The sequence below is a fragment of the Arachis hypogaea genome, chromosome 15 (assembly GCF_003086295.3).
Source record: "Arachis hypogaea cultivar Tifrunner chromosome 15, arahy.Tifrunner.gnm2.J5K5, whole genome shotgun sequence".
Lineage (NCBI taxonomy): Eukaryota > Viridiplantae > Streptophyta > Magnoliopsida > Fabales > Fabaceae > Arachis > Arachis hypogaea.
The window spans coordinates 9,526,823-9,671,001 of NC_092050.1; the positions used below are offsets into that span (position 1 = coordinate 9,526,823).

General features: G+C 33.7%; 8 protein-coding genes and 1 long non-coding RNA gene across 23 annotated transcripts; 6 read left to right on the plus strand and 3 right to left on the minus strand.

The window, feature by feature from the left end:
* Nucleotides 1-2,327: 2,327 nt before the first annotated feature.
* LOC112748851 (uncharacterized) lies at nt 2,328-7,222 on the minus strand. Its single transcript, XM_025797093.3, has 12 exons — nt 6,526-7,222; nt 6,351-6,432; nt 6,144-6,210; nt 5,832-5,897; nt 5,540-5,656; nt 4,929-5,357; nt 4,265-4,668; nt 4,063-4,162; nt 3,890-3,949; nt 3,704-3,790; nt 3,445-3,573; nt 2,328-3,344 (listed from the first exon to the last, which is right to left on the minus strand). The coding sequence occupies exons 2-12, from the start codon at nt 6,422-6,424 to the stop codon at nt 3,042-3,044; spliced, it is 1,836 nt and encodes a 611-aa protein (XP_025652878.1). The 5' UTR covers nt 6,425-6,432; nt 6,526-7,222; the 3' UTR covers nt 2,328-3,041.
* On the plus strand, nt 2,330-2,833 carry LOC112748852 (STS14 protein). Its single transcript, XM_025797094.3, has one exon. It carries the CDS (start codon nt 2,330-2,332, stop codon nt 2,831-2,833), a length of 504 nt encoding a protein of 167 aa, XP_025652879.1.
* A 6,198-nt stretch (nt 7,223-13,420) lies between the features above and the next one.
* On the plus strand, nt 13,421-24,439 carry LOC112748854 (histone-lysine N-methyltransferase SUVR5). 5 transcript variants are annotated; one of them, XM_025797098.3, is made up of 12 exons: nt 13,421-13,986; nt 16,834-17,377; nt 17,953-18,255; nt 18,387-18,497; nt 19,247-19,357; nt 19,626-22,475; nt 22,658-22,819; nt 23,270-23,386; nt 23,486-23,589; nt 23,669-23,806; nt 23,883-23,970; nt 24,082-24,439. In XM_025797098.3, exons 2-12 carry the CDS (start codon nt 16,910-16,912, stop codon nt 24,187-24,189), a joined length of 4,560 nt encoding a protein of 1,519 aa, XP_025652883.1. In that variant the 5' UTR covers nt 13,421-13,986; nt 16,834-16,909; the 3' UTR covers nt 24,190-24,439. The 5 variants fall into 5 exon arrangements, with proteins under 5 accessions (XP_025652883.1, XP_029149263.1, XP_025652885.1 ...); XM_029293430.2 differs by having other exon boundaries at nt 13,421-13,554; XM_025797100.3 differs by having other exon boundaries at nt 13,726-13,986; nt 16,947-17,377.
* Nucleotides 24,440-33,203: 8,764 nt separating this feature from the next.
* LOC140179467 (uncharacterized) lies at nt 33,204-34,771 on the plus strand. Its single transcript, XR_011872939.1, has 3 exons — nt 33,204-33,337; nt 33,530-33,629; nt 34,573-34,771. It is a non-coding gene; the product is annotated as an uncharacterized lncRNA (long non-coding RNA).
* A 2,162-nt stretch (nt 34,772-36,933) lies between these two features.
* LOC114925320 (protein ALP1-like) lies at nt 36,934-38,325 on the minus strand. Its single transcript, XM_029292888.1, has 3 exons — nt 37,807-38,325; nt 37,499-37,724; nt 36,934-37,406 (listed from the first exon to the last, which is right to left on the minus strand). Exons 1-3 carry the CDS (start codon nt 38,323-38,325, stop codon nt 36,934-36,936), a joined length of 1,218 nt encoding a protein of 405 aa, XP_029148721.1.
* Nucleotides 38,326-44,800: 6,475 nt separating this feature from the next.
* LOC112748859 (BTB/POZ domain-containing protein At3g50780) lies at nt 44,801-48,494 on the plus strand. Its single transcript, XM_025797104.3, has 2 exons — nt 44,801-46,501; nt 47,391-48,494. The coding sequence occupies exons 1-2, from the start codon at nt 45,830-45,832 to the stop codon at nt 48,339-48,341; spliced, it is 1,623 nt and encodes a 540-aa protein (XP_025652889.1). The 5' UTR covers nt 44,801-45,829; the 3' UTR covers nt 48,342-48,494.
* Nucleotides 48,495-53,056: 4,562 nt separating this feature from the next.
* Nucleotides 53,057-60,071, plus strand: LOC140179094 (uncharacterized). Its single transcript, XM_072217706.1, has 6 exons — nt 53,057-53,142; nt 53,258-53,266; nt 54,974-55,926; nt 56,016-57,229; nt 58,220-59,100; nt 59,618-60,071. The coding sequence occupies exons 1-6, from the start codon at nt 53,057-53,059 to the stop codon at nt 60,069-60,071; spliced, it is 3,597 nt and encodes a 1,198-aa protein (XP_072073807.1).
* Nucleotides 60,072-84,813: 24,742 nt separating this feature from the next.
* On the minus strand, nt 84,814-92,413 carry LOC112748869 (BEL1-like homeodomain protein 2). Of its 6 annotated transcripts, none has more exons than XM_025797114.3 (5): nt 92,017-92,413; nt 90,261-91,620; nt 88,980-89,365; nt 88,309-88,369; nt 84,814-85,509 (listed from the first exon to the last, which is right to left on the minus strand). In XM_025797114.3, exons 2-5 carry the CDS (start codon nt 91,419-91,421, stop codon nt 84,991-84,993), a joined length of 2,127 nt encoding a protein of 708 aa, XP_025652899.1. In that variant the 5' UTR covers nt 91,422-91,620; nt 92,017-92,413; the 3' UTR covers nt 84,814-84,990. The 6 variants fall into 6 exon arrangements, with proteins under 6 accessions (XP_025652899.1, XP_029148680.1, XP_029148678.1 ...); XM_029292847.2 differs by having other exon boundaries at nt 90,261-91,623; nt 92,024-92,410; XM_029292845.2 differs by having other exon boundaries at nt 90,261-91,623; nt 91,757-92,410.
* Nucleotides 92,414-119,037: 26,624 nt separating this feature from the next.
* Nucleotides 119,038-123,459, plus strand: LOC112748878 (protein DA1-related 1). Of its 6 annotated transcripts, none has more exons than XM_072217612.1 (12): nt 119,038-119,522; nt 120,109-120,244; nt 120,332-120,422; nt 120,681-120,957; nt 121,049-121,169; nt 121,252-121,335; nt 121,449-121,568; nt 121,697-121,909; nt 122,028-122,090; nt 122,194-122,312; nt 122,645-122,703; nt 122,770-123,459. In XM_072217612.1, the coding sequence occupies exons 2-12, from the start codon at nt 120,134-120,136 to the stop codon at nt 122,799-122,801; spliced, it is 1,290 nt and encodes a 429-aa protein (XP_072073713.1). In that variant the 5' UTR covers nt 119,038-119,522; nt 120,109-120,133; the 3' UTR covers nt 122,802-123,459. The 6 variants fall into 6 exon arrangements, with proteins under 6 accessions (XP_072073713.1, XP_025652909.1, XP_072073712.1 ...); XM_025797124.3 differs by having other exon boundaries at nt 122,787-123,459; XM_072217611.1 differs by having other exon boundaries at nt 119,081-119,522; nt 120,047-120,244; nt 122,787-123,459.
* Nucleotides 123,460-144,179: the final 20,720 nt, after the last annotated feature.

Here is a 144,179-nt window from a genome sequence, read left to right on the forward strand (position 1 = left end):
TGAAAGGCATATCATTCTGAATAATGAAAGGAAGTTGGTTGCACACAGTTGAAGACATGAATAAGTGATTTCCAAAAGAAGGCTGGTCTAGTAATATGGTAAAATAATTAATTAGGGGGTTGCATTTGACATGGAAGGGGTTCATTACTTGAAGGCACATATGGCATATATGGGCCACCATCACTTAATGGTGATGCATGCCAAGTTGATTCGACATTGATGTCATTGCCAAAAAAAGTTCTTATTCTCCAATAAAGATTTAAACCACACTTTATAATTAAAAATTATGTGCATGTTGTGGTCTATTACTTGATCAATAAAGAATTCGTCACGATTAACAAATTTCACTTTAAGGCAACCACTATGGTAGAGATGACATCTCTCTAAGAGCTGTTTATAATCTTGAACTATGAAAGTAGCGAGATCCTTTTTTGAATTGTTATTTGCATGACATTAGCATTAGCATCTATGAACACCAAATAGTTGGATATAACGTTACTAAAACTCCTATAGAACAATGCAGGATCTCTCCAACTTCTTAAATTTATAGGATGAAATACATAAAATATAATAATATTAAAAGTAAATCACAGTGACACAAAATAAATTGAAAGATAAATTATAAAATAGAAAAGAATTACAAGCGTAATGTGATATGAAATTACCTTTTCGATAAAGAACCCTACTTTCACTATCATTACCATAACCATGTTTATTTAATACATGTTTTTTAATTATTATATAAAACTTTAAAAATCAGTTAATGAACAATCCTATTGGCTATTGCCTTCTATTATTACTAGAATTCTAATATAGTGAAAACTCGTGTGTAGAGTAATGCAGTTAATTTTATGTGAAGTTGATAATTAAAATTTAAAGAGTTATTAGATAGAAGTGTTTAAAATGTCTATTTTTTAAAGATGTTTTTTAGTAATCAAAATTTAATACATATAATTAATTAAACCGTATTATTTTTGTCAAAATTAGGCTAGTTAAATTAATTTGACCGAAAAAATAATGAATCAAATCTTAAACTAGTCTACATTAATATTATTTTTTATAAAAAATAACTACAATACCTTTATTATAGAAAATGACTAAAATATTTCTATTATATACATTAATTTTGAGAATTCTAAATTCTAGTCTTATATTAATTTAGACCAATTTAAAATTTAATTCACTATTTTTTCGATTAAATTAATTTGTCAGACTTAATTTTGACAAAAATAACGCGATTTTATCGATTATATATATTAAATTTTAATTAATAAAAAATATCTTTAAAAAATATTTTAAATATCTTTATCTATATAATTTCTTAAAAATTATTAAATAATTTAACGAATTAAATTATCATTCAACCGTCTATTAACTTTACAATAATGCTAGGAATCAAGAGGGTACCAGGCAAAAACTAGCCAAATGCTTCTGAATGAATTCAAAATCTCTACGTGAATGGTGCTTGTACTAGGCATTATGATGTTTCTTCTAAGTATTAGAATGTTTCTTTTTCATACTAAATGGATGTTCTTTTATATATTTTATAAATTTCTTTATATACTAAGAATCGGGATTGTTGGAAGTTCCATGATCCCACCCTTATTTCTCCAATATATCATTCAGAATTTTAATTTGGAGTGAGAAGCAATTAATATAAAATATTATAAATTAAAAACAAATAAAATTAATTAAATATATTTATAAATTAGTTAAGTTGTTTATTTTTTGCTGATCACCTCTTGGTTTTGTATACTTTTCCTTAACAAATGACTATTTGTACTTATAAAAGATGAAAACGCTAACATATGTAGCTATACTAGATCAAAATTAAACTTGTACCCACGCAAGATGTCCTTCGTGTGACGAAAGTACGCCACGTGGCACTCCAACCCTCTAAAGACAGGGTACTTTTGTCACATGGAGGTATCTTGCGTGGGTACAAGTTTAGTTTCGATTTAGTGTGAATATATATGTCAGCGTTTTCATCTTTTATGGGTACAAATAGTCATTTATTTCTTTAAAATTAGTACGAGTTTCTACCTTATAGATTCTAGTAAAATTAGATGTACCGTAAGTAAATACTAGAAAAGCCAAGTAAATAAAAGATTGAATTGGTGGATGGATCCATAAATGATAGAGCAATACAGCTTGCAGTAACAGTAATGTCAATGTCTTCCAGTCAAAGGCTGCGGTTCACCCTCCAATGCCTTCTTGCACCGCACCATGTTTAAGGGCAACACGGTAAATCCACACCTTCATCTCTATCCGCACCTTAAGAAGAAACTTCCTTTCACCTACACACACTTCTCTGCATCCTAAATTCAAAATGCAGCGTTCTACTCTGTTCTCGCTTCTTCTTCTTCTTGCCATGTTCCTTCTCGTAAGCGAAGGAGCAACGACACCGCCAGCGAAGGAGTACTTAGACGCACACAACGAAGCAAGAGCCGCAGTGGGAGTTCAACCTCTCAGCTGGAGCGACAAGCTGGCCAACGCCACCAGCCTAATGGTGCGCTACCAGAGGAACAACATGGCCTGCCAGTTCGCCAACTTAACGGCCAGCAAGTACGGCGGCAACCAGCTCTGGTCAGGATCTGCGGCCGGCGTGGCCCCACGCACGGCGGTGGAGGAGTGGGTGAAGGAGAAAGAATTCTACAACCACAGCAGCAATACGTGCGTGTCGAACCACGAGTGCGGCGTTTACACGCAGGTGGTATGGAGGAACACGGTGCAGCTTGGTTGCTCCCAAGCCATTTGCGTGAAGGACAAAGCTAGCTTGACCATTTGTTTCTATGACCCCCCTGGAAATGTCATTGGAGAGTCTCCTTACTGATCCTCGTGTATTCTCAATTCCCAAATAAAAATCAATTTCGTTTTCTCTTTCTTTTTATGAGGAATTAGCGAGTGCATGCACTTCATATAAATGGCAACATATTATCATTATTTACTCACACCCTTCACTGCTACTTTGTACAAAAAGAATTACATTACATAGAGTAAACACATTAACAAGTAACATTGCCAAATTGCCAAATAAGTAATCATTTGAGCATGTCCTTAGATATGAGATATCGAAAATTGAAGTTATGTGGAATCCATTCTATGCATTTTCGTGATTTCACCACCTGCCATTTCTTCACACTCTTTCTAAGGGATTCTGGCAAAGAATCTTGGATCATCTCCATAACCTGACTTGGGCATAGTTCTAAGTCCTTGGTGAATGACTCAACAAGCTTTGGTAGTAGTAATTTTTTATCCTTCCGTACCCCAAATGTAGCTCGAATGTACTCATCCTTTGCTGCTTCTAGCTCTTGAATCACCCTCTTCGCTGTATATACACGTACCTGCCATGAATATAAATATTGGATTAGCATTTAATTATCGAAAATGGGGTTGCTATGTAAATAAATTGCACAGGTTCACAGCTAAGAAGTGGTTGAATACCGCTGGATCAGAATGGTTCCCTGAACAGAGTGCAAAGTGTGAAAGAGGCTCAGGATGCTCCATCGCATATCCTAATCTTCCATCTGCACTTCTGAATTTGCTCTTTTGAGAAAAGAACAAACGTAGCCACTGCAGGAACAAACAAGTTTTAAGAAGCACCATTTTAATCACTAGTACTATATTGGATTAACAACTATAATTCATATGTTCTACTTCTACATGTTCTATCGTATTAATAGGTTAGGATCATAGGGTGAACCTGTCCAGGACGAGAAATCCGGCATCCGAGTATAATGTTTTGTATTGTGTCTGCAGTAACAGTGTAGCCACCAACATTATATGCAGCCTGCAAAGGCCAATCAAGCAGAGAAGGTTATGTTATGAGTTTCATCCTTCAATGACTGACTATAAAAGATGCTACTAGCCTACTAACTTCACTATTTACCTTGAGAAGAAGAAAAGCTCTTTTCACATTGTTTTGTGGAATTCCATAAGCCAAAAATGCCTATTAAATACCAATGAACACATTATAAACCAGCAAATCAAAGGGAACAAATGTGTGAAGAGTATACAAGAAAGCAAGAGTTTTATCTTTTTGAGGATAATTATTATTATTACATGCATCACCAAAGCATTGTGTACATTGATCCAGAAAGCTAGCTTCTCTTCATGTTTCAACTTCCCAGGATTTACTTCTTCTAATCGACTAATAAGTGACCTGAAACAACATTAAAAATTAAGGGGCATGAAAAAATAAGTTAATGAACTATGTACTATCTTCATTATTCATTAACTTAGTTGGATATTTTAATAAGCTCACCTGAAATGCTGGAGCAACTTATCAGCATCGCCTGATTTATGAATTTCTCTATAAATCCATGTTACTTCAACCATGGTGCTGTAAGGTCCACTGAACTCCTTGAGTCCTTCAACATGGAATGGATTGTCTAACCGAGCATCGAAGGAGGAATTGTTCCTGAACCTTGGACTCCACATGTCACCTTGATCTCCAATGGAGAAGGCACTGGTTGAGGACAAGGATGAAGTGGGAGACAAAAGGCCGGGATGCAATGATGGAGGGTCTGCAAGCTTGCAATATATAGCTGATATGCATTTGATCATGTCCTCGGAAAGTTTGTTAGGTGTCTCTAGAACATGATCGGATATTCGCGTACCCAGATGTTCTGCCAGACTAACTATATTTGGTGGATTGCTTTGGCCATACTGTATAAATTTACAAACAACTCAAAGTCAAAATCCAAAGGCTTCCACTCCATCAATATTGTCATGTTTTTTCTTTGAAAACAATGTGAGAGTTTAGAATAATCAAGACAGTGTTCTACCAAGTTGATGATCAAGGTGGCAAGCTGGATATGAAAGTTTCTCAGGAAAGAAAATACAGAAATATTGTGTCTTTTGTCCCTATATCTATTGTCCTAGTTTTGTGACAAAAACAGTTTGCATATTCTTGAGACTAGATTTACCTCCATCATGGACAATGGTTGAGAATGACAGGCACGGGGTGGTTTAGTTAAAGGTTCTGATGGTGGAGAAGATCTTGTAAATGCTGAATAATGCGACAATGAAGAATGGCAACGGTAAACTCCAGAGTACATATGCATGTCTTCTGGAAGATTTCCTTTGGATTCTTTTCCCCGAGTCTGAGGCTCATGACTATTATTTGATTGTACTGCAGAGCATTCTGTTTTGGTTAAGACTTGAGGCTTAGAAACTTGAGTGAGCCGAGGTTGCGGCGTTGCTTGAGGAAGCTTCACAGTCTCCTCCTTGGTGGAAGGAGAGACAGAAGATAAGTGTTGCTCAAAAGCTTTACGGTATAAAGAGAGAAGATGTTGCTCCAAATACACAACTTCCAACTCTAACACTGCAATCTCCTTGATTAACTCTGTGGCTGGCTGGAGTTACAATATAACATTGTAAACAAGAGTTTTGATAAACAGAAAGAAAACAAAGACACAAAACTCATATACACTTGTAAGGTCAATGTTCTTAATAGCATAACATTACATGTAACATAATTCCATTAATCATTCATAGCTATAGATAATATGATTAAGAGAAACAAAGAGAAATCTACCTTGGACATGGTATTATCATTTGGATTAACAAGAGATGAAGGCCTGTATCCAAGTGCCTTTTCTAGGGTGCATCTAACTTCAAATTGGTCTTGTAATCTTCTCTCTAGTTGTAGAATCTACACAGAAATAGACAGAGTAAATAAGACAGAAATATTCTGAGTAGTCACTAGAAAAAAGCTGAACTGAAGCATGATGAAGTGATCATGGCTAAATGGGCTATATAGTGCAGTAAAAAGGTAAAGTCATGAGTCATGAGCCATGACCAATAACAATTATGGTATTGTATTGTACCTCTTGCTTGAGAGTAGTGTGGACTTCATTTCTAGCTTTAGTGCATTCTGTGAGGTAACCCATATCCTGTAACCAAATCAAACCCATACTTGTTAAGAGTCACAAAAGTCCTGCTACTCAAACAGAATTTGTTGTATGTGGGGGACTATATCCAATGATGTCACGGATCATTAATGTCTCAACAAAATGCAAACAGATTAACTAACTCTCTATCTCAAATCATATATACCATTTACACAATTCAATTCTATGTAAAAAATGAAAAAGAAAACAAAAAATTGTTATTTCAGCATCATGAACGGTTCACTATACCAGCTTCATTGAGTCTAATGCCTCAAGTTGATTATCATGTTCCTCCACTCCTTTCTTAACAGGAAGACTGTCACGTAGAAACAGAAAACACATTAAAAAATAGAAACAAGTTGTCATGTGTAAACATTTACAAGTATGTGAAGAACACCAATCCATGCAACAAACAATAGAAGCGAAAAATTGAAGCATATGAAACAGAAGGTATACCTCTTTGAACGCTTGTGTCTTGAAGTGAATCTCAGCCCAAGAATTTTGTTTTCTCCACTTCTCTCAATCCCCATATCTAAAACTGAAAGCCACCCAAATCAAGAGTTATTCACATAAACAACAAAATCAACGGTGGATAAAAAAAAGCAATAGAGAGTCACTGGAAACATCATACCAAGGAACTTAACAATCAAGAACTCTCAACAAACTTCCCAAATGGATTCTAAATCGGCCAAATGAGTTGCCAGAGACCATTAAATAGATTCTAAACTGCCAAGACTTCACATGCGACTTTGCATTTCAGCATAGTTCAGTTTCCTTCCAGGAAGTAACCACAAAGTGATGATGATCACTTGCTGCTAGCATAATCTTCCGGGACATAAGAGATATATCTTTTCATAAAAACCATGGATGTAAGGGAGATAAACAAAAGAATTTCCCTTTTGACCACTGAACCTTGTCGTTGAAGAGTGAAGAGTTGTGACACTGCTAGTGCTGTGCTGCCACAACTACAAGCCTTTGTAAAGGGTGGCCTTTTTGCATTGCATTAAAAGGAGAGTGTCCCTTTAATTGAAGAATGAAGTCCTCTTTTTAGCTTTAATAGAATAATAATAACTTTGACAATGGTGAATGAACGAGGGGAAAAAGATGTCAAAGCTTCAAAAAGTTGCCAAAATCTCAGTCTAACTCTATCAAACTCTACAGAGATCCAAGGTATGAGAGGCTCAACTGTTTAGAGTTGACTGTTAAGTAAGTGCAGACTCAACATATAAACAAAGATAAAGATGCATATTCATTATTTATTCTATTACTATACTATATGATAATAAGTTATAATAATAAATTAGTGTGTACAGAATGAATAGAAAAACAAATAAGTCAGCAAATCACAATTGGTAATATAGCAGGCCATATTTTCAACATTCTATTCTCTTGTTGGAAAGCAAGTGGGAGTTGGTGACCGTCCGTCCACCATTTTGTCTCATTTTGCATCCATCCCTTAATTTAATCGTAATATTAGCAATTAGGCCAATTGATTTGATGGAACCACAACCAAGACAAAATATAATGTGGGACAAAATTCAGATAGTAGTTCACTTTTAGTTGAAAAAGATACACTATGATTGTAGTAACGGGGTAGCATTTATTTTTTAGTTACATTGCTACAAGTCTCTTCTACGGTGTCTAAAATTCACTTGTAAGACTAAAAAATAAAAAGACAAATCTCACCTTACTTCAACACTATTAGTTTTGCCAGATAAAAAGAGAGAACAAGTGAGATGGTAACAAAAAACTGGATTGCAAGAAAGAAAAGCAAGGATTTAGTTACCTCAAAAGGGATGAAAGGTAAGGGATAAAGGACATTGGATACTTTGAAAGGAATAGAGAGTTATTGTGGGGTTTCTGTTTCTCTTTGTAAAAATGGCTTTTTAGAGGAGATACCCATATTGTCCTTGAGTATTTAAGGGACTAATGTTTGTCAAAGAATCCACAAATATAATATAATATGTTAATGGTGGGGTATTTGACCTTTAACCTTTTGCATAACCAATACAAGAAGAAAAGGATTGGAGTGAGGTAATGTGACCTGTTTCTCCCTTACTGTCTTCACACAAATTCTACTGACAAACAACGTTGCACACATGCGGAGACAGATTAAAAGAGAAAAGATAAAGGACACCGAGGAAGAACCATGTTGAAACTCAAGCTACATGTTTAGAGAGACAATAATAAATGCATGATATTTATTAAGCATATGACAATGGCATTACTTCTAGGGGAAATCAATTTTAATTTAACATCTGAATCATTATTATCTATTTTTTGAAACATCAAAATATGTAAGTGACAAATTTGACAAAAAAGCACTGTGAAGCTATATATTATATCTATGAAGATAGGAACTACAAAACAACATGCATGCTGAGGTAGTCTTTGGAAGCATCTGATATTTTAAGCCTTCAATCCAGACTCAAAGTTTCTGGTTTCAATAAATAAACAAATGAAACTTCTATTTTATCTTACTATACACTGCATACAAGTCAGAAGGCCAATGTTCAATGCCAGAAACGACCAAATACTAAACATAAATTAAGCATATAATTAAATATGCTTATTATGAGGTTTCAGATCAAGCAAATATAATGGATCAATATTCAAATCAATCTAGACAAACATGCTTCCTAGATCCATGTAATTATCGAAAATTTATGTAAGGATATATAGTTTTTAATTGAGGATTATTATAAATTACAAAAATTTATGGCATCCCTATAATGAAGATAAAAGTTCACATAGTTCTATATCACTAAGATTCTCCACAAATTAATTAAATAAAAAATCAATTTACAAATCCAAGGGATAGATTAGGTAGGTGAACCGTGAACCATATGAACATGCATACTTAAGGGATTGTTTGGACGCTATTTTAAAAAAAAAAATTTAATGATTTTTTTAAAAGATTTTTTATAAAAGTAAAAGTGATTTTATATTTGGATATATTATGTAAAAAGATCTTTTTATCTATCAATTATGATTGGATAAAATAAGATAAAAGTACTTTTTTGTTTATTTATTATGTAAAAAATATATTTTTTTTAAAAAAAATCTTTTAAAAAAAGATATAAATTGTAACTTATCAAAAAAATTATTTTTTTTTGATTTTTTAGTGCTTTTATTTGTTAAACACACTAAAAAATAAAAAAAGATCTTTTGATTGAAAAAAGATATTTTTTGTGGATTTAATGATGCCGAAACAAATATTAAATAGTAAAATTGTTTTACAGTAAGTTAAAAAATGATTTGACTGTCACACTCTTTTTTTCCTTCTTCTTTTTTTTTTTTTTGGATGAAATTGATAAAAGAAGACAAATTAGAAGTTATATAGAATAATTGAATTCAGAAGAAGCTTGAAGCTCAGGGCTTCCAAACGAGTATGAAGAATGGTACTTGCTATATTTATGTGATAGGTTTGTCGTTGTTGCCACTTGCCAGCTATATTACATTAGCTTATAGTGTTTGTTTGTTTGTTTTCATATGAACAAACCAAAATAATTTTGAAAACACATCATTGTTAAAAGCAAACTAAAGTTGATTTTCATATGACCGTATAACCTTTGAGACTGAAGTACTTTGTCTCAAACAGTGACATTAGCTACTGGAAAGATCACAATCATTACGTGCTTGATTATTTTGTATTTATCTACCTTTTTTTCACCATCTGTAATAATTAATAATACGAAATTTCGAAATTAATGGCTCCTTAATTACTTCCTCTTTGGAAATGTCTGCAAAAATACCTACAAATAAATTATTTATTAAGAAGTTTCTTTTATATATAGTAAAGAAAAATTGAAGTTTATAGAATACTATACATAGCATAATTAATGCATGGGAATTTTGAAACAAATTTGAATACCTGAAGAAAATAAACACATGCACATACATGACGCATCTTTATTATTTCATTGTCTTTGTTCTTTTTGTTCTGTATGACAGGAATCACAAATGCATGCAGCATTTGTTAATAGTGATGATAATAACAATGCTTCCCTTGCCTTATGGAATATTATTACTTGCCATATTATATGAGAATGGAAAATGAAAATAAAAAAAAGAGAGAAAGTGACTATTCAAACAGAGTTTTAAATATGTTGGGCAAATAATTAATAGCCCCAGGAAGAGAGCACATCATAAGCATTATTGTATCCAAAATGTGAATCAAAATTTTGGTGTAGCAGTGAAAAGAGGGGGCCTGTGGGGTTGGTTCTCAATAGTCCTCATCCGAAAATGGTGCCTCGAGTTAGCAAAACTTACATTATAGCAAAACATTTTGGTACAAATTAAATGTCTGTGTAAGAGGCTAATTAATATGGACACATTAGTACATTGCATAACATAAGGCCCTATTAGTCTATTAGTATTTAAAATGTAGAATCCGAATTGTGTGACAGAAAAGGCGAACTTTCCAAAGAGGTTAGGACAAGGTAGTCAATGCCAATCATATATAACCATCATTAAAGCATCTTTCCTCCTATTTCTCTATCTGTCCCCACTCATACCTCCATAATTTAACTACTTTTCATTCTCTTCATAATTATTTCCTTATTACCACATACTTTGTATTCTTCAACTTCATCAAATTAAAGCTTCTAGCTTAGCATAGCATGTATATATATATGTTTAATATAATATTAGAGTATTATTAGATAATGTACTTTAATTAATCTCTGTACCTTAGGCAGAATGACAACTCGTATGTGTGTGTTCTTAATTAAGCAAAACTGCTCCAACTTAATTAAGGAAGGTAGTAGGTAAAAGCGATCACATGGCAGTAGTGGCAAGAACAAATTGAGAGATAGGTAATTTGCAAATGAGGATTATTTTGAAAGAAGCTAATATTATGATATCACTTCTTCTAAAATCTTAAATTGATAGGAGATAATATAAATATTTATATTTTTAATATTTATTTTTTAAGTAAGATTTTTTTTTTAATTGTCTTATGCTATTTTTTTTTTAAGTTTTAGAATTCACTAAATATCAAACTCTAGATGTAGTTTTCATGTATGTGACGGCAACACCATGCATTCATGCACCTTCCCCATATCACTTACATAATGAAATCATGAGTTAATCATAGCTGCAGTAAAGATTTTAACTTCTACTATGTCGATTCACTGGGATAGAAATAGGCCCTCAGTCTCGTTCGTAATAGCTACATTTGTAATATAGTTAATTAACTTGAGTATGGTATTGTTATAGATTTTTTTTTTAAAACACTAAGTTTGGTTAGCGTGAAGTTTATTAAAATACCTAGTACTTTCTTTTTTTAGAAAAATATATACATATATTTAAAAAAAAATAATTTCTTATCAAAAAGTTACTTATATCATTATATGTAATATACTAAATTTAATATTTGTAATAATATTTTAACTTTTAACTTTTAAGTATTTAAAATATGAAAATGTATTTATAAAAAGATATAACAAATTTTTTAAAAAAATAATATTTTTAATAATGAAAAAATTATTTATATACTTATTTATATCAGGCCTGCTATACATACAAGCAATTTTGACTTACAAGCTATACAAGTTGGTCAAAGTCCACGAAAAAAACACATGCACCACTCTTTTAGAATTGAACGTCCAATACACGCGCCTTAATTACCCTTCCACAACACGTTCACTCTTCCTCTTCTTCCTCAATCAAAACGCAAACCGTTCAAATTCAAGAAACATTCGAAACAAACTACGATTTTACAGAAACGTTCCAACTCCTTGTGAAAAGTAGAAGAAATCAAGAAAAAAAAGATACAAATCTCCATAAAAAAATCACCAGAAAAAACGAAGAAACATTATTCAAGGTACTGTTTTACTATTCTTCTAGGTTTTTTTTAGATTGTCTCTGCCATGTGTCTCATCATTAACCAGCAAAACATTAAAAGATTTCAAGAAGAAAATATACTCTCTCCCCCATGTTTTGGGTGTATTTCTTAAATCTTTTGGGTGTATTTCTGTAACCGTTTAGGTGTATTTCTATAAACCTTTCTATAATCGTTTGGGTGTATTTCTGTAATCGTTTGGGTGTATTTCTGAAGTTCCATTATTTTCAAAACAATTTCAAAGCTTGATTTCAGAAACCATGAAAATCGAAAAAAAAACGAAGCAAGAATATAGAGAGAGAAAACGCACGTAAATGGCGAAGAAAAACAACGAATAAAAAGATAAAGAGAGAACGCACAAAGGAGATCTAACAAATTTAGCAAGAAACTCGAAAAAAGAAACGAAATCTTTTGAAAAATAGAAGTTATATATTTGCGCATTAATTGATTTGAATTGATTTAAAAGTCTGTTAAAGAGGCATGTAACCTAAACAGCGCGTTTAGTGGGTTTCGTTCTCTTCAAGCTTGTAAAGCTTGTAATCGCAAAACACTTGTATGTAAAGATTTTCTCTATTTATATTTTAATAAATAGACTGAATCTATTAATAATTAGATGTTCAAAACACATTAAATTTAAATTTATTGTATCTCATATCAAATAAAAAAAATAGACTCTTAATAGACCACCTAACCTATTTTCATTTTTATCATCTACCGTATCTATCACTTAGACATCAAAATTCAAAATTATGATATGCTTCTAAGTTCTAACTAATAACTAATACGTTATTTAACTACATTCATTATTGAATATTATTTACATGTAATTTTAGCTAGCAGATTGTGCTTCACTTTTTAGTAATTTACTAATTTCTCTTAAAACAATGCAAAAGGAATAATAAAGCTAAGAACAAATTATATCTAATGTTTGGTTTGTTATTGACACATTTTTTTTTAGGGTCCTGTTTTGTTAGTAAAAGAAACTTGAAAAAGAGAGCTTTGACCCATTTAGATGACATCCCTGCAAACGAAACAAAAATATACCTTCCAACAAAAACTAATACGATAGACCTTACATTAGAGGTATCCATTGCGTTGTTGGGTCAACCCACACCAATCTATGGACTTCAACCAAACCCAACTCACAAATTCCAGGAAAGTTAGGTCAATGCTTTGGAATTAAAAGCATTCAAGACCAAAAAAAAATTTTAAAAAATTAAAAGCATTAATTTAATTTTTAAATAAAAAAATCAAGTAAATGTATTAGATCGAATTGGAAAATCTCTAATGAATGAGATATGTCATGTGGTGTGTTGTGGACTTGTGGTATATATCAGGAAGATTATTGGGTAATATGTTCATTTTCCCATAATACCCTCCAAATAGTTGAAAATAAATAACTATTTAAAGCAATAGAAAGAAAACTATTAAAAATAATTAATAAAAATAATACTGTAATAATTTACCATTAACAGATCGAAGAAGTAATTATTACACCGAATGTTGATCTAGATTCTAGAACAAAGAAGTCGTGATACGACGTCGTTGGGTTTGCCATTATCGTTACGACCATGCGTTTTGTTGTCCTTTCCCTTTGATTATCCTTCACTCCGCTTCTCCCTTACCCCATCCAAACTTATCATTATATTATATATATAATATATATTACATACTTTACATTATTAATTAAATTTTAGCTAAAAAATCATTAGTATTTCTATTACACATCCGAAGAGAGGTGACTGCAATTCACCAATCTCGGCTGCAGAAGGAAGCCCCAACTTGGCAACTTCTAACCCATCCATTACTCCTAAGGTCAGGACCCATTTTTTTCGTTATTACCACTACTACCCTTTTCTCTATTCTTCTCCCTCCCTTTGTCTTAAAAAAAATGGAAATATTGGGTCGTCTTTGAATTTGGGCACGGGGCCTCAGCTGACCACCCCTCTTTCTTTCTTTTCATGCCTAAAATCAAGAGCCGCACTTGCTATATATATATTTTATTAAAAAATAAAAAGAACCCTGTATCTGTATCTATATTTCTATGCCCCCATCTACCTATCACTAACCATTAACCAATAGTGCTGCGAGAGGGAGACAACATTTTTTCATTTCACATAAAAACCATTTTTTTTTTTTTTTCATTTTCAACCACCCACCCACCCCCTTCGGCAATAGACCCTGCAAGTGCGCAAGGTACCCCTCATCTCACTGCATAAACTTCCCTCCCTAACTCTTTTCCTTAAGGTACATTACCACTTACCCCCTTTCTTACCTCCCTTTTATTTATCTCTCTATTTTCCCTAACACAATGTATATTCTATTTTCATGTCACATTTTTTGTGTGTCTCAATTTTATTTTTATTTGTGTCTGACCTAGCTAGCTCAACTCCCCCACCCCCTTATACATATGTATCCATGTTGTGCACCTTATGTCTAATAGAAACATATGTCTATGTCTATATATTTTATAATAAAAAAAATCTATAGGTTACAGAAAAAAAAAAAGACGTACTAGTAATGGCAGGAGTGAAGATCTTACCCCTATTTGGTTCAACGTTTTAAGGAGCACTCTCTATTATATGTTGAGGTTATATAACTGATGCCCGATTTTACTTTTTATGATTCTGCAGCACTTAATTTCTCAATTTTAAATTTTAATTTTCCAATTTTGAGACATGCAGTTAGTTACAATTACAATAATACATGCAAGTTCCGCATCCTCATATGATTGATTTCACACACTGTGGATATGCTTAGGGTTTATCATCTTGTGTTACTGTCTAACCACAATAATAATGCTGCGATTTAGTTCCATTTTTTCAATTGGGTCTTCGCCATTAAGGGTTTTCACCTTTCTATGAGCTAGACTTTAAATTGAGCATGTTCCTGTGCTGATTTTGCGTGTGCGGGCTTCAAAGTTTGAAGCTTTATCTTGCTGCTTCTCAGTAATGTATTGCTGTGACGGATTTTTTTCTGCTGGGTGGCTCTCAATCTCATCATTTGATTCGTGCCCTAATTGGGAAAAATAAAATTGAAACACAAAGGATTTTTTTTTTTTTTTGAAAAAAAAAAACCTTTTATTAACATTGTGACAATTAACAGATAACGATGCAATTGGTCATTGTTGGTTATCTGTTTCTGTTCACATTACTAATTGGCAACACAGAATCACCAATGTTTGCTGTTCGTTTCTCTTTGGTCGGGTTTTTTTGTGGGATCATATTCTCGTATGAATTTTAAGGTTGCATTTTCGGTTGGACGTGTAATAATTGGGTGAAAATATATATCGATTAATTTGATATGCAAATTTATACATAAAACTTGTCCGTTAATATTTCCAATATTTCCTTAAGATTTTAAACTGAAAGATTTAATTTTCTAATGCTAATACTAGATAAATTTTATTCAAATCAGCCAGTCGCAGTTTATGTATTATTCAAATGTCCGTAATACTAATCCGTTATGAAGTTAGATGTGAATTATTTTATTTTTTCATCCCAGAAATTATTCAAAAATTAAAAATTTTCATATGATAGCAATGGGGGTTAGGCATGGCGGGATGAGGGTGATAAACATGGTTCAATCTCCAATGGAAAGATTTGTCCACGTTTCAGTGTACGGATGTATCTTAACGTGATTGACCGAAATTGAAGATTCTTGTTGGAAATTCACTTAAGAACATATAAAGATTGTTCTGTTATTTCACATTGAACTGGTTGAAACAGAGATTGAACATGCTTGATTAGCCTCTGCTTATACTTCCACTTAATTGAGGTCCGGGAAAAAAAAAGTAATAAATATATAAATAAAACAACAGGTGGGAGGAAGGGTAGTGAAGTCCTTATTTATTTTTTTAACAGGAGGGTAGTGGAGTACTGGAGTCTTAACAGTGAATCATAATCATATATTGTGTCAATTTTATATATATATTTTCACATTTTTGTATTTGATTATAATTTTGATTTTGTGCTATATTTTATTTGGTTCTGTTTATCAAATTATATTGAACTCCATCACCAAATATTGTAATGAACGAATTAATAATTTTCTTTTACATACTATTTTATATTTGAATACTAGTTATGAAGCTCCAACAAGAAATTGAAATTAAATAGCATGACATGGAATCCAATAAAGTTTGGGCAAATTATACTGACCCCTCCTAAAGTTTGGTTAAATTTATTGTGAATTCCTTTTATTTGCCCAAATCACATTGAAATTGACTGTGAAATTCACCTTTTAGGAGAGTTCTGTATTATCTTTATAGTGGTGTTCTGTGTCACATTTTATAGAATAGAAAAATACCGAGAATAATAGTATCTAAAATTTTAGGAGAGGGTTGAATTTCATCAAAAGTGAGGCGTATGTAATTTTCTCTGAAACTTTTCAACAAACTAAGATGCATTTGCTCAGCTCGTTTTTAAAAACAATTGGGCTTCATTGCTAAACATCTTTGTGTTTCTTAAAATTCATTATTCATTATTACAGTAAAAGTATAATGAATATGAGATGCTTCTTTTCAAGGTATAACTCTATTACTATTATTAGTATTTAGTGCTATGTGGGTAAGAGTATTTAGTTTGTAACAAAACAAGCTGCTACTATAGTCCTGTGTCTTTGAAGTTTGAATGGTTAATAATATACATTATATCTGTAGTTATTTGTTTTTACCTGGTGGTAGCTATGTCTAGAGGTATTGGGAAATTAAGAAAAACTATAAGTAAAATAATGAAGAAAAATTTAGATTTTAATAGTTGGACTGTAAATAGCATTTCTAATCCATAGAGAATTATAGATAGAATTTCATTAGCATATAGTTTTGCCTGCCTACTAATTTCGTTTTGCTTGGAATTTGGACTAATCTAGACAAATTTTAGTATGGTTTTCTTAATGTCAGGAAACAGTCTTTTGGCACTCAGTATGAACTTGTGTACATTTGACCTTTGTAGATCACATGATGATGGTTTTGCAGTTTTTATTTGACACATTTTTGCCATTTAGTTTGGATATTTTCTGTTTCTCTTTTATGTTCAACCACGACTCATGAACTACTACGTCAAAACTGAGTTTTGCATGCAATGAATTGAACAGGGTGGTGAGATAGGGAATCACCAGTGATCAGTGAGCATGTGTATCGTGTAATACTGTCTGTTTCCGAAATAGTAACATGGAAGTACTTCCCTGTTCTGGTGTTCAATGTACAGGGGAATCTGACCGTCCTCAGCAGAATCCAGGGACAGCCTTTTTATATCAGGGAGAACCTAATTACCCTGAAAATGGTCAACAAGTTAAATTTGGAGACAGTCAACTGAATGAATTGTCACACAAAATGGAAGGGTCTCAGATAGAAAAGCAAGGTGAAGAAAAATGGACTGTCTGTCATTTGTCGACTAATTCGGATGTTCAATGCAGCAGAGATTCAGGTTGTGGCTTTCAGGGGGAAGACCAGAAGGAAGACTCCGCTCTCGATGATCTTGATGATGATTTGATAAATGAACCTTGCTTAACCTCTGAAAATTCTCTCTTGGTTGTGGATACGATTGAAAGCGAATCACCAAACAACAGGGAAGGAGATTTATCATTTTCTGAACCCAAGTGGCTAGAGGGGGATGAACCTGTGGCATTATGGGTCAAGGTAAACCATATTTGTTGTTGTTAAGATACAAAGCTATTCATTTGCTGTTACCTATTAATGTTTGTTTTATGATATCAGAACTTCTTTTACCAAGTGGCCTAAAGTTCAATCTTTTCACTTCTATTTGTCCAAATAAAATAAATTGTATTTTTGCACAATATAGGTAGGTGTTCATGGTGTATTCTCCTTGTTCCACACCCAAAGCGTTCTTGCTTGAGGGAACTTGTTAAATTGTGATTTCATTCATTTGCCTCTATTAAGCTCGGTTGAGGGGTAGATTATGCTGTCAAATTTAGTTGTTTATTCTCTATTAGATAGTCTTTTAATGATTATTTATAATTCTCCATACAATGAGAGTGTTCGTTGCTCATTACTCTACTGTTGCTTCTCTCAAGTTTTCCTATTAGTCACTCAAAATCCTCGTTTTACTTATCTGATTGATCTGGAATGCCATATCATAATTGTCCTTGAGCTGTCAAAATCACACAATTCCTTTGTGTGAAACACGTGCTCATGCATACTTAAAGCTTTTCTGATTTTGCATTCATTGTATTGTGACTTGTCGGATTTTTCAGTGGAGAGGAAAGTGGCAGACTGGCATCAGATGTGCGAGAGCTGACCGGCCATTATCAACTTTGAGAGCAAAACCAACTCATGGACGGAAGAAATATTTTGTCATATTTTTTCCACACACAAGGAATTATTCTTGGGCAGATATGCTGCTTGTCCGATCAATCGATGAGTTTCCCCATCCTATTGCATATAAGACTCATTGGGTAGGATTAAAAATGGTAAGCGACTTGACTATTGCACGGCGGTTTATAATGCAGAAGCTAGCTATTGGAATGCTGAATATTGTTGATCAGCTTCATCCAAATGTAAGTGGTGGTGGTCCTATTTCTTGTTCTCCATCTCTCTTTTTGTAGTCTTGATTTTTCTTTTTATTTCTAAATTGAATACTTTTATTGAAAATAGAAGCGCTAATTTGAGATTTATGCAATGGATGTAGGCACTGACAGAAACTGCCCGTGATGTGAAGGGCTGGAAGGAATTTGCCATGGGTGCTTCCCATTGTACTGGTTATTCAGAATTTGGAAGAATGCTTCTAAAGCTGCACAATGTAAACTTCTATTTCTGATGATTTATGATGGTTAGGGTGTTTTGGCTAATAATGTTCAACATGAGCTTTACACCAAATTGATTCAGCATGACAATACTGCTAACATAATCATATGGTGAAATGCTAATGGTTGATATTTATTGACTTATTATTGTATTAGGTTGTCAACAGCCAACATTAAAAACTTTGTTTACTCTTTATGACATGGATCTGATTAGCTACTTTGTATACATTGTTGGCCCTGGCATTTTTCTACTGCTACATGGTTCTATGGATTGCATTCTCTTAGATTAAAAAAAATACTGATTTGACACTTGTTTGCGCATGATTTTGTGTTTTTTATTTCTGTACTGTTCGTGTTATGGGATGCAACTTGCTGATAGGACAAGGTGACATCAACTCGTTAAAGAGGCACATTTATTCTTCTTCACTTTTAAATTTGACATCAACTCCTGGGCTGAGCCTGAGCATATATTACCTGTACTTGATAATTCAGTTAGTGATTGTTAGATTTCATTGTTGGTTGAATTACCAACATATAGTTGAAGTTGAAATCTAAACCTTCTAGTCATGTATTCCTTTGCTAGTGCAATTTATGTTGAGCTGCGTTACAGTTGTAAAAATGTTTAAATCTTACTATTCTTATATTTCCTTATACAAATACATTTATTCTATACTGCGAGCCAGAAATTTTCTTAAGAAGTTACTTCTTTGGTGACTGAAGTATTGTCCTACCTTTTTCCTTACAGAGCATATTGCAGCCCTACATAAATGCTGATTGGTTACATCATTCTTCTCACTCTTGGGCTGAAAGATGTCATATTGTGAATAGTGCCGAATCTGTAGAGCTGCTGAAGGAGGTACCTTGTAATATTGGCTAATAATTCGTGTATTATTGTATCCAGAAAAAGGATACTTCTTTCAAAACAAGGTGTAAAACATTAAAAGTGTTCATCTTTATTTCTTGAAGGATGCCTTAAGAAATTTCAATGATACTTCTTTTAAGGTGCTTATTGAGAACATATGTCAATGCACATGGAACGATGAATGCAGAAACTGTTTAAAACAATGATTACAATGTTTTGTTCAGTATTTTTAGCTGATTGAATTCCTTATCCTATTGTTCAGGAATTGTCTGATTCTATTTTATGGAACGATGTCAACTCTCTTTGGAGGACACCGGCACAACCAATGTTAGGTTCTGACTGGAAATCCTGGAAGCATGATGTAATGAAATGGTTTACAACTTCACCTTCCTTATCTTGCAGCAAAGACACACAGCCACAGACTCCTGATGCTTCGTATGCTGCAAACCTTCAGGTTTCTAGAAAACGGGCCAAACTTGAAGTTCGTCGGGCAGATACACATGCTTCGCAAGCGGAAAGGAAAGATGTGAATCAGTCTGTTGCTCTTGAGACTGACCTTGGGTTCTTTAAGAATCAAGATACATTGAGCCTATTAGCAGCTGAGAATGGTAAACATGAAGATGTTAGGGAGGTATCTGCTGCGAACGATTTAACTAGTAATGTGACCAATAAATGGAATGAAATTGTAGTTGAGGCTGCCAATTCGGATTGCTTGCATACCAAAGGAATGGAATTAACACCTGTGAGTGAAATGGCTGTTTCAAAATCAGTAGAGCCCGGTAGTAAGAATCGACAATGTATAGCCTATATTGAATCAAAGGGAAGACAGTGTGTGAGATGGGCAAATGATGGTGATGTTTATTGTTGTGTACATTTGTCCTCTCGATTTTTGGGCAGCTCAGAAAAAGCTGAGAAGCTGGTTCCAGTTGATACTCCTATGTGTGAAGGTACTACTGTTCTGGGTACAAAATGCAAGCACCGGGCCCTACCTGGTTTTCTATTCTGTAAGAAACACAGGCCTCATGATGAAACAGAGAAGATCTCACATTCGCCACAAAGTACACTGAAAAGGAAACTTGAAGAAAATTATGCTGGTTCAGTGAACACCTGCAGAGACATTGTGTTGGTAAATTCTGAGAGCCCACTGGAAGTGGAGCCAGTGTCATTCATTGGCGGTGATTACTTTCAAAGAAAAAGCAGCTTAGGTGAGAATCCCACACATCCTGATAATAATTATGATGCAATGAAGGGTCTGCACTGTATTGGTTCTCCTCCCTTTGATGACAAGAATCCATGTAGAGAAGCTCCTAAGCGATATTGCTTGTATTGTGAAAATCACCTTCCTAGCTGGCTTAAACGTGCAAGAAATGGGAAGAGTAGAATTGTATCGAAAGAAGTGTTCACAGAACTTTTGAGGGACTGCAGCTCGTGGGAGCAAAAGGTGCATTTGCATAAAGCATGTGAGCTTTTCTACAGGCTGTTCAAAAGCATTTTATCACTAAGAAACCCAGTTCCTAAGGATGTTCAATTCCAGTGGGCTTTGACTGAAGCCTCTAAAGATACTAGTGTAGGAGAATTCTTTACAAAGTTGGTTCATAGTGAGAAGGCTAGAATCAAACTAATTTGGGGATTTGGTGATGACTTGGATGTATCTCCTATCATGGAAGAACCACCACTTTTGCCATCCACAACCACTGATAGCATCGATAATGAAAATGCCATTAAGTGTAAGATATGCTCTGCAGAATTCAGTGATGACCAAGCTCTTGGTAACCATTGGATGGATAGTCATAAAAAGGAAGCACAGTGGCTGTTTAGGGGTTATGCATGTGCCATTTGTCTGGATTCTTTTACGAACAAGAAACTGTTGGAAACACATGTTCAAGAGCGACACCATGTGCAGTTTGTTGAACAGTGTATGCTTCTACAATGTATTCCTTGTGGTAGTCATTTCGGAAACAGTGAGCAATTATGGCAGCATGTTTTATCAGTTCACCCTGTTGATTTAAAGCCATCAAAAGCTCCTGAGCGGCAAACTCTCCCTGCTGGAGCTGGTCAAGATTCTCCAGTAAAACATGTCCAGGAAAACTCTGCTCCTTTGGAGAATAATTCTGAGAATCCGGGTGTCTTGAGGAAGTTCACTTGCAGGTTTTGTGGGTTGAAATTTGATTTGTTACCTGACCTTGGTCGACATCACCAAGCTGCCCATATGGGACCCAATCTAGTTAGCAACCACCCTGCCAAGAAGGGGGTTCGCTACTATGCATATAGATTAAAATCTGGCAGACTTAGCCGTCCTAAATTTAAAAAAGGTTTGGCAGCAGCATCATATAGGATCAGAAATAGGGCTAATGCTAATCTAAAGAGAGGCATCCAAGCAACAAAATCACTTGGCATGAGGGACATGTCCTTACAACCTCGTGTAACGTCATTACAACCTCAGGTGACAACATCCTTACAGCCTCATGTAACTGAAACATCAAAGATTAGTAAATTCGCGGAACATCAGTGCTCGGGAGTTGCAAAAATTTTATTTTCTGAGATTCAGAAGACTAAACCCCGGCCCAACAATCTTGATATTCTATCAATTGCTCGCACTGCTTGCTGCAAAGTTAGTCTTGCAGCCTCACTTGAGGAGAAATTTGGAATTCTACCTAAAAGAATATATTTGAAGGCAGCAAAACTTTGTGCTGAGCATAATATTATTGTAAATTGGCACCATGAGGGGTTTATTTGTCCTAGAGGCTGCAATGGTTTGAAGGATCAAGCATTGCTCTCTCCCTTATCATCTCTTCCTAATAGTTTTGTGAGGCCAAAATCTGTAAGTGTATCAGATCATGCAAGTGATGAGTGGGAACTGGACGAATTTCATTGCATCATCAATTCACATGGTCTAAAGTTAGGATCACTGCAAAAATCTTCAATCTTTTGTGATGATATAAGCTTCGGGAAGGAATCAACTCCTGTGATTTGTGTAGTAGATCAAGAACTTTTGCATTCTATCAATAAGAATGGTTCCAATGATCAAGATACTGACTCTGCTATGCCTTGGAAGAGCTTTACCTATGTTACAAAGGCAATGCTTGATCAATCCCTTAGTCTTGATTCAGAGGTAGTTCTCACTGTGAATCTTGAAATTTACTTTCCTAGGCACACATGGTTGAACTTCTAATATTCCTTCTTCAACAACACCCCCCCCCCCCCCCAAAAAAAAAAAAAAACACCACACACACATGCACGCATTGTAAAATATGCATATTTAACATATTCTTTATCATATTACTTTATTTGCAGAGTCTGCAATTGGGATGTTCCTGCTCATATTCTTCCTGCTGTCCTGAAACATGTGACCATGTATACCTTTTTGGTAATGACTATGAGGATGCGAACGACATATTTGGGAAACCAATGCGTGGCAGGTTCCCATATGACGAGAATGGTCGAATAATATTAGAGGTAATACTTTCGTCAATTATAGACTGCCACTCTATCCAAAATTCTGAGCTAAAAATTAACTTCTTGATATTTGCCTTTGCTTGGTGATGGTATGTTGACTAGTCATTTATACCGTGAACATAGTATCTTTTCCTGCATACTTATTTCTGGGTTTGTATGTTTCTAAATCTCTCTTTTTATCATTTCAATATCCAAAATATTTTTGTTTGGATATAGCTGCTTTATATGTATTGACTTTAGCTATTGTCAACATCAGCATGCTCTCAAATTTTGGGTAATGACCTATATAGTGTATTTCAAAATCATATAGCTTTGCCTTTTCAGTTCCCTTGATAGTTTGGTGGCATGTGTATACAGCAGATATTTGCCTGTTATTTATTGTCTGTCACATTTTGTTATTTACAATTATTTTATTTGTCCTTTGGTGGGGATTGTCATACAAAACTTCAGGAAGGTTACCTTGTCTATGAGTGTAACCGAAGATGCAGATGCAATAAGTCCTGTCCAAACAGAATATTACAGAATGGAGTACGAGTCAAGTTGGAAGTCTTTAAAACAGAGAATAAGGTAACTTTTTTCATTTCTTTTTTTAATCCATTTGATTGATTCAGATTCTTTGTAAGGCTTATCACATTGACTATTTGACATTTCTCATGCTATTTGTAGGGATGGGGGGTAAGGGCTGGGGAGGCTATCCTACGTGGCACATTTGTGTGCGAGTACATTGGAGAGGTTTTAGATGTTCAGGAGGCACATAACAGGCGCAAGAGGTTTTATTTCTTGAAAATGCAATTCATTTCCAATTGTTTTTTCTTCCTCTTTTACTGAATTGGTGTACATCAATTCCAGATATGGCACAGAACATTGCAGTTATTTCTATGACATCGATGATCATGTTAACGATATGAGCAGATTGATAGAAGGACAGGCGCACTATATAATAGATGCTACTAAATATGGAAATGTGTCCAGGTTCATCAATCATAGGTGAGCATGTAGCTCCTCATAATTTTGTCCATAGACACTTTTTTCCCCTCCCTCCTAAACACTGCTGTTACTGTAGCTGCTCGCCAAATCTTGTGAATCACCAAGTTCTAGTCGAGAGCATGGATTGCGAGCGTGCGCACATCGGTCTTTATGCAAGTCGGGATGTAAGAACTCATCTCTATCTATAGGAACTACTATTTCGTCGAAAGTGATCCACTTCTGTGGGGCTTCCTTGTACTTGATGGTTTACATTTCATTTTGTATGTTGTTGACAGATTGCTCTGGGTGAAGAGCTGACACATGATTATCATTATAAGCTTGTGTCTGGAGAAGGAACTCCTTGCCTTTGCGGCGCTTCCAAGTGCAGGGGACGCCTTTATTAGGACACAAACACAAACCGGCGGTCGTCCAGTAGGCTCTAACTTTGAAGGCTTCTGTTAATGTTGATGTCTTCTAAGAGATTACCTTGTACAATGCTTCTTCCTTTGTTCCCTCATGTCGATTGGCAACTGTTATGTGACTGCATTGTTTTAAGCGGGATCTCTCTGGCACAATTTCTTGGTACTAATTATTGATGCGGAAATGTAAATATAGTACAATGTTTTGTTTTATCCTAATCTGCTCCTTGTTTAATATGTTTGAAGAATTATCTAATTATCTTCCCTGTAAATTGCATAGTTTAAGGCTTTAAGCACCGATTCTGCTCAATGATCATGGAATCTAAGAATCCCGGATATATGCATGCATGAGAACCTAAATCCTAATGTCCGGTTGGTATAATGGTATGGTAGGCACAAAATACTTGTCTGATTCACCTAAAATATTCCAATGGTATAATTATATATAAAATTACAAAAGAATATTACATGCATATTGCATAATTTTGTATTGTCCAGGGGCGGAGCTAAAGAACAATCTGAATAAATTTAATTAAATCCTTATTCGTACACCAATATGTTATGTATGTATGGGTCTATGGGATTTGCCACTCGTGCATTTTTTTTTTTATGTATGGGGTAATGAAACGGCCATAAGAGAGAGAGGATGAATTTGTTTAAAATATAAATACAGGTCTAATTGGGAGAAGAATTTGGTTTCTCCTTGTAGGACCACCAAAAAAAAGACTAAATTGAATAAGAGAGAGAGGATGAATTTGTTTAATTATCTCTTATTAATCTCATCATGATGTTTTACTAAAAATGAGAATTCCATTTGCCTATCATTTATTTGGAATTGGAGCACATGCATGGCAATTCCATCTGCACCATCATAGATATGACAAACAATTAAGCTATGGTTCCAGCAATAATCACAATTTGCCTATTCAGTTCGATCCAGATGGTGCAATTATTGGGATTAATGATGAAGGCACATTAGCATTGCAATCTATGCAACTTGGAACAAGATCACTTACACCCACAAATAAAGGCAACTCAGCAGGAATTCAATTAGAAAAATACATTACCACTAATCCAAAAGATAAATGTTTCCTAAACTCACGTTTTAGCAGGACACCAGACACTAAATAATAATAATAATAATAATAATAATAATAATAATAATAATAATAATAATAATAATTCTGACATTATTTTTGTACGGTATCTAATGACTAAATGGATAATAATTCAACTAACATAGTTCAAATGAATAAACCCCCTTGACTTTAATTTGGAAATCCAAAAGAGGGTCTAGGTTTTTGCGAGTATATTATTTCAAAGTTTCACATAGTTCAATTATATTATGCCATCCGAGTCATCTCATGACTTATATAACCATCTGACTATAAAGTTATTATTGTACAAGTAACTAGTAGGTCAAACCACGGGTTTCCATTGGTTTTGGAACTTATCAATTTTGGCCCAATCAACCAGAAATCTATGATTGGTTAGAATTTACAGGTTGGTTTCAATTTGAAAAATTGTCGTTGATTGATTGGTGAGTTTAATATTTTCTAACTCATCATACAACTCGCTCAACTCATCTAACATATTAAAGAGAAGAATATTATATATATATATATATAGTTTTCCTAAACAAAATAGTAGTATTCCCTTTTTTTTAAGAAAATAAAATGGCGTTAGAACTTAATTTACCTTATTCTATTGAAAAACTTTAAGATTTATGGATATTTTCATAAACTTATGAATATTTTTAATATATATATATATATATATATATATATATTCAGACTTATTGAATTATTGTTATATTAATTAACTAATAAATATTTAATTATATTAATTTTTTAACTTAAAAGATAATTCTCTTTTATATATATAGTACTTTTTAAAATATTAAATATATAGGATCCACCCAAACCAGCTCAACCATAAATCGATTGAATTAATTAGGATTAAAAAAATACAAAAATAATTTATGTTAGATATATATAAAAATTAGTCATTAAAATTAGTTATTAATATAAAATATATATTAAAAATAAATTAATAACACATATAGTTATATATAAAATACGTAATAACTGATTTTAATAATTAATTTTAATGTACAAATAGTAATTTTATTAAATAAATTGGATAGTTAAAAAAAATCTTCTTCAAGCCACTCAAAAACACCGAACCCTTTGGTCAAACTTTGATCGCACACTAAACTGTACTATAAATATACATGTTTTAATAAACTCTACAAATTATAAAGTATGCATGTTTGCAAGAATATGTTTCCATCTTCAAATTAATACACCATGCATGCATGTATTCTACACTAGCTAGTGCTATACAACACAAAATATCTACGGGGAAGGAAAAAAAAAAAGGTGTTGGTCACGTTTGTCGTGGTGATGATGTCATTCGTCTTCAAAATTCAATTTATGGTATGCAGAGGGACCATGGTGCAGCATAATATAGTAGCGAAAGCAACATTTCAAAAATAGTGGATAAGAAAGTCAGAGTCGTCAGGGACCGGGGCATTATGCAACTTTGGAATTTGGATAATGAGAGGAATAAACCTTTTCATTAATTATGAGAAAAGTTTGTAATAAAATCATTAATCAAAAGATTAATATAAAAATTTCACTTAACTGATTTGATAAATATATGGTTCGCAAATTGTTTCTCATGGTGAGGAGCTTCTTAATTAGATATAGAGTATATACCTATTTTGATCTTTAAAGAATTTTAAATTAGATATTTTAGTTTTTAGTTAAAATTAATTTAATTGGTCTCTAATAATTAATTCTTTTAGTCACTTAGGTCCTTAACTCTGTCAACTCTAATGGAAGATAAAATGATTTTTGAAAATTTTAACATAGGACAAAATGATCCCTGACAACTCTAACAATGGACAAAATAATCCTGACCCCTTTATTCGAAAACAACAATGTTCTTCTCCAATTTTTATCATATCTCGCATAACCTTAACATTCATACTCTCCTTCTTCACCTTCACAGTCTTCTTTTCCATCTTTTCCTTCTTTCTCTTTAGCTCCAAGATTAAACCATGGTGTAATTGTCACACGTGTTGCACTTATCTCAACATGTCATAGACTACACACTTCCTAAATCTGTGATTGGTACATCCACCTCATCTGCACTTCACCCACCAAAAGCATCCACTTTCACGTCTTTGATAACATCACTTCCAATGGGAGTTGAAACTTGTTCATCAACTTCATGAGAGGTTAAGACCAGTGAAGCTATCAACTGGTAGAGAGGATAATCTTGCTTAAAAATTTGATAATAAAGGTATTTTTTTATTAACTCTTTTGTGCAGGTGTTACAACCAGAGACTCTTTTGGACGAGATTACGAGTTATAGTTTCACAAGTGCAATTTGGAAAGGGTTGGTCCCGCCGAGAATTGAACTTTTTGATTGGTTTGTTCTAGTCGATCGAGTGAATACCAAAGAGAGGTTGAGTAGATTAGGCGTTATTCATCAGAGTGACAATATATGTGTCCTGTGTAAAAAGGAGATGGAATTTGTCTATCATTTATTTCTTTTATGTGAGTTTACTTGGTAGGTGTGGTGTGCTTGGTTGAAATGTTCTCATCGAGCTTGGACAACTACTCCAAGGGCACGCCTTTCTCCACTCTCCAACAAGCAATATAGATTGTTGGACATTAGGACATCATAAGAAGATTCTCCTTCGACATCATATGCAAATTCTCATTTGAAATAGACATCAAGTACTTCAGTCCTTCTTTCTTGGAGTCTGAGTGGCAGACAGTTTCGACCTCGCATCCAATCTATTACAATGAGCAATGTCGCCGTTGCTACTCATATGGAAACTGAAGCGATTACTGAACATTGGTTCGGAGAAGAAGTTGAAGGAAGCGATGGAGTGGTAGACAATGTGGTCATGGAGATGTTAGGGCAGAGGAGGAGGGAGATGGCAACGACGACGACGAGTCTTAACAAATCATATTTACTGTCTAGATTCATGGGATCCATAGAAGACGACAACTAGTTGAGAGACATAGGCATTAGTTTCCTGAGTATGAATTGGTTGAGAACAAGTTGAGAATTTTTTTTCTTGTGAACATTAAATTTATAGAGTGTGCATTGTATAATTTGAAGTTACAGTGTTAGACTGTTAGTGTTATGTGAAATATGATAGAAATTGGGAGAGAATAGTGTCGTTTATGAATAGAGGAGATCAGGGACCATTTTATCCCCTGTTAGAGTTGTCAGTGACTATTTTGTCCTCTGTTAGAATTAACGGAATAAAAGACCTGAGTGATTAACGAAATTAATTGTTAGAGACCAATCAAATAATTAATTTTAGTTAAAAATTAAACTAAAGTGTCCAATCTAAAATTCTTTCAGAAATAAAATGGATATATATTCTTAGATATGTTATTATGAAAGACGATGATTGCATGGCTTACATTCTTGGTTGGAGATAATTCACCTAAGATTTTCTTTCTTTTATAATATAATTCATTGGTGGTTTAGTCTTTATGAGCAAGTGACCATTTCCTTGACCTACACAAAATGAGTCAACTGTACTGTTAACATTAATGATTGGTTAGGTGCGTATAGTTCAATGCAAATTTCTGAATTAGTTGGGCTACAACTTTAGTGTAGCACATGGTAGAGCTTTTAATTTGGTAATTAGTGACACCAAATCTTGGGACTAATAAGTACCCTGCAAGCTACCTTAGGATTGATTAGGAGCTCTGATTTTTGTGTGGGCCAAACCCAACAATTCCACGCCACCATAGGCCACCTAGCATGTGATTAAATTAAATTAAAACTTGATTCCTCGTGACGCTTTTATTATTATTATTATTATTATTATTATTATTATTATTATTATTGACAAAATTGACATTTTAATGCACTTCAACTAATTTAACTAATATTAATAATGTTCGGTCGCTCATTATGGATATATAAAAGGTTTTCATTTCAATAATACGTATGTGTCTTTAAAAAGAACAAATTAAGAATTATTTCTTAAAGTAACCAAACATAGTATTTGTTGATTCTATCACTCTAGTCTCTATTAATTATCACCTCTGATCTATGGCTTTCTTTAAGAAATTAGACAGAATCATTGCAACGCTCTATCATTGTACTAAAGTTGATCAACAGCCATGCCTAATTGCATAAAAGAAATCAAAAGAAGCAAGTCAAATTAAAGTTGTTGAATATCTATGCCCTACGGTGAGGCCTTTTATGCTACACTGTGTGAAATGTTTCACCCTTGTAAGCTATTTCTTCAACATCTTCCATCACATGCTATCTTCACAAAAGTATGGTAGCTAGTGAAGGAAAATAAATCATATTTTTATATTTTAAAATAAAAATTAATAGATTAATTAACTTACTCATAGGCTCTTGGTGCAGGTGATTACTAATAAATATTTGAAGAAAAATAATATTTTCACTAATAAGATTATGGGATCGGATTCGATAACTTGGAAAGCTCTGACTAAAGCTGCGAATACATTGAAGGATAGATGGCTTCATTTGGGACACAGGCAACATTAACGGTTCATTCAATTGACTTCCGTCTAGTTCGGTTGGAAGCAAAGTTGATATCATATAAATTATTGAATCCGACCTCAGCATTCGAGATGTGTATCATTATAGGAGTTGGCACTTGAATAATCTTTATTCTATCATTCCTTGCGAGCTGAAATTAATAAAACTGTGAAAAAATAAGAAAAAAAAAGGGAGAATATTGTATTTTTTTATTGATGGAAAAATTATAAAAATAAATATAAATAGAGTATAATTTATATATTTTGTTGAGTTGAATTTAGAAAAGATAAGAACAAATAAAAATAAGATAAGAACAACTAAAAATAATAAAAATTAAATTTGTGGCATAATTTATGTATTCTGTTAGACTGAATTTATGAGTTGATGTGAGACTTTTTTTTGTTGTTGTCGTGGGCTAATGTAAAAGAGTTGTTTAATAGAAAATTAGAAACAGAAAATTTTGAGGTCCTCCGCTAAGTAAACAACAAAAAATCTGAACAACGGGTTGAAATTTGGTCCAATAAAGCTAAAAAAAATATTCCACCCAAATTACCCAACCAAAAAATCCCATTCAATAATTCAAAAATTTTAACCATCTATTATACCCTAATTTACCAAAACACCAGCTTCTCCCCCAAACCCCCATCTGCCATCGCCGCCTCACCAACGAGCCCCTTTCGCTGGCGTTACTCTCTCCCTCATCAGACATCATCGTCGCCTACTGGGTTCTTCACACCATCACTTGGTCGCCAACCAGCCCCCATCGTCGCCGCTGGTTCGTCAACAAGGACCCTTATCGGCACTTAAGGATAACCATTCACTTAAAGATAAAAATAATCATCCGCATACCCAGTGAATTGAACATCCAACATATTTTAATTGTATATAACTAAACCCATTTTAATCAAATAACCATCCACATAAGAATTAAAATAACCATTCGCATACCTACTAAATGACCATCCAAGATATTATGGATTGACCACAACAAGGTGGAAACAAGAGAGAGGGAGGGTGTTGTGGTGATCGGCAGCACTGCGAATCGCGAGAAGAGAGGTGCTACGGTCGGGCGGCGCTGCTGCAAATCGCGAGAAAGAGGTTGCTGCGGTGGTCGGGGGGCGCAACTGCCAACGCAAGAGAAAGGGGTTACGACGGTCGTTTTTGCTACTGCAAATTGCGGAATGGAGAAGGATTGCAGTAATTGGGTGACGCTACTACGAATTGCGAAGTGGCATGTAGCTGCGGCACGCGAGGAGGAAGTCGCGATGGTGGACGACGTTCAACGATGCTGCACCTTACGGTGGTTGAAGCTACGACGCCATTTCCGTCGCGGCGTGGTGGGAGGAGAAAACGTGAGTTGGAGGAGGGGGAGGAGGGTTGAGATGAAACGGGAACATGATGTGATGGAGGAGGTTATGTTGTGTAACCCTAATAATTTAAATTCAAAAATTAATTATTCTAATAAATTGAAAATTTGATTTTAATAATTAATTTAACCTTTTTTTAATCGTTGTCCACGTTGTTCAACATTTACATTGTTTATCTATACTTTCTCAATTTCGAGATATAATCCAGAGTTGTATTATAATGAGGTCCCTAGGTAGAGATGGGCAAGTTCTAACTCGACATGCTATATGGCTAAAAATGGTTATTTACTATGATGCACGGACACTGATATAGATACTGGACACGACACAGGACACGCCGACACTCAATTTTTAAAATTTTATAAGACACAGGGACACGTATACATATAAAATATAAAGTATTTTTTAGATAAATCGTAATGATATTTTGATATTTTATTGATATTAGAACATAAATTAATTTTTTAAATTATTTTTAATGTCTTATTTTAATTATATAAAGTATTTAAAATATTTCGTTATTTTAATAAATAATAATATATATTATTTCTGAATTTATTTCAAGAATATATATTAAAAATAATGTTAGGTGCGCTGACACATGATGGTATTTAGGTGTGTCCAAATGTATCCGGAAAAGAATTTTTTATTTTTTATTAAGACATGGTTTGACACAACAGATACGCGTGTCGGACGAGTGTCGATGAATGTCGTATCCAAAATGTGTTTGACACGTAGACACTGTAACTTAGTAAAGTGTACGTGCTTCATAGGTTATTTATGATTTTTGCAATGTAAAATTGGGTGGGATGATTCTGTCAATTGGAGTTGGGTTTGGAAGTTAAGTGTATCAAAAAGGATGAAGTTGTTGATCTGGTTATGCTTGTATAATGCGCTTCCTACCTCTACATACTATCCATTTTCACCGGGATATGACTACCTCCAAGACTTGGCAACGTTGCCTTCTTTTCGCTGAGTCTTAAATTCATTGTCTCAGGAATTGCATGACAGCTTCTCGTGTCTAGTAGATCTCTGGTTTTTTCTGATCGTGATTTCTTTCTGTTACAAGATGTCAAAAAATGGGTGGAGGTTGGTTGTAAGGATGAGGATGAGTGGTGTTTTGTGACTTGTCTTTGGGCCATATGGATAGACTGGAATGAGTATGTCATTAACAACAACTCTAACTCTTTGGCGGAGGTGGCTTTTCGAGATCGTTTGTTATCGAAGGAGATTCATTCTGTGACGTCCATATTGCCGATTCATAGTAACTTATTTCATCTACTATTTAGATTTGTCCTGAAGAGTACTTTTTTCAAATTGAACTATGATGGAAGTTCTTATGAGGACTCTGGGGAAACGGGTTATTATGGTTTTGTTATCAAAAATAGTATTGGTGCTTGGGTGCATGGTGCCTCTGGGTCTATGTCGCAGGGTAGAACCTTGAGAGCTGAGCTCTGGGGCATCTGGCGTGGTCTTTGTTCGGCTCATGAGATAGGTTGCTCTCATCTTATTTGTGAAACAGACTTGTCGGAGACTTTCTCCTTCATTTTGCATAGGAAGATTCCCCATAATTGTTAGAAAGGTAAGAGACAATGATAAAGAAAAGGTTTTGGTGTATTCAAATTGTGTGAAATGATACAATATAGAAGGATATTATTAGTAGGTGCTAAGAGAATCGAAATAATAAAGACATAATATTTTATAATAAATATTCAGATATGCTAAATAATTCTAATAAATGCTAATTGATCCTAATATATTCTAACATTCTTCTTAAACTCAAGTTACGTTTAGGCTCCGTTTGGTTTGTGTATGTACTAAGACATAGACATTAAGACATAGACACTTGAGACATAGACATTAGATATTTGTGTTTATGTATGATGTTTGGATATAATGAATATAACATTAGTGTAGTGTCTAATGTTATGTTTGGTTAATAGAACACAAGAACACTATATAATTAGAATGACTATTTTGCCCTCCTATTTTTAATTAAAAATTCAGTAATTAAAAAAAAAAAGCCAAGAGAGGCAGAGGCCCAAATTGATTCCAGGGTTTGTCCCTCTAACCTCAAGCCCCCAGAAATCTCCCTCTTGTGAGATCTCCTTCTTCGCGGTGATACTTTCTCCCTCAAACCTCAAGCCCCCAGAAATCTCCCTCTTGTGCGATCTCCTTCTTCGCGGTGCTCTTCCCTCGTGTGCGATCCCCTGGTTCGCGGTCTTCTTCTTCTTCTTCTTCCTCTTCTTCTTTTTTTCTTCTTCTTCTTCTTCTTCTTCTTCTTCTTCTTCTTCTTCTTCTTCTTCTTCTTCTTCTTCTTCTTCTTCTTCTTCTTCTTCTTCTTCTTCTTCTTCTTCTTCTTCTTCTTCATTGTTGGTCTTAATTGTTGCGAGTGTGTTTGATAGGTTCCGTTTACGAGAGGGAAAGAGGAAGGCGGCTCATTGATGAAAAGCCTGTGTGTTGAATTACCGTCGAAGAAGAAGCCGTCTCCTCCGCGTTTGGCAGGTATGTACCATACCCATTCATAATATTTACAGCTTATACTGTATTTTTAAGAGTTAGGAGTTTGCAATTTAGGGTTTAATGTTTACTGCATTTTGGGAATACGGTGCTTGAAATATCTAGCTGCTGCAATTTTGGGAATACGGTGCTTAAAATAGTAGTAATTGAAAAAATTTACTTATCAAACTTTACAAATTAGTGGATACTTTAGTCGATACTTTTGATATATTTAGAATTTTATGGTGATCAATTGTTGTGATGATAGTTCGTTGGGCTTAACTTGGTAAGTGCTTCATAGGATGGAATATTTCTTCTTCTTGTTCTTCTTTTCCCCTTTTGTTTTCTGCTGTAATGTAATCAATGCAGAAATAACACTTGAACGACAGCATGTACAAGTTATTCATAAATTCGTTTATCTTGGTGAAACAACCACACATGAAAGTTAGGGTTTGCTTTGCTTGTGGTGTACTGTGTTCAACCGATTGATAGTTTCAATATCTGTCCACTTGTTTATGTTGTTGTTTTTCTTGTTTTCATATGGCGAAAAGCAATTAACTACAGTTGTTGGCCTGATTTGCATCAATACTCAGTATTGCTATTCTTAATGCTTTGCAATTACAAATATCCATATTTTAATTTTGATCTAAATATATTTAAGTATTTAGCTTATAATGCTGAGTAGATTGAAGTGTGTAGGTGACATCTTGAAAGATGCACTATATATTGATATTAGGCTTCATGTTGTTGATGCTTTTTATTATTTAGGATTGTTGGAAATGTTGATGAAATCCATATTTATAATCCATCCATTTACCGGTGAATTCATGCTAATACTTTGAGAATAGAAATTGGTGTTTGAGCTATATGCTTTTTCGTGGTAATGCATTTAGCTTAAGCTATCTCTTATTTCAAATTTTGAATGTGTTTATTGAATTTCTTTTTGCAGGAAGGGTTTGTGCCTGCTATCAAAGGATCAGGCAGTTATGATTAGCAGTAGAAATGGTTGGCTTTGGCTTATAAGATGCAAATAATTGGTTGCTATGCACAAACATAAGTTGGTCATGGATCAAATGTTGAACGGCTTGAGACAACTGCAACATTGGAACAAAAATTACCTTTGAAAGTTGTAATTTTTTTCAATTATGTGGCACTGTATTTGTACAATGAACACCTGAGAAACAATAACATAAGAGTTCCATTGGTATAGTTTTAGGATTCAAGACAATTGTATGATTGAAAATTGTATGAATTGAAAATTGAATGAAAAGTGGTTTCTTTGAAATTTAACTTGGCCTGTTGTTTGCTTTCAGCAATGAGTATTTGAAGTATATGTTTTTTGCTTTGCACTAATATGTAACTGGAGAATTTGAAACTCAAGCTGTAAACCAAGTGTATGAAATCAATACAGGAAGTGCAGTATTTTACTGTACCTAAAAATTGAATCAAATTTTGCAGAAGTGCACAACTTTGTTGTGCAAAAGTAAGCTGCACAATTATAATTCATCTGTACCTAAGTGCAGAAAATCAACAAACAGAATGCAGAAATTAATTTTAAATATGCAGAGGTAAATAACTTTAAGGACAAAATTACACAATACATTTGAACCTCGACAACAGAATTACAGATTTTGATTGCAATAATGCATAATTGCACAGTATAAAATGTAACTTTGCATAATATAATTAATAAACACCTGAGGCATAACTTAGGTGCATAAACCAAAATATCAACACATATTGTTGCAGATTACAAATAAAAGTCAGTTCATGCATAAATTAGGTGCATATATAGCTATTGCACTTTAATAATACAACAATTACCTAAACCCTCTTCAATTATAGCAAAATACCCACAGTATTTAGCAATAGACCTTAATAATATAACAACTAATTAAACAAACAACACTAATAATAGCTAAAAGTTTTCCATTATATCTCATACGAATGCTGCCTTTTCCTCGTCCAAACTCCAAAAGGTTGCCTTCAATTCCGGATTCTGCACAAATTTCTTTGCAACTTGCACAATCTCCATTGTGTCAAAGCCAAGACTCTTTAAAGTTCTGCCCAAGTTCACTTGGTCATTTACCCCACTCATTGCATTTGCTAGTACTTGCACATGCTTTCCTTGATCTTCTACCGCGGACTTAAAAGTTTCAGCCAAGTTTGATAGGATTGCAGCATCATTGGTTTTCTTAGTTGCAGATTGACGTCCTTGATTTCTCTCACTTGATGAAGCAAAAGAAGTCGAGAAGGTGTTGGGTAATTCACTCTCAGCAACCCCTAAATCCTCCATGTCAATATCATCGCTGCCTAATCCCAAACCACCAGCTGTGGCCGCAGCAAATGTAGATCCCGGAGTAACATCTTCTTCAGCATCTTTGCCACTGCATGCTTCAACACCGGTAGCTCTATCCTTACCAAAAATATTGCCAAGACGTTCAAACAAGGGAAACGGCTTGCCGGGAGTGTAGAGTGTGACGTTGCGACCCTATACCATAAACCAAAATCGACATTAATAAACATAGAAAAAATGAAATTCAGATTTGTAAGTTTAAAGATCTTGCAAGAGGAGTGATTAAAAACGAAAAACATACCTTTCCCCAAGCTTCCAATACTTGCTTGCTATCGACTTCAACACACATTTTTTCCGAATTCCATCCAAAGCCGCTACAACCCAACATCTCAGCCACATACATATATTTTTCTTTTAGTCGCTTGTGTTTATTTCTGATGTGCTTCACAGTGAGGCCACATCCAGGAAACTTCTCATTCATCTTATCTGCCAGCTTTTGAAATGCTCCGGGTTTAAATTGACCGGCATCTGCCCTCTTGCCTTCAACAACCAATTCCTCCATGAAGACCACAAATTGTTCAATTTCCTGTTCAGTCCACTGACGTGGTATGGAAGCCATTGATGCTGGATAATGTAGTTGCACAATAAAGGAAAAAGAGCACCAGACCAACGGAATTACTATCAGAACTATAAATGAGTTACAGCAGAATCTTTATCAGCATTGCAACAGACTTACAATAACAGCAACTACACAATAAATATCAAGTTACTAGCAGAATTTTAGCAAATCAATACTGGCTAGCAGATTTGTAACAGAGTAACACTACAATAAATTAACAATTGCAACAGAGTTTAAATAATCACTAGTAGAATATCAACATAATTCAACAATTTCAACCAAATTAGAACACAACTAATTAAACCTATTATGCAAATACATTACGCCTTAAAAAAACTCAAATAATTTCAAGAGAAACAAAGCAGATATGATAAAACTAAGAAAAATTTGAAACTCTACGCTCCATGTTCTCCTCTCCATATTTCCCACATCTCAGTTGCTAAGTCCTCACGCCATTGAGTCCACTCATGACTACTTTCCACAACATCAATTACGTCGGCTTCATCAACAACAGTGTCATCTCCAACGGGTATATGCTCTGGTAAAAGAGTTGCATCTTCTTCGGGATCAACATCCATGTTCATACGAATAAAATTTTGTAACAAACAACACGCAATAATAATGTGGCTTTGGATTCTAATTGGATAGAATGAGGGGCTTCGTAGAATTGCCCATCTCTTCTTAAGCAGCCCAAAGCACCGCTCAATCACATTCCTAGCTGATGAATGCTTCTTATTAAATAACTCTAGATGATTTCGTGGTGCACGGTGACCTTGAGCCCACTCATTGATATGATACCGGACATTTCTATAAGGAGATAAAAATCCTCTACCATTGGTATAGCCAGCGTCCACTAAATAATAAGACCCTAAAATGGAAGGATGGAAAAATTATAAGGGGTATATCGTAATTCTTTAATAGATAGCTAATGCACTTATGAAGAGATTAATTTAAACATACCAACAGGTATTTTCAAGCCATTACGTCGAGTAATGGCATCTCTAAGTACCCTTGAATCAGATGCCGATCCTTCCCAACCGCTAAGGACATAGACGAAATTCATGTTCCGATTGCAAACCCCTAAGACGTTGGTGGATATTCTAGATTTCCTTGTCCGATACCTAGATTTATCACTCTTGGGGACTGTGACATCTATGTAAGTTCCATCTAATGCTCCTAGACAACCCTATCAAATGGACAAAACAAAATAGTTATTACATACAAATAAAGTTGACCAAGACAAATTTAAAGTTTATGCAACACCTTACCTTAAACCATTTCCATCTGGGATCTATAGAATCCTCTGGTACAGGGTCTGCCTTTGCAAATAACACACTTTGGACACGCAAAACTGAACCTAACACCTTATGAAAATACCTAGATACAGTTTCACCAGACCTATAAAACCTAACTTGTACACTGCGATTTTTGGTATGATGAGCTAATATAATCAAGAAAGTTGCTACTTGCTCCCCTATGCCAACATGACCATCATCATCTAACCCACCTTGAACTTGTAGCAATTCACACAAATTAGCAAATGCATTCAAACTCATTCTTAACTCCCATATGCAATTTCTATCGCCACCCGCCCCAATGATGCTATCTAATGCATCTCGCCTTAATGGCAATGTGTTCACTCTTCGCCCAATTGAAGAATGGCCCCTCCTTTTATTCCTAATATACATATACAAAGTAACTAAAAGAAACAACATCATCGTGTCAGATTGCGTTCTCATGATCCAGTAATATCCAACACATAGCTTAATTTGTTCAGAACGATCCATCATCACTTCCTAAGAAACAATAAAAAATAAATGCATAAAAATAAAATAAATTCTAAAACCCAGTTTGACAACACTCAAGAGTAAACTTTTCTTTATGATTTTAACTAAACTACAAGTAGAGAAAACACCCATTACATAATCACTTACTCATATTAGCAAGCTAACAGTTTTTGATACATAAATGGATAACTCTTAATTTACAGTTGCTAATTTTCTCTGGACTATAAATCGGAAATAAAATTCAAGGTAAAAATATACTAATAAATATCAAAACTAAGCAATCAATCAGCGGGCTCAGATTCCATGAACAAAACAACAAATAAATTATTGGGATCTAATTAAATAATAAGTCATCAAGTGGAGATACACAATGCTCCGTTATGATAACAAGTATACAATTGGGACTAAGTACAAGAAGCTCTCACATGGACTCAAATTCATAATTTTGAAACATCAAACTGATTCAAATTGAACCATAATACTATGACATAATACTCCAACCAAACTCCATTAAAAATACATATCCAAAACAGAAGATTACCCAACACATAAGTGTTCAAAAAAAAATTGGATATCCAATACAGCAACATACAAATACAACATACAAACAAACAAGAAGATTACGATTATTTCAAACCTTGAGCTGAGCTTTCTAGCACAGATAAAGGAGAAAGCTTGTGATAGAACAATAAAAAGTTTCAGCACATCGAACAACACACACAAGTGAAGAAGATTTACAAAGCTGCAAAAGCAAGAAAACAGAGGAGAAGAGATTAGAACTAGTTAGGGTTTATGAAAAGGAGAAGGAGATTTTCATAGAATAACAACAAGTTTCACAAAATCGACCAACGCATACATACAATGGAGAATCCACGATGCTTCAGAAAACAAATGACAAGGGCTGAGAACTTATTAAGGTTTGTAAATAGAGAAGGAGATATTTGGAATTTTAAAAAATTGATGAGGATAAAATGGTCCAAAAATAAAATTTTAGATCTGTGTCCAAGGTTTTTGTTCTGTGTCTCACCATTTTATTGAGACACTAAAAACATGTATACTGTGTATGCTTATGGGTATGTGTGTATCTCCAATTTTTGTGTCTCACTAACCAAACACCAGACACGTTCTCCCGTGTCTATGTCTTGCCCAGATAGACACACTAACCAAACGCAGTGTTAAGTCACACAAAAAAAACTCAAGTTACATTTGAAACTTATTTAAAACAATGAAACAAAGGAAAAAATTGCATAAACTGCTGGAAGAAAGTGCAGACAGAACTGTCGGAAAGGAGTACAGATGAAACTGTCGCAAAGAAGTACAGACGAAATTGTCGCAAAGAAAGTGCAAACGAAACTGCCGCAAAAAAAAGCGCAGACGAAACTAACGCAAGAAAAACGCAGACAAAGCTACTGCAAGAGTGGTGAACTGCCAAAAAACTACAGAAAAGATGGCAATCTGTCAGAAAGATGGCGAGCAACCCGAAAACTACCGAAAAAGTGGCAAACTATGAAAAGATGGTAAAATGTTGGAGGATAACGAACCGCCGAAAAGTGACGAAAAATATATGGTTTCTCCATGATAATAGGTAAGAAATGGATGATAGTGGTATTTGATTCATTAGACTGAAAAAGATACAAGATGGGATGATAGACTAATTGGTAAGGTAAAAAACTTCATAAGAGTGATCAAAGACAAAGAAAAATGGCATAAAAGAAAAGTATAAAAAATACAGTAATTTCATCCAAAGAAAAATAATCATATGTGTATTCAAATTATATAAAATGATGTAATATAAAAGGATATTAATATGTGCTAAGAGAATTAAAATAATAAATACGTAATACATATAATAAGTATTCAAATATACTAAATAATTTTAATCAATATTAATTGATCACAATATATTCTATCGATCAATGATCATACAAAAGTCGACGTAATTGTTCAAATTTTTGAGTTGATTGACAGACATACTAATCAAGTAGCTGATTGGTTAGCTAAACATGGTGTGTTGATGGTGTCTGGCTCAGGATTCGGTGGTCCAGGAACCTTTGGACCACTTAGTGGTCCAAGTAGAAAATATGTTTTTGGAGTTTTTTTATCAATTGCTACGTAGTCTTTGAACTAATTTTAATTACAAATCAACCCCATATATTTTATTTAATTATAAAAATAATTTTTTATTTTATAAATTATTATTTTATCAATTATCAATTATATTTATTAACAATCAAATACAAAAATAACAACCAATTATATCCTCCATTCATCCTAATAATTCCAATTGATTAAAAAATTAACTTTGATCTCGTTACGTTCGTCCATGGTTTCCAAATCGTGTTTCCTTGAAATTCAATCGATTGGTTTTTCAAAACAATCGATTGAATGATAACTCAATCGATTGGTTTACATTATATCACAAAACAATCGATTGAAAGTTGTAAGGTAGAATGGTAAAAAGCTTAAACCAATCGATTGTTTATACTTTCCAATCGAATGAATGCCTCAAAACAATCGATTGTTGTTGTTACTCAATTGATTGAATTCACGAAAACAACATGAACTTGCCAAATACAATCGATTGGAAAGTGATAGACATTGAAGTTTTAGCCAAATTCAATCGATTGGTAATGTAATCCAATCGATTGGAAGGTGATGACGTTGAATATTTTGCCAATTTCAATCGATTGGTAATGGAATATCCATCTACTCAATCAATTGGTAATGTTCTCATTTTTCAGAATTCTGTAGGATTTTGCACAATTTATTCTATTCTACTTTCATAAATCACAAATAAGTTGTACAAATCCTCATTAATCCAATTTTTTTTTTCAATCACCATGATCAGGATCTTATTATCTTCTTGCACCAATATCAATGTATTAACATAAGAACAATTTTTATCACTTAACTTAAATCATTGATCCTGTAGTTTGGTCTAGTTTGAACGAAGGAAATGTATTTCTACTAGTATTAATTAAATCCGTGATACTACATGACGAAATTATTTTGGTAACCAAGTTTAACCAAGTTGGTTCAATAGCTTATTAGTATAATAAAAAACAATTGATTGAGTAGATGGGTACCATTACCAATCGATTGAAATTGGCAAAACATTCAACTTCATCACCTTCCAATCGATTGGATTACATTACCAATCGATTGAATTTGGCTAAAACTTCAATGTCATCACTTTCCAATCGATTGTATTTGGCAAATCCATGTTATTTTCGTGAATTCAATCGATTGAGTAACAACCACAATCGATTGTTTTGAGGCATTCATTCGATTGGAAAGTATAAACAATCGATTGGTTTAAGCTTTTTACCATTCTACCTTACAACTTTCAATCGATTGTTTTGTGATATAGTGTAAACCAATCGATTGAATTTCAAGGAAACACGATTTGAAAGCCATGGACGAACGTAACGAGATCAAAGTTAATTTTTTAATCAATTGGAATTATTAGGATGAATGGAGGATATAATTGGTTGTTATTTTTGTATTTGATTGTTAATAAATATAATAGATAATTGATAAAATAATAATTTATAAAATAAAAAATTATTTTTATAATTAAATAAAATATATGGGGTTGATTTGTAATTAAAATTAGTTCAAAGACTACGTAGTAATTAATAAAAAAACTCCAAAAATATATTTTTTTACTTGGACCACTAAGTGGTCCAAAGGTTCCTGGACCACCGAATCCTGTGCCATGGTGTCTACCGAAATAATTTGCATGAAACCTCCAAACTCTTTGCAGAGGATTTTATATCACAACCTCTCTTAAGAATCTTTATTCTCGTATCTTTTTAGTTTCTTGTTCAACCAAAAAAAAAGCCTTAACCATAAGAATTTATTAGCAAGACTAAAGTGATGAGTTTCTATTTTCTAATAAACTTCTTAAGTTGGCAACAAATTTTAAAGTTGTTCCATACCTCAATCATTTTTAACATGGAGATCTCAATTAGTCGTCCCTTTTCTCCATCTCTTTATCAAAATTAATTGTAGGACATACAAGGGAGGGAAAAGATGATGAAACGCATGGCTCTTCTTCCTGTCATTGGATCCCATAATGGTAAAAATTAATTAATATAAAGGTTTAATTACTCTGATAGTCCCTATAGTTTTGCAAAATTTTCAATTAGATTTCTATATTTTTTTTCTTTTAATTGAGTCCTTGTACAATTTTTTTTTAATTGGGTTCCTACACTTTTTTTTTTCTTTTATTTAGGTCCCTGTACTAATTCTTTCTTTTTAATTGGGGCCCTATAAAATTAAGTCAATTACTACTAAGAGGGACTTAATTGAAAAAAAAATTGGTGCAGGGACCCAATTAAAAAAAAAATATAAGAACCTAATTGAAAATTTCACGAAACTATAGGACCAACAAAATAAATAAACCTACACACTACAAACTTAATAAAATGTGTCGAGTGGAAAATCCCATAACAAATTCTTCCTAAAGTTTATTGAATGACAATATAGAATTGAAGTAAATCAAGTTTAAACTTTTACTACTAATTTAATAATTATTTAATTAAGAATTTAATAAAATCAAATCAATTAGTAAAATGCCAAGGTGAATTTTATAATATCTATTATTTGATATTTAATTTTTATAATAAATTTTAAATATTTAAAAAATATTTATTTTTATATTTTTAAAATTAAATATTAATTATTTATTTTTTTAATAAGTTAAACACTATTTTTTAAACACTGATAACAATGGCAAAATGAACCTCTAGAAATTAGAAGATACTCCGTGGTTGAGAGATATTAATTCGGGGATGGTTACCAACCACTTATTAAGTGGCAGACGGCTCAGCAAACTCACTAAACAAAGATTATTATTTTTTGGCATGTGCTCCATGTATTCATGCATGATATTCATATTGATATTGATATTAAATAATGATACTATGTTTTTTTCTTTTATACTCTTTCTCCAATCTATGAATAATGCTTCTTCAAGTCTATTAAGTTTTGACCGATAATTAATTTGAGTTGATTCATTATCATCATGATTTCATGAAAATAAAGTTTTTAGTTTTATTATTTGTATTTTATTTTCACAATTTTAATGGAATACTCTTATTTTTTTAAAAGAACATAACGAACTACTTCAATCAATCATCAATGGAAATAATTGCTACAAGTTTGTACCAACCTATAGCTTTCTGTCGGTATCAATTTCATGAACAAAAATGAAAATATCAATCCAATGGTCCATGCCAAATCTTTGTATTAGGCTATGTATGTGATCCTCTTTTCATATAGAATAAGTAGTGAAAGTAAAATGATGATTATAATGGTGACCAAAGTTTATTAAAAAAAAAAAACAGATGTTTCATAAAGATGCAAATTTAACTTTGTCTCTCAATATGAGGTCACAGCACTTTGATTAATATTTAAGTCGCAAGAAACTTAGATGTATGCTCAAATTCTATATAATAAAATAACAGATATTAAATTTGTCTGAATTTTTGTATATGGAAAATTTTGTTGTGCCTTAAAATTTTTTGCTCAAATTATCTAAACATAGAGATAGAAAAAAAAAAAAGTAAAATCCATCCTTTATTTTTTAATTTTATGTCTAAAATTTAAACATGATAGAAAGAACCTTTGCATATATATAAAACAGTAAAAAGATTAGACGTTTGGAGTGTTTATGTCTAGGTAAAGTAATGTCCATGATTATTTATTTATTTGTATGAACATGGAACTTGTAATGTACGCAAACAACAAAAAGGGTAAAATACATAGGAGCAAAATATGTGTCTGTCTCTTAAAGATTCACATCTCATTCCCTTCCAATCGGAGGTTTCAACTCAGGACCATCCATCATTTTCACTTTCATGTTCATAATTTTCATGTATATAGATATGCCACTTTCAACGATAAATAAATACAAACTACTAAATCAGCCAAAAAAAAAAAAAAGAAGAAAATTGCTCGATCCCTTTCTGATATGCACCTATCACCTATGTATACCAAGATTCTCTGTTCAACCTCAAAAGGGCCCAATGGTAATTACACATGCAACATAGCAAAGCATACTTCAGGCTTACTCCATGTCCATTCTCCTACATCATAACTTTGGTCACTCCAACCTTGAAATTCCAACGACCCTTCCAAAAAGCAACAGGAACAGGTACACAGACAATAAAGGATCCCATAAATATATTCATAATTTAATATATCATAAACCAAATAAAAATAAACAATAAACAATATAATGGGGAGGCATGCTTAGCTTGCTGTCTGTTACATTGCTGAGTTGTGTATTATAGTGAACTTAAATACAAAAATAATAATTAATTTGAATTGATTGAATGCTCAAGTTATTTGTCTGTTTTTTTTATATATTTTATATAAATAATTAATTTTTATCAAATATAATCATTTTAAATTACTTGATAATTTTTCAATAGTCATACAAAAAGCACTTTTTTTTAATTTTAATTTTGGAACCAAGCAACACAAAAATTGTTGGACCCAAATCATCAAAAGAAATAATCTGCTAAAGTAGAAAAAACAGAGTCCCATGAGCTATTATGATGTAGTATTCCATTCCATTTCATCTCATTCATTGCATCTTTCTCTTTTTCTTTTTATTGGGTCTCGTGGTGTTGTTATCAACTTTACAAATTAAAATAGGGACTATATTTAGTTATTTACTACAAATTATACTCTTCATTATTTATTTATTATTATTAATATTATTATTCCACCCCCTGGACCCTGCAACTCTCTGCTCTGTTTCTCACTCTCTCTCAGTGGTTCCCTTGAGGATCAACAGCGTTGGCTCCTCTTCAATCTTTTTCTTTTTTTTGGCTCCTCATATCACACCAAACTCTTGAGTAAGGCTTCTGCTTTTCCTGTTTAATGGTGACCAGTGTTCACAGATACACAAAACAAAGCAAAAAAGTGTTTTTTTTTTTTTTTTTTTTCCTGTGTGCTGATCTGTAGCTAACTGTGAGGTCAGATATGGAACTTCTCATTTGTACTTTTGAAAATGTTCCAACCACTTTTTTTAAAAAAAAAATTATAAAAGATAAATAAAAAGAAGAAATTTCTAATTTCTGCTTATTCGTCCTCCCATTTTGCTTGGGTTTCAAATTCTATTTCCCATTTGAGAGTAAAGAAAAAAGAAAAAAAAAAGATTAAATCTTTTTCAGTTTTTCTCCCTTCACCATTGAACATTCCTCAGCTCCATGCCAATTTCTATGAAACTAGATTTGTTCTTCTGGGGAGAGTAAAGATCAGCTTCAAAGATTCCAGCTTTTCATTTTCCTTTCTCCCGTGTTTCATGAGGGAAAAGGCACGGTTTTAGTAATTCAAGAGAGCAAAAACAACTGAAGTTCCGCATAGAAAGGAGTGAAATTTGGCTGAGTTATTTCTCAGCTTGACTTGTTGCCAGTTGAAGCATCATTTTTTGAGTTTGAGTGTGATGCCGTTATATTGTTAGGTGTGAAAACCTTGTCACTTGTCAGATATGAGTGATGTTAGGCTTGGCAAGGTGGTGGAGCAGCAAGGTCAAGGTCAAACAAGGATTAAGAATGTTCCAATTGCTGTCACCCCAGAAGGGTTTTGGTGCTGCCCTTCCCCTGTTGTGTTCCAGAAAGGTCTCAAGGTTCAAACTCCTCTCAACAACAAACCAAAACCCTCTTCACCACCACTACTTTCAAAGAACACTGCTCACAAGATACCAGCTTCAGTTACAGAGAGGAGAGCAGTGCCTGCTGCACCACCACCATCAAGATTGGTGGTCGCTTCAGATGTTCAAAAATGCAGTGATGACCCCGAAAGGCCTCCAGCTGCAGCATCTGTGGCTACTACAGAGAGACCTCAAAGGAACAAGGTTGAGACTTTGCCCAAGAAGGTTGCTATTGAGTTTGGTGAAGCTGGATCCTGTGATATGAAGGTGGTTTTGTTGGGGAAGCAAGGGTTTTGTGTCAAGTTGAGTGTGCATAGGGATGTATTGAGGGAGAAGAGTAGTTTCTTTGCTGAGAAATTCTCTGAGTTAGGTGGAATTTCATCATGTCTCCAAATTGAAGATTGTGAAGATGTTGAAATATATGTTGAAACTGTTGGCCTTATGTACTGCAAAGAAATGAAGCAGAGGCTTATGAAGCAGAATGTTTCTCGCATTCTTCGAATACTCAAGGTAATCTTGCTTAATTTTCTGCTTATTTTCTATTTTGAGTTTTTGAATTCTAAGGATTGATTGCTTATACTCTTTTGATCTTACTGGTATTGTAAATTTTCAGATTATCTTTCATGGTTCCTTTTTGTTTGTTAGCATAGAACAACTATATTTCCTTGTGAGGCATTTATTTGTATCTCCACTGATATTAGGAGGTTCATCATTTATTAGTTTCCTTTCTTTTTTGGGTGCTCTAATAGCTTCCTTATTTAAAGCCGCTACCAATTGCAGCTTTATTGTCATGGAATAGATACAAGTGTGTATAAGCTCAATAAGCATCAATATTCAGTACTACTTTGTGATAATCTAAACTAGCATGCAAATGTTTCTGAGAGACACTTGATTCTCTTTGAACACATTTCTCCATCCTAATACTAAAGGTGGAAGTGTTTTATACAAAGGGAATTCCATGGATTGTGCTATTTGTGATGCAAATTCACATACTGACTTGCTGTTGATGGCAAATCAAGAATTGTGGAAAATGTGAACTGTAGGGAATAGGGATGATGATGGGTAATTCTTCTGTCAATTAGGGGTCAGTTTAGTGAAATCCTTAAGCCTCATCCATAACTTTCTGCTATATTGTGTTCATTTCAAATCTTTGTCCTACTTAATCGTTTGTTAGGAATGAACTATTGCTTGATGACACCAACTCAAATCAAGCTATTTGACATTGCTGTAGGATTTGTTTGATATGTATATATCATTTCCATACAGATAAATGTTAAAGAACATAACTTATTTGATTGCAATTCAATTATATCAATATTCTTAGTTTTTATTTTTAAGCATTACTTGATTCTTTTTGCCGAAAGATCTTCAATAAAACTGAAGGAAACTATTTCTGCAGGTTGCAGAATCGCTTGGCTTCAGTTCGTGTATCCAGTCATGTTTAGATCACTTGGAGGCAGTCCCTTGGGTTGGAGAAGAAGAAGAAGAAAAGGTGGTGTCAACCGTACTGCGACTCAAAGGAGAAGGAATCGGGGTCAACCCTGTGCTAAAACGTGTTTCTCCTGAAATTTCTAATGCACAGAAGGATACTCTATCCCACATACTTGAACTTGTTCTCAAAAGCAATGAGGAGAGAGGTCGCCGAGAGATGAAATCCATAGTTCTAAAGCTCCTTAGGGAGAATAACAGTCTTCCAGGCTCCACTGGTTCAGCTGACATATGCAATGATATGATTTATAGATCATGCAGAAGCTGCTTGGATTCATTATTGTCACTGTTCAAGCAGGCTGCAGAAGCAGACGTTCCGGACACACCTAGCATTAGCAGAGAATCCATACTAAAACAAATAGCCCTTGAAGCCGATAACCTTTCATGGCTGCTTGAGATTTTAGTTGACAAACAAGCTGCTGATGAGTTTGCGCTGATGTGGGCGAATCAGGAGGAACTGGCTACCCTACATGGAAAACTCCCCATCGTAGCACGCTATCACATCAGCTGCATTTCGGGAAGACTGTATGTCGGCATTGGAAGAGGGGAGTTGTTGCCATCAAAGAACACACGCTTGTCACTGTTGCAGACATGGTTGCAGCCTCTGATCAATGACTACAACTGGTTACAGCACGGATGCAGGTCGTTTGACAGGAAACTTGTGGAGGAAGGAATCGGGAGGACTATACTAACCTTGCCACTGGAGGATCAGCAGAGTATTCTGCTTTCTTGGGTCGGGAGTTTCTTGAAAACGGGAGATGGATGTCCCAACCTTCAGAGAGCTTTTGAGGTGTGGTGGCGAAGAACCTTTGTTAGACCTTACATGGACGGCCAAGGGAATGATGCAATGCAAGATAGTTGAGAGTGTTGTCAAAGAAGCCTGTCATGTGTTAATGGATATGTTAAAGTGGTTTTGGAACTTTACTCTTACTTTCTTTCTTTCTTTCTTTCTTTCTTTCTTTCTTTTTAAATTTGATGAATTGAAAGAATGATAAAAATATGTTGATTTCAGAAATGGAGTTTACTAACAAGTACTAAGACTTATATATATACTAGTATTTTTACCACTAATAATTACGGGAATATAAATTTTTTAAAATTACGGTCTATTTTGTTCTGACAGTATAGATTATGCATGACACAAAAGGTTTATAAAATCAAACTACTTTTACAAAAGAAAGTCGCAGGTTAACAAATGTCTCTAACTAAGAAGACCAATGTATTTGTACATAAAAAATTAAATAATAAGAATTTTAGTTATTATTTTTATATGAAAAAGTATAATTTTTTATTAATAATTAATTTTAACATTCGTTGTCTAAAATTTAAAATAATTTAACATGTATACTTTTATATTTAATTAGATGTTAACTGTTAAGTCTGTTATACAAATAGAAATAATTAATTTTTATACTTGTTATTTAAAAATAATATTTTTTTTCTATGTATATAAAAATATAATTAGGGGCAATTTACCCAAATAAATAAATTGGATGAAAGCTTTACTCAAATACACAAAACAAAAATCCCTTACGTACATGTGCATTTTCACATTTTTATGTAAACCGTGGGAAAAGCTACCACGGTTTCTGATTTTAACATAAACCGTGGCAAGCTACCACGGATTATGGTATTTGTGGTTTGTGTGTAAATCGTGGCAAGCTCCAACGGTTTACGAAGAGAGAAAGCTAAGCATAAACCGTGGCAAGCTTCCACGGTTTATGAAGGAGGAATTTTTATCATAAACCATTTATTTTTAGATGTTTGATTGCATCAATGTGGTATCATTTAGACTGCGCATGATAATTGTGACAGAATACATGTATATAATAGAAGCTCAAACCGCTTAAACTATCAAATACATAGCAGATAATATATTAGACAATTCTCAAACCTTTTTAACTATCATTTCCTGTTACTTCATTATTGTGTCATATCATGCACCCAACAAAACTAATCTAATGTAATCTAAACTTCACTCTCAAATCTCAATACTCACTGCTCAACACACAATAGTAAAACAATTTTGTTAACACATTCATTGTATTTTTTTTAAGTTTTGGATTATAAAATTAAAGTATCAATTATATGTATAAAATATATATTAAAAATAAATAAAATAATATCTATTTATACAAAAATATATAATAATTGATTATATATATATATATATATAAAGTTTTTTTTTTTTGAAAAAATACAATATCAAATTTTTGAAATGTTAGACAATAAGTACAATAACTTTTAAAGAAATTTTTTGGCTTTTTAGGAGAAAAAAATATTCTTCTTAAATTAACATTAGATCTCTGACAAGTACTCTTGAAACCTCATTAGATCTAATATTAATTTAAGAATATTTTTTTCTCCTAAAAAGCCAAAAAAATTTCTTAAAAGTTATTGTACTCGTTGTCTAACATTTCAAAAATTTGATATTGTATTTTTTCAAAAAAAAAAATTATATATATATAATCAATTATTATATATTTTTGTATAAATATATATTATTTTATTTATTTTTAATATATATTTTACATTTTAATATATATTTTATACATATAATTGATACTTTAATTTTATAATTCAAAACTTAAAAAAAATACGATGAATGTTTTAACAAAATTGTTTTACTATTGTGTGTTGAGCAGTGAGTATTGAGATTTGAGAGTGAATATTAGATTACATTAGATTAGTTTTGTTGGGTGCATGACATGACACAATAATGAAGTAACAGGAAATGATAGTTAAAAAGGTTTGAGAATTGTCTAATATATTATCTGCTATGTATTTGATAGTTTAAGCGGTTTGAGCTTCTATTATATACATGTATTCTGTCACAATTATCATGCGCAGTCTACATGATACCACATTGATGCAATCAAACATCTAAAAATAAATGGTTTGTGATAAAAATTCCTTCTTCATAAACCGTGGGAGCTTGCTACGGTTTATGCTTAGCTTTTTCTCTTCGTCAACCGATGGAGCTTGCCACGGTTTACACACAAACCACAAACACCATAATCCGTGGTAGCTTGCCACAGTTTATGTTAAAATCAGAAACCGTGGTAGCTTCCCACTGTTTACATAGAAGTGTGAAAATGCACATGTACGTAAGGAATTTCTGTTTTGTGTATTTGAGTAAAGCTTTCACCCAATTTATTTATTTAGGTAAATTGCCCTATAATTAGATATTAGTATAAAAAATTATACTGATATTTATAAAATTAACTCAAAATTAATTTTTTTAAAATAATTGAATCTTGATTCTAACTTTTAATTATAACATTAGTCTTCTCTCCAAATTATATGTAATAAAATTTGAAAGAAGAGAAATGAAAATATAGATTAGAAAGATAAGCGGTGAAAAATTAAAACTAAATAAAAAACTATGTATATAATAACAATAATAATATTATCTTTTATTTAAATTATATTATTTTGTTAATTTTATTTTTTGTAGAAGAGAAAGATAGAAAAAATAGAGAATAAGAGAAAAGAGAGAAAAAGATAAAGATGAAGAATGAGAGTGAGAGTGAGAGTGAGAGTGAGAGTTTGTTAATTTTGGAAAAAAAATTATTTTAATTGTAAAAAAATATCAGATGATAAAAATAGTAGAGAGAAATAGAAAAATGGAGAGAGGTAGATGAGAGAATTTAGGAAAGGAGTTTATTAATTTTGAAAAAAATATTTTCTTTCAATTTTAATGGCATGTGACACATTTGATTATTAAATTAGATAGTAATATATGATACATAATATAGGTATATTTTAATTTTAATTTTAATACAATTAAAGAATGTCATGTTGTACATTTTGATTGTCAAATTAGTAATTAATCATTGATATTGATAATGATATATAAAATAGATAAAGTGGTTAAAGAAATGAGAGAAATAAAGAAAGGAAGAGCGAGGAGGAGAGAACTCTTTAATTTTGGAGGGAAATATTTGATTTCAATTGCAATGAGGGAGTGACATGTGACACATTTTGGTTGTAAAATTAGTAAGGAGGAAGAAAGAATTCTTTAATTTTGGAAGAAAATATTTAATTTCAATTACAATGAGAGAGTAATATGTGACACATTTTGGTTGTAAAATTAGTAAAGAGGAAAGGAGAATTTCTTAATTTTGGAGGAAAAGATTTGATTTCAATTATAATAAAAAAATGACATGTGGCACATTTTAATTGTAAAATTAGAGATATAATATATGATAGATGATAGATTTGCAATTGGAATAAAAAATCGAGAAGGTATTTACAGTTAGAATAAAAAGGCGAGAAATATTTTTAATTTAGATACACTAAGAAGATGCCATGTGGCAATTTTTAGCTTCAAAATTAGATATAGATAATAGAATAATAGATATAGGAATCATATTACAGGGGAGAGTGTTTTTCAACCAAGAGTGAAAATTGTCCTTTTTACAATAGAATATATATATATATATATATATATATATATATATATATATATATATGATAGATGATATAATATAAAACCGAGATATAATATATGATAGATAAATGATAGATGATAGATTTGCAATTGGAATAAAAAATCGAGAAGGTATTTACAGTCGAAATAAAAAGGCGAGATTTATAGGAGTAAACTATCATTTCTACCCATGAAATTTCAGAATGCTGATAAATCTACACACGAATAAGCAAAACTACTATTTTTACCCATGAAAGATGGACTTTTGCTAACAAAACTACACAAATCTTAAAAAATTATTTGAAATCCCCAAAATACCCTCTAATATAACCTAACTCTAACTTCTCTTTTTACTTCACAGTACCATTCTCACCTAAATCTTCTCTCACCGCCACTTTCATCCCCAACCACCACCACCACCACTAACGTTATCACCATCAAAACCATCCATTTCTCCTTTTATGCTGCCCTATACACCAGCAAACTCAACGACATTTCTCGCCGTTCATTTTCACGCTGCGACGATGCCATTTGCTGCTTCGAATTCGAAGAAGATGATTATGTTCGAACCTTGCCTCTTTGCTCACAAACTTTCCATGTTGATTGCATCGATGCTTGGCTTCGTTCCCACACAAGCTACCCTCTCTGCCGCGCTGGGGTTCTCTCTGCCGCTTTGCTGTTTGCTCCCATGTTCGCCGCCAGGATCTGACCAAGTCTTGACGCCGACGAATATGGCTCGAAATCAGCAGGGGAAGTAAGGGATTGGACCCCAGTTGCAAGGAGAAGAATTCGATTCGGTCGAAGGGGAGTGGAGTACGGTAGATTTCGATAGATTTTCATAGGAACGGGAAAACCTAGAATGAATGAAAAGAGAACTGTGAGGTTGAGGATGAGGCACTTGAAGTCGGGTTTGGTTGTTCGTACGATTTTAGGGTTGGGAATAGATTTCTGCATCTGAGATTGCAGAATTTCTTCTTCTGCAGGATCTGGGTTTAATGAAAAATTGGATATCTCCACCATTGTTACACCAATTGAGGCTGTGAATTCTAACTCTGGTCTCTGGATTTTGTGTATTCAAACTCTGGCATGTGCTTAAGTTGGCTGAACTGGGTGTTTCATGATGGGGTGAAGTTTTGAGCTTATAGATGAAGGTTGGGAACCTGTCCGGGAGTAGTAGAGGTGGTGATGGCGGTGGTGGTGACGACGGTAATGATGGTGAAGAAGAGTTTGAGTAGTGGTGGGATTTGAGATTAGAAAAGTGGTGGTGAAGATAAGGGTAATTTAGGAATTTTAGGTGATTTGTTACTGTTTGGATAATTTTGTTATGTGGAATCCATATTTCATAGGTACAAATGGTAATTTCCTTCTTTTATGAGTAAATATGTCAGCGTTTTCAACTTTCGTGAGTACAAATGGTAGTTTATTCTAAAGCTATCGTGCGCAATTTACATTTTCCCAAAAAATTAGGTATAATCTTTGCTCTTTGTTGAACTTTACTCTTAATCAAGGATATTTTCCACGGATGTATATGTGTAGCTACTGCACTAATTGACTCCTATAAAAATTACAAATGAGTCATTGAAGTGTAACTATAAGCTATTCAAGGTGATGGAGTGGGAATTTTAGTGGTTTCATATAATATTTTCTCACTCAGCTAAATTGTAAACCAAGGAGATTAATACTCAAGGACAAGAACTAGGACGTATGGCAATCTAAAAGTGTGAAACACCATATTCCTTATACTATTCACTCTCCTTTCATGTTTTGTCTTTTAACAATAGGTAGTGAGTTATCAATGTTTTGTGCTATAGCTAGAATCTGTTTTATCGTTAAACTTATTTTATGCTTCTTTTCTTTAATTTTGTTTTGGTAATTCTTAGTTTAATAATACGAAGAAAAAAAATTACAAATATAAAATTCAGAGTTTTTTTTAATATTTAATAAATTAAGTTAATAATTAATTTGTTATTTTTTATTAAAAAATTTGATTGATTTTGCATTACTCATTAAATTTGAAGAGATATAAACGCATCTACCAAACTAAAATTTAAATTTTTTTTTATAAATCTATCTTTCGTTTATCTATTTATTTATTTATTCCATCATTATTCTATAACTACCACTACATACTGTTATTATAATTGTTATTATATTTGTTGTTGTTGTTATTATTTGAAATTGTATCACATACATATTAAGTTATTTTGTGGAGATTATCATTATAACTAAAATGTTTTTATATATATTTCTTCGAACCGATGAAGAATGTTAGCATAGGACACTAAAATTGTCCGTAAAATTTAAAGGGTAAAGTATTAATTAAATTGGTTTTTTATGTTTGGGTGTAACGTTATTTTGTCCAACTTGGATGGGGATTAAATTCTCTTGGAAGTGACACATGACAGTTAACTTAACATCTTAGTCCGTTAACTTCTACGTAGGACATCCTGACCGGGTCAAACTGCCATGGAAACGTCTGTACGAACCGTAAATTCCTTTGGACCTGACGTGTACCACGCTATACTCGGAAATAAAGTCAAACTCAAAATCGAACTAAAATATCGACAACGGAGAAAAACTGCAACGGTAACCTCTGACTTAGTCAGCCTTTTCTCCCAATCATGGTTTATAATAACAGAATCCACTAATCAGAGTAGATCATGACTTCATATAACCGAAAGATACTGATAACAGCACCGACCATATACATCGGAACTAATTCACACCACTCACCTATAAAGGCTCAAAGAACACAACCCACAGGTCACAGTTTTTCACTCTAAGCTATCTCTTTTACTCTCTCTCACAAACTCATTCTTACTTGAGCGTCGGAGTGCTTTTTGCAGGTGCTCCCGCCATCGTGTTTCAGAGATATCTGAGGATTAGTCGCTGCGCCATCACTGGCCGACGTATAAGTCCGCTGAGGACGAATAACTCTCAAGGACCACCACACTCCTCGGTTCGCTCGGGACGGAACATTTGGCGCCCACTGTGGGGCCACGGTTACACTAACCCCACTTTTCTCCTTTTTTATTTGTTACCTCTTGAGAATCCTTTTGCAGGGTCCCACGACCTTCAGACATGGCCGACAACGGAGTCCACCAGCTCACACAGGCCGAACTTATAGCCCAGATGGCTGAACTTCAAGCAGAGGTCAAAAGACTCGCCGAGTTGTCAGCGCAGAACAACACCAACAAACGGGAAGAGGGCAATCCCAAGAGCTCAGCCCAAGGCGGCGCCGACCTATTAATCGCCGATCCCCCGAAGGAGAAACTAACTTTAGACAACCCATTCTCTGAGGAGATCACGAATTTTCAAATGCCAAAACATTTCACACTGCCTTCCTCACTTGAGCCGTATAAGGGGATTGGTGACCCCCGGACTCACATTAAGAAATTTCAGTCTATGATATTTTTTAACGGCTCTAATAACGAACCTGTGCTTTGCAGAGCTTTCCCGACTTACCTTGATGGAGCCGCTTTGATTTGGTTTTCGAAGCTACCTGCAGGATCAATTTCTTCTTTCGAAGAGTTGGCAAAGTCCTTCATCGATTACTTCGCTGCAGCACGAATATACGTCCACGGGTCGGATTACCTCGGCACCATCCGCCAAGGTCCCCAGGAAAGTTTGAGAGACTACCTGACCAGGTTTGCAGAAGCAACAATGGAGATACCCGACCTGGATCCCGCTGTCCAACTACACTCCCTTAAGGTCGGCCTCAGACCCGGAAAATTCAGAGAGACGATTGCAATCACCAAGCCAAAGACGTTAGAGGAGTTCCGGGAGAGGGCAGCAGGACAAATGGAAATTGAAGAACTACGTGAGGCCAATAAAACAGAAAGAAGACCTAAGAGAGAGGAGGACCGAACACCAAGGTCGGTTCATAACAAGGAGCTCGGCAAACCTTTCAAACTCACTCCAAAATTTGACAACTACACCAGATTCAACACAAGGAGGGAAAAGATAATCAAAGAAATACTCAACGCCAAGATCATAAAACCTCCTGCAAGAGCAGGTAGCTATCAAGACCAGAGATTCGTAGACAAAAAAAGCACTGTGCCTTCCACCAGAAATACGGACACACAACTGACGAGTGCATAATAGCCAAAGACCTCTTGGAAAGACTTGCTCGGCAAGGAGTACTAGATAAGTACATCGAAGGACGGAAACATAAAGAAGGTGATAGAGACAAGGAGGAACGCCAACAAGCCTCGGCTAACAAAGACACCAACAAATGGTCAAACAACACCCAACCCAAAGGGGTTATAAATTGCATATCCGGAGGATTTGCCGGGGGCGGCGAAACAACATCGGCAAGGAAACGCAGGTACCGAGCTATGCTAGTGATCGAAGGAACAGCACCACCAAGCAGCCAAGATACGCCCGACCTAGAAATTACTTTCAACAAGGCAGACATATGCTCAGCCGCCCCACACCTAGACGATCTAGTGGTAATCTCTATCCAAACAGGCAATTTATTGGTAAGAAAAGTCCTTTTGGACCCAGGTAGCAGCGCAGACGTTCTCTTTTATTCTACCTTTTTGAAAATGAATTTATCTGAAAAACTCATACAATCCTCATCCGGAGAACTGGTAGGATTCTCCGGAGAAAGGGTACCAATCAAAGGTTACATATGGTTAAAAATGACAATGGGTGATGATCCACTATCCAGAACTCTTGACATACAGTATCTAATAGTTGACTGCATCAGTCCTTACAATATTATTCTCGGGAGACCTGCTCTGAACATGTTCAGAGCAGTGATATCAACTTTTCATCTATGTGTTAAATTTCAGGCACAAGACGGCAAAATAGCAACAATTCACTCGGACCGCCAACAAGCTCGGCAGTGCTATAACTCTAGCCTAAAGAAGTCAGACACAATTCTGAAACAGCACGAAGTCAAAGCAGTACAAACTATGGAGGTTTTGTCCCTAGCCGAGCTCGATCCTCGAGGAGACACCCAAGAAAGACCCCAACCATCAGACGAACTCCAGAAAATCCAACTGACATCAAAACCGGAACAGGTAACATACATCGGCCAAGCGCTACAAGAACGAGAAAGGTCGGACCTCATAAAGTTATTACAAGCCAACGCTGACCTGTTCGCTTGGACCCCAGCGGACATGCCAGGAATAAGCCCGGATGTCATCTGTCACAAACTTGCCACTAACATGGCAAGCCGACCTATAGCTCAAAAGAAAAGAAATTTAGGAGCAGAAAAGTCAAAGGCAGCCCTGGAAGAAACCAGCAAACTTTTGCAGGCCAACTTCATCAGAGAAATCCGTTTCACCACGTGGCTCTCAAATGTGGTAATGGTAAGGAAAAACTCAGGTAAATGGCGCATGTGCGTCGACTTTACAGACTTAAACAAGGCATGCCCTAAAGATGCCTACCCCTTACCATGTATTGATAAGCTTGTAGACAACGCATCAGGTTTCAAAATCTTGAGCTTCATGGATGCATACTCCGGTTACAACCAAATACTCATGCATCCAGAAGCTCAAAGCAAGACGGCATTTATAACTGAACATGGAAATTTTTGTTATAGAGTAATGCCATTTGGTTTAAAGAATGCAGGTGCAACTTACCAACGCTTGATGGATAAAGTCTTCCATCGTCAAATAGGACGCAACATGGAAATCTATGTAGATGATATGGTCGCCAAGACCATCTAAGAAAGATCGCACTGTGATGACCTCAAGGAGATATTTGAACAGATCCGAGCCTATAATATGAGACTCAACCCAGAGAAATGTGCTTTTGGGGTACAGCGGGAGAAATTCCTCGGATTCATGCTCACATCGCGAGGAATTGAAGCAAATACAGAAAAATGTGAGGCAATACTCAACATGGCGAGCCCTAAAACAATAAAAGAGGTGCAATAATTGGCGGGAAGGGTAGCTGCGTTATCTCGGTTCGTACCCGCGGTATCAAGCCGATCATACCACTTCTTCCAAACAAAATCAAAAAATAAGAAATTCAACTGGACAGAAGAGGGCGAGAGAGCTTTTGCCGAGCTCAAAGCCATCCTATCAGCACCACCCGTGTTGCAAAGACCAGAAATCGGTAAACCTTTATATTTATATTTGTCTGTTTCAAATTATTCTATAAGTTCGGCCCTTGTCATCGAAACAGGGAAAACACAACAGCCGGTATACTTCGTCAGTAGAGTCATGCAACCAACAGAACAATGATATCCGAGGATAGAACAACTTGCCTTGGCACTGGTGATCACAGCAAGAAAACTAAGGCACTACTTCCAAAGCCACACAATAGTAGTGAGGACGAACCAACCATTAAGACAGATACTGACAAAACCAGAACTGGCCGGACGTCTCACCAAATGGTCCATTGAGCTTTCAGAATTTGACATCCAGTTCCAACTAAGGTCGGCCCTAAAAGCACAAATACTCGCCGATTTCATCTCAGAATTGACACCTGGCGAACACAACAAATCATGGGAACTGCACGTTGATGGGGCATCGAGCCGAGAAGGAAGTGGAGCAGGGGTAGTTCTCAAAGAAGGAGACCAAGTGATAGCTGAACAGTCCCTCCAATTCCACTTCCCAGCAAGCAACAACCAGGCCGAGTATGAGGCCCTAATCGCAGGACTCAAACTCGCCCTGAGCTTCCAGGTACAAAGCCTGACAGCACATTGTGACTCCCTCTTGGTGGTCCAACAGATCCGAGGAGAATTCCAGGTAAAAGATCCCTCGCTAGAGCAATACTGGCTCATGGCAAAGGATCTCATCTCAAAGTTCAATTTGTTCATTATACTGCATGTGAATAGAGGAAAAAATGTGAGAGCCGATGTATTATCCAAACTTGCCGCCACTAGGGCAGACACACAAACATCGGCCTTAATACAACTCATTAAAAAAAAACCAAGCATTGAACTGTTACATATGACAAATATTAACCACCTCCATGATTGGAGGGCACTTTTTATTGAATATATCAGTACAGTCGTCATACGCAGAGACGAGCTCAACCCACAACACTTCAGACGAAAGGCAAGTCTTTACACAAGCATAGCAGGAAAACTATATAGGCGAGGTTTCTCACAACCACTGCTAAAATATCTAAGCAAAGACGAAGCAAAGGAAGTAATGGACGAAATTCATGAGGGAGTCTGTGGAAACCACATTGGAGGACGGGTCCTCGCAGCTAAGATCGTCCGAACCGGGTATTACTGGCCAACCGTAAAAAGGGATTGCATAACGAAAGTCAAAGCATGTGATAACTGTCAGAAACACGCAACTATATCCACAAGGCCGGCCGAGCTACTGCATAGCATGGAGGTAAGCTGGCCATTCCATAGATGGGGGCTCGATATCCTCGGCCCATTTCCAATAGCGCCAGGCCAGGTAAAATTTCTTTTAGTAGCAATAGATTATTTTTCAAAATGGATAGAAGCACAACCGTTAGCGCGAAAAGGTACGATCATTCATATGGAAAAACATTATATGCCGATTTGGGATACCAAGGGAAATAGTATCTGATAATGGTAGGCAATTTACAGACAATAAGCTCAGCTCACTTCTAAAAAATTTTAACATAAAGCATCATTTTAGCTCGGTCGAACACCCACAAACTAATGGGCAGGCCGAAGCTGCTAACCGAGTTATATTGCAGGCAATAAAGAAAAAACTTAATAATGCAAAAGAAGAATGGGCGGAACTGATTCCAGAAACATTGTGAAGCTACAACACAACGGTACAAACCACCACGGGCGAAACACCTTTCAAACTCGTCTATGGGTCGGAAGCGCTAATCCCTATTGAGGTCGGCATCCCTACGTTGAGAACCGAGCTATACGATGAACAACACAACTTGCGTACAAGGAGTGCTGAGCTTGATATAACCGAGGAAACTAGGGAGCTAGCAGCAATCAAACAAAGAGCTATAAAACAACTAGCTGAGAGAAAACACAACAAAAAGGTTTCTCCGAGGACATTCGCAGAAGGTGACTTAGTGCTCAGACAAACAGAGGAGGCCAGACGGCCACCAACTCATGGAAAGCTCGCAGCTAATTGGGAAGGACCATTCCGAGTCATCAAGGTGCTCGGCATGGGGGCTTATCAACTCCAAACACTACAAGGCAATCCGATATCAGGAACCTGGAATGTCTCCTCTTTAAAGATGTACCGATCTTAATTTATATAAATAGCGAATGAAGGTACTCTTTTTTCCCCCTTAGAGCCTTTTTTTTCCCAAAGAAGGGTTTTTGGCCTAAGGTGGGTTTTAATGATGCCCGACGCACAATACACTTCATTATCAATATTCAAATTTAATCAAACATCTCATTATCAGTATTTTTCAAATACATATTCAATCATGACTAGTCCCAAACAATCTCTTACAAAATCCCATATCTGCTATTACAGTCACAAAAAGCAGGGTCCCAAAAACAAGAAATATCAACGTAAACCGACCTAAGCATGGTCGGCCCCAGCAAACAAAGTTCGAAATAACAAACCCATCATCCACAATTACATATGATCACTTTCAAAAAACAAAATAGGCAAGAACCAAAGCCAAACTAAGAGGGAGGGGGGCATTCTCATCATGCTCCTCCACAGTCCCATCTACAACTAATTTTCCATTAGCTACTATCTTCGTCATGTCAAGCAGATCAATGTCAAACTCAGGAGCCAGCAAAGAAATTTGGCTCACAGCACGTTCAAAACCATAAGAGAACATCTCCATACCGTTCTCCTCTAAATCATGAATACGAGCTGTGAGACCTCCTTTGGCAACATCATTCTCCATCACCTCAGCCTGCAGTAATCGAATCTGGTCCCTTAATCGAGTTACCTCTTCTTCAGACTCCTTCGCCTTTGCAACAGCACTAACAGCAGCGTCATCCTTCTCTTTTACTAACTTCTCCAAATCATCAATCTTGACCTTATACGACTCCTCCACAGCAACTATTTTATTCACCGCCTCCTGCTGCTCAGCACCAATAAGCTCGGTGGTGCGACCAACGCACATCAAACGAGAACCAAGGATCTGCAAAGACCTCCCCAAAATAAGAACAAGACTATGAAGAAAAGAATAGAAAAAAGAATCCTAAAGTACAACCTGAATGAATTTGCCAAGCCCCTCCATACCAATCCGGCGGGTCATAAGCATGTCCCCAGGGTACTGAGATGCCCTGTCGGAAAGCTCGGCAAAATTGAATTGCTCACTCCAAAGAGAATGAAAGTTTGACCTCGCAATGAAATCGTGAAGTTTCTTCTACCGATCAAAGACAGGCTCGCCACCACCAATAACCTCTTGATCACCCTCCGAAATAATCTCCAAAGATGCGTCATCCCTCTTTCTCTTGAATGAGGACGCCGGATGACCAACAGAGGAAAAAGCTTGCTCGCCACCATCCTTTTGTTCGACGGAGCCAACAATTTTCTCTTTTTTCTTGTTCAAAAAGGACTGTAACTTCAAGGGATCCAAGAGAGGAACTTGTCCACCTACAAGATGCCATCAATATCAGAAAAATTAAATAAACACTAATACAAATGGCAGGCAAACAAGACATTACCTATATAAGCTTTCAAACCCTCAACATCACCCGAATCATAAAAACGCAGAATGTCGGAAATAGACATACACTCCCCAGCAGCAACACTCTCAACCAAAAAATCCAACACAAACTCCTCCTCTTCACTCCTCTCGGAAGCCTCAAGAATCTGACTCGGCTCAGAGCACCAATAAAGGGGAAATTTCTCACTAAGCTCATCATCCAAATAAAATGTATACTCGGACTCAACCGATCAAACTTTAATGAAAAAAGATTTGAAGTTTTTGAAAGAAGATTTATAAAGGAGAAACAGGGAACGACCAGGGAAGCTGCTAAAGCAAACCCACAAACCTTTCCGAACACCCTTCGCTTGAAAGAGCGAGAAAAACAACGACAACGAACAAGGAAATGAAAGGTAATCCATTAGACACTGAAAGGCGCGAAGAAACACCCAGGAGTTAGGGTGTAACTGCGATGGTGCACAGTTCAGTTGGGTAAGGACATCACATTCAAAAGAAGAAAATGGAAATTTCACACCAAGTTCAATCATGCATGGAGTATACATATAGAAATACAGCCAATCTCCCCTTCTCTCATAAACCCTATCATCACTGGAACACGGAAGAAGCTCGACGGTGACACCAGAACCACCTTTCACGAAGTCCAAGCCTCTCAACTCAGAAAGGGAATCAACACTAGTGAAAGAAGAGGAACGGGTTCTAACATCCTCATGAACCCAGTGATAAGGATCATCTTCCCTAACCTCAACAGCTTTCAGCTTCTCTTTCAACTTTTCTCCCGCCATGAACGCGTAGAAGCAGTAACAGTAAAAGGTGAGGGAGAAAACACTAACCTTTCGAAGACATAGCAAGATAAAACGGTGAGAAGACGAAGCAACAAGGCGTAAGTTCCAAAAGAAGGGATTATTGCGAGCCCACTATTTTAGTGGGCAAATTAAATTCATACCCACTACAAACGTGGAAAACCGAAACGACAATAACGTGCATTAAAGACGACACGGTTCACTAAAATAAAAACCAACTACAAAAAACCCCTTCAAACAAAAAGCAGGCCCACCAAACATTTACCGCGCAAAAAGAAAAATCAAAATCCAAACTACCAAAGCTCAGCTACCGTTCCTAACACAACACCAGCCGAGTTTGGGGGCTATGACGTGTACCACGCTATACTCGGAAACAAAGCCAAACTCAAAACCGAACTAAAATATCGGCAACGGAGGAAAACTGCAACGGTAACCTCTGACTTAGTCAGCCTTATCTCCCAATCATGGTCTATAATAACAGAATCCACTAATCAGAGTAGATCATGACTTCATATAACCGAAAGATATTGATAACAGCACCGACCATATACATCGGAACTAATTCACACCACTCACCTATAAAGGCTCAAAGAACACAACCCACAGGTCACAATTTTTCACTCTAAGCTATCTCTTTTACTCTCTCTCTCACAAACTCATTCTTACTTGAACGTCGGAGTGCTTTTTGCAGGTGTTCCCGCCGTCGTGTTTCAGAGATATCCGAGGATTAGTCGCTGCGTCATCACTGGCCGACGTATAAGTCCGCTGAGGACGAATAACTCTCAAGGACCACCACACTCCTCGATTCGCTCGGGACGGAACAGGACCTATTTGGGATATTACTCTTAATAAAAATTATAAGAGAGTGCTGAGACTTCTGACGTATAAAAAAGTAGTTCAATTAATTCAATCTTAAAATGCAAAACAATCAATTCAAGCTGTTTGATATAATACTTGAGAAAAGATTAAGTTATAATAAAAAAAAAGTACATTTAACGTAGGAATGTAATTTTTGGAATGGGACCCAAAATTTTTTTTCCAATGTTTTTGTTTGATTTAACTTTGTGTATATTTCACTTGTATAGAAGTAAAATATTTACATATTTTTTATACCTAAAATTGTAAAATATGACCAAAGTTTTTAATATATATTTTGTTATTTTGTCAGCGGAATATGAAAATGATATCTAAAATAATAAATTTAAAAAATTTTCACATATTAAAAGATTTTAAATAAATGAAAAAAGGAGCAAAATCAAGCATTCGAATATTATTTTCCATAAATTTTTTAATAAACTTTTAATCCTATAAAATTCATGATAACACATATAGTTAAGAGGCCAATTTAACAAAAAAAAAAAAGATAAAAAATAAAACATCACTGTAAACTAAGTTTAGCTATAGATTCATGGCTTAGAAGAAGTGGCTTGACATAAGTCATTGTATACAATGATGCAATCGATCAAGTTGGGTAGATTGAAGATTTTCATCCATTTCAAACTGAAAAAAGGTAGAATTCATTGTAGGCTTTTTGTGGACTTTCCATGAATAATGTGCACAACATTTTTATTCACGGAATTTTAATCACATATATTATTTAATATAAATCTCAATTATTGAAGTTAAAGTATCATATTCCAAGCAATTTCGTGACATACGTGAACATCTTCCCATACGATATGCATTCAACCAAGTTGTTGCTTGTTAGTGTTACTGAATACTGACCCAAGAAAATTAAAAAAGATAAACTAACATAGGTCCTCCTTATTCCTTAATTAATATTTTTGGAAACTTTTTATTGGTCTATCTTAAAGGGCTTTTGATAAAATAAAATATTATGTGGGCTGACATAATGATCTATCTTCCTTCAATTTCTTTCGGTCTGAATGATCTTCTTTTTTTGGACGGGATCTGAATGATCTTGAATTTTCTGACCAAAATTATGCTTCCATAACTCCACAGAAATGATTGGGACCAGCCCATGATACTTGGCCCTTTGACCAAAATATTTATAGCCCTGTCTCCTTCATGCATGATTCATGTATCCGAATTATATTTTACTCAAAATAGGAGACCTATATTTATAACTTATAGGAGTTTAATTTTCATTTGTAAAAAAATATTTAATTTTGATGTATCGACAGTTGAAATATTTTATATATTCATACAATTATATCTTATTTTTTGAATGACCATTCACGTAGTGAATATAAAAAATAATTATTTTTAGAATAATACTACATATTCAAATTTTTTTATGATCCAAGTCCAACCAAATTAAACAATAAGACTTAGAGTATTGTTATCTATAATTGATTTTTGTTGATGTTAGATTAATTTAGTTGGACTTAGTTAACAAAAATATTTGAATGTGTAATATTATTCTTATTTTTACTAGTGTAATATTACATAATTAGATATACGTGTAAAATTATTTTATACTACTAATCATTACAATTTTATCCCTGCAACTATTTTACATGAAAATTCCATTCCCCTCCCCTACGAGATGTTAAAATGACACTCCTCTTTCCTCTATTTATAAAATGTATATTTTCCTCCCTTATAACTTTTAGAAAACCTCATCTTTAATCTATTTTAAATTTTTTCTATTAACTAATGTAACTTTATCCATTTTTCAAGAAAAAAAATTATTTTTTACAAAAATACCCTTTAGCAAAAATTTTATTTTTTTAATTAAATTTTGCTTACCAAAATATTCTTTAATAAATTATTTTTTTATTGATTAAATTGTATTTTACCAAAATATTTTTAAAAAATTTAATAATTAAATTATTTTTTTCTAAGATATCCTTTCATAATTTTTTAATTATTAAATTATAATTTTATCAAAAAAAATTTTAATATTTTTTTATATTTTACTATTATTTTTTTGATATCAATGTATATTATTTTAACATTAAATAAAAAAATCTTACCATTATTAATATGTTTAACAATTAATATATATTGATATTAATATTGAAAAATAATCTTATTAAGATTTTTTTAATATTAAAATAATATATATTGATATCAAAAAATTAATAATAAAATATAAAAAAATGTTAACAAAAATTTTGGCAAAATCATAATTTAATAATTAAAAAATTATTGAAGGGTATCATAAAAAATAATTTAATTATTAAACTTTTTTAAAAATATTTTGATAAAAATACAATTTAATTAATAAAAAAATAATTTATTAAAAGATATTTTGGTAAGCAAAATTTAATGACAAAAAAATAAAATTTTTGCTAAAAGATATTTTTGTAACAATTTCTTTTTTTTTTTAAATAGATAAAGTTAACATTAGTTAACACAAAAAATTTAAAATAGATTAAAAAAAATTTTTTTAAAAGTTATAAAGAAAAAAAATGTATATTTTATAAATAAAAAGGAAGAAAGTGTCATTTTAACATCTTGTAAAAAAGAAAGTGGAATTTTCTCTTATATAATTCAGTAATATTAAAGTATAATTAAGGTTGATAAAATCATAGTTGTTGTTTTGTTTTTTATTATTATTATTATTATTATAATTAAAGTGAACTAAACTGATGAAATTAATAGACATATATATATATATATATATATATATATATATATATATATAGCTCTGGCCTGAGTGTCTGGGTATAGGTTAATAGCATGCATGCATCGAAATATGATGTAGAAGATGATGAGCATGAGAGTTTCAATTGAGCATGAAGCAACATAAAACATTGTGTCGTGGCATGTGATTCTTCATTCATATTTACTACCTATGCAGCTATAGCTAGCTACTCATCATGTGTCCTACTTGCACTTGAACATGTCGTTTTAGAGAGAGAAAGAAAGATGCATAGTTATAGCAGTAGTATAGGTACATTCCTCCAGTCCCTTTCATATAGGTCGACATCACACATGCAGGTACCAGAAATGAGAACTGCCTTTACTCTCTCTCAGACAATTGAAATGATTATTTCCTGGGAATTCCAAAAGATACTATACCCCCTCTCTATCTCCCCTATCTGAAAAGTCTTCACCTTATTAACATTATTATGCATCACTTTATAATAAGTTTAATCTATATTATTATTATATTCACTTGCTTCCCTCCTCCTCTATTTAATTTCAAATCAACTTATATTTCATCTGTAAGTTAATTATAAATTTTAAACAGTGGATCATTGGAATAAAATAAATTTTGTATATTTTTTTTTCTATTTTTTACTATTTATTTATAGTGAAATTAAATTTTGATTCTATCTATGATGCATATTTGAGAGTACAGACACAAGAGTCACAACAATTACCACCAAACTATTGGAAGAAAATTCAATGCTACAATAATGATTCATGATATATATGGAAAAAATATAACTAATATAAAAAGTGATTTCTAGCCGAAAAGTAGTGGTCCTGAGTCCTGATGATGAATCATGATTGCTGGATGAATGTGCCTTCTAAATACAAATACACAATGCCAACTTGTGTTAATGGATCATTTCCCATACCTCCAATTATCACCGCTCTTATCCACCCTTAGTTACGGTTTAATCTAACCTTTTAAGTTTGGATTGGCACATTATTTAGTTTATTAGTTCACTTAAATAAATATTAAAAATTTAAATTTTTTTTATTCATATAATTTATTAACCACCAGCAAATTTTTAAATAAAATTTTGGTCCGTCACTATATTATTTTGAATGAATGTGCCTTCTACAATATACATACAAATATACAATGCCAACTTGGGTTAATTGATCATTTTTCACACCTCCAATTATCACCCCCCTTATCCACCCTTAGTTACGGTTTAATTTAACCAATTTTTGTTAATGTAGTAGTTATTAGTTTATTAGTTAGTTTAAATAAGTATCAGAAATTTGAATCTCACTTTATTATTTATATAGTAATTTATTGAACAATAATAAATTTTTAAATAAAACTCTAATTTATCACAAATTATTAGTATGACCTGTTAAATTAAAAAATACCATAAATAACAAAAAATTACGATTTAATTTCTTGCTAATTCAATAATAATAACAATAATGATTGGAAAATAATAAAAAATCTAAAAATATTATGTATAAATAAAAAATTAATTAATAAATCAGTTATTATATATTTATGTAGATATATATATTAATAATTAATTTTTAATATACATTTAACATGATTATAAAAAGTTAATCTAAAATAATTTAAATTTGTTTTATATTATATTTATTAATTATTAATAAAATAATACATAATATTAAATATAATAAATATATAAATATAGATATTACATACATAAAATTATAAAGATTAAGTTAATAAAATAACTTTGGTTATTGTATTGTTTCTCTAGCATTGACATCGCCTTTCACCAAACACTTAAATCCGGCATGTCACGGGGCATTACAATAATGTTAGACGAACAACTCTTTTTCTTTAAACAATTATTGTATAACTAAGGGTTAAAATGATTTATAATTATGAGTATGTCAATACTCAATAGTCGATATACACTAATATGTTCATTGATTCAATTTTTTTTTATTAAATATGTATAAAAATAATAAAAATAAAAATAATTTATAATTTAATTAAAAATTTGTTTTAAATATTTATGAACAAGAGTTAAAGTATTATTTATTAAATTAATTTACATTTTTAAGTATTAAAATATTTAATTTAATTTTATGTATTTTTTATTTTGTTTATCTAGTTAGCAATTAGCATATTGAATTTTTTGTTAGTAAGATTAAGATTTTTTTATGTTTAACTTGATATGAGGTATATAAATACTTCATAAATAATTGTAGCTATCACAGAAATATTAAAGGAGTGTTAAAATATTTTTTGATTTCGTGATAAAATTATAATGTGGGCAAGTGAGGTTGAGTGAATCCCACTTTTATCGTATTAGAATATTTGATAGAACATTGAGTGATTTCCTTCGATTCAATTTATAAATTATAACGTGGATAAGTTAGGTTAAGTGAATCTTTTGTTGTATCAAGAAATTAGATAAAAAAATAGAGTGATTATTTTGTATTCAATTTCAATCTATTATTTTTGTTTTCTATTTTTTCTTTTTCAATTTCAATTTACCTTTCTTTTTATTTTAATTCTTATCTTTTTGTTTATCATTTATTTATTTTTTCATTTCATTTGATTTCAAATTTCAGGTATTAGATTATTTTTTTTTTTAATCTATGTTTGTTCTTATTATGCCCTAAACAAACTCTTTTTTATTGTCTCATACCAAATGATAAAAAAAAAAACTAATGATAAACAAGAAGATAAGAATTGAAATAAAAAAATAATTAAAATTGAAAATAGAAACTAGAAAATAAAAGTATAGATTAAAATTAAATAAAAAAAACCTCTACTTTTTATTAAATTTCTTGCTGTGAACAAAAAAGAACTCACTTAACCTAACTTGTTCACACTATAGTTTGAGAATTAAATCAAAGGAAATCACTCAACCTTCTATCCAATTTTTCAATGCAACAAGAGAGAGATTTACTCAACCTTATTTGTCTACACTATGGTTTTATCACGAAACCAAAAAGTGTTTTGACACTCTTCTAATCTCTCTAGTCTCTATAATGGCTATAATAATTCAGGAGGTATTAATACACCTCATATTAGGTTAAACATGAAAAAAACTTTAAGTCTACTAACAAAAAGTCCAATCTATTAACTAAATAAATAAAATTAAAATACATGAAAATCAAGTCTTAGATTATTTAAGTTTGAAAAAAAATATTTTTTTAAATTAATATTATTTTTATTATTATATATAGTCATTCTAATATACCTATGTTACGATTACGGTGGTTATGATATTTTAAAAAGAGTTGTTAAAGTTAAAGTAATATTTTTTTATTCTTTAGCAACGCTTTCTAAAAAGTATTGCTAAAAAAATGTTACTAAAATTAAAAAAATATATAACTTAAATTTTAACAACACTTTATAATCAAGGATGGTTTTTCTAGATGTGAATGTAATGCTTGTGTTGTGTATTTTTATGGTTAGGATAAGTGTTTTTCTCTATTATGGAAATTTTTTTTTTAATTTGTCACTAACAAATTGGACCTTCATTTTTTTTGGGTTATAAAATTTCACTGCAAATTTGAGAGTCCGAATTTTTTATGCGCAATTTTGATTTGTGTTGGTGTAATTTTTTATTTCATGTTAACAAATTTTAAGAATTTTATATACCACAACGACAAATCTGAACATAGATTTTTATATTTAAAAAATTTAAAATAATAAATAATAAATTCAAAGATCAAATTTTGTTGAGTTAAGAAATTAACTAAATTAATTAGTGATGACAAACATTATTTTTGGACAAAATAAATAATTTGTGTTTGAATAATTATAAATTGAATATTACTAATTATTTATTATATGTTGTAGGCCTCAAATAAATTTAAGCAGCCCAAATGGAATGGAAAATAAAAACAAGAAGTGATGGATCAATAATATAAACGAAGCCCAAGGAATCAAAGCTGAAGAAATCAAAATGGGCCAAGCATATCACTACCCGATCCAAGCCCAATCTCCTTTCAGCAAGCAAATCCCTCTCTTTTGCCTTACCAAAAGCAATGTTCACTTCTGAAGAGTTGGTCAGAAACTCAGAAAAGTAAGAAAGAGAGAAAGAGAGAGAAGGTTTAAGCTTGAAAGACAGAATGTCAAATCAACAAGTTCAAGCCAAATCAAGCTTAAGAAAAGATCAAAGGTAAACCATTTCCTCATACATGCAACTCAGTTTTTTCTCTTCTTTCCAACTCTCTGTTGTAAATCTACGGTCTTAAACATGACTTGGGGACCTAGTTGGTTTTTAAGGCCCTGATTAAGTTGACCATTGGAAGATTTCTTTGGTTGCTATTTTATGGCTTTCGGTCAAGATGAAGAAGTCAGAATGAGAGTTTCTACTCTGAGGATTAAGGAGAAAAAGCGAATCTTTGGGTTGGTAAAGCTCAAGGATCAAGGTGTTGACCTTGGAAGAAGAACCCAGCAACATGCAAGGAGATAAAAGAAGACTTACTGCTCATACAGAAGCAAGGAGAGAAAACCAGTGAATAGAGGTTTTGTTCTGAGAAGAGCTCTTTGAAGAAGTTCAACTAACTGGATAGTGTAACCTAATCAAAGGTGCATTCCGCCAGTATGAAGAACTGAATTAGAGGCTTGCTAATATGGTTTTTTGCATAGCACAGAGGCTGTTGATGAAGTCAATCTCCTTCATGTTTTACAGATTGTGATGTACTTTTCTATGTTTATCTTTCTGTAATTTCTTGTGAGAAAATGCATTGTGAGAAAGCTCAAGTAAAAGCCATTAGTGAAAAAAGGCTGAGTGATACACTTGAGAGAAAAGCCTAGAGTTATTTTCAGATTTCTTTAGGTGTGTCTATGTCTTGTATCTTGTACCTGTGAGGTATCCCTTTCTTAGTTGGGTTAGCACTAAGAGTGAATAGTTAGGTATTAGCATAGCCAATGTCAAGTTAGGTTAGAACTTGAGTGTGAAAGGATTGTGTCAATCCTGTGAAATTGGTGTATGTAATACTGTTAACTATAGTGAAAATTCTTCCATTGTTGTGGAGGAGACTGGATGTAGGTTGCATAGCACAAGGCAACCGAACCAAGATACATGCTGGTGTTAGCTCTTCTCTTCTCTGCTGTGTTCTGTTTTCTGATATTCATGAGATAAAAATAAATTGTCTCATAATTTTTCGCTGCTAAGTACAAACAGAATCAGAATTGAAAGTTTGTTTTAAAGGGCCATAACAGCAACTTAAAAGGAATGCATGGATTCAACCCCCTTCTCTAAGCCTACCACAACCTTCAAATTTGTATATTTAAAAAAATAAAATAATAAATAATAAATTTGAGTATCAGATTTGTAAATTTTATATCATGGTGTTGATCGAAAGTATTGAATTTTGAAAAATACTATGTTTAAGATTTAATGAGTTTGTATTTCAAAGAATAAAGTATGTATCAAGAAGGGTTTTGTCAAGAAATATGAAGCGGGAGCTAGTCGACGTATTCAGTCAAGGAGCTGGTCAGTGTGCTTTGTCGAAGAATTAAAGTTTTTTTAAGGTTATTGTTAGCGATTACTCATGTTAGGCAAAAGGAGAGGGAACAGTTACTCGAAGACTAGCATGCATGAGAGTTATTCTTAAATCTTATTGGTCAAAGATTCTTATAAATAGATTGAATGAAAGATCAATGTAGAAAGGGTTAGAACTTTATTTCAGAAAAACATTCAAGCACACTCATATCTTAAGGACTTTCTGAATCTGCATTCGAGTCATTTTTCTGTAGGGTTCCTTCCATTGTTTTTAAATTACATTTATATTTTTTGTAATCTTTACTTTCTCTGTAAATTTATCTTTTAAGTAAATTTACTCTTTCTATTTTCTTTTAAGATTTAACACTTTGTTTTCGAATTCAAAGTCCTTTGATCTTGTTGAAGATAATTTACTGCTTTATTTAAATTCAATGCAATTTCTTTCGATTCCAATCAATTTATTATCAAAGTTTATTTTGTTTAACTTTCAGATTTTCTTTTATTTTGTTTCATCGGAAAGGTTCTTTGATGCACTTTAGAAAACTGGTACTTACAGAGGAGTAGGTTTCGCTCCCAAACCACTAGATATCGAACCACTCTCGATTTGCTAAAAAATTGATAAAACAAATTGGCACGCCCAGTGAGACAGTTTGAAAATTTAAGTGTGTCAAATGAGTATATGTTGTTATAGTGTATGCAATTGAGAAGTGGACGTATTGTACACATGACAGACGAAGTTTCAGATGTAAATGATGGTTCATCTGCAAGTGACAGTGTGCCTGTAGTTGCACAATCTTCAGCGGATGTGACTTCACGTCCGGAAAGAAGTGTGTTGAATAAAAGTGTGGTGGTTACTAGTTTTCAAATAGGGAATAATGGGTGTAATACACACCTACGTGGTAACACATTACAGATCAACCCCAGTAACTGCTGGTTGGCCTCCTTATGGCCTTCCTCCAGGTTACACACCATCAGTAAGTGGTTTTGCTCCTCCAGTTCAATTTGGAGGCACAGTTAGGTTAAATAATGTGCAATCATTACAACAATATCCCGAGTATTCTCGAGATTATTATGTGGGATCTACATCGAATACTTCTAATTCGATGACAGTATTTCGACAACATGTCGATGAGAGTCATCATGATCTGGTCAATTTGTTAACACAACAAATGACTACAATCTTAAATCCTATGATGGCAAATCAGGAGACAAAGTTTGAGTGTCTTGCCAGACAAGTAGAACGGATTGCTCGAATTGTTGATTATGATAAGGGTGACAGGCAGAATATGGAAGGAAACTATGAAAATATTGAAAATTTAATTAAAAATGAAAATGATGATGCCCTCCTAGGCGGAGAAAATCCTCGAATGATTCGTCGTGGCAAAAATGCTGATGACGTGTTGGCTCGATTACGAGTTAATCGGGGTGGTGAGCGTTATCAAGTCACAAGAATTGTTGAGGATGTGCTCAATAGGGTGGGATTCAATGTGTGTTTTATGAATTGACTTTATTTTGTCTCTGCTTTTTCTGCTGTTGTTCAAATGGCAGAGGTGCCTCGAGGGGTGAGGGACAAAGTTATGGTGTCTCTCAAAGAAATCTTTCTGCACCTTTGAGCCATTCACATGCTTTAGGTGTCTAATGGATACGAAATTGCCAAGAATTTCATAACAGAGATGCTCAGTACAAGCATAATCCACGTTGGGGCTGTCGAGGCCCTCCTCGAGGTCGTTATCCTTATTTATGAGGTCGAGCCAAAGGAAACCAAAGAGGAAGGGGTGGACGTCAAGTACCAAGGGTGTCTTAGAGTGATAGAGCCAAGGGGACAACTCCTTCTATTCATTCTAGGGTGGTATTCTCAACTGATGGGGAAACATACTCGAAAGAGATTCCATCTCCTGCCAAACTTGATAAAGGCAAGGCTGTGATAGTAACCCCAAAGGTTACTAAAGAGAAAGATGCTGATTTAGATGAGGAGTATTTCGAAGAAGGCGATGATGAGATGGTGAGCACTATTTCGATAATTCCAACTGAGTATTTGGAAGAATATGTAGGAAATCCGTGTGAAGACTACGATGTATAAGATTATGAGGTTTTCTCATTCATTCGATACGAAGATGAACCAAGCTATTTTCATAGGCCTACTGAAAAACAAAAGTCTCATCTTCGTCCATTGCATATCACAGCTTCTATGAGTGGAATCAAGGTGAATAAGATTTTAATTGATGGGGGAGTGGCAATAAATTTATTGCTAGAAAGAATGTTAATGAAGGTAGGGAAGCATCCTGATGATCTAATCCTAACCAACATTTCGATAACTGACTATAGTTGAGTGTCTACTCCTGCAAAGGGGTTGGTAACTCTTGGTGTGCAAGTTGGATCTTCTGATCGAAATACTGCCTTCGTGGTTGTATCATCGAAGTCCAGTTATAATGCGTTATTGGGACGTGATTGGATCCATGGTATTGGAGTTGTACCATCGACCGTGCATCAAAGTGTCCTTTTGTGGACGGATGAAGGGAAACCTGAAGTGATCAAGGCTGATTCGAGTTCGTATGTTGAACAACTGCATGTCGATTTTAAGGTGTATAATTATAAACTAAAGCCTTTAAATGTCGATAAGGTGCTCAATTCATACAATTGTGAAGGTTGTTTCTTGACTTCAGAAGGTCTGAATGTGAGGCTCCGTCTTGATTTTCCTCCGACTGGTTGGGATTGTTAATCTACGTAGGTGGTGACTCGATGATATCTCTCCATGGCTGATGAACAAGATGTCTCGAATTACTTGGTAATTTTAAATAATTATATAAGTAATTTTCATTCCGTTGAAAATAAAGGTGATTCTTCTGATCAAGTTGAATCACGTAGGAATTTTAATTCAGCTTTTTTCAGTTAGTAGGACGGATTCGATTCATTCAATCGAATTTAGTCATGGTTTAAGTTCATATTATTTTTCTATTCATGATAGTGTTATCAATCAGGCTACTATTAATATAGCCAATGCCCATTGTACTGAAAATGATTCAAGTGTTGATCTGGTTGATAATAAAGTTTGTTTTATTTCAAATGATCCTATTGATTTATCCTTTGATTGCATTTATGATCTGGAGCATTTGGGTTTTGAGAAATATTCAGTAAAAGATGATGACATTATAAATGGTTTCGAATCGCAAGATCCTCTTGAAGAAATTAATTTAGGATCTGATGATGATGTTCGACTTACTTACGTTTGTAAGAATCTTGATGACCCATTTCGAACAAAGTTGTTAAGTCTTTTACTTGAATATAAAGATTCTTTTGCTTGAAACCATTTGCTTGACCAATGAAGCAAACTCCTCGACGTTTTGCTCCTGAAATCAATCAGAAAATTAAAGAGAAAATTGAGCGATTGATTAAAGCAAAATTCATTCGAACCGCTCGTTATGTTGAATGGGTTTCGAATATTGTTCCAGTAATGAAAAAGAATGGAAAGCTGCGAGTATGTATTGATTTTCGAGATTTAAACAATGCTACTCCAAAAGATGAATACTTTATGCCCATAGCGGATATGTTGATCGATTCTGCAGCAGGCAATGAAAACTTAAGTTTTATGGACGGTTATTCGGGATATAACTAAATCTTCATTGCTAAGGATGATGTATTGAAAACTGCCTTTCAATGTCCTGGGGGCATTAGGGACATATGAATGGGTAGTAATGCCTTTTGGTTTGAAAAATACTGGTGCAACATACCAACGTGCCATGAATTCCATTTTCCATAAATTTATCGGGAAGTTCATGGAAGTTTATATTGATGATGTTATGGTTAAATCGGATTTGATAAATCAACACCTCAATCATTTAAGGCAAGCTTTTATTACAATGCGTAAAAAAGGGTTGAAAATGAATCCTTTGAAGTGTGCATTCGGTGTGTCTACAGGAAATTTTTTGGGGTTCATTGTTCATAAGAAGGGAATTGCTATTGATCAAAATAAAGCTAAAGCAATTCTAGATTTGCCTCCTCCTAAGTTAAAAAAAAAGGAAGTACAATCTTTTCTTGGGAAGGTTAATTACCTTCGACGATTCATATCGAATCTTTCTAATCGAACTCGAATCTTTGCATCTTTGGGAAGGTTAGTGTCTTTTCAAAAAGTGTCTCTGGTTCACATTCCAACGGTTCGAAATGCGATTGCTAATGAGTTGGCCCAAATCGTATCGAGATATAAAATACTCCTTGAGACGTTGGAGAAATTGGCAAAAAGTTCATCAAATTCTGGTACCCATTGAAGAAAGAGAGGTTTTGATTATGGACGAATGGGATGATGATGATTGGAGAAAATCAATTGCTGAATATTTGAAAAATTCCAATATTCGGGTGGATCGAAAAATTAAATTAAAATCAATGAATTTTGTGTTGATGGCTGATGAATTGAACAAGAAAGGAATCGATGGTATTTAAGTCAATCGGACAAAGATATTGCTCTTGGAGAAGTTCATAGAGGAATATGTGGTGCCCATCAGGCTGGAATGAAAATGAAATGCGTACTTCGACGAGATCGAGTGTATTGGCCTTCTATGATTAAAGACTGTATCGATTATGCGAAAGCATGTCAGGAGTGCCAGCAACATGGAGTAATACAACAGATTCTAACCTCCGAATTACGCTCAATTATTAAGCCATGGCCTTTTCGAGGTTGGGCTTTGGAAATAATACACCCATCTTCTTCGAAAAATCATAAATTTATTCTAGTAGCAATTGATTATTTTACAAAGTGGGTTGAAGTTATTCCTCTAATAGAGGCAGGGCAAAATGAAATTATCTATGATGCACGGACACTGACACGGACACGAGACATGACACGACACGGGACACGCCGACACGCAAATTTTAAAATCTTATAAGACACGGGGACACGCATACATATAAAATATAAATTATTTTTTAGATAAATCGTAATGATATTTTGATATTTTATTGATATTAAAATATAAATAAATTTTTATAATTATTTTTAATATCTTATTTTAATTATATTAAGTATTTAAAATATTCTTTGTTTTAATAAATAATAATATATACTATATCTAAATTTATTTCAAGAATATATGTTAAGAATAAGATTGGATACGCTGACACGTGATGGTATTTAGGTGTGTCCAAGCGTGTCCGGAGAATAATTTTTTACTTTTTATTAAGACACAGCTGACACGCGTGTCGGACGAGTGTCGGTGAGTGTCATGTCCGAAATGTGTCCGACACGTGAACACGATAACTCAGCGAAGTGTCCGTGCTTCATAGGAAATTATTGACTTCATAGAGGAATACATAATTTATCGATTTAGAATTCCTCAAACTTTGAGTACTGATTAGGGGACTATGTTTACCGGCCAAAAAAATTTTGCTGCCTCGAGAAACATTACTATGATAACTTCAACTTCATATTATGCACAAGCAAATGGTCAGGTTGAGGCAGCGAATAAAATATTGATCAATTTGATTAATAAGCAAACTGGTCAAAGATCTCAAACTTGGCATGAGACTTTGAGCCAAGTATTGTGGGCTTATCGAAATTCACCTAGAGGGTCGACAAATACGACTCCTTATAAATTGGTGTATGACCATGATGCAGTGTTGCCATTAGATATTAATCTTAATACTTTAAGAGTAATGAGGCAAGATGATTTACCGATTGAAGATTATTGGAATGCAATGTATGATGAGTTGAATGATTTAAATCATGAATGTATTTTGGCACTTGAGAATATGATTTATTAGAAGAATAATATTGCTCGAAGTTATAATCGTCGAGTAAAAGTGAAGTGTTTTAGTGTGGGAGAATTGGTGTTAAAAGTTATTTTACCAATGGAAAAGAAATCGAAATTTTTTGGTAAATGGTCCCATAATTAGGAAGGACCTTTTTAGGTAATTGATTTGTATTTCGGGAATGCATATTGTATTAAAGATATTGATTCTGGCAATATAGTGAAATCGATAAATGGAAAATACTTGAAGCAATATCGATGTATAGAAAGTAGTGTTTAGAGAAAAGTACAGATGAAATAAAAATTCAGTTCGAACAATATATTAAATTTTGGGCAAGTAATAGCTCCTCGAATTCCATTCGAAATTGAGCTCTTTCACTATTGAGGGCAGAATAAGCTTTGACTCCATCATGCTCTTCGTTCTGTGCCCTGTCATATCTTCTCCTGATCCCTTCTTGTTTAGTTTCTACTTTGCAAAGTTCTTTGAAGAGATATTGTTTCTTTTGTTGTGCTGCAGCATAAGACCCTGCCAATTCAGCTTCTTTCTCTCGAACATTGGCAAATTCTCTTTTGATTTCTTCTTTTCGCTTGTCAAAATAGGCTTGAGTGCTAGCATATTGGGTAATACTTAAGTCAAACTCTTTGTACGACTTTTGAATCGATTGGTAGAAACGTCCATTTCTTTTGATTTCGTTTTAATCTTTACTATTATTTCTTTGGCTTCCTTTATTTTGTCCTGAGCGATAGCAAAGTTGTTCGAAACCCTGGTAAATCTCCTCACTATGGAGAAAAATTCATGTGAAACCTAGAATTCAAGAGAAGAACTCAAGATGTTAGATAAAAGGCTGTTCAAATCATGTTGTGCAACCCACTCATCAGCAGTGTGGGTTAATAGTCTGAAAAGAGAAGTTAATTGCTCGAGTGTGTTGGAGTTGAGATTTTTAGGAAGATTTAATGTTAGTAAATCTTCAGTAATTAGACTCGAGGCAAAAATTTCTTCTTCTTGATTTATTTTGGTCAAGACAGCTGCTAGATTAGCCAAGTCAACATCTTGAACTTCGGGGGTAATGTCGGGAGTCTCTTTTGAAAGTTCGGGACCTTGGGAAGAAGATGGCTTAGTTGGTTTTATTGGACTTGGTGTTTTTTGTGGAGAAGGTATGGTCTCTCTGATCTCTCGAAAAGGTGAATTGAGAGTTTGTGGAATTGGAGAGTTGATAATCGAATTGGTGTTAATAGGAGAAGAAGGATTAGAAATATTTACAGACTGAGGAGTTGGAGGTTTTTCCTGAGTTAGATCCACCAGGTTTTGTTTTTCGATGTTTGATGGAAGAATAATCTGGATAGGATCGGCCGAAATGACTGTTTAAGCAGAGGAGTGAGACTCTTGAAGTTCTGGTCCGTATTGTTCTCCTTGTTGTTCTAGGCTGATTTGTGCAATCGGTGAGGAAGGAATAGATTGAGCATCCCTTATAGCCTTTGTCATGATAGAAATGTTTGTAAGTAAAACCAATTCGAAATTGAAAAGAAAAGTTTAGATTAGAAAATAATTATACCTAGGCAGATTTCCTTTGTTGAAGATGTGGGAATGAAGAGGTCTCTGATGAATTATCTGAGTCTAAACCATCGGAAGATGAAGAAAAACTATTCGAACGAGATGGTTGTTGACTTTAATCAGAAGTGCTTTCACTTGATGATTGCTTCTAAATTAGAAGTTTCACAGTAGATATAAGGTGTATTAAAATATATATAACGATCAAAGTACAAATAGGAAGAGTCGATCGAGTGTTTACCTTTGCAGATTTTAAAGTTTTGGTTGAAATTTTCTGGGCCTTTTGTTTTGGTTGTCTAAGTTGTACAGAAGCTTCAATTTTTCTCTTTGGAGCTTTTTTGGGTGGGTCTCAATTACCTGGAGAGTTTTTATTGAAGATTCTTTAATCTCATCCAAAGTACAGTTGTATCGAGAGTAGTAATTGTTCCACCACTCGATGAAAAACTTATTGATGAAGGCACTACGAACATAAGATAAGTGGGAATAGTTGCTTCGATATGTCTGATTGATGTCGAGACATCTTTGGATGTCTTTCCTCAATTTGAATTCGAAATGACAAAGAGCATTGTGTTTTCGAGAGACAGGAGATGGAATAGCTTGAGAAAAGCCCATTTGTCTTGCAACATAATGGGGAGCATGGAAAGTCACATTGAATTGCTCTTTTTTATATTGAGGTATTCCTATCAGAAATACCTGAAGAGCAAGAAAATTTTCCCAAGTTGCACTTGCCACGTCATTTTCATCATCATCATCATTGGGGAAAATGAGACGTTCGAACCAAGGTGGTCCACAATTTCGACGTAAAAAAGGGGTGAATGTCAAATCCTCGTTTTGGAAGCTTTTTCAAGAATGGAATAGTGAAAATACAGCCTAGAAGAGGTCTTTAGTCGAAGTGGCATTTTTGAAGTTCGGTTGAAAATGGACTAATCGAAAGCCTTCGATATGCTGTTTCTTCGAAACGTTGTCCCCATCTTGCTTCATGAATTTTTCGAAAACAACATTTACCCTCGAGCAAAAGATGATTGCATTCAGCCAGTAGTATAAGAAAGCAACACTTTCCTCATCAGTCATAAGATCGTTTTCATGACCCATGTGGTAATTAATGAAATTACTATAAGAGTTCTTTTGAGTTATCTGATAGAATCGAGTTAGTTTTGTATCGAATGTTGCCTCTGATTAGTTTATTAGAAGTCCAGTGATGGCGGCAACATCAAACAGTATGGGCCCCACGCCCCCACCTTTCCACAAGGAAGATAAAAACTATTAGTGGTTTTATTCAAGAAACACAGTACAGTCCCAATCATCTAGTGATGTGTGGTAGGTGTGAAATGAGAGAGACGAAGAAGGTCGTAGATACCTTGTGCCCTCCAAGCGTTACCTTTTGATGGTTCGAGGCGTTGATACCAGGCAAAGAAGTCAACTCCTCGGGGGTGATTTTTTGGTTGTTTATGAAAGGTTTTTTGTGGTCAATGAAGGGGCAATAAAAAGGTGTTGCTTTATGAATAAGTCTTCTCCTTCGGCATTGAGAAAAATATGGGCATTCTTTTTGGTATGCTTCAGGATTTGTAAATGACCAACAAAACAGCAAGTTTCCTCATCGATTCAAAACCTGCAAATTAGGTTGTTCAAAGGTTTCGGTTATGGGGACTTTGCCTTTGTCTTGAGCAGATAAGGTTTTTAGAGCAGAAGAAGAAGCCATTGATGAATATGCGAAGGGAGTTCTGATGATTGATTTGTCTATGAAGGAAAAAGTTTGCATAGAAAGGTTTAGAAATGGTGAAAAGTTCTTAAAAAGAAAGCTGAAAGTTGGGAGATGGAAAGTTAATGTTGAATAACGGTGAAAATTTTGTTAAGTAAAAATAAAGGAGGCGCGCTACCGTTTCATATTTCGTATTTTTAAAATTTTGAAATTAGAAAACTTCTTTGAGAAGGTGAAATGGAAGGAAGAGAAACAGTTAGTAGTAGGGAACATGTCGAAGTGGGCACAAATATATGAAAATTAATAAATTTCATTTAAAACAAATTAATTGATTATAGTGGCAAATTTAGAGCATATAGGATTAAGTGTTTTATTTTAAAATGTTATCGAAAAACACATTAATCTTAAGGGGACAATTTGTTGATCGAAAGTATTGAATTTCGAAAAATATTGTATTTAAGATCTAATGAGTTTATATTTCAAAGAATAAAGTTTGTATCGAGAAGGGTTTTGTCAAGAAATATGAAGCAGGAGCTAGTCGATGTATTCAGTTGAAGAGCTAGTCGGTGTGCTTTGTCGAAGAATTAAAGTTTTTTGAAGGTTATTGTTAGCGGTTACTCTTGTTAGGCAAAAGGAGCGGGAACAGTTATTCGAAGACTAGCATGCGTAACAGTTAATTAGTTATTCTTGAATCTGATTGGTCAAAGATTCTTATAAATAGATGAAAGATCAATGTAGAAATAGTTGAAACTTTGTTTCAAAAAAAATACTCAAGCACACTCACATCCTAGGAACTTTCTGAGTCTACATTCTAGTCATTTTTTGTAGGGTTCTTTCCATTATTTTTAAATTATATTTACATTTTTTGTAATATAATCTTTACTTTCTCGCAAATTTATCTTTCAAGCAAATTTACTCTTTCTGTTTTCTTTTTAGATTCAGCACTTTATTTTCGAATTCAAAGTCCTTTAATCTTGTCGAAAGCAATACTGCCTTATTTAAATTCAATGCAATTTTTTCGATTCCAGTCAATTTATTTTTAAAGTTTATTTTATTTATCTTTCAGATTTTCTTTTATTTTATTTCATCGAAAATGTTCTTTGATGCACTTTAGAAAATTGGTACTCATAGAAGAGTAAATTTCGCTCCCAAACCACTAGATCAAACTACTCTCGATTTACTAAAAATAGACAAAAAAGATATGATAAAACACACCAAACTTTAAAAAGGCTAAAATATATCATTGGAAAGCCAATATTAAAATTAAAAGATACCACTAGTATGTGTGTGTTTTTCCAGGTATTGGTATATACCTTATCAAGAATGTAGTTCATAGTCTAAAACTTTTTTTATAAAACATATAGTCGAAATAAAGTGATATCTTCGAGCTATAACTCAAATAGAGAGTTATTCATCGAAAAATTTTCAATGGTCATGGTCAGATTCCAATGAAAAATAAGCAGAGGTGTACTATAAACTTTAGTTATTCATTCTTTTAATTATAGGTGAAAATTTATATCAGTTGTATTTATTTATGTGAAGTTATTACTTAAAAATGGTTAAATAATTTAACATATTTAATAAAATTATTGTCTAATAACTATCAATTATCTAATTTATTATCTAATAATAAAAACAAAACTGTATGTAAATATTCACTTAAATTACAAGATCGTAAAAGTCAAAACAAATACTCTATAATTTGCTCCCCATCATAAACTTTTTTTCTCGCCACACCATTTTTACGTTGACATTTCTCACCCGGCCACGAAATTGAAAAAAAAGAAGCATGTGCAGATATTCTGATTGGCAGGGACCACGAAGTCGAAGTAGATGGATTGGGGGAATGTGGAGTTTGGGGTTGATTTGTGGTTTCTGAGTATTTTCGGTCTATGGTGCAACTAGTTATAATTATGGGATCTATATGTTATAACCATGTTCTTAGGGATATAGTATCATAATAAAAAAAAATAGTTATATAGATCATGAACCTGTTTAGTCAGTTCGGGTAATATCTGTTTGAGGTTAATTAGTTATTCGATAATTAGGCAAAAACAAAAGAGGAAACAACCTTTTGATCCATGGCCAAAGGAAAAAGCTAGCATTAATAAAAAATAATGTTGATGAATTTTGGGACCCAGAGAATAGGGATATGAGGGGCGACGGGTACCTGCTTCAAATGGGTGGGGGCCCATCCCAATTGGCTGGCTGTGATTGAGAGAGGCCTCATTGGTGAATGGGTTGGGAGTGGGGGGCTTATTCATTAAATATCATGAAATTAAAGGCCTTCGTATCAAATTTTCGTCAGCTTCTTTCCACATTTAATGTGCAAGTTAGCATGCAAGACAAAGAAACAATTTTCTAGTGTGGGGATGCATGGAAGATGGAAGATAGTAGTAGGAGTAGATGGATTACCATCTATGCTTTTTATTATGTGGAGGCCCAATAATCCTCTTTCTCCTTCATTTCTATGAAATCTATCTATGCGTGTCACTTCAATTCTCATCACTTCTTAATGTTATCTTCAAAGGAGTAATCATCATCATAACTCCTTGCAAAGCTTTCTAATTTATGAGGCTTCAACCGTGATACACTCTTTTAGTAGTATGTTTAATAATTCTTTTCCCATTTTTAAAATAAAGTCAAGATTTAAATTTTTGTATAGGTTTGACAGTATGATTTAACAGTCAATCTTGTATTATATGAGTCATGAAACCGAGTAATAAACTAGTTTAATCTGTGAATTATTTCTGAAAGCGAATATTAACGATCGTGACATTACTGAAAAGTAGTGAGTATCTGTTCACAACTTCTGAGAAGGAGAATCACTCAACAATAACATTATTATATGAGATCTGTGTTTTTAGTGGCTGCTGCCACATCTTAACTTATTATTACAAAATCCCAAGAGACTTGACTTATCTTCGAAACAATGTAATTTGAAATTCAAATGCATATATTATATAGTTAGTTGAATATCTGAAACAAGAAGAAATATAAGTATATATTAGGTGACAAGTTCTTGTTGCTTTAATTTGCAAGTTCTTGTTTTGGTTTCTGAGGAACAAAACGTGTGGCATTTGTCTTACATATGCACCCAACAATCCATTTTGCACGCATTGATTGCACATAACAGAAATGGAATTGACAAGCTTGTGGGTGCGCCGAAACTATCCAACCACTTCCAAATCTGAACAACATCTATATAAGCAAACTACTCTTAGTAATTAGCTTAGCCTCAAGGAAAAAGATACGTCGCTAGACAGATTAAATGTGAGGTACAAAACTGTATCTTCTATTTTCATGTCTAATCTTTAAACTTATTCCAAACTTTCACCTGTGATTATGCGCATATAGGAGGTTCGAGCTCCATATAAAGCTCTTACATACAACATTTTTGGATTAATCAAATATTTTAATTTGTTTATATAATTTTATCTTTCAAATTCATTTACAAACTCATAGCGAATTGAATCTTGCAATATTCTATTCATGATATTTGTTTTTTTTTTTAATATGATTTAAATTGTCTCCATAAATTGTAGAAGAGTGAAAGAATATTTCTTTAAAAAAAAAATTTGATTATTAGTCGAAAGAAATTAGTTTCAATCTTTTTCTTTTTATAATTTTTTTTCTTTGTCTTGAAACATTAGAAATTAAATTCCATGCCTGTCAGAATCACCGCAGTGAAGAAAAATAGTAGTTCAAAACTATATATACTTTAATACGCATGATTTTCCAACGCAGCATATGCTTAACTAGTTAACTATAGTTACAACAGATAATACTCAAATTTATCCTAAACTTTGTAGGTGAGTTTTAATTTAATATCTAAAGTGTTAATTATTTTTGTTTAGTCTTTAAATTGTGTGAAATTGTGAATATAATTTAAGTTAGTTTTTTTAGATAATTTTAGACGCATAAATATTAATGTTGATAGTCAAATATCAGGTAGACTCCATAAAATAATATTATTCTAGTTTTGGCATTTAAATACCTCAAAAACATCATAAGTGATTCTTAAAATTTATGGGTTTATAGTATAGTTTTTGTGTTATTTAAGTGTCAAAACTAAAACAACGTATTTTATCATTCCAGTATAATATCTAATTCTTTGTGTTAGTATTTTATTAACGTTTATGTGTTAGAAATTATCTCAAAGATGAATGTGAACACATTCATAAAATTTAAAAATTAGATAAAAACAATTAAAATTTTTAAAAATTAAATTGAGATTAACACAAAAATTTAAATGCTAATATTATGTCATAGTTACAACAAACTTACAATAAATTAAAAAAATTGCGGTTCTAGTCATGACTCATAAGTAGCAAGATCAAGTCCTACGGAAGTATAAGACACCGGAACGAATCTTATATATGGGGAAAAACGATGGATCTACTATACAGTTACACAATGAGGGACCATATATGGAGCTATCTAGCTAGCTACCTTGCTCTTATTGTATTACCTTAGCTTATTTGAAATGATGCAAATAAAAATAGTGGATTGAATTGGAAGAGAAAAAAAGGATTTCTTTCTTGTATTTCCTCATATAGAATAGAAAATAAAGGATATGATGTTCCTATAATAATAATAATATAAAATATATAACGATTAATGATTAATTAATTATATGGTGAAGCAGAGCAGTAGTATAATAATGAGGATTGATTCGAGTAAAGTGTGTTCTAAGAGAAAAAGGGGTTTTGTCGGGGGACGTTCCCGGCGTGGCGTAACCCTAGGGTGAGTGACACGTCACCGGCGGTGGTCCCGAACCTAATGAGGGTAGCGGATCCAATGTCAGCAGCGGCAGCAGCAGCAGTAGTAGACGCGGTCCCATATTCAGCACCTGCTACGTAGCTGCCATGTCGACACGTGTCATCGCTTGCCATCGATCTCTGTGACTGTTGTGGGGGCATCATCTCCGACGCCATTCCACCTTGCGCAACCATTATGCTATTGCTGCCGCCCTCTTGGTTTTCCGAAAACCCTTCTACTTGTATTTCGCTTTCACCGCCACTCGTTGTGCTTGGATTTTGTGCTTGTTGCTGCCCACCGTTGCTGCTGTTGTTTTGTTCTTCTTCTTCCTCTTCTTCGCCTTCTTCCGCTGCCCCACACTCCTCTGCTTCTTTTTGTTCTTGTTGGTACATCTCTTCCACCATGGGTTTCCACAACCGAACCCTGGCATTTATGAACCAGTTTGATACCTGAAATCACCCACAACACTCTTAAACATTTAAGGCAACCATTTATTTCATTTCATTCCAACTTACCAAACTCTACTAGTACTACCTATACATATATACTATTACTATATGCTATGTATGTTTTGAGAGTCAATTTTAGGTGCTTTCATTCAACTTATGTCACATTCTTTAAAGTGGTTTTATTATAAATATTCGTTAATAATTTGTCATTCTATCAGTAAATTAATATAAAATCGTATACTGAAAATTCAATTCACTACATTATGTTCTAAGTATATCTAAATTAAATTACAATAAGGATTAAAAATTTTAAATTTTAATTTGACCAATTAATGTATGATTGATTAACTCTTTCATTTTATTAATTAATGCGTGGTTTTTGGATTCAGTCTTTAATATAATTCATTGTGGTGAAAACTCCGGTTAAGTGATGCCAAATTAGTACTGTATTTATGAACACACATATACTCACACTTGAGAAAGAGTTGACTAATTCGTAGTAGAGATAAAGAGTTATGCTATGTGTGCACTAAAATTAGTCACTAAAGTCAGTCACTAGTATAAATTAAACCACATATGTATTTATATATAAATATATTGGTGGCTGATTTTAGTGTACAAATAATATTTTAACGAGAAGCTAAGGACTAGATGATCAACATTAACTGGATGGTGAAGCTTTGAAACTACACATGTACTAGCTAGATCATCAGCAGACCGAAATGATAAAACATATAGGACTGTATGCAGTGAGAATGAACATCAAGAGTTTGAATTCTTTCAATCTGAATCGCTATTACGTGTTTATTAGGCACCGAGGTATCTTCTCTGTGGTGTGACACAAGGGACAGTAGTGATAATAATGCGATTATATACTCCAAAACATGCAACTATTCATCAGCAGTTTCTTCTGATAAATAGAAGCGACATAGCCTTGTATCTATGACCTTATGAGTTTAGTCATCACCAGTATATTACTACTGACAGCTATTATATAATATGCTTCTAGTGTAAAATATTAATAGCCTTTATTTCTTTCTTTTTATATAATTAATTATTCTCCATGACTTAAACTACATTTATTAATACAGAAAAGATTTGCTAGGGTGATACAGACAGATCGAAGTAATTGATTAATTTATAATTGGGTAAAGTACTAAATTAGTCCATACGCTTTGGGTGTAATCCTGTTTTGGTTCTTAAGTTTTAAAGTGTCCTATTTGAATCTAAAAAAGTTTCATTTACCTTCAATTTAGTCTCACCGTGAAGTCAAAGAATAAAATGTCCTACATGACAGCAGTATAAGAATAAGGTCGATAATTTGGAGAATAAGTACAAGCTCCAGACGCACAAAATCAACTGTGGATGCATCAATACATATATTTAACAAAATATTTTATTTTAATTATAGGAAAAATAATAAATAAATGTATTGATGCATCCACGGTTGATTTTGTGTCTCTGGAGCATGTACTTATTCTCTAAATTATCGACCTTGTTCTTATACTGCTGTCATGTAGAACATTTCGTTAATTATTTATCTTTGACCTCCGGTGGGACTAAATTGAAGTTAAATAAAACTTTTTTGGATTCAAATATGACACTTTAAACCTTAAGAACCAAAACAGAATTACACCCAAACGTAGATGACCAATTTAGTACTTTACCCTAAATCCTTTATAATTTCATATTAATTATTAAGTGTAGTTATTGTATTTTTATTGATAGAGTAAAAGATCTTTGGGCTAATAAGGGGGGCAAAGTTCTGTGTTGTTATGCGGCTGACAGTTACATGCACACAAAAAGAAGACACTAGTGATAAAATAGAACGTGCATAATATATATATAGAACGGGGTATGTATGCTATATTTGTGTGTAATATTCTAAACCACGTGATTATATGATTAGCAAAATTAGCAAAAAAAGTGAAACTAATAACTTAACGAGCTAGTGGACGAAATTGCATGAATATGGCATTAGCACAGAGGATAGAAGGCATAAACTTTAAGATAGATCTTCAAAGCACACATTTATTTCTCACATTTATGGTTCCTATTGTGTAGTTGGGTGAGAGAGAAAGAGAAAAGAACGCGAACTGGACATCCATAAAGAGAAATTTTTATACGGTGGTAGAGTATATTAATTACTTTATAAATAAAATAAGTAATTATTTATATAAATAATTTTAAATTCCTATAAATTTAAAATAAATGATTTTGGATGCATGTTGTAACACGCTTTAAATATATACAAAAATTTATAGCTCCAACAGGCAAACTTTGATGTCTCAACAGCAATATATATTTATTATTGCCTCTGTACTAGTTGTGCCGTTTAAATTTTAGAATTTTTGTCACTAGGAAGAGAGATTCCAAAAGTAAATTGAAATATATTTTGAGGGGAAAATTGAAAGGAAAAAGAAAAGAGAAAGCTAGTTAAAAGAAGAAGCAATTATGACCCACATTACCTCATAGAGAAAGACAGAACAAAACCCAAAATGATGTAAGTTGCATCTGAACTTACTACTGGTCCCAAAAATTTTTCATTGTTACTTAGTCACGTCAAGGTGGGCCGTGCGTGTAATTAATCAAATCACAGAGAAGCCTAGTAGCTAACATAAATATATATTTGTCCCTCTACTTTTATTTTATACTGAAATTTATTTGAAGAGATAATGATTAGTGAGATGTGTGATGCAAGATATATATAAGAGAAGATTTTTGTGTTTGTAATTAATTGTTAATATGAATGAATGAAAGCAAAGCAATAAATGAAAGTTAATAAAGAGAGGAGGGAACCTGATTTCTGGAGAGGCCAGTCTGCCTCGCCAAGAGATGCTTATCTGCATCGCTTGGATACCTGAGAAAGAGACCAGAAAATGACATCAGAGTCCTTGCCATAACCGTATAAAGAGACACCAAGCTTTCTGTACCCCAGCCCCAAACTTTGAACCTTTCTTTCCTTCAATTCATTCATTCATTCATTCATGGGGCTGGCTGGATGGCTGGCTGGCTGGCCTGGGCTGGGGTGGGGTGGGCGTGAGAATCTAAGAGCAACAAAGAAAGATCTATGTCCTAGCTGCTATTACTACTGCCACCATCAGTTACCACAAGTAAAGCGGATCACTGCACACACTGACCACTCTCTCTACTTTATCATCATTTCATTTTCATCTAATTACCTTTGTTTTATTTTACTTATTTGCATTAACTACTCAAAGATGCCCCATGCATGAGAAGACTTAGCTTCTTTCTATCTTTACACCTTTTCATTTGCTGCCGAGACAACATTCAAGGACACTGCAATTTTACTGTGTTCCTGTTCCTCTATGTGCTATACATACGCCTTTTCATTAGATTCTCCCTCTCCATCAAAGCATCTTACTCTTTTTTAATTAACAAAATAAAGAGAAGAAATGTGATTGTATGTATAATTATGACTAAACTGAAGAGGTTAAAGAAGGACGTACGGGTGGAGAAAATGCTCAAAAAGCCAAGCTCTCAAAATGTTGACAGAACGTTCAGGCAAGCCTCTCTGAGGTCTCCAAGCTTCTTGTTCCATCATACCCATCTGCTGGAACGCCCTCTGCTGCCGTAGGCTCTGCTCCAACATCTTCAGCCGCGGCGTCTCCCCCTTCGTCAGCCCTGACCCTCCCGCCCCCTCCTTCTCCCCCAGCACCTCGCACGAATGCTTCAGCTGCGTCGTTATTGCGTCCTTCAGGCACCGGAAATGCCTCGACATCGCCTTCTGCGCCAGCGCCGTGTACGGCACCGCCGCCCCGTACCCCATCACCACGTCAAATGAGTTCACCACCATCTGCATTTGCTCGCAGTAGTGGTTGTATCTTCGGTCCACCTGATCCACAATAAATTATTCATTATTACTTCTTAATGCATGAATGCCTATTCTCTTTAACTAACCTTCATCAACCAACTTCATTAGCATTCATTTAATATGGATAGCTAGCTCAATTAGGATATATGGTAGTTAGTCAGTTTATGAATTTAAACACATATGCCTAATCATTAGTAGTTAATGATTTTAAATGGATAGAGTAGGCAGAAAATCATGTTCTGATTTTAGCATTTAATTTGAATTTGGTGAGCTGTTATATCCCAATCTACTGAATAGGGAAATTAATTTTAAAAAAGGAAGAAGCATGTTAATATTTGACAGTGAGAATAATTAAGGTGGGTTTGGGGGTGCAATATTGGAAGTGTAAGCAAGGTGGGTGGTACGTAAGAGATAGTGAGTGGGTTTGTTGCTTGTCCGTCAGATCATCAGAAGAAGAAGGAACGTCGCATCTTGATGGACGTATTCTCCTAATGGATAGTCTCCTCATGGTTTTCACCAAACTAAGAAAAACCCAAAATACTATAAGATCCCCCTCCCACCAATCAAATCACACAATTATTTATTGTAATAAAATAAAGAAGAAAAAATTGGCCTTTTTATTAAAATAAGGAACAAATCCCTACCAACAACTGAAGCACAACAGATCCGATCCTATGTAAATGTAAATGCAGCCCTACTATTATACCAGCCGGCTTTTTCCCTCTTTTTCTTTTCTTGAAATTAAAAAATAATTAATTAATTATATGCGTGCGGGCGGAGAGGTGGTGACGAGAAAGATTAATAATGCATCCTTTAATAATAATTAATTAATGGAGCAAATAAATAAGAAGGAAAAGATATTGACTCTTGATGGATGAGAGAGGACGAAAGAGAGATAGAGAGAGAGATTACATGCCTCGTCAAGCATTGATAGAAGTTTGACCTTCCTTCTCTGATGCTCAATCCTGTCGGAAGCTGACAAAGGAGGCGGAGGTGGAGCTGCAGCAGGAGGAGGATCTTTGGAAGATGAAGGAGAGGCGGTGGAATTAGGGTTTGAATTCTGCCTACTGAACTTGTTTTTCTTGAAGTGGCCCCTTCCAACACTGCAAAACTCCTCAAGCAACTCTTGTGCGGCTTTCACATACTTTGAATTCCTAAGAACGTGAACTACCCCTAAGGACGAAGAAGATGAAGCAGAAGCGAACCCAGCAAGGTGCCCCTGTCCTACCATGCCACCTTGCAAATGGTTCTTGTACGGAAAATGACCCGAATTAGAAGCCGCCGCTCCTCCCCCTTGATTGTAAAATAGAAAACCGCCTTCTCCCATCCTCAGTTCCTCCGCTTTCGCAGCTTCCAAGTGCTGAAGCGAAGACGAAAGCGAGAGCGAAAGGCCTTGCCCTTCCACCACGTTAATCTCGTGATGGCCAGGAGGAGCAGCAGCAGGGTTGTTAGCTGCTCCCTCATGGCCGGCGCCGCTGTCGGGAACCCATGTGAATTGCCCGAAAGACCCTCCTGCGGAGCCAGCAGGAGGGAACCCTTGTAAGGAGTTGGAGGAATGGTTGGGAAGAAGCATGTGGAGAGTGGAAGAGGTTGCCGATGGAGGAGGCGAAGGAGATCTCCTTTGAGCTGGGTTCATCAGGAAAAGGTGCATGGCTGCTGCTGAATCCGCATTAATGCTTGAAATCTGCTGCTTGGAGTCTCCTCCAAACCCCGTCGTGGTGGTGGCTATCATGCCTTGCCTGCTTCCGTACCAGTTCTCTGGTGGTTGTGGCCTCGACGAAGAAGGGGAGCGGAAGTGGTGGTGCTGCTGTTCCAGGAGCTCGGTGGCAGGGAAATTGAACATCTCCGAAAGCATGCCTGCGGTTTCATACACATGGGGAAGGCCTCCTCCTGCAGCTCCTCCTGCTTGTTCTTCTTCCTCGTCTATCCCTACTAATGGTGGTGGCGGTGCATCGAAGCCTTTGTTGTTGTCCCTTCGGATCTGTGCTTGTTGGTGTGTTACCGTCGATCTCTCGAAGCCATTCGTGAAGCTGAAGATTCCTGCTGCTTGTTGCTGGTAATCTTGCTGATGGGACATAGAATTATTATTATTATTATTGGAGTAAGAAAAGGAGGAAAATGAATGGTGCTGCTACTGCTCTTGTGTTGTTCTTGATGAGTGATGGAAAAGAATGGGTCTTGGATGCAGTGGCTGTGTGCTTGCTATTCCCATATTAACATCATCATCATCATCATCTTCTTCTTCATCCTCTCCTCCCTCCTCACCTTTGTTGCCACTACTGTCCAATAATTGAATTCTCGGTATCAGTGATAATAAGAACAACAACATCAGCACTCCACAGCAACAACAATAAATAATAATAAGCAAATCCAAACAAACACTAATTCAAACTCAATTATGTGCATACATACCTTGCAGAAATTAAAGAGAAAAAAGAGACTAGTGGATGTGTATATATATTATATAGAGTAGTGATGATCCATAAAGATAGATATAAAAGAGAGAGAGAGAGAAGAAAGAAAGAGAATAAATAATAATCAGGGTCTAGCTATGTATATCTAGGCCCCCTTTTTCTCTTGAATTTTCATCTAAGTGTTAATTTCTCCTTATGAGACCGCTCTATCTATCTATCTATCTATCTCATCATTATGTGTGTAGTAATAATATATACCTCTCACCCTCTCTCTCTCTTAGAGTTGCAGTGGTGATGTAAAGCTCTCCGACATCGTTTTCTCTTCTGTGGTTTCGAAAGCTTCCACACAGTATTAGTTCCTTCCCTTTCTCTCTCCCACACTCACTACTCACTCTCTCTTTCTCTTTCTCTCTCTCTCCTTTTCTTTTCGCTTTGTTGCTCTTGGCGGTAAGTGTTTTTTTTTTTTTTTTTGCAATCAGCTTCTGGAAAAAGAAAGCGCAAGTTACACTCTAATATAAAAATCAACAAAATGGAGGCTTAGTTAATTAAAGGGGGGACTCTCATATAATACTTCACACTTGAAAGGGAAGCGGTCCTTGTTTCTTCCTCTTCTTCCCTCTTCACTCTCTCCCTTTAATTTACTCTTTTTCTTTTTTTTTTTCCCACCAATAATGTCCTTTTATATATACTTTTTTATCTTTACATTCTTAATTTCAGACGAATTTTTCAATTAATATATTTATGGCTATAAATTGAACGCAAAAGAAATACTATGATGACTTTTTATCCGGTGGAAATGACGACGATAACCTTATTCTGTCTTACATAATACTAAGAAATATTACTCAACATAATAATGGTTGGAATTACAGGTCAAAGAAGGTACCTATACTGGCGTTTTCTGCTAAAATGATGATTTCTATGAGATTTAGCTACGCCTTTGCTTTGTATATATGATAATAAAATGCCAATTCTTCTCTTCTTTTCTTTTCGCTTTTAGAAAATTAAATTAAAATTCATTAATTAATAGTATGTAATACTCATTTCTTGTAAACAAAAAGCTTATGATTACCAATAATGTTGTACATAGAAAAACAAAACAAAATTAGTCTATGCCTTAATTATGAAAATGAAAATAATTTGAACTTCTCTCCTATATTCGTGATTCATGATAACCTTTAAATAATTCGTGATTAATGTATGGTGTTATAATTATTATTAGGAAATGACCACACTGCCATCATCAGCAAGTATTGGCTTATATTGTAATTTGAACACGTCCTTTGGCAACCAACGCAAACTACGGAATAAAATATAAAGATAAGGTGAGTACAAAGTCATCTCAATAATCCAAACTACCACCACCCTTTTTGATATCCGGAAATGACTAAAATACCCCCTGATAATCATTGTGGTTGGCTCTTAGCCCCCTTAGTTGGTAAGGCCAATTTGGTAAAAAATTTCTTCCATGAGTGAAGTTAAGATTTGAGAAATAAGGAATACTAAACGGTGTGGATGGATGGCACGTGCGAGTGGATGGGCAAAATAGACAAGTTAGGTTTGTGTGGGCGAAATAGGGTCTGAAAAGAACCCATAACCGCTTTAAGGTTTGGCACTGTCACCCTTACCCATCTTCATTTTTTTCCCTTTTAGTATACCCTTGCATTTTTACAGGTGTTTCTTATGTTTCTCCTTCTTTTACTTACATTTACTTATTATGATCATCACCTTATATCTTGTTTTTTACCTTCTATATATATATATATAACTTGACAGTAACCTTGAACTTCTATCCCTATGTGGCTGCTTGCTATGTATATTAAGCTTATGTTTTCTGCCAATTAACATGTCTTACCCAAAGATTGTACGATAAAAAAAAAAAAGACTCATTAGCTTTTTTTATTTCTTTTTATAAGGGTTAAACAATAAAAAATGCACTTAAATTCTTTTAATATTGAAAAAAATATTTTTAAATTTTATTATCGATAAAAAATCATTCAAATTACTTAAAAACATGACAAAAATGTTTAAATAGAATATTTTTGTTATGTTTTAAAATTATTTGAGTGTGTTTTTTTATAACAAAATTCGAAAATATTCTTACCAATAACAAAATAATTCGAATGTATTTTTTATAGTTTATCCTTTTACACGTGTCATTTTCTATACTGCGAGGAAAGCTAAGCTAGCATGTAACGTTCACATACATTTGTGGTGGTTTAATTTTCTACGATATCATAATTAAATTGTATTAAAAGCATGTACTAGTTTAAGGAAATTAAGACCTACTAATAACGTTTCCGGTGTGAGAAATTTAAAAACAAGTATACAAAATTTCTTTTTTTAATTATTATTCATGCTGTTGCTTCTGTATTTGGTTTATTGAAACATATGGCATGTATTATTTAGTGTATATATATACAAGCTAAGCTCTAGTTTGACTTTGTAATAGCAATAACAATATCATCACTGTATTTGTGTAATGTTGATGCACACTCCTTTTGATGCTTATAAGCAGCCCCACTCAATCAAAACATAATAAAAAAGACATAAAATAGTGTAATGACTCCCATCAATATAATTTTTTATATATGGGAAACGTGTTTCAACTGTAAAATTGATGATCTTACAATTAGTTAAATATAAAATATATATAAATGTATGATAGTTAATTTTGGTGTGAAAATAATATTTTTATTTTTAAATAATTTTTTGATACTAAAGTTTTTTAAAAGATATTAAATTAATAGCCTAGAACATTTTTTATGAACTATTTCAAAGTTTTACAGGTATAAAAAAGTAAATGACCTGTTTAGTCATTATCGAATAAGTGAAATAAAGAAAAACTGTTCATGTCAAGCTATATACAGAAATGAATTTATACTATATTAATCTTTTGCCTTTTTCTTTTTATACGAATCGAAGCATTTAATTCCTACATTTTACCTATCTACAGAAAACTAACCTATCATGTTTTTTCCGTCAAATAATTTAGGAAAAAGGAAAATAAAATATGAAAGTTGATGCCCGATAGATAACAACTAATATAATATTTTATTAACTGGAGACATGTTTCCACGTTGGTGCCAAAGGAAAAGGGCCATCAATTTTCTTTTATTACTGGCATAAGCAGTTAGGGTGCGCATGCATGTGCCGATTTGCCTTGTGCAAATATGTGATGTTGCCACCCATATTAACATTCATGCAACCCAATACATAGTTTCCCACGGCACTTGCTAACCATTTCTCATCTCCATTTTCCGTTCAGAGACTCAAGCTAAGAACCTACGTGATTAAGGAAAATAATTATAATTCCATGTATATAACGGTGAAAATTCATGTTATGTAGTAAACTACTTAATGTGAAATTGATTGTTGAGAATCATTAGATGACAATTTAGTCAAACTTATCAAATTATACATAAAGTTAACTATACCTAAATTCTGCAACTTTACCTAAATTCTGCACTATATAATAATGTAATTGATTAAATAAATGGTGAAAACTTAAGTAAAGTCATTTTTAAAATAATAATTTTTTTTCTTTTCAGAAAAAAAATAAAAGAGTTTTCTTTTTTAAATACGGAGTTTATTTGTAGACTAATTTTTTTGTTATGAAAGTAGAAGTGGTGATATACTTTAATATTGTAATTTTTGGTGTTTTTTAAAACAGTAGAAAGTGAATCCGATTTCTGTACCTCAAATTTTTTATTTTTTTTTTAACCACAAATCGGACGGTCCGATTTGTGTACCTCTCACAAATCGGACGGTCCGATTTCTATACTTCTAATAAATCAGACGGTCCAATTTTTACTTTTCTAATTAAACTATTCCATATTTGAGTATAACACCCGAACAATTCATATTTTAAAAAAACATCACTACCACTCCAATATTAAAAATAAAAAATTCTTATTTGTAAGGTCTTTAATTATAACTTACTAATTTGCAAACTCCACGTCATGTTTTATTACGACTTGTTACTGGCAAGAAGATTTTTAAGAGATTTAAAAATAATATGATGGAAAACTCGTTAAGAGACAAGACAATGAATTATAAACAAATGTCATTGCAAGTAAGAACGAAATTAGATAATTTGATCCTGGACGATATTGTTTATATATACATATAGGATTTAATTAAAGTCATTGACGTGTGCAAAAAGCTTTAAATAATATTGCATTGGTGTATGTTAGACTACCATTAGTTTGAATAATGATAATAATAATAATATTATAATAATACAACATAAACACTAACAACTATGGTTAGCATTACCCAAGCCTAGTTTCATTGATGTAAGGCTAAACTATAAATATCAAATTAACAATAAAACTTGACTTTATTTGTTTATTTCCTTGAAATACAAGTAGTAGCTAGTAGTATTTAAATTAAAATTTGCTAGATAGAGAACAATCTGGGAATGCCTGAACCTAAGTTGGGACTCATAAAACACTTTCCAATTTGTAAGCACAATGGACAGCTCAACCTTATTCATCTTTTGGGTTTGGGAGTGTCACGTGATTCCCACCCCCCTTTCACACGTGTGTTTGCTCCTTTCTTTGAGTCCCATTAATTATTTCATCATTGCAAGGACCTAATTATCCCCTTAATTAGTTTCTACTCCGCTCACGTGACAAAGTCGGCTACGCACGTGTCGTTAATTTATGCGTGTGTTAGCATCAGTTTATTAACATTTATTTTAATTTAATTCGTCATCTATCCTTCACTTACCTTTTCTTCTTTTTCGAGTTTTGTTTTGTTAGTACTTTTAATATTCACGTTCTGAGTTGCAAGTGCCGCACTACTTTGGGAAAGTTAGAAGGAACACTAGCCACCCCTTTTGTTTTAGGTGGTGGTTAATAATCTTTTAAAGCGTAAAGGCCAACACACAACATTGTGTTATACCACTTTGCCTTTTTGGCATCACTATACGTAACAGCCAAATAATCGCCATATATGGTTGGCATGCTTATTAATTTTCAAAAATAATAATAACACTCAAAATTGCTTCCTCTTATTCATTATTCATGTTAACCCCATTTTGTCTCAGTAAGTATTTTTGTATAAAAAATCATTCTTTAGTTAGTCTAAACAAAATAACATAAAAAATTAATTACCTAATATTTTTCTACAATTCTTATAGAAGTTGGACGAAAATATACCCGAATCTTAGTAAGTGTTATAGATTATTTAATTGATGTAGATTAACCAGCATCAATCAATTGACATACACACATATCATGCAATGTATGAGTGCCGTTATCACTATATGAAATAATAAGAAGGGTGTGGGTGTGGGACCAAAAGCTGCCACATTTTCAAGCACATTCTGATAGCGCTGTCTTGTAATTTCACAGCACGAGCTTAATGGATTTCATAATGTGTGTTATGATAGATGGTGTTTTGAGAATGATAGCTAGCAACTGACATGGGAAACATCAATGTTACTATATGATAATGTGATTATTATTTGGAGAAGTTTGATGGCAGCTTCGCATTATATATATATATATTTATTATTACATGATTTGTCAAATAGCTAGCTAGGTAGGTCTCCTTTTAATTACAAGCTAATAAGGCCGCATTTTATTTATATATACTTTATGATTAGGTGCGTCCATATATATGCATGTTATATTGTTTTATCATCAACTTTGATTTGGTGAAACATTATTGATTCTTGTTGCTACACGTATTGATTAATTTTGTGCACCTTGCAATAATCAGATTAGTGCTTTAACTTTTCTGGTTCATTTTTTTCCACTACTTCTTTTCCCTTCAGCAATAAATAATCAAGAAAAAAAAATATTTCTAGTAGTTGCAATTATTACACGCTAATTGAGGCCAACCGAAATAAGAAAACTACGGAAGCTATCAATTTTCCTTTTACTAATTGATTCGAGGAACATTCGTTTAAACAATCATGATGTGCTGGATTCTTTTTAGTTTATATATTAAGAGATCCCTTTAAATAAAATGATAATGATTTTGAAGGAGCTAGCTGGAAGAAGCTAAGATGGTGTGTTGTTTTTAATTTACACAAGTAATGAATGCGACAAAATAAAATAAGTAAATAATGGTGGGGAAGAATGTGAAGCCATCATTTTACATCTGACACTAAATATTATTATATCATATTATTAGCTTCTTCTTGTTGGTACGTTAAAATATAGAGATGACGTCACCAATTTGCTTCTAAGATTATTATACTGTTCCATATCCATGCATCTTCCTCAATATAATCCCCTTTCTCTTTCTCCATACACGCACGTTAAATCTTGTGTCATTCAACAACTAATCTAGTTTGGTTTAGACAAATGGACCGAATCAAATTGAATTTTGGTTTAGACAAATCTAATTTTTGTTATAAATATATGATGTAAGTTCAAGTCTATTATTTCTTATAAGTTTTTTTTTTTTTTAACTTTAAATCTTACTTACATCAAAGTCTTATAAGTCTACGAAGATATTTAAAAGTCTATTTTATAAATTATAATTCAAAATAATAAATTTAAAAAAATTAAATTGATATTAATTACATTTTAGAATTTACAATTTATGCTTTATAAATTATATAACTCATTTATATGTTAATTATTAGTTATATATCATAACTATATCTATAATCAAATTATAGTTCATAAATATAAACTTTTTTTTCAAAAATAAAAAATACAATCTTAAATTTAGTCTTAACTACTCTTATTAATATTTTTTTGAATTTATTGAATATGAACAATTGAAAGCTTAAATTAAAAATAATTTATTTTTATAAAAATAGTATATATTTTGACGAGCCGATTTAATAACGAGCTTCATATATTTTTTAAAAGTCCATACCATGGTTTATTTTTAATTAATTGATTTTTTAAATTAAATTTAGTCTGTTTAGTATCGTGCCATATCATATATATGATGCATTTAATCAAGTGTAACAGTGATGATGATGTTGTATGTTTATTAATAATTTGAGTGGAGAGACTTAAGAGCTAGATAGCTAGTTACTGTGGTACCTGATGACTTGTCGTGGGAACTTAGCATGCATTATTCCATATAATTATTTAAAAGAGATTGCACTTTTGTTGCACCGAAAAGTTTAGATTCTAAATGGCTCTTTTGCTTGTTTTCAAGTCACGTTGACTTAACATGCATGTTAAACAGATTAACTACTTACGATTCTTTTGGAATCTAAAGTACACTACTGTTCTGTCGCGCGCCTTTCTTTACTTCTCGTCTCAGGATCAAAGTTCTCAAAGGCATGCATATAAGCATGCTTGTAAATAGTAACAGTATGTAATAGTAATAATACTAGCTATACATATAGTATTTAATTTAATGCAAAAAAAAAAAAAAAAGAAGAAGAAAAGATATATGGTTACTAGCTAGTACTATAGCAGGAATTGAATACCAACAATGTTCCGTATATCATCATCATAAGAGGCTTATTAAGCCAGTTAGAACGTACAATCAACATTTAATTTGTTCACTATACATTATCAAGTTTAAAGGAACAGTAGTAGTGTTGGGTTGTCCTCTTTATATGTTCGGAAAAACCATATGCATGCATGATCGATCATAAGTGAGATGTGTCACTATTTAATTTGTTTGGAAATAGAAAAATATGACGCTGTCTATCGCTGTTATGTCGTAACAAATTGCAAGTGTACCGGACCAACGAACTAGATAGTGTGTCTTCAGATCTGCTATCACAACAAACTAACTATATATGTTTTCCTTTTTATTTTTTTCAATAAAGCTAGTATTCCAAGCATTTTTTAAACGAAATTTTTAACTAAATTTTCGCGCACTTTTTTTCTTTCGTAGGTAGATTTTTTTTTCTTCTTTTACGTGTTTTTTTTCAACATTGTTATTGTTATTGCTGTTGCTACTGTGATGCTGTTCTTGTCATTGCTGCCGCCACAGTTATCATCTTTTTGTTATTATTTTTTTTCCCATCATCATCCTCTTTTATTATCATTACTATCGTTCTCGTCGTCTTCATCATCTTCTTCTTCTATAAATATTCAAAAAACTAAAACACAAAAATTTTGATGCATAACACATAAATTTCGGTGCATAGTATTAAAATTTTAATATGCAACATAAAAAAATTTTAAAGACTACATATTTAAAACATTGACACCCAATCAATGAAATACACACATCACATAAAATTTGATGTATGTGTATCACAAAATTTTTAGAAGACTACATACTCAAAATATTGACTCACCGAATTAGCAAAATATATTCACAATAAAAATGTGTTATGTAAAAAAAATTGTGTGCTATGTGCAAATATTTATATGCTACATGTAAAAATTTCTATATTATATCGATAAGTTTGTGTTATTGTAAAATTTTTTGTGTTATGTTTCAAAAATTTATATTATTTAATGCGCATCACTAAATTTTTTGAAGACTACATATTCAGAATATTGACTCATCCAACTAATAAAATATATTCGCATTGAAAATATGTGTATTAAATGCAAAAATTTTTATATTATATCAATAAGTTTGTGTTATGTACAAAATTTGTGTATTATACTTAAAAAATTTATGTACTATATCAACAAGTTTTTATACTTTTAAACAAATTACTACAATAAGCACAAAAAAAGGAGAAATACTAACATATGCGCCCATTATGATTTTGGTGGACTTGCACTAATTTAATTGAAATTAATTATAAAAAGGGTTAAGTATGTTTTTTGTTTCTAAGGTAGGAGCTGAAAATTTTTTGTGTTTTTGGATTTTTTTTGCTACAAAATGATCCCAAAAGTTTCAGTTTTTTTTTTAAGGATAATACTAGGTAGACAAAAAAAAAAAGCCAGAACTTGCCTTATTTGGCATTAATTAATTATCGCAACAATTAATGAATGCTAAATAAGATAAGTTATGACTATTTTTGGCTGATTTTCTTTGGTTACCAAACATTTCCATTTTTTAAATTGTCCTTCGGATGAAAATGCCCTTCCCCCTTCTTCCCCAAAATGCAGAAACAGAAGCAAGCAGAAGCAAAATGCAGAAGCAAAATGCAAAAGCAGAAGCAAAATACAGAAGCAGAATACAAAAGCAGAATACAGAAGCAGAAAGCAGAAGCAGTGAAACAACAACAAAAACAACAACTAGAAGAATAACACCAACAACAACAATGGATAATGAAATCAGAGCAACAACAAAAGCAAAACCAGAAGCAGAAGCAATCCAGAATCAAACCAAAAACAGAATCAAATCAACAACAATAATCATTTCCTAAAATCCACTAACAGAAAATCAACATTCAACTAAACTAATCCAGAATCAAACCAAAAACAGAAATTGAAAGCAAAATAATAACCTGAATTATGAAAATAGAAAATAGAAAACATTCTTCTTCTTCTTCTTCAATGAAATCAAAAACAAAAGCAGAAGAAATAGAAGTGAAACAACATCGTCTTCTTCTTCAATGGAATCAAAAGCGCGGAACAGGTTCTCCGTGTGCTCAAGTTGTCTGCGGCGCCCAGCCCAAATCCACCGCCGAGACTTCGTAATCGCCGCCGCCGCCATCGTCTGCCTCTTTCTCCAATCCTCCTCCCTTGCCGCCAGCATCACATCAGTCTCAGACCAGCCTCATCACCAAAGGCCGTAGATGCCTCGCCGCTGGTGGACAACAAGATTGTTGTGACAGCTCCTCGTCGGTGGTGAACTCTGGTTCGAGGAGGTCCGAGACAAGGAAGGAGAGAAGGAGGGGAGAGGGTCGCGGTGGCTCTAGGGTTAGCGCGGAGGGGAGAGGAGCAGCGGCGGTGGCCCTTCCCCTTCCCTTCTCCTTCTTCTGTCCCCTCTTCCCTTCCCTGAACTGAACCAGCGTGAATTGAATCTCTTCCCCCTTATTCAACGTTGTGTGTTTTTTTTTAGTCAGGGGTATTTTTGGAATAAAAATTTAAAATTTGGTAAAAAGACAATTTTAAAACAAGCTGAAATCTTTAGAACCATTTTATCGCGAAAAAAAGGTCGGAGACGAAATAAATTTTCGGCCTCTACGTTAGGGACCAAAATCGTACTTAACCCTTATAAAAATGCTTGTACATATATCAACCCATTTTTTTTCTTTATATTAGCATAGATTTTGTCATTCTTGAATTTTTGATACGGTTTTAAATTATTTTTTTATGATACTCATAACATTACAAATTTTGCCGTACTACGTAATCCCCACACACCCACCCCCTCAGGGACCTCACGTAAGACGTAACATATAAGGCATTCTTTTATATTCCATAAAATGATCTCATCCATTATTTTTAAAAAATAAAGTAATAAAGGAAAAAAAAGAGAGAAAATAGATATGGTAGAAAAGGAAAATGATTTATACCATGGAGTAAATTAATTTTTTCCCTTACAAATAAACACTACTAAGATGGGTTTTTAAACCACATCCCAACCTCAACTATAGTGGTACATAGTGAAATTCTGATAAAAAGAATAGAATGAAATGGATAAAAAAAAAAAAGAGAGAGAGAAAATGAATACGATGGTGAACGAAACAATAATGATTGAATACTGTGAATGAAAAGAACAATGATAATGGAAACGAAAAAAATGAAAATGAACGAAGTAAGAACGAAAGAGAGAAGGAAACAATGAAACGGTAATTAAAATTTAAATCTAAATAATAAGTTAAAAGAGAAAAGATTCACTTTCTAACTGTGTTTAATTTGTTAGAGAAAAAAAATAAGGATTTTGAATAAATATTTTACAGAATTTAATTAGAGAACTTATTTTTTCAGTCAATATTATTTATTTTTAAATTATTTTAAATTTTAATCTTAATTTTAAACTTTAAGATAGCGTTTGGTAGAGAGACTGAAAGACTGAGACTGAGAGACAGAGACTCAGAGATAGATATTGAAATAAATTTCAGTATTCTATTTGGTATAAAGTGAGAGACAAAAATTAAAACAAGAATGAAGCTCTAATTTAATTTGTACAAAGAATAAAATTGGAATTAATTAATTGAAATGAGAATATTTTAGGTATAAATGTTATTAAAGTTTCAGTCTCCATCTTTAAAAATTTCAGTCCCCTGTGTCCTCACTTTTTTGAGGTACTGAAATACTGAAATTTTGAAAACAGAGACAAAAATTTTAATACTAGTCTCTAAACCAACAAACATGATACTGAATCTCAGTCTCCTAGTCTCTGCCTCAGTACCTCAATAAACGCTACCTAAATATCAAATTCTCTAAGATATGAGAGTTAAAAAAAATAATTTTGCAGTAATAAAAAAATTAATTAATATTAATTAATTAAAAATTAATTATTTATACTTATTCTATCTTATATAATAATTACCTCCCATTTTTAAAATTATTGCTCCGTCCTGGTCTCAGTAAGATCTTTTTGTAACTGGGTTAGAAATAGTTGTACATCAGCTTAATAACATTGGTCATCTCCTAAGTACACGCGTTGATGTTCGGCGCAAACGTAACAACAACCCACAAACAAAACAATATGGCAATTTCAAAATCAGGCAACCAAATAAACCTAAATTCATTAAGTAGGAATCAATTTTCAGGAACTTTTAGCAATAACCACAATCAGTAAACAGAAAATACTAATCAGAAAATTAAATAAACCTAAATTTACTAAATAAGAATCAATTTTCAGGAACTTTCAGCGATAACCATAATCATTAAACAGGAAACACTAATCAGACAACTAAATATACCTAAATTCACTAAGCAGAAATTAATTTGTAGGAACTTTCAGCAATAACCATAATCAATAAATAGAAAACACTAACCAAGTAACTAAATATACCTAAATCCACTAAATAGGAATCAATTTTCAAAAAATTTTATCAATAACCATAATCAGTAAATAGAAAACACTATCCAGCCATTCAAACCTAAATCCACTAAACTATAATCAATTTTCAAGCACTTTCAACAATAACCATAAATAGAAAATATATAAGGCCTAGAGTGATACTTATCCCGTGCTGCCATCAAGCTAAATGGTCAACCGTACGATGGGAGGTGGTAGAGGGGTATCAACTGCCTCACTTCTGTAGCTGGACTTTGGGGCCGCGGCATCCGTTGCTTGAGGCAACGTTGCCGTGGCTGCAGGCTGCTAAGCGGTAGGAGGCGACATCGTCCGTAGACGGAGGCACGTAGTTGGGGTTAGGGACTATGATGAACGACTGATTTACTAAACCCGCAACCTGTGATGTCACCGGGGTAGTCAGAATAGAGGAAGATGATCCAGAATTTCCAGAGGTACCGAAGAAATCCTCCCTCTACCACGATCTCGACCATGTCCACGACCAGTAGCCTGATCTGCAACACCTCTACCTGTCGTCATGTTTGCAAATAGCATACCAATTAACATAAATTCAGCAAAACAAATCAACAATAAATTATAACAATACCTAGGTAATTCTTATAACTAATACCACAACATTAAGTTCAGCATTTGATGATCTGAATGGTAAGTGTCTTAGAATACAACTATATGAACCATAATGTGTATTATCAGATCTAAATCAGATACTAAGTGTAGAAAACACTTCAATCAAACAATTGACAGTTACACATAATATACATACACAAAATTCAATTAGCAAATAATATCCAATGCATTACAATCCTGTATCACAAAGAGATTTAATTAACTATACCAAGCAAAAATTAAACATCCTAAATCACAGGGTAACTACAATATGCAATTAAAACGAACAATAGACATAGAAACATATAAACGAACACTTAGCAAGCACATACATCAAAGATGCAAAATCAACGCAACTAAGTAACAGTTGATAGCCTCAAATTCAAGTAAATGTTATTCAACCAAATTTCAGCAATTATTCAACAAAACAAATAGTCTTTTAACATCAATTTACACAAAATCCGTAGCATTATCCATTAATTCAGTCAATTTCTAACACTTTTAGCAATATAACACAAACTAATAATTCTAAAACTAACCTATCCTAGCCACCTAAAATCTACTAAAATAAAAAAATTAACTCTAACTAAATTAATTAACTAAAATTAGAATAATGAAACAACCTAACTAAAATAGAATTTGAAGAAGAAAGAGAAACAAAGTTTAAAAAAAAACCTGAAATGCAGAACGATGAAACGGTAGGGAAAGGTGGTCATCGAAGGATGCAAAACTCGCCGAAGGCTGGGCAGTCGCAGTGCAATGATGGCGAGGCGACAGTGGGTTGACGGCGACGGAGATGGGCTGTGACGGTGGTGGTCTCGGTGGTGGCAGCAGATGGTGGTGATGGAGACACTAGAAGGAGAGAGGGAGACAGAAGGTGGTGATGGAGAGGGTTCATGATTTGAATTTACGCCCCTTTACTGTCGAATTTTTTCGACGGTAAACCATTGCGGTTTACCAAAATGCAGTGTTTCACTAATTGGAGTTATCATAAAAAAAATCTGACAGTAAACCCAACAGTAAAGGATGTGCCAGTTTAATTTATTTTTCCTCCAAATAATACCGGCGGATTACCGTCTGAAAACAGAATCCACGTAATAACTTAACCTTACGAATTTGACGTCGTTTTTGCTGATAAATTCGATGGTAAATCCACCGCTACTCTACGACACTATAACGGTAAATCTGACAATACTCAGTATTTTTCTTATAGTGCATGACCAGAGCAGTCGGTTCAACCAGTAATTCAATGGTTGAACCAATAACCTTGTGCTTTACTAATATAATTGAGTCAATTGTCGGTTTGATTTTGATAATTATAGAATGATTTGGTTAAACTTAATTACGTAAAAAACTTGATTATCTAAAATTAATAAAAGAAAAAAAATTAGTGGTTCAAATGTAAAGCAAAACAACAACAACAACAACAAAGCCTTGTCCCACTAGGTGGGGTTGGCTACATGAATCAAACGACGCCATTGTGTTCTGTCATGTATCATGTCTATAGAGAGACATTTTACATGTAAACCTCCTTTGACCACCTCATAGATGGTCTTTTTAGGTCTTCCTCTTCCTTTCACCCCTTGTCCATCTTCCATCTCATCCACCCTTCTGACTGGGTGTTCTGTCGGTCTTCTTCTCACATGTCCAAACCACCTGAGACGTGATTCAACCATCTTTTTCCACAATGGGTGCTACTCCAACTCTCTCCTTTATATCTTCGTTTCATATTTTATCCAATCGCGCATGACCACTCATCCATCTCAACATGTTCATCTCTACCACACTTAGCTTATGTTCGTGCTCCCCTTTGGCTGCCCAACACTCCGTACCATAAAGCATAGCCGGTCTTATAGCAGTGCGATAGAATTTACCTTTAAGTTTTAAAGGCTCTTTTTTGTTGCATATAAAACCAGATGCACTTCGCCATTTTGACCAACCTGCTTGAATCCTATGATTTACATCCTGTTCAATCTCTCCATTATCCTGTATGATGCACCCAAGATACTTAAAACTTTTAACTTTTTGTAGGATGTTTTCTCCAATATTCACCTCTATATTAGGGTTCTCCCTTCTCAGACTGAACTTACATTTCATATATTCCATTTTGCTACGACTTATGCGCAGACCATACACTTCTAGAGCTTCTCTCCAAAAGTCCAACTTCTTATTTAGGTCTTCTCTTGACTCTCCCATAAGGACAATATCATTGGCAAAAAATATGCACCATAGCACAGGCTCTTGGATGTGCTCTGTGAGTACTTCCAAGACTAATGTGAAAAGGTATGGACTTAAGGATGATCCCTGGTGTAATCCTATGCCAATAGGAAATTCCTCTGTCACACCACATTGAGTCTTCACACTAGTTTTGGCCCCATCATACATATCTTTAATTGCACAAATATATTCGATCCTTATTCTTCTCTTTTCTAAAACCTTCCATAAGACCTCCCTTGGCACACTATCGTATGCTTTTTCCAAATCAATAAACACCATATGTAGATCCCTTTTATTACTACGATACCTCTCCATCGTCCTTCTTAACAGGTATATCGCTTCGGTGGTGGATCTGCCTGGCATGAATCCAGATTGATTCTCTGTTATTTGTGTCTCTTTTCTCAACCTCTGTTCTATCATCCTTTCCCATAACTTCATGGTATGGCTCATGAGCTTGATTCCTCTATAGTTTTTGCAACTTTGTATATCTCTCTTATTCTTGTAAATAGGTACCAAGGTGCTCTTTCTCCACTCATCAGGCATCTTGTTTTACTTTAAAATCTCATTAAAAAGCTTGGTTAACCAGTTGATGCCTTTTCCTCCAAGGCCCTTCCAAACCTCAATCAGGATATTATCAGGTCCTACTGTCATCTGCTTTAGAGCCTCTTTTACCTCAAAGTCTCGAATCCTTCAATAGCAGTCAAAATTTTGATCTTCTTCCCTTGTGCATAACCGACCAAGACTCGGAAGAGTCTTCTTTCCTTCATTAAATAATTCGTAAAGCAAAAATTGTATTATTCAAATGTAAAGCAAAATCAAAGAAAATTTATTAGTCACTTATAATTTTTCTATTTAATCATACATATATAAATAATCAATGTAAAAATTATATTAAGATTACTTATTAATTAAATAGTCCTCTTGCGTGCTAATTGTAATTAACAAGTAATTTATTTTTCTACGTAAACAGGAAAAAATTATTATGCTTTTTTACTTCATCCGTCCATGCCATTGACATTGTGGATTATTAGATCACAAGATCAATTTTTCAACTAGAAGACACTTATCAAACTCACTAGCTGGAAATTAAACTTAACAAAGTTATTAGAATTAAGTGAACATTTTTAAACATTATGATGATTATTTGAGATTTTTAATCCTAGAGATTTAACTATGTATTTATATATCTTATCCATCAGCTTAAACTTTTAAAAAATAATTTAGTAATATAATATTAAATTTCTATAACTAAAAATTTAGAATTCGATTTTTTGTTATCTACAAATGAAAAAAAAAAACATAATACAAATAAAAAAGAAAAATATTACCTATACAAAAATTCATACAAATTTAAAAAGGGCTTTCTTATATAAAAAAACGTGTTACAAATTTAATTATTTATATATTTCCTCCCATCCGATTAAATTTTTGGACATAGTATAAAATTTATAGGACTCGTTACTTTGATTTTTATGTGTATTTCAACTAATAATTAGAAGAATAAACTACCATTTATATCCATAAATTTTACGAACGCTTGCAAAAGTATTTATCAAACAAGAAAATTAATGTTATACTACCCATAAAAAATAGTTTCTGTATGACAACAGTATTCAAATCTTAATTTTTTGTTGTTGACTTTTTAATAAAATTTTTAAATTATCCCGACTCTTTATCATCTTCTCTAATTTTCAAACTTTCACAACTCTCACCACCACCAGCACCTTCCCTAATTACCACTATCTCTCTTCCCCCTCTCCACTGCCATCACTCACCCTAAAAAAAGCATCCATCAATCACCAATCATAATATATCATCATAAAGCAATCGGAACTGGTCGCCGTGTTGGGACCTGATCCATCCCTATCCCATTCAAGACCCTAATCTCGCATCTAATGTCTTTCTCCAAAGGGCAACGTTCCTACACCGAGGTGCTCTTCAACCTCTGCAAGTAAACCAATCTCAATACTCTCTACTCCTTCAAGTTCACACACCTCTCCTCCTCTTTTCATCACTAGGAGGCTCGAGCCATCTCCGCCATCCTCCTCCGCAGGTAGCTCACTCGTGACAACTTATACCTCCGGCTACGCCTCTCCCCTCACATTCAGCCTTCTCAAATACCTCATCATCTCTTTTATCCAGACTAAGAACGTCCAATCCATCTCCAAGAAGCTCTATGACACCGTTTTCGAACTCACTTCCGGAATCCTTCCTGACGTCTGATAGCTCCACGAAAGCGGCGACCTGCAGCGAATGATTGGGCTGCTGTTTCAGATTCATGATTTGCAAAGAGTGTAGTGGTAGCCACAAGATCTTTACAGAGAAGAACGACGAGTTCAAAAGCAGTTTATCTTGTAATGTCAACGAAAAAATCTTCCACAATTATTTAGAGACCCCCCTCCAAAAAAAAAGAGATGATAATGGCAAGGGATGATGTGGTGGTGGTGGCGACGATGAGTGGTGACAATAGAGAAGAGGAGGGGAGTTAGTGATACTCAGAGAAGGTATTAGTAGTGGTGAGGGTTGTGAAAGTTTGGAATTTGAGAAAGAAGGTAAAGGGTGAGGATATTTTGAAAATTTTATTAAAAAATTAATAAAAAAAATTAGAATTTAGATATTGTCACACGAAATTCATCTTTTATAGGTACAATATTAATTTTTTTTGTTTGATGGGTATTTTTATCTACATTTACAAAATTTATAGGGTGAATGCTACCCAACCCCCTCTAAAATAACATGTAAGTTACTCTTCATTATGTGTCATATTGAATTGGTCCTTATCTTAACCATAGTTGGGGCGCCAACGTCATCGCCATCTACTGCCCTCCCACACAACCTCTCTTCCTAGCGTCTCTTTTTATCATGGATCACTTCTTACCCACATAATTAATGGTTAATTTGGTTATTAAATTTTTTTATTAAAAAAACATATCTTTATTTAATTACGTGATGGAACATATATTTATATATAAAATATAATTAAATAATAAAGTACGAATAAATTAAAAATTAAAAGAATAAAAATACTATAAAAAAATACTTATAAGAAAGTTAGATTTTATCATTTTAAACTTGTGTTATTAATTTTAACAATTTATTTTTTTTTAAATAATTTATGTACGATAAAAAATATGTTTTTTCTGATTTTAATTAAACTTTTAAGTACTCTAAATAGAGTTATTATATTATATTTTACATATGAATACATGTTCTATCGTGTAATTAAATAAAGATTTATTTTAATAAAAAAATTTAATAACCAAACTAAACATTACTTAAGTATGTATTTCATATTTATCTCTTAAATATTTATACAATTTATTTTTTAAACTGTTATATTGGTCTCTTCTCTAATATAATACAAAAAATAATTTTTCATAAAAATAATTTGTTTAATTATTAATTAAATAATAAAGTACTAATAAATTAAAAATTAAAATATAAAAATACTATAAAAAATACGGTAAAAAAGTTGAATTTTATCGTTTTAAATTTCTATTATTAATTTTAATAATATATTTATTTTTTAAATAATATATGTATGATAAAAAAATATGTTTATTTGTTTGGAGTACAAATTTTATTATTATATTTGTATATTTATGATTTTAATTATACTTTTAAATACTTTGAATAGATTTATTTTATTATATTATATTTTACATATAAATATATGTTCCATCACGTAATTAAATAAAGATATATTTTTTTAATAAAAAAATTTAATAACCAAATTAACCATTAATTATGTGGGTAAGAAGTGATCCATGGCAAAAAGAGGCGCTGGCTATACTGAGAAGAGAGGTTGTGTGGGAGGGCAGTAGATGGCGATGACGTTAGCGCCCCAACTATGGTTAAGATAAGGACCAATTACAATGTAACACATAATGAAGGGTAATTTACATGTTATTTTAGAGGGGGTTGGATAGCATTCACCAATTTATAAGTATAAATGATACTTTATTCATAATTATAAAAAAATATTTTGTTACAACTCAGTTTTCATATTGGCTCCAAATCTGTGGCCAGTCCATAGACGCTCTTCTTGGGACACACCTGTCCATAAAAGTCAAAATTAGGATTATATTCATGTAGGATCCTACGAATATCTTGTATGAGTCTATCTGAAGCTCTCTTACCATACACTATAAATAAAGAGCTCATCATACACATAAAACATGCCCTCTAACTCTAATTCTTATACTTTGTTTTAGATCTAGACTAACTTGATCGTCCGATTTCGATCCCTTGCAGGTATCTCCCCATTTCGGCTTGAAAGATCGTGAATGATTGGAAGTTTTCGTCCACGTCTAGTTAGAAAATCACTCTAATAAGTAGATAAAGATATTTAAATAGTATATTAAAATTTTTTTTAGTGACTAAAAATTTAAAACAACCAAGATACATTATGTTATGAGAAAATTTATTTTTGTATGGTTGTGCTGCCTTTTTTATGATAAAAGAAAAAATAAACAAACTCCAGCTTAATTAGAAAATAAAGAATTATAGTACCACTATATATATCTTAAATATTGTCTAAGATCGATTATATTATTACCTACTTGCTTATTATATTAAATCTTACGTAGTGGTGAGATACAATTATTATCTTTTAAATAATAAAGCAAGGCTTACCTACTGATGTTTAAGGCCTAACCAACTATTTCCCTTCATATGAGTTACCTCTAGATATATATACTCTATAATGTTAAGCAACCAAAACCTTGCATTATGCTTTTAATTTGCTTTAAAATAAAGCCTCGTGCCTCGCTCGCACCACCACCACCAAACCCTAGGTAGTTCAGTTCCTTCCTTGTGAGAAATTAAGAAATTTGGTTCCCTCTCCCTATTGGTGCAAAAGATTGACACCCATTTTGGTCGTGACGTACAATATGAGAAAATCATAGGTTAAATTCATGTCATGATGAATACTTGAATAGGGTCGTCCAATATATAGAAAAATACAATTTAGGTTACGCATTTAATTTGGACTAAAAATAGTAATTAAAAGAAAAATATCTCCACGGGAACAGTTGTGGGAGATAATCAACTAACTTTACCCACTAAACTTCAACTAACTAATCAATAATTAATCAAGGTAATAAGCTAGCTCTATCTGAGACTGGCATTAGTGCATACCCATATATAATTAAATTATTATTATTATGGCGAATATATATAACATATCTGAAGGCCTCCAGAGGAAAATGCCAAAAGTTAAATTTTGAAGGTTTTGACAATAAAACCTGATACATAAATAAAATAGGACAGAGTAGGATTGTTATGTGTCTTATTATATAGTATTTAATTATTGAATTAGAGAGAGCATATAGATATATGTTGGCAGTATGTTAATGTGATGAGTTGGTTCTTGGGAGTGGAGAATTGAAGCAACAGCTATGTATGTCCTTCTCAAGAGGGTCACTTTCTGTTAGACGATTACATTAACTAAGGGACCAACATTCTCATGGGATATGATATATAGTCATAGAGCTCCACCCTTTTCGAGATAAATACTCTCAACTTTCAAACCCCACTACTAATTATAACCCCCTCTCATCTTTAGTTTTACCTTTTCTTTTTATGGTGTATGTCCATTTAATTTGAAGCTTCTTCGAATGTGGTGATAATATGGACACATTAGGGTGATGAACAAAAGGAAGAAATTCAAATAATTAAAAAGAAAGAAGGAGCATTTAAAATGATGGGCGTGGTGAGTGCTGAGTTTGGAAAGGCTTTTAGGCATGGACCCATATGGAAAAGGACATGAAATTATTGAAAGCATAGCACTTGCAATAACAAAATGGGTTGTGCTAAATACTACTACTACTACTACTATATTGAAGGGGTATATCTATAAGGTGGTCCTGTGCTTGCTCGTATAAGGGGGTCCAGGTGGCGCGGCCGCCGGCAGCTGCGCCCACAGCCACGTGGGGGAGCTGTGGTCCAAAGGGGAAGACTACTTCTTCTGCCATGACACTTGTCACCTAAAGAGTGGTGACAGCCTGTTTTGCAAGGAACATGGTTGTGAGAATGGGATGATTTTTTTTCATTCATAATGTGTTAATGTTAAAAGTTTGTTATAGTTCTCTTGCGGATGTGTTTCAAGATTTGTGTCTCTTATTATTCCATGAAGTCATCATCAAGATATAAAACATGTCCTCGATTCGGGTATTTTGTATAAAATATCAAATAAATACTCTTGCTGTTGTTGTTTATGGATGGAGCTATCTATTTAGAGATATCTAGCTAGCTTCGATTTGTTGCATATATATATAAGCTTCTCTTGCATGAGATGGTACCACTCATCAAAACATGTTGTAATACTTTGATTACGAGCTAACAGGGAGAGTGTATTCAATGATTTTTTGCCTTAAAAAAATGATCATTTAAATTTTTTTTAAATGACCACGGTATCTTCCCACCCAACAAAATCTGAGTTCTATTTAAGATCTGTCGCTGACTAATAAAATACTGCGTGGTGGAAACTCACATGTAGTTATTTTTAGATTACTCACATATGTTATTATTTGGTTTAACAAAAAATTAGTTTATTTTATATAAATAGTTTTTTTTGAAAAGATCGGTTTGGATAAACTAAATAACTACTTTTTAAAGATTTTTTTTTTAATTTTTTATGCGTATTATTCTTAAATGATAAATTTAGTACGTTTTTCTTCTTAATCCTTCTTACTAAATTTATCTTTTATTTTAATTTATTTAATTTTACTGAAATATATGTACACAAATGGTTTAAAAAAAGTAAAGTTTGGTATTCTAAAAAAACAAAACTCACGTTTTTTTGGTCAATACAAGACAAGACAAACATAAGTAGAGAATATGTATAGAAATTAATATAATTATTAATTAAATAGAGATATTTAATTAGGCAAACTAAAATAATATGCATACTCAAACAATAGTAAAAAAATGCACATGATGTATATCTGTTCTACTAGTGATGAGCTCACGTGTCTATTATACTGTCAAATCTGACATAAAAGCTGATTGGTAACTCCCGTATCGGTCTCTTGTGTGCATCCTTAGGAGGAATTAAGTCATGGTACCATTATCTTAATGGAGAGTGTCATCTCACCTTCTCGTGGAGGTATAAACTGTGTCAAAAATACCAGAGAGTGTTGTCTCACCTTACAACCCGAGAGAATATGGAATGTGGGCGGGTTCAAACCACCATCTCCACATCACACCACAACCACGAACAAGTGGGATGAAACCACCGTCCTTATCCAGAACAATTGCTAAATTAATATGCAAGCGAGATGAAATCACTGTCTCACCGTCTAATTTGTCTTTATGTCTGTATAGAAATGGCGAAGGAGGAAAAATTAGGAATCGAAAAGTAAAGAAAAAAAATATTATGATTCACATGAAAGGAGAAAATCGAACTTGAATTTGGGAAGTAAAGACAACACAATCAATCTCAGTGTTGACCTAGACAAAGACGTGAGTCGTAAAATTCTTAAAATTGTTGTCCAACATCCAACCGACTTCGTCCTTAGCATCAAATGGTGTGATAAGATGAACAATTACATATTTATTAAATAATTTTCATCATTAATAGAAAATTGAATAAAAACAAAAATTAAAAAAATATATTCAAAATAAAAAAATTTGATTAAAAATACAAATAAAAAAAATATATCCAATTAAAAATTTGATATTAGTTCTAAAAAAAAAAACAAATTTTAAAAGTGTAAGAAAAAATATTTAATCTAATTTAAATTAATTTTTTAATTAAATTATTTATATATAATAAATTGATTTTTTTTTAAACTAAATAATATCAAGCGTCAATAATCTAAAAACAACTTTATATAAAATTGACTCGCGGTGAGTTTTTGTGGGATTACTACCCTTTGCTTGCTCCACTCCCTATTTTTGTGGGATTCACTTAAAACATCATAATTTAAACATTAATTTCATGTGTTATGGGGGTAGTGGTGTTTAATGAGGTACAAAAAACTCTCCCATGTCTAGTCCCCACTGTTCTCCCTTGCTCATATAAAATCTTACCCTATCTCTCTATATTATCATATGATCATTTATGCTTGTAATTTATATTCCTACTAATGAACTCTACATTAGAGCCATCTTGGCCATTAATTCTATTTAGGGTAATGGGACATGTTTTCTCCTTTTTTTTTTCTACCATCAAATTAAGCAGCTTATCTTTTCATTCATATTAACATCTCTTAACGAACTTTTATCTTCACATACATGTCAAACAACTTTCATGACTGTTCTATATAAATTAAACAACTTTCATAGATAGAGATGACCACAAGCAGGTACGAAGGTACCTGTAACTGTAAGTTGGTCCCCCATAATAACCATAGGATATAAATTAAACATCTGTAATTCCGTTAACAGTTTCTTACTTTCAGTATGAAAATATAATATGATCTAGCAAGTTATATTATGTTATATATACGATTAATATGGTTATATTTATAGTGGTTATAGTGACTAGTAAGCGTTATTAAAATTAAAATTATATATATTTATATTTTGATAATATTTTTTTAATAATATTTTTTTAAAAAGCGTTGCTAAATAATAAAAAAAAGTTACGTTAATTATAATAATATTTTTAATATAATATATTTACCGTAACCACCATAGTATAAACATATTAGAATACATTACGTATATATATTGAGACAGATGTATAATTTAATGGATATAAAATTAATAGAAGAGAATATCTATTATTTTAAAAATTGATGTTAAAATTTTAATATATCAAAATATAATTTATGTCAAACTATATTGAATTCTCAATGCACTAAAAATTATAAATTGACACATATTTTGAACGAGATGAAATAGAATAGAGTAATTTCTTGTCCTCAATCAAAGTAATATTATATTAGATAGATATAGAAAAGTTAAAGCTAGGTACTAGATAAATGGTATCATTAAGTTTCTTTGTTTCCCCCCATTGACCCAGCCTGGCCATTTCCATAAAATGACTTCCATTATTCCCATATATGGAGTCTGTCCCATGCCTTATGATACTCCTATCTCGTATGACATATTATTGTTGTTGAAAATAATTGATCCTTCTTGTCCTTTACATTTTTATCAGATAGTTCCCAAATTAAATTATAAAATGTGAAATAAAAACTCTACTGTTAAAGTGTTACTTTATTAGTTCAACAATTATTTCCCTCTCTTTGAAATGTCTTGACCAATCTAGTATGTCGGCTAGTGGTTTTTAATATCAAGAACAAGTCGTTTGTACATGATTTGATCTGTTTATCCTTTGCATGACATTGATGTCATCTTATTAGGATTAGATTGATTGTCTAATGCACCATGTCCTTCTTGTTTGTTTTGAAAAATTTGTGTGCTAAGGAATCAGTTTTTTTCAACTAACGTTAGCCTAATTTTTTAAAATATTTTCTTTATTTTAAATTTTATACTCTAAATCATAAATCCTTAGTTCTACAATTTAAATTATAAATTCTAAATAAAGTTATTTTATGTTAGTCAACTAAAAATTAGTTTGTTGTACTTTTTTATATATAAAACTAGGCCAAAACAATTAGAAAAATTACTTTTAGTGGTTATTTATTTTTTAAACGATAATAAAAATAGTCGCTAATATTTAAGACATTAGCCGTCTTATATTTTGTGATAAAAAAATTTTAGTGAAAATTACAGATTTATCAGTAAAAAATTTTTTAATGGCCACAAAAAATATATAATTGTTATTATAACATATAATACTAAATTATCACAAAATTATAAATTAAGTATAACATACAGTTATTGTCACTGAAAATAATGTTCTTGTGGTGCAATATGGGAACTGTTTATTTAGTTCGAAAGAATAAATAATTTATCAATATTGGGCTTTAATGTTTTTGTTTTAGATTGGGCTTAAGGCCTGAGATCTAACGAAATGTGTTGGTGTTCCTTTTTATTGGGCTTCAAAAGCTAGCCCATCTTATTAATGAATGATAGCTGAGACCTTTTGAAAATGTGATGAATACGAATGGTCAGTTCACTCAATCGTTTAAGTAAGTGTTAGGGATTCGAAGTTTGTCTTGTGTCTTATTGACCAATAACAGACCATTAAATAAAGTTTAAATTTGTAACAGATCAATTTTTGATTTATCGAATTAAAAAATACTACAGAAAAAAAATGTAACTAATACATTGTATCACTATCAAATACCTGGTGGAGTGTGATTCTCAAGCTGGTGTATCCAACTATCCATGATTAATGGCTAGCAAGATCTTAGAAACATCCTATTGCCTTGATAAGAAACATTAATCATTGAAAAAAAAGCTTTGGAAGTTTTTTTTAAATATTTATAGAGAAGACAATAAATATAAAGATTGTCTAGTTAGAAAAAATCTAAACTTAAATTCAAACTTTTACTTTTGGACTCTACCTCCTAAAGAGGTTATTAGCATCTTAGTTCATGATAAACAAAAAAATTTTATATCCCGTCTAGTTTGTATTTTTTTTTTAGACTACTTTAGCCCGTCTTAATACCAAAAAAAAAAAAAAAAAAAAGCATTGTACCAACTACCAAAAGTTATCATACTGAAAACGTTTGTGTATGTTTTTCCGTCAAATAAATTTCCATTTAAAAAGAAAAAAGAAGTCATGTGTGTACCAAGATGAAATCATGTAAACTATATATGACATGAATATACATAAATGATAAGTTGTATGATTGCAGACAAAAAAGAAAGAAAGAGAAAATTTGGATATGGAAAACACACACTAGTACTAGTATAGAGAGGGGTCCTATAGATTTGTTATGGCCCCAGTGTTTTCTTGGTTTAGAGGTTCTTCCATTCTATCCACAATCTTTCAATAGACGGCCAAACTTGGGGGACAGCATCACAACAAAACCATGAAGGAAAACATTTTCTATAAAAAAAAATTTGTAAAAGTTAAATTTACTATTTATGTAAACACTATGATTATGTATGTAACATTTTTCTATACTAACACTTGATCTTGAAGATTAATAACATTAGCTAGCGTATCATTCTAAAAATAAAAAATCCAATTTTATTACATTAAAGGCTTTCACTCAGAGATTTGTGATATTGTCATATTGAAGCTTAAAATAGTGGTGGCAGTAATTTTATCCTTCTTTTCTAGCTCCCACTCTAGTGGTTCTACTATATTATTATTGTTAGGTAAGTGGTTTGTGTTTCTATCAAAATGGGTCTTTGCAAGGCCCCATACATGTGCTGTATGAAGTTGCCTAACTCCCAATTTCAATCATTATTATTGAGCATTATATTCATTATTATATTAACTTGTTATTGTTACTATTATTATGAGAGCCGTAAGCTAAGTTGTAAACTTAACGACTTATTTATAAGAGACCAAGAGTTGGTTGGTTGCTGCAGTCAACGGTTTCGGTGAAACTATTTCTTCTTTTTATTTTCATTTCTTAATTCGAGATAAAAAAGAATTACGTATGACTTAATCACATTGAATTGTCTATTCTTGTACACGTTCTACGTTATTTTGAGTTAATAATTAAATTAGTCATTAAAAATTAAAATATTTTTTAAATTTCTTTTTTAAAAATTTTATCAATTAAATTAATTTTAAAAAAATTACAAATTAATTATATTTATCTTTTGATTATTTCATTAATAATTTCTGTCAACGATTAATAATGTAAAATATTAACTGAAAAATAAATATAATTAATTTATAACTTTTAAAAAATTAATTTAATTAATAAAATTTGTTCGAGATAAATTTAAAAAATATTTCATTTTTGGAGACTAATTTATATATTAATCCACGTTATTTCTGAATAAATAAAAACGATATAATCAGGCATGTGGCCTGCTGTGTTAATATGGGACATTATTGTGGTTGGGTTTAAAACTCATTCAATAATATGACCCCTTTATCTTCATTTCATTTCAGCCGTTCATCAATACTAGTAAATGACATCCTTTGATTGATGAATCCAAAGTCAGATTTTGTGGCAAAACATTATTGGACGATGAAAAGTTTGGACATGAAAAAAAAAAAATGAATTTTTGGTGTTGGCCATCTGAACCAAATTTAAAAGAGAGACTAGTAAAATTCTCAGATATATGATTGTTTAGGAAAATTGTACATTAATACAACTAAATTAAACCAATAAAATAAGCACCATTTCTTGTTAAAAAGTTAAAAATATAGTCATCCGATAAGAATTCAAATTATATAAATATAAATCAAGACTTTCTATTGTTTCATAAGAGGTATTGATGATTGTTTGATGATGAATTCAAAATAGCCAGCATCTCTTGTTTACCTCAAATTTGCACACATTCATATTCATATATTTTAAATATTAAATAAATAAATTTAATTTTGATGTACTGTCAGTGTAAAATAATTTTCTACATGTATCTAATTACGTAATACCACATCAGTAAAATAACTACCTTTCATATTAATTATATGAATGATCATATAAAAAAACATATATAATTGTATAACTATATAAAACACTTTACATTATCAGTGCATCAAAATTCAACTCTAAATAAAATAATAAAATTCACTTATATTTTGAATATGAATGAATAGATTTGTACTCATGCATTAACCACTAAAGAGATAGATACATCATACATGAGAGTCACACATAGAAGTAGTTCACTTGGCTTTGTCTCACAAACTCAACTACCCCATAATACTCACTTCTTTTCCCCTTCTCTCTCTCTCTCTCTCTCAAACACACACTTTATTGTGTTATGTATGTATGTTATTGATAGAATAGCGGACCCCACATGCCAAAGCAGACACTACACTCCACAGCAGCAGCCAGCAAGCAATGTAGTGAAAAATGTGAAATCCACACCTATCTATCTATCTATCTATCTTTCTTCATTCTTCAATGCGGTTCTATCTTTTTGGTAGTTTTAAGGAACACCACTAATAATATTGCCTCACCTGCTCCTGTTCATGTTACCAGTTACTACTGTTTCCATTCTATTATTTTCATTTTTTTCAGGAGGATCCATATTTCATTCTTTTGCTCTCAAAAGCTGCTCTCTCTTATCACTTATCACTTAACACGTAGACACAGAGGAAAAAAAAAAGGGTATATCCTATAATTGTACTCTAATTCTCTTCCCCTGTTGATTCTTGGACTTGTGTACTTGAACCTGGATTCATCAGATTCTTCAGCTTCTCTAGATTCTGTTTAATTATATTTATTAATACAGTATATGTTTTGTTGGTAGAAGATGTTTCTTTTTCTGCATGTGTATTTCTCTTCAAGCAATTTAGTTTGAGTGAATTAGATATCAAGCTATGTTGAGTGTTGCTTTCTTTGTTGTGTTTGAGCAAGTGATGGGAATTTTACCTATTTGGTATGCTTGATATTGATCTGATCATATCTTATTGTTGCCATGTTCTGCAACAGATTAGAATTTAGATATTGAAATTCTGCTTGTCACCCTTGTGTTATTACTAATTAGATTTATCATTATCCTTCAGAAACTGGCCTTAACTACCATCATAATATAAAGCATGTTTTCCCAGTGACATTTATTTGTGTTATTGTGGCCATCATGATATAAAAGTATGACTTTTCCAAAGTGCTTATCAGTTATTAATCTGTAGATGGAAATTGTTGAATATACTTTGTTACCTGCTTGGGGATCATTTTCTTTTTCTGAGTGAAGGTGAAGGTGAATAATATTGCATGATATGGGTTGGTTATCCAAGTTGCTTAAGGGCTCTAACCATAGAACTTCAAGAGGGCAATACCATGGCAAATATGGAGAGGACAGAATTTGGGATAACCATCATGCTTCAGTGGTAATCAGAGTTTTTTTTTAGTATGCAATTAAACTCATTGTCACAGAGTTACAACTTATCATTATAATAGTGGCAAACTGAGTGCAGGATGATTTGAACGATGTTGAGAAAGAGGACATTGATTGTGCAATTGCACTCTCTCTGTCAGAGCAGGATCAGAAAGGAAAAAGTGTTGTTGGTAAGATTTATGCTTTTGCACATTCCTTTGCTGCTTTGTTTGGTTTCAAAATTTTGTACAGTTAGTAATTCAGCATATGAGGTCTACCTAAATTGCATATTCTAAACTATGTAAAATGCACATTGATTTATTCTAATCAGCAAACAAAAAGTTCAAAGTTCAAACACAGTAAGGTAACAATCAGAGAGGGAAGTGAATTGTTAGTCTTTATTAAATGATTGTTAACATAGTTGTCTTATGGAGTCTATGATATCGCAGAGGACGACTCTCAATCCGAAGAAGATGAACAACTTTGTAAAGTTGATGATGAGGAAGATGAGCATACTTGTACAGTTCAACAACAAGAAGAAGAACATCTTGATAAGGTTCGGCTGGATGAAGATGATGAACATCTTTCTAAAGATCAACTTGAGGAAGATGAGCAACTTGCCAGGGCAATCCAAGAAAGTTTGAAAATTGATTCTCCTCCTAGTCCTAGATATGAGAATGATTCTATTTTCCAACCTTTATCAAACCTCTTTCCACCAGGATACAGGTAATAAAATTGAAATACTTAACCCCATGGATCCTTATTAGCATACTTGAGAAACAAAGATCAAATCTTGTTCTTGAAAATCCGCTTGCAGAATCTGTGCTGGATGCAAAGCTGAAATTGGGCATGGAAGATTTTTAAGTTGCATGGGAGCTGTTTGGCATCCACAATGTTTTCGCTGCAATGCTTGCAATCTTCCAATAACAGATTATGAGGTTAGTAAAAATGAAGTAAGTTGAAGCCACTAAGATGTAATTGTAAATACTAATTCCTGAATCTTCTTTCATTCTTTTACAGTTTTCCATGTCTAGCAATTGCCCCTACCATAAATCTTGCTACAGGGAGCAACACCACCCAAGATGTGATGTTTGCAATAACTTTGTAAGTATTTCAGCATTTATGTTATGTTATGCATATTTTTCTATGGAACAATTTCTCTAGTTCTGTCTTTATTCATAGAAATTGCACTAGAAGTATTAGTTCTTGCATTACAGATTCCAACTAATTCAGCTGGTCTCATTGAGTATAGAGCTCATCCTTTCTGGCTACAAAAATACTGTCCATCGCATGATCGAGATGGAACTCCTCGGTGTTGTAGCTGCGAAAGAATGGAGGTCAGTTATATTAGCTCCCAAGACATTCTTTTTGTTACTACTGAAAGAATCTAGGCTTCTGTCATATTCTTTTTCTTTCCATTCTACTTTCTAGTAGTGTCTAATACGAAATGGTCGAATCAGTGCAGCCAAGGGATACAAAGTATCTTTTGCTTGATGATGGTAGAAAGCTATGTTTAGAGTGTCTGGACTCATCAATCATGGATACTCATGAATGCCAACCTCTCTACCTTGAAATACAAGAGTTCTATGAAGGTTTAAACATGAAAGTTGAGCAGCAAGTTCCTATGCTTCTGGTTGAGAGACAAGCACTGAATGAGGCCATGGAGGGAGAAAAGAATGCAAGTGTTGAACTTCCAATCAGCCAATGTGCTTTTCATTTTTTCTTCTTTTCTACCACTTCAATCTCCATGTGTCCTGACTTTGAGTTGTTCTTCTGTTTTTCACTGTGGAATGAAGGGTCATCACCACTTGCCTGAAACTAGAGGACTGTGTTTGTCAGAAGAGCAAACTGTCACCTCGGTAGACATTTCTTAACAAATTGGAGCTTTCATACATTTTAGTTCTGAAATAATGGATTTTTTGTATGAAATAAAAGTGTTCCCTAAATTTCATGTAATGCCAGATTTCAAGGAGACCAAAGATAGGAGCAGGCCATCGAGTCGTGGATATGGTAACAGAGCCTTTTAGGCTGATCCGTCGATGTGAAGTGACAGCCATTCTTGTGTTGTATGGCCTTCCTAGGTATCCATTTCACAGCATAGGCTTTCTTTCTCTTTTTATTCGTCTAGTGTTGAAATTTTCTTTTGGAGGCTAACAAGGATCGAATTCTAAACTTTTTGGTCAGAAGGTTTAGAACCTCTGCTATCATGTCATAAAACTATTTTTTCCAAAAGCTTAAGTTTATAAGAGGAGACACATGAATGGTTATATCTTTAACCATTTAAATTTTGATCATACACAATTATACATCAAAATTGACATTACTGTTATTTGCACATTATTCACTACAAACACAGTCCACAGTGGTTGTAAATGACATCAGTGTGTATAATTCAAGAATTCTATGTTCATAGGTTGTTGACAGGATCAATCCTGGCTCATGAGATGATGCATGCATGGCTCAGGCTTAAAGGTATTCAGCTATCCATGTTAAAAAAAGGTGATATTTTCATTATCTAAGTGTTAATTTGGACAAAAGTTGTGTGTCTTTTACAGGTTATCCCAATCTGAGTCCAGAGGTTGAAGAAGGAATTTGCCAAGTCTTGGCTCATATGTGGTTAGATTCAGAAATATATTCTGCATCCGGTAGTGATTGTTCATCTTCGTCTTCATCATCGCCTTCCTCCTCCTCCTCTTCCTCCTCCTCCGCATCATCAAAGAAAGGCAAACGGTCTGATTTCGAGAAGAAGCTCGGCGAGTTTTTTAAGCACCAGATTGAGGCTGATACATCATCAGCTTATGGAAAAGGATTCAGGTTGGGAAACGAGGCAGTGCTCAAGTATGGTCTCAGAAGTACCCTTGATCATATCCAAATGACTGGAAGTTTTCCATATTGAAAATTTGAAACATGATGCAAGTTTCTCACTTCACATGAACCAGTACCTCAGTCTTCTCATATGAATTATATAGATTCATAGATTGTATAGTTTAGAATAATGTTTTTTCCATTAAAAAACGGGGATAAAGAGTGAAAGAAACAAAAGCAGTGAGGTGCATTAGAAAAATAAGACATAAGAACTAAAAAATGCTCCTCTGAGCATGCAGTTGCTAACTTGCTCTATTTTCCTGTTAAAATTTGAAACATGTTCTTTATGTATCACAAAATTCTGTTCAGAAGTTCAGAGCAGCTGAAATAATGAAATTATGGAAGTATAGAATTAATTTTGTATCTCAAGTTTTGTTGAGACAACATCAATTAAACTTAAACCTCCTCTTAACTAGAAGGGGTAGGCTATTTTCAAAGAACTCCTTTGAGATTAAGTTCTAATTTCTAAATTGAAAATTATGTTCAACCCCCCCCCCCCCCCCCAAAAAAAAAAAAACAAAAATACTCATTGGGAAATGGCTTTATTTTTCAAAAAATCAAGTTATTTGTTTTATTTATAAGAATTTTTGGGTGAGTTAATTGCATCTTTTATGCAGGGGTATGTTCTGGATATTTAACACCGACCGAGATAGCACGAAATTAAAAAAAAAAACATAGATTTTTAAAATTATGCAAGGGTCAATTAAAAAAAAAAAATATAGGTTTAATTACTCTGCAGGTCTCTATAGTTTTACCGAATTTTCAATTAGGTCTTTATACTTTTTTTCTTTTCAATTGGGTCCATATACATTATTTTTTTTTTCAATTTAGTCCCTGTTAATGTTAAATGTCAAAAAAATATTAGTGAATTGTGAAATTACTTGTCTACCCTTGGGGACCTAATTGAAAAGGAAAAAAAAAGTATAAGGACCTAATTGAAAATCAGTAAAATTATAAATATTCAATGAAAGATATTACTATAATCCATATTCAATGATTCTATGACATAAAAAATATTCCTATAATCCCTTTTATTTTGTCATTATCATTCTTTTGCTTATTGATATACAAATTATACCAAAAATACCTTCTCTTTTTTCTTGACTTTTAAAATACCTTATCTTAAGAATGTACAAAAAAAAAAAATTAATGGATAAAATAAAACAGAAATAGTATTAATAAGTATATATAAAATTCAGTTTCTATTATTCAAATATTATTATTCAAGTATTCATTATGATCATGTAACATTTTACATATGTGAGGATTCGTGAAATATAATTTGTGTCTTTATCATATCATGGTAAACCATAAAAAACCTCACGACTACGTGATGGTTATCAGTGGCTAAGAGAAGGGGGTTGAATCTTAGCCCCCTTTTTACTTGACAATACTTGCTGGCCTTTGAAACTACTTTTGGAAACTTTTTGTCTTTTTATCTCGTAACTAGCCACGAGACTTTTTCTTTTGTCTCGTCCCCAACCACGAGACTTTTCTTTTTGTCTCGTCAGTCATCACGAGATATTTTTGGTTTTATCTCTTGTGCAGCATAAACAAAAATGGAGTAGAAGAGAGAGGAAATTACATCCAGATATATCTTGGTTCAGCTGCTAAGTGCAGTGCAACCTACATCCAGTCTCCATCACAACTATGATGAAATTTCACTATAATCTTTATGATTACATACACCGATTCTCCCTAGGAACTACCCTTCCTATCTGGGACAAGTCCAGAATCTAAACCCAAACTGAACTTGACTTGGTCACTGCCAAGCTTTCACTGCAAAGTGCTAACCCAACTTGCAAGGAGATTCCCACAGAATCATGAAACACAACACAGATGTACAAAGAAATTCTAAGGACATCTATGGCTTTTTCTTTTAATTTTGCACTCTCTGCCTTTTTCCGTTCTATGCCTTTTTCATACAAATCTCACTGTTTGCCTTTTCCATGAGACTCAAGACATGACAAAATTAAACAGAAAAATTACAAATGATGAACATTGAAGGAGAAGAAATTCTGTCAGCTTAGAGAGCTATAGGAATTCTGTGCTCACTCTTTTTCTTGAATCAAACCCTGACTGTTCACCCTTACTTATAGGGAGAAGCCTCCAAGGTTGAAACCAAACAAACCAAGCCAATCTTCTTCTTTTTCAAGTCAGAACCAGTTCGGCTAGAAAGAGAGAAGAGATAACACATGCAAAACCCAACATGCAATTACCTCTAGTCCTTCCTTGGTCATCAATCTTCATCAATCCGAGCCCTTCATCCTTGCCTTGCTCTCCAAGATGAACTTCTGGCCCTTGATGCTTCATGATGATGATAGCTTCATCTGCTCCAATCTCTGTCTCTTCCATCACGTAGCCACTGTAGCTACCTCCTGTGGTGGTTGAGCAGAATCAGAGACAAGCCATCCTCTCCAAAGATCTTCTTCTCTGACCGAAATCTTCTTCAACCATTTTTGGTATGGAGAAGCCAAGATCTCTTCACAAAATCTTACCACAAGTGAATGAGAATCTTAGCCACAGCATACTTTTAGTTTGCTTTTTCTTGCCATCATTGTGATGGTCTTGTAGCGTGCATCTTCATCTCTTCGGTGTCTAGCCATAGCCTCCATGCTTTCTCTGTAATGATATGACCGAATGTAGAAGAAAGATGAGAGAGAAGATAGAGCTAGAAGAAAAGCAATTAGATGTAATTGAACAAATTAATTGAAATGGGATTGCTTTTACTTTCCTGAGTAGTGTGTGGCATTAAAGCTATCCATCAAATCAATGACAATTTCTCTCTCATAGTTTCCATGCATGTATTAACTTCACTTTAAAGAAATTTGAATTCCACCACATGGTAAAAATTGAGATCCGTTGGAGGCAAAATATTTGCTTTCCCTCAAAAGTTGGTTTCGGTCCAAGCTAGCAAAATTATTTGGGCTTGTATTAATGATAATAAAAAATGGCCTATATTAAACACTTCAGCCAATAATCTTGTAACAAGCTTGCACAAGGCTGAAATATAATTTTGTTTGGGCTTAGGATCTTTTCCATTTTTTTTTGACCCAATCAACCACAAATTGTTTCAGCCATTTAATTTATCATTTTTATACTCAAGACTGAATATATGAATTTATGTTGGGCTGACCAATTTATTGGGCCCAATAGAAACCTGCATCAACAAAATTATTAATTAAACAAGTAGGAATTAAGATCAAATTAATAATTTTGTAAATAAATATACTAATAATGTTTAGTCATCATAAAAATTAATTTAGAATTTTCCAAACTCATCACAACAACGTATTTGTGTTATTGAAATTTATAATCTAAAAACGAAAACCATAAAAAATATAATTTCAGTATAATACAGCTGAAAATCAATTCTTGTGTTAGCAGCCTCCCACTTTTTGAACCAGCATAGGGATCAAAGTGAGAAGTAATGCTAGTAATGCAGCAAGAAAGACAAGCAGAGACCATGGGGTATTGAAGTAAGTACTGCGTGCTTTAGAGAGCCACTTATTCCATCTTTTTCTATAATGCTTTTGAATTTGAAACTTGACTTGGATATACTTTTTGCTATAGGCCACAGCATCAGTTCTGATGTAATGGAACAATTTAGTTGGCAAGTCATGGCCCAATTCATTGAAGAATTTCGCCAATTCTTCATCGCTCCCTAGCAAGTTCTGGAACACACCAGCTAATTTGAGCTCTTTTACATCTTCGGCATCATCAATCAAAGAATCCATGAATGAAAAGAATGAGCTACATCCGAAATTGTTATTAAAATCTGGACACATCTCATATGCAATTATGTTCCGGAAATAATAAGGTGAGTTATCATTGAACATGAACATAGGAAGTCTTAATTCTCCACCAAACCATTTGGAGGTGAAGAGATGTTATCCCTTTCGGAACATAGTAGTTAACCTGCTTTCAGAACAAAAGAAGTTGGAGCACCATCATCTTTTATTTCCTCATTGTTAGTAGCATCAGCTGTAAGTTTATTTCATCCATGTGATTAATAGAACTACTTCTGGAGGTTATTATAAATTAGGAATAGTTTCTGAATTGAAACTAGAAAATAGAACTTACATCAGCACTAAACTATTATAATATGCAATGATGCATAAGCATAGATATCTTGAGGGGAAGGTATAAAAGGAGAGAGGGAAGTGTTATCGAGCTGAAAGAGAGAACCGAAGCTGAGTGCCAATTAACGGTTGGAGATCAGAGCAGTTCTTATTTCCAATCTTCAATTTCCTGCGGGGGAAGAGGCGATCGAAGACGAGACGGTCACCGTCGTTGATGTCAAGCAAGACGCTGCATCCTTCTCACGTCGCTCATCCGTTATTACTTTTATTGCCAGGTGAGGCACGGCGATGGAACACGATAAACAGAGCAGACGCAGTGCATCGCAGCGCATACCAAAGACGAACATAGTAGAGCAATGCAACGCAGACCAAGGACGACGACGATGCAGATGAACGGTGGAGAAATGCCACTGGATTCAGATAGCAAGCGCTGCCTAGGGTTCTTTAATTTTGGGACAAAATGCTAAGGGTAATTTTGGCATTTTAAAAAAATGGAAGTGAATTTAATTAGTTATTTTAATTCAAACATGAGAATATCCGATTTTCAAACAGAATATTTAATTGAAAAGAAAAAAAGTATAGGAACCTAATTGAAAATTCGATAAAACTATAGGGACCAACAGAATAATTAAACCAAAAATATAATAGAGGTAACTACCAAATCGGTACCCGGAAGATTCTGACGCTGATAAAATGGTACCTGACTTTTGTTATTGACAAAATAGTCCCTAAAAGATTTTAAAATTTGACAAGCGTGTCCCCGAGCTCGCCGGAGCAAATCTCCGGCAAGCACAATGCTGACATGGCCACTGTATTTTGGTGACCTGGCAAGCCACCTCCCAAACCCTAATTCCTCCTTCCCCAACGCAGACTCCCTTTCCTCTTCCTCCCATTGCAGCCCCCAATACACACTCCCCCCTTCCCTTTCCTTCCCCATCGCAGCCCTCTTCCCTCTCCCTCTCTCTCATATCATCTCATCTCATCTCATTTCTGCAACGAAGAAGAACAAAAATCTGATACCTCAAAATTACATCCTTTCACAGCATTCACAAACCAAAACGAGAATTTGAGAAGAAGAAGAAGGAATAATGGATCTAGCACTAGAGGAGCTGCAATTCCTGAACATCCCAGAAATCTTGAGAGAATCAATCTCAATTTCAAAAAGATCACTGAAGACGTTCTACCTCATAACCCTAACCCTAATTTTTCCTCTCTGATTCGCAATCCTCGCACACTCACTCTTCACACACCCATTTCTCACTCAGTTTCAGAACCCTTATTAGGACTCTTCCCAGGCTAACCATGAATGGACTCTTCTCCTCACAATCCAGTTCTGCTACCTTCTCTTCCTCTTCGCCTTCTCTCTCCTCTCCATCATCGCCGTCGTCTTCACCGTCGCTTCCCTCTACACCAACAAAGATGTCTCCTTTTTCTCCACCATCTTCGCAATCTCCAAAGTCTTCAAGCGTTTTGTTCATCACTTACCTCTGGGTCACGCTTTTGATGTTCATCTATAATTTTGTCTTCGTGATTTTCTTGGTTTTGCTTATTATAGCAATTGATATCCTTCTCTTCCTCTGCTGTTTTTTGCGGTTATTGTGAATGTATTGGTCATTGTGAATCTGGATGTATGATCAAAAGAAAAGAAATGGGGGGGGGGGTTGTAACTGAACTTTTTTTCTTCTTTTTCTATCTGTGTCTTTATATGATCTGCGATGAGAGGAAGAGGGAAGTGGGCTGCGATGGAGAGGAAAAGGAAAGGGAGAGTGTGCGTTAGGGGGCTGCGATGGGAAGAAGAAAAAAGGGAGTTGCGATGGGAGGGAGGGGGAGGGGGTTGTGTTGGGTAGGGGGTGGGCTGCGATGGGAGGGAGATGGAGGGGGAGTCTGCGTTAGGGAAGGAGGAAAGGGATAGGGAAGAGGGCTGCGATGGGGAAGGAAAGAGAAGGGGGGAGTGTGTATTGGGGGCTGCGATGGGGAGGAAGAGGAAAGGGAGTTTGCGTTGGGGAAGGAGGAATTAGGGTTTGGGAGGTGGCTTGCCAGGTCACCAAAATACGGTGGCCATGTCAGCATTGTGTTTGCCGGAGATTTGCTCCGGCGAGCTCGGGGATACGCTTGTCAATTTTTAAAATCTTTTAGGGACTATTTTGTCAATAACAAAAGTCAGGTACCATTTTGTCAGCGTCAGAAACTTCCGGGTACCGATTTGGTAGTTACCTCAAATATAATATTTATTGTCTTATTCTATTATAGAGCTATAATCAATTAATCATACAGATAATGAAAGAAACTCGAATATCTCATATTCTGTTATACATATTTTAAATTTTAAATTCCGAGAATAAATTAATTTCTTTCATACTTTTTCTTTGTTTTATTATTTTTTCTTTTGAAAATCTTTAGTTTTATTATTTATTAGTGTTAGATTGAAAATAAATATTTTCTTCTATATGTATATAAAATTGGCCATACACTAATGGAGAGCAACTTGCTTGAAATTCGACATGTAATGATTGAAGAAATCATGAAGACGTGTTGAATAATATACTCAAAAAAAAAAGTGTCCGTTACATATCTCACAGAAGTTACAACTTATGTATTCTGAAACTATAACTTGCGTATTCTCATGCTCATGCAGAGGTTATTAACTGGTCAGAAGTATTTGCAGTTATATTTAGTTATTAGAAAAAAATAAACTTCTATGAAAGTTCTTTTGTAATTTTCTTAATTATTAGAATTCTCTCTATAAATAGGAGTTTTAGAATTAGAATAAAGGGTCAAAATCATTTGGCAAATACTCTAAACATCCTAATGCTACCTGACGCAAACAGATTCACAGACTAAAACCAAATATTCCTTCCACCTTTCTTTTTAGTTTCTCTTTACTTTATTGTACTTTTTATTTCCAGTTCTCATTTATGCATTTAACTTTTATCTTCACTTTATCTTTTTCTTTCATCTTATTCAGTTTTCCTTATATCTTTTCCTTCCTTTTATCTTAAATTTTCTATTGATATTATCTTTGGCTTGAGAACCCATAAAAGAGAAGTAGGTTTCGCTCCTAGACCATTAAATATCAAACCACCATCGATTTACAAAAAATCGACAAAACAAAATGGCACGCTCAGTTGGACAAGTTGTATAGAAAAATATCAATAGAGAACGAAAATTTTGTTTAACTTTAAAACTCTGTAAAGTTGATCAAATTTTAGAAAAGAAAATTTTTCTCTATTCAACTTTGAAATTTTGTGAAGTTGGATATTTAAAAAAAATTATTATGAATAATGATCATGATATTTTCGAATCATCAAATATGGCTAACTCTCTTACCACAATGATCCGAGAAGAAATAAGAAAGAGTTACATGATTTGAAAAATATGTTACAAAAATTGGATGAGGTGGCGAAAATAAGCATGGCTAAAAATATTCAATAGAATGTCGAAAATCCAATAGTTTAACAAGCAGCCGCTTTGCCTCAAGAGGATGAAAATAATACATGGGAACAACATATGCCTCAAGATATTGAAAATAATGCCCGGGGCAACATGATGCGGAAAAAGTTGTTATTCAAACATTGAAGAGAAGTGGTTTTCATATTGAATCTACCAAACAACTTCGTTTTGTTTCACCATTTCCTCATTTTGTTTAAGAAGCACAATTGCCTCAAGCATGAAAAGCTCCAAAGGCACTTTCTATATTTTCTGGAGAAGGTGATGAATCACAGTGGAACATGTAGCAAGGTATATTTTTTAAATTGGTCAAATTGCTACTAATGAATATCTTAAATTAAATTTTTTTCCTTCTTCATGGGCCAAACATGCATTTACATGGTTTTCTACTCTCCCACAAAATTCGATTCGCTTTTGGGTCGAATTAGAAACAAATTTCATGAACAATTTTTTAGAGGAGATATGAAAATTAGTATATGTGATTTGTGTCAAGTCAAACGATCTCAAAATGAGTCTGTGGACGATTACATAATTCGATTCAAACAAATGAGAAATAAGTTTCCCATTTCTTTACTTGAGAATGAATTTATAAATTTGGTGGCACATGCTTTCTATTCGAGAGAAATTATTTGGTCAAGATTTTTTCGATTTGTCTCAACTTGCTGAACGAGTAAGACAAATTGAAAAAATAAAAGAAGAAAAAATAAGAAGAAAGAAAGAAATTGTTGAAGATGAGATCGTTGAAAATATTGAATATTATTAAGTATTTATATTTTCCTTTTTCTAGTAGAAAAATAAATATTTAGGGGGCATTTGTTAGATTGAAAATAAATATTTTTTTCGATATGTATATAAAATTGGCCATGCACTAATGAAGAGCAACTTGCTTGAAATTCGACATGTAATGATTGAAGAAATCATGAAGACAGTGTTAAATAATATGCTAAAAAAAGTGCCAGTTACATATCTCACAGAAGTTACAACTTATGTACTCTGAAACTATAACTTGCGTACTCTCTTGCTCATGCAGAGGTTATAACTGGTCAGAAGTATTTGCAGTTATATTTAGTTATTAGAAAAAAATAAACTTCTATGAAGGTTCTATTGTAATTTTATTAATTATTAGAATTCTCTCTATAAATATGAGTTTTAGAATTAGAGTAAAGAGTCAGAATCATTTGGCAAATACTCTAAACATCCTAAAGCTACCCTAGGGCAAAGGGATTCAGAGACGAAAACCAAATATTCCTTCTACCTTTCCTTTTAGTTTCTCTTTACTGAGTTAAACACCAAAGTAGTCCCTGATATTCACAAAATGCACCGATTTGGTCCCTGACTTCCCAATTGCACTATTTATGTCCTCGACTTTGGAAAAAATGCACCTAGTCAGTCCCTCCCCTTTTCCGTCGAAACCCGTTCCCGCCGGCAGTGATGTGGCAATTTTTTTGCCATGCTGGACTAAGGCAAACAGCGTCGTATCTCCTTTTGGTGCTAAAACATGAAAATGACACTGCTTCAAGAAGGAAGGAGTTACCAAACGTCATAACCCCCATATTCAAAGAGATCACTTACCCACTTCATCTCCTTCATCACGTTTGAACTGAAAGCTCCACACCCTGGGTTCTGCTAGTCCTGCTGAGGTTTTCTGTGGTGACGCAAATTGGAGAGGGTCGAAACGTGCTCATCGGTCACTGGAAATCGGGGAAGGAAGGAGCAAAGCTTCCTCGTGAACCCCCTGACACAGAGGTAGGCATGCAGTGAATAAAACATTTTTTATTTATCTTTTATAGTGTTAAGGTATCAATTGTTGTGAGTTTTAGTTAGAAATTTTGTGCTGGTTGATGCCAAATCATTGAATTCTATATTATTAGGTAGGGTTTAGGGTACTGGGTGGTGTGGGTTTGAATTTTTTGAATGCTCTGTTTTTACACAGGGAATGTGGGTGTTTCTATAATTGTAATGTGATGAAGTATGTGATTTTAAACAACATTGGATTATTCTGTACTGTGGTTTGTTGATTATATTATCAGTAACATACATTAGATAAATTATTATATCTGTTTTTCACTGTAGATAGAGAAATTGCTGGATATTATGTTCCACCATGGTGGGACGTTTAAGAAGAATGATGATGGTAAATTGGTTTACTCACCTGATAATAGAAGTTGCTTAGGAGATTTAGATAAAGATACCCTAGATGTGTTTTTCGTGAGAAACTATTTCAAGGAGCTGGGGTATGCCAAGGTAGTTGAGTGCTGGTGGCTGGTTCCTGGAAGGAGCTTGGAGGTGGAACTGAGAGCTCTGACCAGTGATGATGAATTAAGAGAGATGTGCTTCCATGCAGAGAGGAATAATGGAGTAGTTGATGTGTATTTTGAACATGGAGTTTTCACACCTGAACTGATGGATGGAAAAGGGGTTGTGATGTTACTTGATTACGAAGCAGAAGAGGTTTGCCATGGTGACTTATAGACTAACAAGGAAACAGTAGTGGATACCTCAAATCAAACCCCAGATGACAAATCAGCTACAAACCCAACTCCAAACCTCTCAACTGCAAACACAATTCCTTCCACTGCAACTCCCATTCCAAACCATCCTGCTGCTGACCCCCTCACTACAAATCCTACTAATGAGCCTAACCCCATGGATGAACCTGATAACCCCAAACCCAATTATACACCCAACCCAAAATCCAGTACAAAACCCAACCCAGCTCCCATTGTGAAACATAATCACAAGCCAACTCCAAAGCCCAAGAACCTTCTGAAGCCCAACAAAACTCAATCAAAGCCCAAGTCCAAGTTCACTTCCAAGCCCAAACCCAAATTTAACCCACCTAAAAGAATTACTAGATTTCAGGCAAAGGGGAGGAGTACTAACAAAGGCAAGCAACCTCTTCATATGGATTTAACTGTAAATGGATCAACAAGTGATGATGGCAGCTTAGAGGATACATCTTATGTCCCAGTGCAAGAGGCCAGCTCTAGCAACGATGAAGAATTGGTTGCAAGAGTTTCGAAACCAATTAGGAAAGAGGTCAAAAAGGTTCAAAAGAAGACAGGCAAGGCTAAAGGGAAGGAGAAGATAGGAAAAGATAAAATAATGCAAGATGATGATGCAATTGTTGAGGATTATTCAGATGTAGAGGTTGACATAGGCTTTAAAGGAACTCCAGGGGAAGGAATTTGGTATGAAGCTCTCGACCCTGGTGCAGAATCTGATGGGGCCAACTCGTGGCACTTAGAGGAGATGAAAACTCCTCCTAACTCTGAGGATGAGCTGGAATCCGATGGGGATTCAGATGAATTTCCCATATTCCAAGGTGGCCAGAGGTTTGGTGAGCTGCAACTTAAAGTGGGGATGAAATTCAATACCAAACAAGAATTTAGGGATGCTGTGAGAGAGTTACCATACAGGAGGGAAGGGGGATTAAGTTCGTTAAGAATGATAATATCAGGTGTAGGACAGTTTGCCAAGTGGAAGAGTGCTCATGGGTTGTGTATGCTTCAAGAGATCATGAGGACTGTTGCTGGCAGATCAAGACATTTTATGATGATCATACATGTCCAAGGAAAAATTCAAATAGGACTGCAAATAGAGCATGGTTGGCTGCTAAGTTGGTTAAAAAGGTTAGAAAGTATCCTAATTTCAAGCAATGTGAGGCTGCAGTGTACTTTAGGTCGAAATGTGATTTGATTCTGCATAAAAACTCACTAGCTAGAGCCTTGGCTGATGCAAGGAATGTTATTTATGGCGATGAGAAGGCACAGTATGCCTTGTTAAGGGATTATGCTGAGACACTTCTGAAGACGAATCCCGGATCCACTGTGAAGATTGGTGTGATTCCATTGCCTGACGGACAAGTCATGTTTGAGAAAATGTACGTATGCTTGAGTGGTTGCAAGAATGGATTCAGATCAGGGTGCCGGCCATTAATTGGTCTCGATGGTGCATTTCTGAAGACACAGATTGGAGGCCAGATATTATCAGCTGTTGCCCAAGATGCAAATCATCACATATATGTAATTGCTTGGGCTATAGTCAATGTTGAGAATAAGGAGAACTGGAAGTGGTTTCTAGAGCTACTCCACGATGATTTAGGAGACTATAAGGCGAACGGATGGTGTTTCATTTCTGACATGCAGAAGGTAAGCAATTCCTAAATATAAAATGCTGTGTTATTCAATTAGTTACACATTTGTTAAAGTCTTCATTTTCTGGATTATATGTGGTTGTATGAGATTGGTACATATAATTATAAGTAGTTGTTTGATGGATATTGCTTGATTGTGTGAATATTTCATAATGGTTGAAGATATTTGGGCTTTACAATATATTTGATTCTGCATTTAACATAAATTAAATGAAGTTTGGATTACATGAATATTTCACAAACTATTTGGTTCATTCTTTTATAAGTAGTTTCCTGATTCATGGATATTGCTTGATTGTTTGAATATTTCATACTGGTTGATCCTAATTAAGTAGTTTGGTTTGTACTACATGTGTTTGTCATGAACAGGGATTGATTTCTGCTATAGAAGAGGTCATGCCACAGGTCCATCATCGTTTCTGTGTATGGAACCTAGGGCGAAATTTCAATAAACAGTGGAAGGATCTTGAGCTGAGGAGACTCCTCTGGGATGCTGCTAGGTCAACCACATTTCAAGACTTTATTGAGAACATGGACAAAATAAAGAGGGTCAATGAAGAAGCATGGACATACCTGAACAAGTGGCCAAGGCATTCATGGACAAAGTCTCAATTTAGCCACAGGCCAAAGTTGGATAATATTTGCAACAATGCCTGTGAGGTGTTTAATGCACGGATCAAGAAGGCTAGAAGCAAGCCAATCATCACATTGCTTGAAGAGGTAAGAATGTTTGTTATGCGATCAATTGCAAAGAATAAAGTCAAGTTGAACAACCATGTGGGGAAACTACCTCCTGTTATTCAGAGCCGACTGGAAAAAGTTCGTAAGGAATCCTATATGGATTGGAGACCAAGAATATGAAAAATTTGAGGTCTATGGACACCCAACTAACATGGTTGTTGATTTAGGCAAGCGACTTTGCACCTGCCAGTTCTGGATGTTAACAGGTGATATTATATGCCTTCACACCAACTTTATTCTGTTATTCAATATGAATATATTTAATTCATTCATTATATTGGCTGCTGTGGAGTTTATTATTTTCTTGGTTTATTCATTATAGGTATTCCTTGTGTTCATGCTTGTGCTGCTCTTGCACGGGTGAACAAGAGACCCGAGGACTTCTGTCATCCCTTGGTCACCATGGACTCATACAGGAAGACATATGAACATCACATCAATCCTCTCCCAGGCCAATCTCTATGGGAAAAATCAGTCTACAATCAGCCCCAAGCTCCTAACATTAAACGTAAACCTGGAAAACTGACAACCAAAAGACGAAAGGATGCTGATGAAGCCGTTCACATGAAACAAGAAACCTAAGGCAACTGTTAGCTAAAGAGACAGCTGAAGCCGTTCACATGCACCTACTGTGGAATAAAGGGCCACACCAAGAAGGGATGTAAAAAGAAAAGAGCTGATGAGCTTGCTGCTGCAGCAACTGCTGTGGCAGCAGCCAAGTCCAAAATTGTCCCAGCTGGAAATACACCTGCAGCTGAAGCTATGAATACCACCAATGTGGCACCACAAGTAGATGAAACTCCTCTTGGTGGAACACAAGTAGATGAAGCTACGGAGATTGACTTGTCCCAACCAAATTATGGTGGAACACAATATGAGGTACACGTATGGTATATAATATTTTTTGACATTTTTTTACTTGCTCCTTTTTCACACTATTTTCCTAACTTTCCTCAGGCCCCACCACCACCAACAACAACAAAAAGGCCAGATAAATTACTAACCAAAAGGAGGAATTCACCAACACCAGTGATTGCTTCTGTTAATCCCATGCAAGGAGCAAGTGCAGCAACGTCTTCTAGGTTGGCAAACTTTTTGAAGTTTGTTCCAACTCCAGGGTTCAAACCTCCAAAGAAGAAAAACACTAAGTAATTGGATGCTGTGGCTGCTGAAGTCTGATTGATTACAAATGGAATTTGGGCACTAGTTGTTTCCTTAGTTTTGTTATTTTCATTTAGGAGTAGCACATAACCAGATTGTAATGGTTAACTTTTACTTTTGGTAGTTATAAACATTTAAACTTGGAGCTCTTACTGTATTCCTTTTTGGTGCCATATTATAGTGTTTATCAGGTGATACTCTATTGACAGTGTTTGGCAATATCTTAGTTATAATCAAAATATGGTTTGATCAATTTACTTGTTCTGTTCTGTTCTATTTATTCAGTTTTGTTATTACCATTGTAAACTATTTACACAGACCACACCAATAATCCAAAGATTGTCCATTCATTCATAAACAATACACACTTGTTACATTTTTATAATCACAACTAGTACAACAACTAACAAGAAAAAAAACCAACAATCCTAACATTTGTATTGCATACTTTTGGCTCCTTAACTCAGCCTCCAAATTGCCAATCCTCAATGCAAGACTCACGCTCATCTCTTCATTGTTATATGCTGCAGCTTCTTCAAAATTGTCATTATCATCTTCTACAACGTCTGCCCATCGGAAAAACCCACACCACCGTTTTCCACTACACTGTAAGCAGTAAATTTAGGGATTCAGTTGTTGACATTAAAAAATAGAAACAACATCTCTTAGACTCAAACTCACATTGTAATTCGGACATCCGAAGAATGGCTTGTCCGGGTGGGTCTCCGTTGCAGACCATCGGAGCACAGGGCGTTTCCTACACCCACAGCGCTCTGGCACTCGTGAGGCTCTGCTACGACCAGACGTCCTTGTCGTCGATCGCATAGAGCTCCCGTCTCCCTCATTTGCACGTCCAACCATGGTTAAACCCAGCACAGCAACGACAAATAAAACGAACAAAGAAGATGAAGAAGAAGAAGTTGTACGCTCCTTCATCAGCAATTAGGGTTAAAAAGGGACTCAGGGACCACATTAGGTTACAAACTTTCACTGGCCACGTCATGTAACCATTAGGTGCTCCATCATGGCAAAAAAATTGCCACATCACTGCCGACGGGAAGGGGTTTCAACGGAAAAGGGGGGAGGGACTGACAATGTGCATTTTTTCCAAAGTCGAGGACATAAATAGTGCAATTGGGAAGTCAGGGACCAAATCGGTGCATTTTGTGAATCTTAGGGACTACTTTGGTGTTTAACTCCTCTTTACTTTATTGTAACTTTTCTTTCCCGTTCTCATTTATGCAATTAACTTTTATCTTCAGTTTCCCTTTTCCTTTCATCTTATTCCGTTTCCTTATATCTTTTCCTTCTTTTTATCTTAAATTTTCTATTGATATTATCTTTGGCTTGAGAACCCACAAAAGAGGAGTATATTTCTCTCCTAGACCATTAGATATCGAACCACCATCGATTTACAAAAAAATTGACAAAACAATTAGTGTATGTTCCTGTACCCGGGATAATACATAAAAATATGTATAGTTTTTTATTGAAAAAAATTGAAAATTATATATAATAATTATTACTATAAATATTTTATAAGATTATAACTAAATTAAAGTTTAACTACTTTTATTGTTAAAAATATTAAAAATAATTTGTATTTGTCATAATCAATTTGGGATAGTTGAGTAGCTATCTCACTCGTCTGTTTAAATAAGTATTAATGGTTCAAATTGCATATTGTGTCTGTAACAATTTATTGGTTAGCAGCAGACTTTTAATAAATGGAGTTTTAATTCGTGGTGGATTAGCCATCGGCCTACAGAGTTGAAAAATACTGTAAAAAAATAGTATTTGTCTTTAAAATAGAACAATTTCTTATTGATAGTAATACTTATAGAGATTTATCTTTGTTAAAATTTATTGGGTATACTTTTCATCCCTGAAGTTTGACAAAAGTTTCAAAAATATCCCTAAATTTTATTTTGTTCTAATTTTGTCCCAGAAATTTTCGATTTGCATCAAATATATCCTTGACGGCTAATTTTTCAAAAAAATTTAAGACTAATTCAACAACAATTTCATAAGAACAACCCTCAACACAAACAAATTAAGCATAATTTTCATGTATTATTGTTAGATTGGTCTTAAATTTTTTGAAAAAAATTTAGCCGTCAAGGGTATATTTGATGCAAATCGAAAACTTTTGGGACAAAATTGAAACAAAATAAAACTTAGAGGTATTTTTGAAACTTTTGCCAAACTTCAGGCACAAAAAGTATACTTTACCCAAATTTATTTGAAACAGTTTTATTTATTGGTATCATATTCATTCCTGAAGTCAAAATAATATGATTAACATTGCTACCTATTAAAACTTTACATTTTATGACACGTTTTTCAAGTTTCCAAATTTATAGACTTATGTCATTATAAAAGTTTTTAGATTGATTAATATTTCTTGGTAACATTATCAAAATACCCTTGTTGAGTATTAGTTTGTTTGAAGAAAGCCGCTCCAATCAAAATGGATTTGCGAGGTATAAGGTGTGTAGAATGAGTGACGTACATGAGGGGGACTCTGGCTCCCCTTTATATAACTTGGGGTAGTTATCTTATCTTATTTGTTAAGATAAGAGGGATATTTAATTCTGCATATTGGTTAGGAATTGCAGGGATGGTTCAGGCCGAGGTTCTCTCCTTCTTCTTTCGCTCTGTTTCGTATTCTTCTCTCTGTTGATTCAATTTCCTGGTTCGTTTGTACGTTGCATGCTTGTTCGTCCTGCGCCACATGCCAATTCTTCTTTGTTTATTTCAGGTTACTTCAGGAAATTAGGTTGGTACTTTCTCTGCTTCTTTTTTCTTGTCTTTTTTGCATTTTCCTACGTTTTGTTCATTTGGGTTTGTTTTCTGGGTAGGAGTAGTAGGTTGTTAGAGAGAGTGAGTGCCACTATTTTTTGGTGTAGTTTGTGTTTGTGATAGGTAGATGTGGGTGGTATTTGTGTGATTTTCTCTCCGTCTGGTTTGGTAGGTTGATGGTTGTGCCTTTCTCTTTTTTAGGTATGTCCGGCGGAGGAGTGAGGGTGTTGGGGCTTTCGTTGTCCCGGCCGGTGGCGTTCCCCGAACGTATTACTAGGTGACCTATGATGTATGGAGAATGCCATCTCAAGTGACAGAGGCGGACCTCCAGCGGCTCCGTGACAAGGAGGCGATCAGCGGGGGCGATGATGCAGAGTGTCAGTACGAGCTCGTGCTCTCGAGGGCCGATGAAAGGGTTTGTTACATAAACTCCGATTCCCTTCGAGTTGCTGACCGGATGTAGGTTTACGAGTCCATGTTAGTTTTTGGAATTCGTCCAAGCGCTGCTTAACCGGTGTTCCGTGGCGCCGTCCCAGCTGCACCTTAACAGTTGGGCTGCCATTCAGACCTTCGAGTTGGTTTACAAGTACTTGGAGCTTCCAGTGTAGGTGGAGGTCTTCCTATTTTTCTTTTTGTGTACCCTCCCGACCAAGGAGAAAAACCATAAGAAGGGGTATGTCTCCGGAGAACAAGAACATTGCTGATGTTCTTTGGTCAATTTTCGGGGAGCATTTGTTGAATCCCCGGGACATCATGGGTGATCCGGCGGCGTGCCGAACTTACATTGGTGTGTGTTTAGTTGCTTTCTTTTGGTACCTTTTTGCTTTTCGAGTTTGAGACTCATTCTTTCTTCTTTTCCATTTGTTCAGTTCAAATGGCCGGCAGGTTGACCAACTTGGCGAGGTTGAAGGCGGCCACAGCCCAGGAGGAGGGCGAGGAGGGTTCGTCGTCGACGCCTCACTCTCGACCTCAGGTGGATTCCCAAACTGTCTCCCAGGACCTGGTTTCGGTTGGGGTGGTTAGTGTCGCTTCGCCTGGGCTAGTTGCCGCAAGCAAAAGATCCAGCAAAGAGAAAATAAGTTAACATAAAAAAGGCTATCCATTAGAAGAACTTAACATAGTGTCATTACAAAATTCAAAATATTAGATAAATTCTCAGGAGTAGGGATATGATTTCATTGAATGTCATGCATACAGAGATATCTTAGAAAGCTTGAAATCAAAGATAGACAGGTTGTGGTATGTATATAAAAAAGAACATGTAAGTAATTATTATTCCATTTACCTATTTGCATTCAAATTAACTCAGTTTTGGACCAAATTAAATTGCATAAAGCAAAAAAAAAAAAACAGAACAAAAGCCTAATCTCAGAAACAACGAGGTTGCGGGAGAGCGGTGATAAAAACAACAACTACTGAGACGATGTGTTTGAATGACGTCGTTAAGGGATGAGAAAAGACGGAAACAGAGACCAAGTGAGAGGGAAGGAGACCGTGTGGACGGCGGCACTGCTTGTGACAACAGTGGCGACGATGCTTTGGAGGTCGGCGACAGCACGACAGATGGAGAGAACGGGACACCCAATGAGGCGGTGATGCTTGGGAGGTGCAACGACGACGAAGGCATAGGGAGGAGCGAAAGGCCGAAAGCCATTACAGAGTTAGGGTACATTTTTTGCAAGCATGTAAAACTGGACCGGACCGACCGATTCGACCAAAAAACTGGTGAACCGAACCCTACATCGGTCCGGTCCAAGGCTAGGATCGTTTAAGGTAAAGAATCGGTATGAACCAATCAAACCTAGAGAGAATCGGTGAAAATCGGTCCTACCGAACCGCTCGGGTTGTAGGTGTGGGCGAACCTACAACGCACCAGCAATCTGCAAGTCCACTGTACTCCATATGCTCCCGCGTTGGCAAGGCTTGTGATTTTGGAAATGTTTTCAAAACATGGGATTTGAAACCCTTACCTCAAGGATGCATCAAGAATGATCGTACCACCAAATTATATTACTTTTTATTAATATATATTCAATGAGGAGTGCTAGGGGGCCAGCACTTTTGTTAAATTCTGGCCAGCACTTAACCATCAAAAAGAAATTGAATAATTTTACACCATTAGATGCAATTTCACACCATTAAAAACATCATTGATGGCTAATTGATGGCTAAAAACTACAAAATCTGCTGCCCCCTAGACTTTCTCATATTGAAATTATGACACATATAGCAATTTTTTATTTTACTTATATTCAATTTATTTTTATTTTAAACTCACTCATTTTTAAATTAATTGTATTTTATTTAACTATAAATTTTATTAAATATATAAATTATAAACATAAACAAATAAATTTGATTAATCACAATTTATTTTTCTTTTTATGATTATATGATATCTATTAATATTATTTTCTTAATAAATACCTGTAATATATAATAATACAATAAATATAAACTAATTAATAAAGTATTAATATTTGAAAATAATATTTATTTTTATAAAAACAAAAATAAGAGTACTTATAATAAAGAAATAATAATTAAATTATGTATAATTGTTTTATATAATTTTATTAATTACAATATAATTTTTTTATGATTATATGATATTTGTTAATATTATTTTTAATAAATACATATAGTATATAACAATATAATAAATATAAAAATACTTTAATATAAAAATAAAATTAAAAAATCTTTCTCATGAAAAAATACTAGAATATATACTTATTTAATAATAAGTTAATAATTGGATTATAACTTATTGATTATAATTTGTCGAAACTTAATTGCTTTTAAAATATTAGTTAAGATGTGTATTTTAAATTTTAATTTTAACTTTTTGATTATTTTATATTTTTTATTTATATAGGACTGGTTCTATCGATTCAACTAGTGACTTATCGATTGAGCCAATGAACCAATAAACTAATAACTTGATTGATTCGATCACTAGTTTGATTCTTACAACCACGGTCAGGATTCAATTTTTAATGTTTTTAGAAATTATACAATTACCAATTTCAAAAAATAATTTAATTACAAAATAGCCCAACTATGGTTATAATAAAAACCAATTACAAAATGATACATTATAAAAAGTAACTTACATGTTATTTTAGAGAGAATATGGTAGAATTTACCATTTAAAAAACTCATCTTTCATAAATTAGACTCATCATAAACTAATTGTTGGATTATTTTTTATTTGAATTTCATGCCAAATGTTGTGAATATTTATTGTTCAAATTGAGGTTTGATGTTTTAAATTTCTTTGTTTTTTCATTTTCTGATTATTCATGAATATAGATAAGAATATATTTAAATTATGAAAGTAATAAGGCACGTTTAAATGCTGACAATGCACTATTTTTTTTTCTTCGATAAAAAAAACTTTCATTTAAAAAATAACCAAATGACATTTATAAATAGTAAAAAATACATCTAAATTTTATCAAATGTCAGACATCTATTTAAGCTTTTACATCAATACATCAATCGTAAATTTATATTGGTAAAAAAGGCAATAAAGTAAATATAATACATACTCTGTTCAAATATCGGGAACACAATTGTGGCGACTATATTGCTATTGCAGACTGCAGTATTACATCAGTCAAATTCCACAACCATATTTTATAACCATTAATATAAAATTTAAAAAATTAGTAAATAATTAGTCAATAAATTAATTATTAATTTAAAAATTAAAAAATAAAATTTGATAATTAATGTAAAAGAGCTAATTAAAACAAGAATTTTAACACTAATTTTAAAAAATCTGATTCAAAATTAAATCGAACAGACCGAACCAAACAAACCAGACTTGTATTGGGCCTAAAACCCAACCAAAACCCACTAGGTATTATAATATCAGCCTTCTCTTCCCTTCTTGAATGGGAAACATGCATAAACTGAATTGGGGGAAGGGAAGGGAAGAACAATGAACTCCAAAACCTAATTTTTGTCTTGATTTCAATTCGTCGTAATTTTCGATTCGGAGCTCTGATTGACGAGCTATCAGCGGCCACGCGTTCGTTTCGGAATTCTCTACGAAACTCACCCCATAATTTGGTAAGGAATTCATCTTTTCCTACCCAAATCTTCCCTCCTCAGTTTCAAATTTGAGGGGTGTTGAAATTGAGAATTTATATGATTTTGGTGTCTTAGGTTCGAATTAGCTTCGTAGACTTGTCGGGTCTTGTCCCAATTTCGCATTGGTAAGATGAGAAATGTTTAATCCTTTTCAAGTTATCTAATTAGTGAACTCTATGATAATTTTAGTGTTATTTGGTGAAATTAGTTTGGATTGTGTACTTTGAAAACAAATTAGTAGTGTTGGAGACTCGGTATTGGACTCTGGAGAGCCGGAGACCCGTTTGATGAGACTTTGGAAACTTGGGTATCATGGAACGGTAACAAATTGTGACGTTTTGGATTTTACGAGGAATCGGCTAAGGTATGATTTTAGTTTCTCGTATATAATATGTAACGTGTCGTGAAAACTTAGACTAGTTGACCCATATGATAAGTTGAATTGATTGTTGGTTGTTGAATTAAATTGTTGATTTGGGTTGAATATGAATTTGGCAACTGATGTTGTAGTGAGAATATATTGATACATGATGATTTTAATGATGAATGATGAGGATGATGAGAATGAATGTGTGTGTGATGAATTATTGATG

What these genes read in the sequence shown, in the direction of transcription:
- LOC112748852 (XM_025797094.3), top strand. Translation starts at nt 2,330, where the DNA reads ATGCAGCGTTCTACTCTGTTCTCGCTTCTTCTTCTTCTTGCCATGTTC.
- LOC112748859 (XM_025797104.3), top strand. Translation starts at nt 45,830, where the DNA reads ATGAGTGATGTTAGGCTTGGCAAGGTGGTGGAGCAGCAAGGTCAAGGT. An exon ending in GCATTCTTCGAATACTCAAG is followed by an intron (nt 46,502 to 47,390) that starts GTAATCTTGCTT and finishes CTATTTCTGCAG; the next exon opens with GTTGCAGAATCGCTTGGCTT.
- LOC140179094 (XM_072217706.1), top strand. Translation starts at nt 53,057, where the DNA reads ATGAAGGTTGGGAACCTGTCCGGGAGTAGTAGAGGTGGTGATGGCGGT. An exon ending in AAAACCTCCTGCAAGAGCAG is followed by an intron (nt 55,927 to 56,015) that starts GTAGCTATCAAG and finishes AGTGCATAATAG; the next exon opens with CCAAAGACCTCTTGGAAAGA. An exon ending in GGCTCTCAAATGTGGTAATG is followed by an intron (nt 57,230 to 58,219) that starts GTAAGGAAAAAC and finishes CCATTAAGACAG; the next exon opens with ATACTGACAAAACCAGAACT.
- LOC112748878 (XM_025797122.3), top strand. Translation starts at nt 120,134, where the DNA reads ATGGGTTGGTTATCCAAGTTGCTTAAGGGCTCTAACCATAGAACTTCA. An exon ending in CTCTTTCCACCAGGATACAG is followed by an intron (nt 120,958 to 121,048) that starts GTAATAAAATTG and finishes ATCCGCTTGCAG; the next exon opens with AATCTGTGCTGGATGCAAAG. An exon ending in TTCCAATAACAGATTATGAG is followed by an intron (nt 121,170 to 121,251) that starts GTTAGTAAAAAT and finishes ATTCTTTTACAG; the next exon opens with TTTTCCATGTCTAGCAATTG.
- LOC114925320 (XM_029292888.1), bottom strand. Translation starts at nt 38,325, where the DNA reads ATGGATCGTTCTGAACAAATTAAGCTATGTGTTGGATATTACTGGATC. An exon ending in CCAGATGGAAATGGTTTAAG is followed by an intron (nt 37,725 to 37,806) that starts GTAAGGTGTTGC and finishes TCCATTTGATAG; the next exon opens with GGTTGTCTAGGAGCATTAGA. An exon ending in TGGCTTGAAAATACCTGTTG is followed by an intron (nt 37,407 to 37,498) that starts GTATGTTTAAAT and finishes CTTCCATTTTAG; the next exon opens with GGTCTTATTATTTAGTGGAC.
- LOC112748869 (XM_025797114.3), bottom strand. Translation starts at nt 91,421, where the DNA reads ATGTCCCATCAGCAAGATTACCAGCAACAAGCAGCAGGAATCTTCAGC. An exon ending in TTCTATCAATGCTTGACGAG is followed by an intron (nt 89,366 to 90,260) that starts GCATGTAATCTC and finishes ATTGTGGATCAG; the next exon opens with GTGGACCGAAGATACAACCA. An exon ending in CTGGCCTCTCCAGAAATCAG is followed by an intron (nt 85,510 to 88,308) that starts GTTCCCTCCTCT and finishes GGGTGATTTCAG; the next exon opens with GTATCAAACTGGTTCATAAA.
- LOC112748854 (XM_025797098.3), top strand. Translation starts at nt 16,910, where the DNA reads ATGGAAGTACTTCCCTGTTCTGGTGTTCAATGTACAGGGGAATCTGAC. An exon ending in CCCTTAGTCTTGATTCAGAG is followed by an intron (nt 22,476 to 22,657) that starts GTAGTTCTCACT and finishes CTTTATTTGCAG; the next exon opens with AGTCTGCAATTGGGATGTTC. An exon ending in TCTTTAAAACAGAGAATAAG is followed by an intron (nt 23,387 to 23,485) that starts GTAACTTTTTTC and finishes TGCTATTTGTAG; the next exon opens with GGATGGGGGGTAAGGGCTGG.
- LOC112748851 (XM_025797093.3), bottom strand. Translation starts at nt 6,424, where the DNA reads ATGGGGATTGAGAGAAGTGGAGAAAACAAAATTCTTGGGCTGAGATTC. An exon ending in ACAATGCTTTGGTGATGCAT is followed by an intron (nt 3,950 to 4,062) that starts GTAATAATAATA and finishes GGTATTTAATAG; the next exon opens with GCATTTTTGGCTTATGGAAT. An exon ending in GGAACCATTCTGATCCAGCG is followed by an intron (nt 3,345 to 3,444) that starts GTATTCAACCAC and finishes TATTCATGGCAG; the next exon opens with GTACGTGTATATACAGCGAA.